General features: G+C 44.3%; 2 protein-coding genes and 1 long non-coding RNA gene across 3 annotated transcripts; all 3 read right to left on the minus strand.

The window, feature by feature from the left end:
• Positions 1-3,901: 3,901 nt before the first annotated feature.
• On the minus strand, positions 3,902-6,129 carry LOC311159120. Its single transcript, XR_014616500.1, has 3 exons — positions 5,945-6,129; positions 4,160-4,275; positions 3,902-4,037 (listed from the first exon to the last, which is right to left on the minus strand). It is a non-coding gene; the product is annotated as an uncharacterized lncRNA (long non-coding RNA).
• Positions 6,130-24,000: 17,871 nt separating this feature from the next.
• Positions 24,001-54,845, minus strand: CRISPLD2 (cysteine rich secretory protein LCCL domain containing 2). Its single transcript, XM_084215144.1, has 16 exons — positions 54,836-54,845; positions 53,987-54,033; positions 49,465-49,778; positions 43,894-44,012; positions 41,739-41,871; positions 41,531-41,646; positions 40,142-40,242; positions 38,822-38,980; positions 37,455-37,515; positions 36,711-36,777; positions 35,593-35,723; positions 35,434-35,477; positions 34,442-34,514; positions 33,687-33,762; positions 29,258-29,391; positions 24,001-27,318 (listed from the first exon to the last, which is right to left on the minus strand). Exons 3-16 carry the CDS (start codon positions 49,705-49,707, stop codon positions 27,264-27,266), a joined length of 1,512 nt encoding a protein of 503 aa, XP_084071270.1. The 5' UTR covers positions 49,708-49,778; positions 53,987-54,033; positions 54,836-54,845; the 3' UTR covers positions 24,001-27,263.
• Positions 54,846-59,879: 5,034 nt separating this feature from the next.
• USP10 (ubiquitin specific peptidase 10) lies at positions 59,880-106,102 on the minus strand. The gene is made up of 14 exons (XM_084215137.1): positions 105,974-106,102; positions 86,606-86,674; positions 83,698-83,743; positions 78,277-79,302; positions 73,567-73,658; positions 71,936-72,045; positions 71,440-71,495; positions 70,179-70,282; positions 69,371-69,470; positions 67,732-67,912; positions 65,130-65,295; positions 63,448-63,592; positions 62,304-62,369; positions 59,880-60,946 (listed from the first exon to the last, which is right to left on the minus strand). The coding sequence occupies exons 1-14, from the start codon at positions 105,992-105,994 to the stop codon at positions 60,759-60,761; spliced, it is 2,370 nt and encodes a 789-aa protein (XP_084071263.1). The 5' UTR covers positions 105,995-106,102; the 3' UTR covers positions 59,880-60,758.
• Positions 106,103-109,530: the final 3,428 nt, after the last annotated feature.

Consider the following 109,530-nt stretch of genomic DNA (forward strand, 5'->3'; position numbering starts at 1 on the left):
ATTCCTCCTCCCTATCCTGGGGAGGTGCTGTAGCCAGGATTAGTCTGGTTTGGGGACACTTAAAACCAGTTTTAGGGTAATCATGGCACATTTGTCCAGACCTAAGCAAATTTTATCCAAGCTTTCCCCAAGCATTTTTGGTTGGTTTGAGTGGCTGAGGGGACCAGGAGCACCTTGCAATTCTGAGCCCTGATCTGATCAGCAGAAAAAAATGATTTTGGGAGGATCACAGAGAGCAAGATGGCTTTACAAAACTAAGGATTTACATGAAAATATGAAGGTGGTGGTGAAAAAGGAGCAGTGAGGGAGAACTGCTGTGCTGTACCCCATCAGTGTCTCAGCTGTGACTCCAGGTTGTGCCTGATGTGCAGAGAGCAGAGCACTCTGCATTAACCACCCCTCCTTCCCTTCCCCTGCACTCACATCGTTTGGTTTTAAAGTTCCCATGCCCCCCATTTTAACTGATCACAGCCAGCCAGGCTGTGTCCACCTGCTCCCCTCAGACTGAAGTGAAAATCCACCAAAAACCCAAGCACAGGACACACTGGAGCTCTCCAGAAATGAAACAAAATCCAGGGAATCCTCGCTGCTGTGTCCCAGGGAAAGCTGCCTCTCATCCCTGAGCATTTCTCCAGCAGCTGGTTTGGGAGTGATGCTCCACTCAGCCCTGGACTGCTGCCAGCCTGTGGATTCAGGAACAGAGTCAGGACACCTGTACCTAAAGGAAAACCATCCAAGTCTGCTTGGATGCACTGCCTGAGAGAGATTATTAATTTCAGATGAAAAGGAACTATTCAGCCCTGCCTATCCTGGAAAGACAATACTGTATTTCTTACAAGAACTTGGATATTAATCCCTGGCACAACTCAGGACATTTCTTTGCTCTCCTGAAATTCCCCCACCCTGAGTTTACAGTTGGTGCATTAATCTTTATTCCTCCCACCCCAAAAAAACACAAACTCAACTCCTGCTGCCTTGCCAGTCTGGTCTGTCTGTCCTGCCCAGCTGAAGGAATGTGCTGCAATGCTGTGCCTTGCCAAGCCTGACTTTGTATCATTCTGGCCTCTCCAGCCTTTAAAAATGGATGTATTTTCTACCTACCCCACTCTCCTGATGGGAGCAGGCAGGAGGCCACCAGCACCCCTCGGGGTGTGAATGTGGAACTGATTAAAACATCCTGCAGTGCTTTATCAGAGTCAGGGGGCTGGGGACACCCACCAGTCTGGTCTGGGGGGGTTTGTAAAGGAACCAGGAGAGAACTTGCAAAAGGCTGAGCTGGGGTAGCAGCAGGAAGGGTTTTCAGGAAGAGGGTGGGTGCTGGCTCTCAGCTCTTGGGAGGTCTCACTGCTCTCTGGAGGTTTATGGATCAGTCTGGGACTTGGCACAGATGAAATAATCTGAATTATTTTGCCACCACCTTTCTGGGAGTCTCCCTGGGCCGTCTGGTGGCTGCTGTGGGTGTGAGGATTAAAGAAGAGACTCTGCAGGGACAGCTCTGGGCACGGGGCATCTGTGATGGAGGAGCAGTGGGATCAGGGGCTGATCCTGCCAGAGCAGTGGGTTTTGCTGCTGCAACATCACCACAGCATAAATAACCAGGCAAACAGAAAACAGCTCCATTTACAACAATCCAAAGTGACACTCTAAATCTCAACCTATAAATAAATACCCAAAGAAATAAATCTCCACATGAATACCCTTAAGGCCATTACAAAGATATGCCCTCTGCACCTCAGGCTTTTTCTAATGAGCAAGAGTGAAGATTTTAAATAAGCCTGGCTCATGCCAAGCTCACAGAGCACAGCTTTGCAGCCCAGGGGCTGGAGCAGATCTACCAAAAGGCAAAAATCACCTCAGGTGGATCTGAACTCCTGCAAGCACTGAGCAAACAGCTCTGCAAGCACAGGAGTTGGGGCTGTTTATCACCAGCAGGGGCCAGGAAGAAGTGGAGTGACCTGTGAAGCCAAACCTTCTGTGGCTCTGACAGAAATCTCAGATATTCCCCTTCCAGGACCCGACACCAGGGCTGTGTCTGGCCAGAGTGCCTGTGAGTGATGGAACTGCAGCTCTGTCTGGGCAAGGAGTCAAACCCCACAGATCTCCATCCAAGCCTCACACCTGATGGCACTTTGAGCCAGTCCAGACAATCATCTGGAGGCTGTGTGCTGCTCCTGTCCAGCTGCCTGCCTGCCTTCTCCCAGAGATCCAGCAGATCCTTCCAAAAAGAAAAGGAATCCTAGGGAAAAAAACAGGTTTTAGGCAATCTTAGACTGATGAGGAGGTGAGACCACGTGGCTGACAGGATCCCCCAAGCCCCACCAGGGCTCTAATGAGGCTCTGGTGGGACCAGCTCTGACTTGAAAAGGACTTCCCCACTCATGGAATCTCCTAAATCCATGGAATCACGGAATGCTTTGGGCTGGAGGGAGATGATCGAGATCCAACCTCCTTCCATGGGCAGGGACACCTTCCATGGGGAGGAATTCCATCAGGTTGTGCATGACCTCATCCAGCCAAGCTTTGAAAATCGCCAAAAAAAGGGGATTTCACAGCTCTGCTCCTGCATTTGAGCCCAGCTGAGGGGGTCCTCTCTGTGCTGGCTCCTGCATGGTCACAGCATCATCGTCCCTGCAGGTTCTTAGACAGCTCCACTTCACAGAAACGTCAGCAGTGGGGGACAGAATTAACTGAAATTTGAAATGAAGCCTTTGTTGATGGACCCAAAATATCCAGGAGGCAGGAATATGCTGTTTTTTTCGTGGTGACTCCTTTCATGGTGATTCATTCCCCAATATTATTGCAGTGTCAGGGTTGGTGTCAGCTCAAAATAGGGCAGAAAAACTGAAAATCTGCATTAGACACAGACCTGGCCACTCAAAAAGAAAGGAGCAAAACACAATTTCCCTGGTGTCCCCATTCACCTCAGAAATACAATAGAAAAACTGAAATCACAGTTCAGGAAAAAATTATTAAATAAAATCAGCAGCTAAATTGCTCCTGAGGAACCTGCTCTTGTAAACCCTGCTTTGAGCAGAGATTCCCTCCAATCTCAAATCCCCAGTGTGATTTTCAATAACTTCAATAACTTCAAACATTTTTTCACATTGTTTTGAATTTAACTGTATTTATGTGCAGTCCTGAAATGTAGAATTAGTGGGAAACTTGTTGATAAAAATGGAGTAAAGCTGACAAATTTTTCAATTATATTTGATGCAACTCCAAGCCTGGTGCAGAGATTAATTTATTTTTTTTATGGATTTCTCTGCATGAGCTCCTAAAGCCCTCTGTTTACAGTGGGGCTGTTGTACCCAGACTTGTTTTCTCCCTATCAAAACCACACACCTTCTTTATTTAATTTATTGCACCAATTGCTGGAATTGTGCAACTCCTGTGGATTCTTTCTAAAGCCTTCAGATGACATCCAACAGGGGGAAAAAAAAAGCTAAAGGAAAAACACCCATCTCAGAGAGGAAGAACCTGAAGGCTTCTACACCTGGCCTCCAATTTTTGGCAGCAGCAAAACCCCAAATTTGCATATTCTAACACCATCATTTTGATAGACATTGGAGATGAGCATCCTTGATGTGCTGACACTGAGCTTCCAGAGGAAAATACTGCCTGTTAAAAGAAGGCCTTTGAGATGGATGAAGTGTTAAAACTTAGAGATGGGGTGCTGGGGAGGGATGGAGGCTGAGGGAAAGGGAAAATGGACCTGGAGGTGGATTGGAAAAGGGAGAGGGAACCAAAGGGAGAGCTTGGGGTGGTCAGGGCATGAATGCACACACAGCACCAAGGGCATCACCTGCCCCACCTTCTCCTCCACATGTCCTTCTGCCCCACATTTCAGTAAATTTAGGCCAAAAAAATTGCCAGAAAAGTCCAGAGCACAAACCTTGTGCAGCTCAGCTGGTGTGGAGGATGGTTTGCTCGGAGGAGGCAGGAAGGAGATGACTCACAAAGGTCTCCTCAGTCCTCTGACAGCTGTAAGGAGGAGCACGAGGCACCAGCCTGTCCCTGAAGATGATCCAGTCCTAGAACTGGGACAAAGACTGGGAATAACACTGGCAGTGGAACAGACAGGCTCTTCTGGGGACAAAAGCCAGAATATGCTGATTTATAGCAACAGCAGGAGGGATTTATTTTTATTATCCAAGCCAACCTGAATTGCTGTAGAGGCAAGAGATCAAAAATAAAGACCAGGTCCACGTCCTTTCTTGGTTTAATTGCAGTCACTCCAAGAGGATTTTGTTTGAACAAGGCTTCCTGATGTTATGTCTGTGCAGAAAAGGAAAAAAAATGTGTTTCCATTTCAGTTTGGTCAAGGCCCATGAGCTAACCTGGGCTAAAATAGAGGTGAACAGGGTCCAGGAGCAGGAGGGGGATGGAGGGGTCAGATCAAAGGTGCCCATGTGCTCAGGGAGGAGCACCAAGCACAGGCAGCTGGGAGTGATCCCACACCACACCCAGCCTTGGAACCCACAGCTTTGGGCAGCTTGGGGCTCACAGGTCCCAGGCTGTGTTTGTGAGCCCTTCACACAACAGCAGAGCCTCACAGAATGAGCTCCACACCCCACAGAACACCCCACAGAACACCCCACAGAAATGAGCTCCAGGCTGGGGAAGGGGCTGTGGCACAAATCCCTGCTCCTCAGCTGGCTCAACCCCGCTGGGGGGGCACCCCAGCTCCTTCAGGTCACAGCCCCGTGGGGATTGGGGTCAGCTGGGGATCAATTCAAATTGCTGAATTTACTGAGAGCCTCTCTTGGTTTTCCTTCTTTATCCTTATTTTCATTAGAGATAATTAATATGAATTGGCACTAAAACCATATTTTCTTCTTTCTGCCTTAAATTAGAACAGAATCAGGATGTAGGCACGAACTAAGCCAAGGATCCAAACACACTCCAGGCTTAAGGAAAGCCCAAGTTCCAACCAAAATTTTGTGCTTGAAATCAAGGAAAAAAAACATTTCAGTTTGGTGAGAAGAGTTTCTTAGTCTACAGAATAGTATTCTATCCCATTTTTATTTTATCTCAGCCTACCTGACTGCAGCAAGGACGAGTGATTGTTTTTCCCAAGGCTCCAATCCCATAGTATACATCCCCTCATTTTTCTTTCTTTTTCCTAAAGATTTTTGGCAAATAATTCCCACCTCTGGCTTCTTCCACCCTTTTTTGTATAGGAAGGCTCAGGACTTGCCTGGCTGCACAAAGGGGTCACCCACCAGGTTACTGATTAGGAAATAGTAGGGTTTGTCAACATCTGGCCCTGACAACTTCTAAAATATAAATACAGATGGTTTTATTTAAAAGGTAAAAGGTCCAAATTCAACTCAAGGATGAAGCCTGTTTTCTTTCCAATCTCATTTTTTCCCCCTGGATGTTTGGTACTCTGTGTTCCATTGCTGTGGAGTGTAATCACATTTATATAATAAAAGGTAATTAAGAAAGGGAAGCTTAAATTGGGAGTTCTTTCGTTTTGTGAGTTATTCAAGGCATTTCTAGCCCAAACTGAGTAGAATTTGTATATGGCAGGTATTTCTGAGTGCTTATTCCCGTGGTAAGAGGGAACACAAGCCTCAGTGAAGTAAAATAAAGAGAATAACCTCTCTAACTGCTACATCTGTGGACTAGAAAATTAATTCCCTTAATCCAGAGTTTGACTCTGGAGTCTGCAGCTGAAGAGATTTCTGCCCCAGAAAATACAAGTCAAAGCCTTTCCAATCCGTGCCCATGACTTCTCTCTGCATAAAAGCTCACAGGCCAGCAGCAGGGCGCTGCATCACCAAAGAGAATTGCACAATAAATTCAGCATGACAAGAACAAGCTCTCCACCAAACCCCTCCACAATCCACGAGGGTAACCCAACATTTGGCTCTCAAAAAACCCTCTGATCAGGCACCTGAATTCAAGGAATTCAAGAAACCACCAACCTGAAATCACTGACCTTTGGATGCTGCTCCTTTTAAAACTCCCTCTCATGCACTCTTTGTGCCCCAGGGCTGGTAACCCAATGAAGCCATGGATGGGTTTATTTATCTTGTCATTTCTTCATTTATCTTGTCATTTCTTTGTTTATCTTGCCATTTCTTTGTTTATCTTGCCATTTCTTCGTTTATCTTGCCATTTCTTCCTGTTTTGCTGAGGTTTCTCATCTCCCTGCCCCTGACAAAAGCAAAGGGATTCACTCGCTCTGTAGAGTGTAATCACATTTATATAGTAAATATAATAAAAAATAAATTTATATAATAAAACAGAATTAAGAAAGGGAAGCACAAATTGGGAGTTCTTCCGTTTTGTGACTTATTCAAGAAATTTCTAGCCCAAACAGAGTTGAATTCATATTTTTCAAGTATTTCTGAGAGCTGATTCCCATGGTAGGAGGGAACACTGTGCTGAGCACAGCAAACACAGGGTTTTTGGGAAAAGGGAATGGGGGAAGCACAGAATCAGCATTGTGAGGGCAAAAGGGCTGGACTGAGAACATTGTTGTCATCAAGGGGGTGAAAAAAATCTGGCATCTGGATGATGCTCCTAGCAGGGCACCAGCAAGCCTGGAGCAGAGGCAAAGTTTGGAGATTTAAATCCTGGGAATCTGTGACTGTGCTTGGTGCTCAGAGCAGTAACAGGGGTGGGTGTGGTGGGGACAAAGCCCCTTTAATGTCAGCGTGGAGCTAATTAAACTAATTAAAATCTGTGCTTGATCAGAGTCAGGGGTTTGGGCAGACCCAGGAGTCTGCTCTGGGGGGTTTATAAAGGAACAAGGAGAGAACTTGCAAGGGCTGAGCTGGTGCTGCCCCAGGAAGGGTTTACAGGACAGGGGTAAATTCCAAATATTCTTGGAAAACTGCTGAAATGAAAATCATCAAATTCACATGAAAATCATGAAAATCATCAAAATGAGAATCTCACAAAGAAGAGCAGAGGGTTGAATGTAGAAAGGGGAGACCAGTTGTGAGTGAGGGGCTGGGAACAGGGGCTGGAGGGGATGTGAAAATGGGAAAGGTGATGGGAATAAACTCAAAGGGAGGCAGAAGGGAACAGCTGGGGAAAAAAACCCAAACCAGTGCTGGAAAACACAGTGCACAAACGAGAATTTTTTTGTGTCACCTAGAAAAGCAGCAACAGGAGATGGGAAACTGTGTTCACAGCTAAACACATAAAGATCATTATCAAGGCAAAGGCAGCCAGCAGCTCTCCAGGAATGCTCCAAGGAGCACATGAGGCCTTTGGCTTTATTTGCAACAAATACCTTGAGCATATCCTCAGATTTAAGCACTCCATGAACTTGTTATTTGTTAGGATTTCTTTTTCCCTCCTTGGCATGAAAACATCCTGAAGGCAGCAGAAAAAAAAAATATATATATATAAAATAAATTAAACACATGCAGCAAATATCTATTAACAACACATCTCAGTCATAGAAACCCTGGGAAAACTTCAGTTTGGCACACAAACATGGTTGATTGTGCCACAGGGACTCTGTTTTCAGTGCAGTTCTTGCACTATAAAACTGTGACACCTGAACCCCTGGGAGCAGCAGGAGCAGGGAGTCACACCTTGGGTTTTTCTGCCATCCACATGCAAGGCTGCTGCTGTGCAGAGCACGAGGTCCAAATGCACCCAGCAGCACCAAAATGTACTTCACAATCAGATTTTTTGGGGTTTTTTTGGTTAAAATATGGGTTTAATTTACCTTAGGAGTTCAGGCAATTAAAAGAAAAAGGGGAGGACCCAGCACCATTTACTTTGAGAGGTGCCCACTTTTCCTTTTCCTTCTTTTCACTTTTTCTTCTGCTGCCCCTGAGCAGCACAGTGGCATTAAGGTGACATTTTCACCCTCAGGAACTGAATGGCAGCAAAATAAATCCCTGAGGCACGAGCTGAAATCCCCTCCACAGCCCCACCAGTGACCTCAACAGCCTCCAATGGATCCTTTGTGCAAAAAGGCACAAATCCCACCCAAACCCACTCATTCTTTTTGTCTCCTGCTCTGCCTGAGCTTTGTGAGAGCAAAATTCCTGCAGCACCTGCACTCCTGCAGTGCCAGGCTAACCTGGGGGGCCACTCCAAGCTCTGCTGTCCTAAATAGGATGCAGATAATCAAGTTTTTACTCTGGGATGTGGAACCATGCAATGTTTTCCTGGAGCAATCCGTCCCACCAGCCAGGTGGGAGGTGCTGGAACAGCTGGCAGGGGCTGCAGCTGGAAAATGATGCTGGAGATTTAGGAGATGGTAGGAAATATTCCTGAAGTTTTAAACTCCATGTGCAGCTGCTGCACAGAAGGAAAAACAGGATGTCAGCTGCACTGCTCGAGGAATGTCCTCTGATTGAAAGGATTTGGTTATTCTTGTGTGAGGAAGTGATAAAATTGAGGGCAGAGCATGGTTTGGTCAAGCAGTGGTGTGGGAAATAAATGGTATCAGTTCTCCAGGCTTGAGACAGAGAAACATTCATGGGTTTATTCTCATTTCTCACAGCCTGTGGTGGGTGGGTCTCACCTTCAGGAGAACAAGGCTTTGTGTCTGTTTGCTCTGTTCAGCTGGGAAAAAGACTTTCAGGCAAGATCTTCACTCAGCAGAGCTCTGCAGCCACACTCTCAGCCCCACCAGAGCCAGCTCTGCTCCCAGTGCAGCGCCACCAGAAACATCCCAGGGACACCAAAAAACCCTAAAACAAAAGCAAGATAACTCTCAGGGTCACCTCTGGTGATGTGACCTCAGACAACTCTGGTTTTTATACAAGAAACTGCACTGCAAAGACCTCTGGAGCAGCAGAGCCCTGCCAGCTTGGGCTCCATCCTGAGGGACATTTCACACTCTGCCACCCAAATATTTTGCAGACATTTCTCCAGCAGTGAAAGAGAGAAAAGGGACAAAGCTGCCTCTCAATCGAGCTAATGACCTCAGGGTGATTAATGAGAGAGGTGAGAGCGGCAGTGCTGGGCTGCTGGGAGGGCAGAGCCAGAGGGAGTTTGTTGAGATACCTCCAGAAATAGGTGGAGAAGCCAGAACAGATGTGCTCCCATGGCAAACACGGCTCTGGAGAGAGGGGGAGCTCAGCTGGGTCAGCCACACACGGTGATTTGTCCACCAGGGCCTGAAAAATGGGCATCAAGACACGTAATTAAACCACCCTTCTCTAATTAGGGCAGGCCAGCTGTTGGGTCTGGAGAGTGAGAAGGAGAGTTGACACCTGGAGATATCAAATCCCACTTTTCAGAGGGGATGGCAGGGCCTGGAGGGATTTGTGGGATCCCTCTGTGTCCCCTGGTGCTCCTCACACAGCCGAGCCCAGCACCATAACCTCAGTGTGAACTGGGTTGGCCTCCTTGGCCCTCCCATAATACAGAATTTCCTCACCTCAGTTCAGGGCTGAGCTCCTTCTCTGGTCTCTCAGCCCTCACCAGGAGGTTTGTGGGGTCCCCAGGGATGTTTGTTGTTCTCCAGGGATGCAGAGGCAGCCCAGCTGCTCAGCAAAGACCTCTTGCTTCTCATGGGGTGCCTATGATCTCGTAGGGAAAATGAAAACAAACCCCAAAACCCAAATCCAGAGGTTTACATAGAGTTTTCTCAAAGCATCAGCAGACTGTATTTTTTAAATTTTTACTCACTCTGAATTTTGTATGTCATCTCCTGGAGAGTACCATGGTTCTTTCCACATGGTCACAGTAGCAGAGGTCTCACAAAAGCAGTTTGTGTTTTCTAACACCATCAAGAGAACAGCAAAGAGAAAAGGATCTGTCTGGGATATTTGAAAGCATTCCTTCTGCTCTGGTTTGCAAAAGAGCAGGCCAGATTTCTGCCACAGAAAAATTCAGCAAATGGGAGAGATTTGAAGGAAACTTGAAACTGGCAGAAAAGAGAAGGAAAATAAATTAGGGAGATTTATTTTAGCCTATGATTTCATTTCTTGAGTCTTATATTTGGGCATTATCTGACTATAGACACAGGTTGTTTTTGCTAAAGCATGGAGCTGTTTATCTTTTCTGCTCTCCATGCCATGATGTTTCTGGCCAGAAATGAGTTACGTATCAAACTCACACCTTTCTGCTCATTTCTTCATAAAAATCAGCTAATTGCATCACCCTTTCTCCCTGCCAAGCAGAGATTGTCATTTTACTTGGCCTATTCCAGCTTGGTTTTTTGTAGAAATCATAATATTTTTGGCTGTTTCTTTCTCATTTGAGAAAGTAAACTTTGCCAAACAGCATCAAACTTCCACAAACAATTTTGAACTGATTTGGAGCTGAGAGGTGCTGCCTTCAGACCAGGGCATTTCCCCTGAGCCAGTGCAATCATCAGTGTTTGCCCAACAAAAAGCACATGTTTAAACTTTGTCCAAGTCTCTCCAGCTTGTGTTACCTCCAGTGTAGGTCTTCAATGCTTGGTTGAAGGGGTTGAGTGAAGTAAATGGAAATATTGGCTGGCTCAGGGGGTCTCACCTCGCAGCCCTACCCTGTGAATTGGGACAATCCCACTCATCCTGCAGAGCAGAACATCCAAATTTGGGCAAAGGCCACCAGGCACAGACGCTGATTCCTCCTCCTCGTGTCCATCTCTTTCTGCCCCAGCCCTCTTGGCTCCTGAGCAATCCAGAGGCCATCCCATCTCACCTCAGCAGCAGCATCCAAGTGTCCAGGCCCTGCTCCTGGCCAGGATTCCTCCTGCAGGATGATAAAGAAGAATAAGAAGAATGCAAACACCACTCGGCATTTCCAGCGGTGCAGGAAATATCCACTTTTGGGACAAAGCCTTTTCTTTCTAGCTCAGACAGGGAGGTTGAAAATGATCTGCTGCTGGGAGCTCAGCCTGGTTTTCTAAGGAAACAACAAATCAAATGCTGCAGAAGCAATGAAGGCTGGCACTGGGGTGGTGTGGGTGTTTGGCTGCTCCCGTGTTCCACCCTCCTCCCCCCTGCTCTTCCAACTGGAGCTGCCTCCAGCAATGTGACCCAGACTATCTGCCCTGGCTGCTCTTCCAGATTGCATCCTGCCTGCAGATATCCTTCAGTTCACATGGGTGGTGTCCAGAAGCTGAGTCTGGATTGGGGAGTCTGAGCTCAGCATGGTCAGTGCAGCTCCAGGGGCACCTCCAGCCCATCCCAGCTCCCACCTTGCAGTGCTGTGCAAACCCAGGGCACTGGGAATGTTCCTGTCTGCTCTGGGTGCCCTGACTCCCAGGGCAGCACTGACTCTGACCCTCACTCATGGAGAAAGTTTCCCAGACTTCAAGACTAGAATCCACAAAAGTGTGCAATAGATTATAGAGAGCAGTGTGGGTGTGTCACTGGTGAGAAATTGAGGGTTTGGGATTTTTAGTGTGCTGTGGATGGCAGCAGGATGGAGGGCACAGGGTGTCATCCTGGGCTTCTTCCTCCTCCTTCTTCTTGGGTTTGGGTGGCATTTTGTAATGGGACAGAAAATGCATTGCAGCTCTGTGGGACCAGTTATTGGGTTGAAAGGGAAAATAATCTGGGTGTCAGCTCTTAACTGGATAGTTTAGTCTTCAAAGACCTTGTACCAAGAGATAGCTCACCATTTCGTGCCTTGCTAATGAAAGGCTGCAGGACTCATGGTTGTGAGGCTGTTTCACTGATAAGAAATAACAAACACCTGAGTCCAAATGTGAATTACTGCCTCAAGTGCCTCCAGTGCAGACCCAGAGAAACCAGCACAGTGCTAGGAAGCAGATTTGGCCCAGAATGTTAAAGCAAAGCAAAGCAAAACCCTGTGCAGATGCCCAGAGTCAGGAAAAGCACAAATGGTTTGGGTTGGCCTGCTGAAATGCTGGCCATGTTGTTTAATTGTGCCTTTGTACACCAGATTCCAAGAAGGAGGAATAAAAGCAACTCTGTGCATTTTATTGCTGAGGTCAGGTTCCTGCCTCCCCAGCCCTGTTTCTCATTCTCTAATCAAATCATTCCTCTTGATACAACCAGTTCCTAAAAACCTGCTTGCCATAAAGTGCTTTAACCTTAGAATCTTATTTACTATGACCTAAATTGAAGGGTTTATTCAGATTTCATCTATAAAATGCTTTGTGCAATCAGTCAAAAGCTCAAGATCAGCAGCAAGGCTGAGCCCAGAGATCAGCTCTGCCAAGCCCAGCCACTCTCAAGGTGACCTTAAACCGGGTTGCAAAAATACTCTGGAAGTCCAGAACAACACAGAACATTTAGAGAAAACCATCCCAAGGCCAAAAATCCTTGGTGAGGACATAAGGCCAACCTGGAATAAGCTGGGTCTGGGCCACCTCACTTTGGGACCTAATTTTTCAAGCTCTCCCATGGTGAAGTCAAGGAGAATCCCAAGTCTGTGTCCAGCCCTTCCCCACACAGCTCCAGCTCTTGGTCTGTTACACACGACACTTCCTGCAGAATTAATAAGAAATAAATCAAGTGAAGCCTCTCCTGCAATGGATTTATGGGGTTGCTGTGTCTTTTTGCAGATCCCACACTGAAAGATATTCTGCTCAGCATCATGAGCAGTCATGCCTTTAGAGTCACAGCTTGGATTTCACATGGCTCTAAATAAAATATTTTTTTTTTAAATACCAACAACAAAACAAGAACAACAACAAAACAAAAAAACCAAAAAACCCACGTGCCCCAAACATGCTTTCTGGAAACATTTTGATTTTCAAATTATGTGTGTTCTCTAAAATGAGAAAAATCCTTGACCAAGAAGAGCTGCTTGTTGAAAGCATTACTTGTTTCTTATTTCAAAGGGAAAATTGAAAACATTTATGGAGGGTGTAGCTATTTACCAGTCCAGAGTGTTCTTATAAACAAAATAATATAAAACATATCCTCTTTGCTGTTTTGTTGTTTAATATCTTCCAGTGTATCATAATGTGGAGAGCAGAACAGAGGAGAAAATAGAGTGGATTTCCAAAAAGCCTTGCAACAGGAAAAAAGGGTAAAGGACAATGTGTTTCAGCTTTAAATGGACAGAAAACATGAGACAGGCACCAATTTTCCATCAGAAGAAACTGTGCCATTTACCTGCAGTTCCAGTGGGGCACATCAGGAAAAGTGAAGAAATCTGAAGGCCACGAGAAAAGTTGAGTTCATCCAATGGACAAATGCATGTAGGAAATCCTGGAACTTCTTTGACAACCTCTCCACAGAAATTCAGCTTGAGAAAACAGCAACCAAGTCAAGTTCACCATTAAACTATTCTTATTAAACACCATTTTATTGACAGCTGTGATGGTCGTCATAATTGCTTTAATCACATCATTTTGCCCACAGAGAACGTGCAAAGTAATTCCATGTGCAGAGCCTCAAACCCTGATTTCCCACGTGGCAGAGAACTTGTGTCTGTTAGGACATCCTTCTAAAATCAGAAGTACAGAGCACAATCCCAGATCTTTGGTTCCTGCTGTCCAAATCCAGACCATGCAATGTCAGAGCTCAGGATGACACAAACACAGGGCAGGGTGGAGGGGTTCTCTGTGAAGCAGCAGAGCCCCACAAAGTAACTGGCCACGTCACTGAGCACAGAAAAACTGTCCCAAGCAATATGTGACTTTATTTAGCATTTAGATTGGCCATGCTCTCATTTTCCCACATGAGCACTAAAACTTTCCCTAGGAAAAGTCAACTCCCAACGTAAAATGCCACCGAATTCAGATGTCACAAGTTCAGCTTTTCCCACCAAAAAAAGGTTTGATCAGAAAGTGGCCACACCTCAGACCAATATTGAGCATCCTGGGCATCCCTGTTCCAGGCCACCCAAAGAATTACTGAAAGCTCTGCTGCTCAAGGACAAAATCCCAGCTGCTTTCTCAAATAATTCATGAAGGCAAGCAGAGAAATATGTTTATCTGCTCCATGATCAAAAGAGTGGCCCGAGTTAAGTTTTGGAGAGGTTCCAGGCAATCTCATGTTCATTCCCAAAATAGACCTCAGATTGATGCAAGTGGACATTGTGCCAAAGAGGACAGGACAGGGGTAAAGCAGAGTACAAGAGCAGCACAGTGCAATGTGGAGCTGCTTTGTTTGCCTCCTCTGATGGGAAACTTGAGCTGGAAACCCTCCACAGAAGGACCTGCAGAGCCCAGCACGGTGGTTTGGGTGAGCTGAGAGCAGAATTGGATTTCTGAGCAGGCAGCAGTGATGTCTGTCTTTCCCAAAGCCGTGAGTCAGGCTGTGCTCAGGGATCCAACATGAGCAAAAGCACAATGAGGGAAAATCCAGCAAGCTCCAACACGTGGCTGGATTTCCTGTGGCTCAGGACACAGCTCCAGCTCCTTTTTTTTTTTTCTAAAAGCTCCTGGTTAAGGTTGGTTCCTCTGGGTGGACAAGGATGTGAGAAGCTCCTGCTTTTATTGTGATGAGGCACAAGCCCTGGAAACCCTGAATCAGCCAAGTGGGGCTGCAAGCAATGCACCAACATCCCTGACGTTATTGGAAAGTTGTTCCACAGCCTCTCTTCTTCCCAGCCCTCCTGTCCAGAACCCATAACTCACTGACCTGGAGCAGCACTGTCCTGCTGACAGGCATTTCTTGGTGGCTGATTTCACCTCCTGGCACACCATGGCTGCTCTAGACACACTCAAGAGCTGCAGCAGCTCTGTTATGTTCCCTTGAGCCTTTCTGATATATATTTTGTGAAAACATGGTGTCTCTTTGTGAAAGTTCATTTTGTTCCCTCCTGTCTTGTTAGCAGCTCCCCAACACTGATAAATCTATTCCCACGTCCCCAGAGTGCTAATGCCAAGACCTGTCACAATAACCAGTGTGTGGAGCACTGTCCCAGCAGGTGTGAGGCAGCAGAGTGACTAAAGATCAGCCCATCAGCCCCATCACTGTCATATCCTGTCCCCAGAGCCAGACTTACCTGGAAATGTCCTTTTCCCTTTTGCTGTGCATCACAGGCCTCACCCCACAGCACCCTGATTCAGGGTTTGGGATGGGAACTGCCTCTCCTGCCCTGCAGATCCTGCTGCTGCCCTAAAACAGGTTCAGACACCAAAAGCTGGGCTGGCAGGTGGGATGAGGCTGCAGGAGGAGGTGTGGCTCCATCCATCCCATCACCTGCTGACTCAGCTGGCACTAATTAACAAGGGTGATCAAACTCAGGAAGGGGCACCATCTGTGTGAGACACCTCATCCCAACGTGGCACTCCCAGGCACTGCCCTACAGCAGCTGTTTGAGAGAGGGCTGGGGCAGGGCTCAGTGAGGCCAGGCAGGGAAGGAGAACGGGGCGGTTTTGGTTCGGTGAGTGGCTGTGACCAAGCTGTGCATCACCACTCAGAAATCCCTCTGCACCTTCCAGAGGAGGAATCCCACAGCTCTGCTTGGAGCCTTTGGGCTCCCTGTGATGCATTTGGCTGTTTGTTCATTTCTGTGCAGTGTCACTGAACGAATCAGGAGGACATTTCATGGCCTTGCGTTGGCCATTCCAAGCAGCAGGCATTGCCACAGCTTTTCCTCAGTGCCCCAGGGGACAGCCAGAACCATGGCCTGATGAAATCTCCTGTCCTGCTTCTGCCATGCTGGAAATCATTCACCTCCAAAGACACCCTCTCAAAGGTCTCACCGCTCCAGAAAATCTACATTTTCCTGCATGGCTGGTTTGGAGCCCCTGATTTGTGCAGAACTGGGAGCAGAGCTGCAATGTCCAGCTCAGGCCCTGGTTTGTGTGATCCATAAATGAGCTCCTGAGAGAGTTTTGTGGCCCTTTCTGTTCAAAGGGGGTCTGTATTCTTGCACCCTTTGCAACACTCTCTTCCTGTCCAGGCAACACAGATGTTGAAATCTACAGTAATTCTCAGTCCACTAATTAAAAACAAGCCTGTGGTTCATTTTTGCTTCCTCTTCCAATAATTTTCTTGTCTCTCTCCTATTCCAGAATAAACCTCCCACACCACCAGCAATGAGGGGGTTCCCTGAGCTCGGTCTGTGCCCACAGCTGCTGCCAGCACTGTCCCCTGTGCCCAGCACAGCCTTGCCTGCCCCTCTCTGCCACCAGGGCAGGGAGGGGAAACGTAAAGAGGGGTGGCTGTGCAAGCCCCAGGGGTCTCAGGTCTGCCTTTAATTAAAGGCAGAGATCACAGCAGATAATGAGAAGGTACAGGAGAGCTCAGCTTGCAGCAGGGCTTTGATGAGAAACTCCCCTCTGCCAGAAGCACTGTGCCCAGAGGGTCAGAGCAGGGGGTGGGAAGAGGATTTCCCTCTCTTTGCACACTCCCAGCTCTGGGAATGACTCCCTTGCTCATCCACCAGTCCAGAGATGCTCCCATGGATGGGATGCAGTTTATGGAGACAGGGCTGGTTAAACAAATGGAGCAGCTGCAAGGGAGCATGGGCTTGTCAGCGACCCAGCACAAACCCAACGGTGCTGTGACAGCAGGAGTTGGGCTGCCATCCAGGCTTGTCATCCTGGCAGCTTCCCAGGCTGCCTGTGCTGTTTGACCAGCTGAGTGAGCTGTTCCATTAATTTTCCCTGAGGAAAGTCCACTGGGAAGCTGTTGATATGGACAGGAAGAGACAAGGGCGGTGTTGTCTGCCCAGCCACCGAGCTGGAACGCTGCCCATAATTTCCAGAAAACCCAAATGTTAGCTCAGGAAGAGCAAGGATGCTTGTGGCTGTCTTTTCCTAGTGAGAAAGTTTCCTTTGCATTGCCTTTAGCTGGAAGAATGACATCCTCCAGCATCCCACAGAAGATGGCTTTCCTGGAAGAAGGCAGAGCCTGGAGTCAAACTCTTCCAGGTGCTTTCAGGGGAAGGGAGGAATGTGTCCTCAGCATTTCTACTTTCAATGCATCAGCCCAAAAGGAAAATGTGAAGAGCAGCATCCACTCCCCATTCCTGAAAAAGAGCCTCCACCTGCACAGCCACGTGGGAGCAAAAAGCTCTTACCTGTCAAGCTAATTAATGCATGTGCTAATTAATAAATCAAGTGCTCAGAGGTGAAAGCTCTCACAGAGTGCTTCCAACACCAGGGTTTGGCTAAAGGAGCTGAGGAACTGGAAGCAAGAAGTAATTTGGGAGCATCTAAGTGGCAGCAGGTTTGGCTGCTTAGCTAAAACTAAGTAAACCAAACTACAAACCAAAAAAACCCAAAACATTTCTAAGTTTACCATCTCTTTTAAAACAACAAAAAGTTTTATTGTTTAATATTTTTTAAATTTTATTATTTAATAAACAAGGTTTTTTTCATTTTTAATAAATCAAAAAAGCCATTACTACCAAAATAACAAAACTGCCAATAAAAATCCACAATATAAATACCCATATCCCCAAAAATAAAACCAATAAAAAACACCAAAACAACAAACAAATAAACCAAACTGCAAAAATAAAAATATAAAAAAATAAACCTAAATTAACAACACAAAAAAAATTATTCCTAACTCAATAAACCCTTGATACCTCAAATCATCAAAATAAAAACACCACCTATAAACAAACACAAAACCAAAAAAATAAATTTAACCATAAACAATATTTCACAAATTATCCACAACTATAAAACATATACTACCATCAAACAAACCAAAGAAATAAAACCCCTGTAGCATGGTGGGCTGTAGGATGGGCTGCAGAGCCAGGACAGAGCACTGTGGAATTACTGATGATGAAACTGGGTCTTTCATAGCTGCAGAATAAAACAGTTTTCTGTTGGGGAGGAAAAGGAAAATAAGTTGGAGGGGGATCAAGGCATAAGGATCACCTCCCACCCTGACTTCCACTATCCCCTGGATCTTGGCTTTCATTCAAAGTGCACAGCAAAGCTTCCCTCAGATTTCCCCAAAACGAGGTGTTGGGCTCCAGTTGGTCCCTTGCTCTTCACTCCTCCTTGAGCTCCATCCCTCAAGAAAAGCATTTCTCCTTTGCAGCTCTGTCTGGAATTTCTTTGGTTTCTTCAGCTGACACTCCTTCTCAATTTCAACAAAAAAATTGCTCCTCTCTTCACCCAGATAGCATCTCAGTCTCCACATGAGCCAGCAAAAGCCAGTGAAACACCATGGGAAAATAATTTTTAAAAACCAAACAAACAATAAAATTAATTAAAATTTTTCAATAATGCTTTTCAACTCCAACAAGCTTTTAAGAAGCCACACTTTCAAACATGAAAAGAAATTACTGAAATAACTGCAATTTCACTTTCTAAAACAGTGTATTTTTAATTTTTTTAAAATATATTTTGATCAACAAAACCACTTTTTACTTAAAACTGCCTTGCTACAAAAACAAGGATTGGCTTTCACTCCTTTTTGATCCTTGATGAGACAGAAATGCTTTGGGGGTTTGGGTAGTTGCATAAATTTTACGTAATGTGGTTGACTTGGGGTTGGTTTTTTTCTTTCCTAAAGGTCAGTCAATCAAAAAAAAAAACACCCCTCATTTATCTGTAATTTGCAATTATGGAGTCAGACCCTCCAATTCCCTGGGAATGCCCCACTGTTGACCCTTGGATGAGGAATTCTGCTTGGGTCCCTTCCAGGGAAATTGCTCCCCTTGTGGGACTGAGACTCCAACCAGTTTCACTGGGCCAAGGTCTCGGAACAGCTCCAAGCCTGTGTCTCAAATGGGAAAGGCTGGCACACAAAAAATAAAAATAAAATTAAAAAAAGAGAAAAAAATAGAGGAACACGCCCAGTTCTGCAATATTGCACATTAAAAAAGCCTGCCTTGCAGGTCCTGCTGATATTTCTGCTCCCAATGAGTGAATTATTAATATTTAGTATCTGTGACTCACTGATATTTACTTTAGGTGGTATTTTTATAAAGTTTGAGTGTTGTCTCAGTGTGGGAGCTAACGGAGGCTCCCGTTGTTGGTGCCCAGGGAGCCCTCCCTGAACAAACTTCTCTGGTCACTGTTCAAACTGGGCTGCTGGGCTCTTCTGGGGCCCTGACCCTGCGAGGCTGAGCCCTGAGGCTGGCAGGGATGGCCCTGCTGGGACACAGCTAATTTTAAACCTGGGTCCCAGGGCAGAGGAAAAACCTGGATTTTACTGGCAAAGCCGTCTCGGCCGGACGCCGCGCTCAGATTACGGGAAGAGCACACACTCAATCCCTTTTTTGGGTACTTGGCATGAATTTTATCTGAAGTCATGGATTGGACAAGAGAAGAGCAGAGACTTCACACAACTCCCTCCTGCGTCAGTGCAGGACACCCGGGGCGTGTGGGAGCCCAGGACATCCCTCTGGCTGCCCTGGGTGATCCGAGACCCTGGCAGGGGCTCAGAGACCTTGGCACGGAGTCAAAAACACCTGAGCCTTGGATTTCAGCCCTTGGAAACCATCACCAACAATTACCAACTTCACAACTTGGTGTGAGGAGTTACAAGCCACAAGGGTTTGAGTAGAATGACAGTGAATTTGTCACAGGGTGGAAAAGTAGAATTTTGGGGATTTAGAATGGGGGTTCAGGAGGCAAGATGGAGGGATCTGGGTGTGTCCTTCTCCTTCTTCTTCTTCTCCTTGTCCTCCACCTTCTGCTGGGATGGTGACACTTTTGGATTGGTTTAGAGTAGAGACAGACTGTCTAACACAGGTGACAGGTATTGGGAAGTTATTGTAAATTATGTACACATAGCTTTTAGTATAAAAAGCCAACACCACCCCAAGGGCAGGGACTGTGCCACAACCCGACCTGCTGGACAGATCTCAGCAGGTCAGAGAAAGAATGTGATAGATAAGAGAAAATAAACAACGTTGAAAAGCAGAAACAAGGAATCCCAACTTCTTCTTCAGTCACGGGGCTGGGAAAAAAGAGACTTTCCACACCTCAGGAGCCATTCCAGCAACACAGAACCTGAGAGGGGTGGGGGGGACCCTCCACTCCAAGCCCCCCCATTGTGCCACATGGTGCCCACAGCCAAGGGGACAGGGCTTGACCACTTTTCCAGTAACTCTCCTTAAAAGTGCATCAAAGCATTTTCTGGAACTGCATCCAGAGCTGTCCACAACATCAACTAGAGTTGGCTCCCAAAGTCCTTTTCTTGGTCTAGACATGAATTTTTGGAGCTCGTGAAAACTTGGGTGTTTCCATAATTTTATGGCTCTCATTAAAATGGCCAGCATCCAAACAAGTCCCCATTTAGTGCTTTGGATTTGCAGGCATCATTGTTTGCTGATAATGAAGCTGTTCCCAAGGAGAGCATTGTCCAGCCCTGGGCTGCTCTGCTGCCTGCATCTGTTTTGCTGTAAGCTTTTGGGACAGCTTGACTTCCCTGCTGTCTTTGGAGAGGCACTGACAGCCTGCTGAGCTGGCCAGCTGCCCTCAGACGCCTGACATGGTTTCATGACTCTGCAGATGAGAAAATTTCCATGGTCTCCCTCTCCCCAGCCAGAGCCTGTCCTCAGATGGTGCTGCACGCCCGGCACGGGGAGGAGATGCTCTCTGTGCCCAGGTCTGGCTGTGACTCCCCCAGGGGATGCCCTAAATCCCCCCTTCCTTGCCAGCATTTCTGAAGGGTTGTCCCCACTATTTCATCTCAGACACAGCAGCCACGGGTCCACCTGCATTTGTACCTCAGAATTATCTGTCTGCCAGAAGACCTAAAAAAATCCCCCCCAAAAAACCCCAAACAAACCTGAACAACAAAGACTTAAAAGAACAATGATCATTTTTTGATCATGACTGCCATGACACTGCACACCTTTATCTAGACTTCTTCTGCCAGCTCATCTCTGTCTGTATCACCCATGGGAAAATGACAGTCCCTGCTTGTGCACCATCCTGGTCCAAACAGAGGATAACATGTCCCACAGGAAATTTTCCCTTTAACTTGGAAAATTATAGGAAAACGAAAATGTTTCCTTTAACTTGGAAAATTGTAGGGAAAAAAAACCTGGGAGGACCATCAAGACATTTTCTAGTCCATCCTCCACTCAAAGCAGGATCTCGTTTTAGTAGCTGCCATCCAGAATAATCTCAAAAACCTGGACTGGTGGCTTGAAAAGACCACACAGATTATCTCCTCCATCAGAACCCCTACCAATGCTCTTGGTGGTTCCTACTACCTTGTAAGGCCATCCCTTCCCAGTGGAGTTTCTTTGGGCATGAAGAACCCTCTCTCCCTTGACTGTACCTTGACACACTTCAGGCATCCTCTTCCTCACCTTCTCCATCCTCAGAGACCTCTCCTGCTTTCTCAGGATTTGTTTTGGCTCTCAGGTCTCTCTTTCTTTCCTCCTGGACTTCCCAGAGTGGGATGAATATTTTCCAGGCAGTAACAGGACAAACCCAGACAATGTCATAATGCACCAGAGACCTGAACAGAGGAAGCAAAGCCAAGAGTTTTCTCACCTGCCTTGCTGATCCTTTCACACCTGAAATGGCTTTTATCTCCTTGGCCATAATGGGATGGTTTTGACTCTTTCTCTCAGTTGTGCTGAGTTGTTCTTTACTTGGTCCCCATCTTTTATTATTCCTTGTACTCTTCCCTTCCAGGTGTCATCTGATGTTTCAGCCTGTTCCTTCCAGCACAGGTACTGATGCAGTTTTGGAGCTCCCTGCATTGATACAAACAATGTTTTCATTACAAACACATCAGGTAAGATGGTATGAATACCCCTGCCTCCTACAGTCAATCTTTTTTGGGTTTTACTCTCTTTTTTCAAACTTACAAAGCCTGCTCAGCTGGTGGAGAGGGAACTTAGGCTGCTTTTGAGATTTGTTTCTGACAAGCTTGTCCTCTGGCCCCTGGGTTTAGCTCATAGGTGGTGTTTTCTCAGCTTCCAGATGTGCAGAAACAAGCCTTGAGGCAGCTACTAAATAAAAACTTGAGATATCAGTCAAGCACTCCTCAGGACAATTGTTTGTGTTGGCAGGTCCCCCCTTGGGGTCACAGTCCCCCACAGCCCCTAAACCACGGGAGCCCAAACCTGACAGACTCATCCCTTCTAGGACACCCCAAAGCTCTGGGTTTATTTTGCTCCCTTCTTCTTTCTGCTCTCATGTTCCACCTGCGCCTCCTGACTTTTCACCCTCTATAAATATCCCTGAACTGACACTGGATCCCCCTGCCATGTGCTGGGCTGTGCAGTGGCTGAGGGACACTGTGGGCAGCCCTCCCCTGGGTGAGGAGCAGAGGGAGCAGCACAAGGCAGACCTTGTCTGTTGACTTAACTCCCTAACCCAATTTTAACCACCGTCAACAAGATAGAAGGGTGGTTTCTGTTTGCACTGAGGCTTCTTTACACTGCTCTCCCCACACCCTAAAGTGGCATAAATGCCTCCTAAGTGCCTTAAAGTAGGTCCTTGGTGCAAATGGGAGCCAACCCCATCGTTTGCAAAATGGCTTTGAAAACATTGGGGGCGCACCCTATAAATGACTGTGGGTTTTTGGAAGGACACCCACCCCCAGGCATGCCCGTGCTATACATAGGCTCTGATGAGCTCAGCACGGGCTGAGGGGCAGCCAGCAGAAGGTAAAACAACCAGCAACAAGATATTTGTGCCTGCAGCAGCAAGCAGAGAGAGCCTGGCTGCTTGTTGATCCCCAAGGATTCCCCGCAGTGAGGGAATATCAGATCTGCCACCCTTGCCCACCTCCACGTGGGTTCATCTTTCCTTTCCCCTCTGCTTTCCTTCAACCTGCCAATCTTTATGCCTTCTCAACTAAAACAGAATCTGGATCCCACCCCAGCTGGGGAAAAAAATAAATTAATATTTCTCCTGGCTGTGTGTTTGCCCCTGAGCCTTCCCTTGCCTGGTTTTCATAGCTGTTCCACAGGAAGCAGGCACAGCTCTGTTTGCCACGTTGCTCTCACTTGTGCTAACACCAATTTCTGCTGGACAAGCAGAGGACAAAGCCCAGGGCTCGAGCAGGAGGAGACAAAACCAGAGGCAGTGTCAAAGGATGGCAAGCTGACCCAGAGGATGGGTTAGGTTCAGCCCTAAATTTTGAGTGTTGCTGTTTTGCTCTCTAGGCCAACCAAGACCTAAATTTTACCACAGAACTCACAGAATCATGGAATGGATTTAGTTGGAAGGGACCTTAAATACCATCAGCTTCCAAATCACAGAGTGGGGCATTTTGTAGCACCAACAAATAAGATACCAAACAACTGTTGCCATTAATGGGATGCTCTAGGCAGCCTCACGATGACCAACAGCCTGAATTCCCCTCTCTGCTTTCCTTGAATTCCTGAATTCCCCTCTCTGCTTTCCTTGTAGCTCTACTTAGGAAAATCTTCCCAAATATTTTCAGCAAAGGAGATATTTTTGCAGCAGTCAGAATGGGGGAAGGAGAGCACAAAGTAAATTCAAATGGGCAGTTTGGAGTTGCAGAGCATGCAGGAGCCATGAAACTTGCCTGTGACAGAAATCACTGGTGGGGCAATAATGAGGTTATCTCATCAGTCCTAGGCTGGGATTTACAGGGAAATACTGTTCAACCAGAACTGCATCAGCCCAGCCCTGAAGTAAAGCAAACAGCTCTGGATTTAGCATTAATCCTCTTGTATAGGTAATGAAAAACACAAATTTCATGGCCTGGTCAATCAGGAGCCCATCCCATGGCCCAGCCTACATTTTTGGTCAAAACCCATCTGGTGCTCATTGTCTGGAGGATGAGTTATGAACCTCCCTGTGTTGCTCCTTTAACCAAATGGGGTTGGATTACCAGGAAAAATCTTGGTTTGATTTGTGGTGCTGTCAGCAAGGATGAGCCTGGAGAAAATTTCAAAGGGAATTGCAAAATCTGAGTACTTTTCCTTTCAAAAAATGAGGGTACAATTCACACCAGCCTGCTCAGGTGGGGAGGAGTTCACCTCACTGTATTTTTCAGCACTAAGTCATTAAACACTATTTCCAACCCATTAATCTAATTCAGCCCTTATGTTGCAGGGACTCAAACACAGGCAGTGATTTTCCCTTACTCTCAGTATGTTTCACTAAGGATACCCTCTTATTTTTGATGCCTGGGTACTGGGCAGTTCATTTGTTTGTGGAACAGGCTTTTCACATCCCAATCTCACTTGGACTCTAGTCCCCAGAATTAATCCTAAATAGCTCTTCTAAACACCAACCCAACTCTGGCTGAGCATTAAAGACAAGGGAAGCATTCATTCCAGGAAGGTTTTATTTCACAAATAATTCCGAAATCAAAAGAAAATGGAAGGGTAGGGAGGAAAAGATATTTTACAATTCTGTATTTAGACAAAAAAAAAAAAATCTAGTTTATGAACAACCACGGCCCCTTGGAAAACATGCAAAGGCACACAAAAATTTACAAGTAACTTTTATACATAGGAAGTAAAATACACCATTTTTCATAGAAAAAAAAAGAAAAAAAAAAAGGAAAAGCAACTCTATGAACTGGCCCTAAATATTTAGACTGCACAAGTGACAAACTGGAGCCTCCTCAACCAGCTGTTGGCTGGAAGTCTTAAGGTAAGGAATGAGTGGAGCCAAGGCCCCACCAGCACAGGCTCTGGATTTCACCCTGGTTGTGTTTCCTGGAGATTGGGCTGAGCCAGGTGTTCTGCAATGACCATGCCATTGCTTCCAACCCCCAAATTGTTGGAAAAGAACAACCAGGCAGCACCAGCTTTGGCTACACCTGGATGCTTCAGGTGCCCACAGATCTGCTGAGCTGGGGCTGAGGAGGAGAGGGCCTGGTGAGATACAGACGTGATGCATCTTTAAGCTGCACTGAAATATAGCAGGCTGAGAAATGCTCTTGGTATCAGAAATAAAATCTGTCAATATTTGGCTAAAGAACTGGTACTGTCCCACCTATTCATGAATAGCTAGCACACACGATTGCGAGTCACTGATAGGTCACGACTGCCTCGGAGGACCTGATCACCCCTAATTCTGGGGGAGGTATGTTTAAATTAATAGCACCCAGGACCTCGAAAAATATTTGTGTAGTAAAGTCACAATTTCTCTTTTGTACAACAAATACAAAAATAAACAGATACAGACTTAAATTAACATCGGTTTCTAAAAATCCAAACCAGTTGGCTGAAGATAAAAATACGCAATTGTAACTTGAATTAAGCATTTTAGGATATTTCTGTTGGAATAATAACCCTTCCCCTGTCCCCTTTCTGTCACCTAGGTACATCCCCAGCTGTTTGGATTTTTATGTGCTCTCAGTAATCCCCTGGGTTTTACTCCAAGAGCCCTCACTGTCCTTTCCACCACCTTCCATCCGTCATTTTCATGGATCCCACACTAGAGTCGAGGTGTTTTATGGGCTCCTGCAGTCCCCATGAACCTGACTGCACCTCTCGCTCTCTCCAATTCCATTCCCAGCCCATTTGGCCCAGGATTCTGGGATTTGGTCCCAGATTCTTGCTGCAGTGTTGGATGGGCTCGAACCAGACCATGCTCACCCCAACGCTTCACAGCGGGCAGAAACGGGGGAGCTTCTCCTCACTGCCAACATCTCAAATGCTCCCAACCAGCAGCTTTCCTAGGATATGTTCCAGCTGGTTTTAACATCAATTTATTTAGTAAGAAAAGGAAATGTTTCGGTTTCCCTATCTAAAGTCAATACTGTACACCTTGGATGACAATACTACATAAACAAAGATGACACAAAGGGTCACTTCTCTCTATCCGCCCCAAAAGTAGCTTTTCTGTGCAGCATTCTTTGGAGACAAGTGAAAAGCAGCTCCAATTTCAGGTTTTACAAAAGGTTTCTTTCCAAATTCGGATTTTATGGAGAAATAAATTCCAGTGGTGGGACAATCTGAGTGATAAATGTCATTTAAATGTCATTTCCTTGCTGATTTCACGGTGTTTACAGAATTAAAGCATTTAATCTTATAAATGCTTATGTCTGTCTAGATTAAACCAAACATGTTCTGGGCCTAAGAGCAGCTGTGAAACACCTGCCAAACAGAGGGAAATATTCTCCCATTTGTTATCTAACACTACAATTCAGTTATTGAACAGGAGGACTGCACATTTACAAAAACTGAAGAACCTCATGTGTGTGTATCAAAAACCCACCAGAACCGTGTTTAGACCAATCATAAAAATTCATTTCTTATGTGCAGCAGAGAAGGTCCTTCTGCCTTAAAAAGGCAGCTCATGCTGAGCCCTTCTCTTGGCTTTGAAATGCTTTTGGGTGCATGTCAAGACAAAAATATCAAAATATGGAATAACACCATTATAACACCTTATTAGTTTTGCAAAACCCACCGTCCTGGATATCAAATGCTCACAGGTACAGCATTTGCACTGGAAGTGGGGATGTGTTGGCTTCACAAACTGGACAGGAAAAATTAATCTACCCCAATTTATGCTGCATCTTTAAAGTCTCAGAACTGCACACACCACAAGGAGCTTCACAAAGGGAAAGTGAACCTGTTTCCTACAGATGCAACCATTCCTAGCAGAAATAAGGTTAATTTTATCACTACTCAACTACTATAAAACAACCAGCACTGCTGTATAAACCAATACACTGCATTTAACTGAAATTATGGCGTGGAGTATAGGATGAGATGTGCCAGCACAGGAGCCTCAATTCTCTGACTGCTCAGAGGTTGCCAAAATACCTGGGAGTGTTTGACCAGCAAACACCAAACCTGCTCTTTGGATGATCTGGTGGCCTCATTTTCTGCAGTGAGGATCTCTGCCACCATTTTACACCCTGCTCCAGGCCCACAAAACCTCAATTTTGGCTGCCAAGAACATCCCCAAACCCCATCACTCGAGGTGCCCAGCAGCCTCACACAGCAGCGCTGCTGCACGTCACCTCAGTGGGGAAACACCACTTTTCATGGCTTTTTTTGCACAGAAACCATCCAACACACACCAAATCACTCTGTCAAAGCCCATCCTCTCCCCAAACAATGCCATTTTTCAATGAGTTTCTCATTTCCAAGTGTCCAGCGCCTGGGCAGCTGCTCACTCCCGAGTCTGCTCATCCTCACACCCATCCCAGGAGAAGCTTCACACCCTAAAAACACCATCCAGGGCCAGGCTGAGATCCCTGAATCTGCTGCACGTGGAGCCACCACCGTCCTGTGTAGCAACACCTCTGGCAAAAACGAAACCTAGAACAGTTTATGGTCGCTGAATGCCCCTAGAGAAACAAAAAACACGAGACAAAAAAGATACAACGCTGCACGGGTGCGATGAGATGCCAACAGCTGAGTCAGAACCTGGGGTCTTTTTTTGGGGTTTTCCTTTTTTTTCCCCTTTTCTTTTGGAATTCCCTGAAGGAGATCGGCAAGGAGGGTACGGGCAGAGCTGATGCCGTTCAGAGGAGCTTTGGTGTCTCTGGAGATCAACAGAGAGCTCTCCCAAAGGAACCTGCACCTTCCCTGGGGGTTTCTTACTGCTTCACAGCAAAGATTCGGAAGGCGTTCCCATCTGAAGGGTTCTTCAAGCTGGAGACAAAGGAAAAAAGAAAACAAACATGGAATGAACCAAGTGAATTCACCGCAGAACCCAAACAGGCAGTGCTGAATTTCTCCTGTCTCTTTCCTGCCAGGAGCAGGGGAAAGATAAAGGATGGAAAAGAAGTGGCACAAATCCACGGTTGCACCTTTTTTTTTAGGTTTTCAATCCAAATTTGTAGTGCTAATGCCAAAAAAAAAGGAGCTGGAAGACAACAGACTCTGTTACAGCCCTAGCTTTTATCCAAGGAACACTGTGCTCCCTTGTGCAGAGATTCAGGAATAAAGAGGAATATGTTTTCCTAAAAAACCTGTTGTCAAATAGGCTGGCAGATTCCCAGGGCCTGTCTGGCTTGGCTCCTAGTGCTGGGAGTAGGAATGGCCCCATCAGCTCATGCTAAATGACAATAAATATGGATATTCCTGGATGTATGGTGTCCCCAGCTGCTCTGACTCCGAGCTGCTTGGGGTGGCTGTGTGCATGGGGAAATGGGGTGTTTCTATTCCCAGGTCCTACAGCACTGAAAAAACCCAGGAAAAATACAGAATTTCATATTCCCACAAGATAAACATTGCAACAAGTGTAAGGACCCAGTAAATCCCAAAGGAAGACTTTTCCCACACCTGTTTGGGTGTGTATCTTTACTCAAGGTTATTTCCAGTGTCCTAAAGGGTGAGGGTTCACCCTAATCTTGGAAAAGCTGTTCCCCTGTCTGGTGGATCTCACAGCATGAGGCTGCTCCTTACTGCAGAGTGTAAATAAACTTTCCAAACCTTCAGAGACCTGTGAGAAGGTCTCTGGTTTCCCTCACCCCTCAGATCAGCACTGGCTGCTCACACTGCTCATCCCTGAGAGTGGTGGGATCTATTCTTAGCCAGGGCACAGTTTGCCATCCCAGTAAAAAGTTGTCTTTTAGTAAAAAATATAAGTGAAAGCAAGACTGAGATAAAAAAAGTTCAAATGAGCAGGAGGTTTTTCACCTAAATCCAATTTATCCAATTGGAAAATGCTGACCCTGGTAATCCATATGAAAAGCCCCATATTTAACAGCTACAGCTTTCCTGTCTCAGTCTGCTTTTATTTCTTGAGATGCTCTAAAGCATTCTGGAATACCTATTGTTAGAATAAAAGCAGAATACTTGATAGAATTTCTCATGGTCTTTATAAAAGAGGTACTGCACAGAGCAGACAGAGTTAGCAGTGACCAAAAACCCCCCTAACTGTGGGAAAATCTGTACTTGTGAAGATAGCCCTGAGAAATCACACCAATATCTGAAAAATCACATAACAGGTTGGAAGTGAAGTCTCAAATTAGGGAGGACTGGATGATCTGGGACTGGATTGTTGAGATGCTGAGGAGGTGCAGGATTTTGGAAGCACAGATTTGCAATTGGTCACTGAAACCAGCACAGTTGGCCGTAGAGAGACTAGAAAAAATACCTACAAGGGTGGCAAATTCATCTTCAAAAAGTGTTTGGTCGTGTCTCAGGAGGTTAATTGACTTGTTTCAAAGAGAACAGAGGACATGAATCAATAAATACAAATGAATCCCACACCCCAGAACTGAACGGAAATCCAAATTACAAAACCCAAATCGTGACCCGGGTTGAGAACTGAAAATACCTGTGCTAATCTCCTGATGTGTTAAACACACAGGAAAATGCATTAACATGGACTTGTGACAAAATCCAACAAGGTTTGTGAAAAGCTTGACAGCATTTCACAGCAGCCTGAGCGCAGCTCCTGGCTGGGGGAGGACAGAGCAGGACAGCACGCTCCATTTGCTTGGCTGTCACAACTCACAACAAGTGACACTGGGAAGTCACTTCTTCCCAAGCCACCAGCCTGTCGAGCTGATATCTGCTGACTGTCCCAGGCAGCTGAAAACACTGGGAAAGGAGAGGGAAATACAAAGGAGGGAGATCCCACCTCTCTGACTGGACGCCGTTCTTTAAGGAGCCCACGTAGGTTTTCTTCTTTTCTACAGGCATCACGTCCACAAAGCCTCCTCTTTCATCTGAAATGACCCCTGCATGCACTGCAGTTTTGCAGATACTGGAGCTCTGAAAAATATTGAATTGTTTTGACTTATGCACTGTCTATATTTTATTTACAAAGATTTATTGATTCTATCAACACCGAGAAAAATGGGGAACAGACAAAGACACAGTTATGAAATAGTTTTGTCCCTCTTTTGGACAAACTAGGGACTAGATCTGGCAGGTATGTCGTAATCCCTGGGTGAAAGAGGATCCACCATCAGAATCAGATTTTCCATCATTCTGAGGTGGAGCTGCCCCTGTGAGATCATCACAGAATCATGGAATGGTTTGGGTTGGAAGGGACCTCAAAGCTCATCCAGTTCCACCCCTGCCATGGGCAGGAACACCTTCCACTATCCCAGATTGCTCCAAGCCCTGTCCAGCCTGGCCTTGGACATTTCCAGGGATGGGGCAGCCACAGCTTCCCTGGAAAACCTCTGCCAGGGCCTCTCCAGCCTCACAGGGAACAATTCTTTCCCAATGTTCAGTTGAAAGCCACACTTCTTCACCTTATCCAGGGCCAAGACTGAACTAAGGACAACTTTCCAGCCAGTGCCTCTTGGGACTGCACCAGAGAAGTCTCTGAGGTGAAACTCTCTGCAGATCTCAGGTTATTCACACAGTTGCTTGGAAAGCAAATGCTTCTCCTAAATTAAGGTAAATGATCACTAATTATCTGGGACAGCTCACATCCTTCTGTCTTTCCTAGAAAGAAGGGCTGTCCACTTTGTCTGGTGTAGTTTTTGGATGGGTGTTGCCCCATAAAACAACACCAAATGCGGAGGGAGATTACACTTCTGGAAAGACCAAGGTTTCTCCATTGCACATCCCAGATGTGCAGAGTCAGAGGAGCTGGAGGAGCACAAACCAGCAACAACTGATGACTAAGCCCCCAAAGCATCCAGGAAAAGGGAGCAAAAGCTGAGAAGGCTGAGGGATAGTGTAAACTTGGCCATCAGCTCTCTGCAGGGTTTACATACAGCAAGCTGGAAGAACAGAAAGGAAAAACCAACTCTGCACAGCGAACTGCAGCAGGTGAAAATCCCAAGCCCAGAAATGCCCTGACTGCTAAAAATCCAAGTACCACAAAACCAGGGCCAAGTGCAACTGCTCCCGTTGTGTAAGTAGGATGCAGCCCATGCTGCCTCCCTGCCACAGCCATATATGGCAGCTCTTGTCCCCTATATATATATTTATCACTTTGGATGGCCTATCTCTTGGCAGCTCTCAGAGTTTTGAGTGCTGGTTTGGTATTTTGCTTCTATATATGGTCAATGGAGCAAGGGAATGCTGTGTTTGGAAGATATGCAGTGAATTTCCCCTAATATGTGGTGGGAAATCTATAAATCTAAAACTGGCTCGTAAAATTAAACTGTCCTGGATCAATTTGCAACACTCTCCACTGGGAGACATCCTGAACAATGTTCCTTTCAAAGCATTCCTGTTATATTTTTTTTTTCCAGGACTTGCTGTTCCGCCGCTCCCTCAAAGCTCTGACCAACAGATTTACCCCAAACCTCCCCTTATCACTCTGTTGGATTAGAGCCCTCTCATGTCCCAGGCCACGCTGTGCTTTGATTAATTAATTGCAGAGCTTTTGGAAGATGAGATATTACAAGAATAAGGCCTTCCCTTCCAGGTCCAGGAGTACAGCAGCATGGACAATAAAGCACTTTTCCATGGTGAAGCCCCTTGGGATGCTCCGAGATCAATTCCTGATGAAATGAGCCCCAGGGCACACACCATAAAATGACAACACACTTTGTAGTGGGTCATTAACAATGTTCTCTGACTATGAGCTTAATCACCCAGAATTTCCTCACTACTGTGACTGATTTAATCATTAAGTTCATATCTCCTGGGAGCCGACTCCCAACTCAGTTTGCTCTGCTGACAAACTCCTGCCTCTGTGCAGGCCATCCATCTAGCCATCCATCCATCAAGCTATGGATTCCATCCATCCATCCATCCATCCATCCATCCATCCATGGATTCCATCCATCCATCATCCATCCATCCATCCATCCATCCATCCATCCATCCATCCATCCATCCATCCATCCATCCATCCCTCCCTCCATGGATTCCATCCATCCATCATCCATCCATCCATCCATCCATCCATCCATCCATCCATCCATCCATCCATCCATCCATCCATCCATCCATCCATCCCTCCATCCTCCCCCAAGCAACCAAGCTCTTTTACAACCTCCATAAAGGTCCCTGGCTGTTCCCACAGCTCCAGCACCAAGGGCAGGTTGGACAGGGCTTGGAGCACCCTGCTCTATGGAAAATGTCCCTGCCCATGGCAGGGGTGGAACTGGATGAGCTTTGAGGTCCCTTCCAACCCAAACCATTCCATGGCTCTGTGATCATCCCAGAGCCAGGCCTGTCCACTTTCACCATTGCATATTTCTTGCCTTTTATTCATTTACCTCCAAGTCTCCTCTACGTCCCTGCTCCACAGCCTTACTAATTTCCCCACTAACAAGTCCCTGAATTGCTTTTTAAAGCAAAGTGCAGACTGGAAATGGGGATAAATGCTTCATTGTCTTTTAGGTAGCTTATTTAAGAAGACTCATTTGGAGCCCAGGTGCCCCCAGGGCCATGAAGGTGCCACACTAAACATGAAGTTGGCTTCCCAAGGCCCTCCCAGAGGAGCAGTACTTGTCTCATCCAGCTCACTGCCTGCTTTAATTATTCCTCAGCAGAGGGCTTGGGTTAATTCCCAGCACCCTGCACGGGCCTTTCTCCCTGGGAAAAACCTTTCCCCAAATTCTCCTTGTGTGGTGAGGTTATTTCTCTTCTCAACTTCCCATTCTGAGCATTCCCAGCATCCCACCTCTCCCCCTGCAGCACCACACCTCAAACTCTCTGTCCCAGCTGGTTTCACCTGCTGTGCCACCAACCTCAGTGCTTTCCTGCCACCTCCACATCACCCTGCTAGCACAGGAGTCCAAAAAAAGGTTAACCAAACCCTCAAGGAAGCAGCCAAATAGTTTTTTATTCTCCTTGATTTTTGTTTTTCTCCCAAGCCCCCATTTATGAAACAATACCCAGGAGGGAGAGCAGGAAATGGGTTCATTAAAGGACACTAATCCTTTTGCGTCAGTGCAATGCCAGCCTGGGATGCTGCTCCTCACCTCATTCCTTTGTAATCACAGGCCCTGTTCAGGGGTGATCTGAGGGAGGTTTGTCCTCTGTAAAAAACAGAAAACTATTTCCCATTTCCTGCAGGTGGGAGCATGCAGGAGGCAGGTACAGCTGCTCCATGGATTTGCCTGTGAGCTAGTCCAGGATGACCTGTTTGTGCAGCTCTTCCTTCAAAAAAATGGGTCTTGAGGAAAAATTAAAAATAGTATGGTTTTGGTCTTTTTTAAAATTGCTTTCAAAATTGCTTTTCCAAATTACTGTATGATTCCTGCAGGATGGATTTTCTCAGCAGTCTGCAAAGCTCCAGGGTGACCTGAAGCTGGGGGTCCACAATCTGCTGGCTGCTCCCCCAGGCTTTCTAAACCAGGATCCTACAGGCTACAGGGCAGCCAGGGAGCTGGCATTCCTGAGCACAGCCCCCAATGGAAAAGAGAAAATGAGGAAAAAATCCAAAATCACCAGGCACCCACAAATGGAAAAACATCGAGACACAGTTTTTAGAGGCCTAATGGTAAGAGATTTCAAGAAAATGACTCTGCCTAGTTTTAGCATCAAGTCTCTGCTCATCCCCTTGAGCAAAGCTCAGAAAAACAAACCCATAAAACCAGCTCACACACTTTCTTTCTTTCTTTCTTTCTTTCCACTGCTCTGAGCTCTGTCCTGGCTGCTCAGAAGCTGTTCATCTCCCAGCAAGAGCAGGAAAGGGGAGAGAGAGGTCTTTTTCTGTCAACTCTATCGTGTGATGGGATGGAGTGAAAGCCCTTTGGTGCTCATCTATAAATCCCAAAATGCTTTACAAAGGTAAACAAGTGCAACCACGATCTCAGAGCCAGAGCCCAAAGGCTTGGGGAGGTTAAGGGACGTGACCAAACCTCAGGGGCCATGACCAATTCTTTAGGAAGGAGTCAGTGCTGGACAGCAGAAGAGCTCCCCAAACCCAGCTCAAGGAGCTGTGGAGTGACACACCCAAGTCCTTCCAAAAAAATCGGTGTCGGAGACCAAAAGGGCTCCCCAAGCCTGCTGACCCCATCTTTCACCCCCTTTTGCCTATCCCCACATGGAATAACCACAAGAGGGTTGGAATTTCTCCCCTGAAGAGCAGAGTGAGCCCAGCTCTGGGGCAGGGCAGTCAGGATGGGCAGGGAGGGCTCTGTACTCACGTCGGCGTAAACGTTGGTGCCGAAGACGGGCGCCCAGTACGACGGCTCGTCCTTGCAGTGGGCTGGGCAGTAAATCCTGGAAAACAAGGGATGCAGGGTGACTCTCCAGAGCAGGGCTGCACAGGAAGGCCAGCTGCATTCCTGGGAGATTTCAAGTGCCTGCATCTGGTCTGCAGGTGGCAACAGCGAATTTGATTACTTGCTCCCCTCAGATGACATTTGGTTGCTGCTGCAGAACTGCAAATAGAGGGGTTTCGACCAGCAGAAGAGGGATTGATCTTTTAGGACCCTTTCAAGGGGGACTGCCTGTATTTTTGCTCAATTCTGTGCACATAAATCTCTGCATGTGTTTGTGCCCCTCTGCCCTGTCACTTATTCCTGCACAGTTTCCGGAACAAGGCTCTTCCGTGTTTTGAGGTGGAAAGGAAAACCACATCCAGAACCCAGCAAATGCAGAAGCAAAAAGACAAAGAGTGTGCAGTTGCACGCTCACACATGACAGTGTGCTGGGACAGAATTGTGCAGCCTGGCTGACATGTTACTGAAGCCAACCAAAAAACATAAAGTGAATTTTCTACAGTGATGCCAAGAAGAGCATGGTGGCGGGAGGAAATGCCATCCCCAACCCCCTCCTCCAGTTCAACCAGTATGATCAGCTCTTCTCCCAGCAGCCCTCAAATTCAGGGCCCTCAGCACCTCTATTAAGCTGCCCCTCCCTTAGGACAGAGGTTTAAAACCCAGCAGATTTGTGTTACCTTGGGCAGTGGCTCGCTGGCTTTTTGAAGTGGCACAGCTCAGCTACTGTGGTGTAACAATCCAGAGTCTGTGCTGCCAAGATAAATGTGGAAAGGCAAATTATCAGACCCAAAAGCTCAGGCTGCTGCAGAAAACACAAGTCACACAGTGCATTTGGGGGGACCCTTGTCCAACTGGGAGCGCCAGGAGTAAAGCTGCTCCAGCAGCAGGATCCCAGGATGGGGCTGAGCAGCTCTCCAGCAGGAATCCCACAACCACAATACAGTGTGGCCTTAGAAAGGTCACAGCTTTCAGAGGAGACAAGCAGCTGACCCACAGCACTTGGGTTTGTTACAGCTCCAGATGTGGAGCCCAAATATCCTGACACCTACAGTTCTCCCTGAAAGGGGCTCAGGTGGATCTCAGCAAAAGGATTGTTCTGCACTGGAGGAATTTTTCAGAGATATTCAGAAAGTGGGCATTGTTTAAAAAGCAGAGCAGTGTTTATTTATATGCCCATCAGAAATGTGACTGCTCACTGTTAAAAACTAATTTCACCTGTTTTGTGTTTTTCATTACATTACTGCGCTAGGACATTTGCCACTATTTTTTTTTTCAGTTTTTGTAAGTGTTGACACTTGACTGAGGCTTTCAAAGATGGATGGCTCAGCTCTCATCCCTTCACTCTCAGCAGCTGAAGTCTGGACCCCACCATGATCCATCAGCAGGAGATGCTGCTGGAATTGGCCCATTTTCACCTATTTCTCTACCTTCCTCTTAGATGCCCCCAGGAAAATGAGTTGGGTGGTGGTGGAATTTCCCAGGGTGGGTGGGCTGTCACCCTAAGGTTCTGATCACCCTAGACCACCACTCCAGGGTTTGGTGGTGGCACAGAACCATTTGACACAACCACTGAAAATTAAAAAAGAGCCCTGACAGGAATGATGTTTTCAAGCGCCCCATAAAACCCCAGTAACAATATTATTTTTCCCCCTCAACATTTAAAACTTACTTGTGACTTTGGAAACCATGAATGCATTCGAGGGTTTACTTTTCCTGTAAAACAAGCAAACAAAAAAAATTATAAAAAAAAAATAAAAAGAGAGCAACAATGACTGAACATCTGCTTGTATTTAAAGGTATTACCAGCAGTTTTTGGGGAGGGCAGTACCTGAATGACTCCACACCATTCCTGGTGGATTTCACAAAAGCAGGTGTCCTCCCTTTCCTGGTGATGTCCACCAGCCCTCCTTTGTTGTCCAGGATTCCATAGTGGATAGCAGCACGACAGATGCTGGAGGACTGACGAGAGATAAATAAGTGGGGTGTGACATGAATCCAATAAATCTCATTCACAGAGCAATGCTGCCCAAGTGCTACGTGAAAAACAGAGGAGAAATGAAACCACCACCAGAGCACCAAGTGGAAAATAAGCTTAGTACACTCCTTTGGAATCTGGTTGTTAAATCTTCCTCTCCCAGTACAGATTCTTTTATTACTATTATTTTAAGCACTGCCTGGTTGAATAGCAAGATTTTCTTTTTTTTTTTTTTTTTTTAAATAACAAAACCATACATTTAAATACAATTTAGAGGAAAAGCAGTGTTGGAAGTGAGTGACCAGCCTGAAATATTTCCAGTTCTCGAGAAAATATTCAAACCCAAAATATTTCTGCTGACGCCACTTGGAGTGGTTGGGTGTCTGCAGTCACAGAATTTCCAGGGCAAAGACACATCAGGGGTGATGCAGTCACACACCAACAGTTGGAACAGGGAAAGAAAACCTGATTTTACCCCAAAAAAACCCCCTTTTATCTTCCAACTTCCTTCACCCCAAAAAGTAGTTTTGATGGGAAAATGGTGCTATGCTTTATTTATAAATTATCTAACTAACTTAGGATCAAGCAGATCAGGCCAAAATATTACTTAGTTACAAAATTTAAATGTTTTTTAATATAAAGTTTCTTTTCAGATGACAGCTGCCCACAGGAGCAAAGAGATCCTTGCAGGAGCTGCCTATTGGTGCTCATCCCTCACTTTCCCTGGTGTGCACATGAAGGACAATTCCTGACAAAATCACGTCTGGAACCACTTTGCCTCCCCAGGGTCTGTCCCTTTTTCCAACAGCAAGATGAGGAAAACACAGATAATCTTTATTAGCAGCATTTTACAGCACCACAACAGGAGAGTCTGGAAAGCCAAATTACAGCAGAACGGCTGGCATTTCCCATTTCTGTCATTCCCACTGACTCCCACAAATTACATCCAGGAGCTATTAAAAGGTACTTACACTTTCATAATAAAATGTTCCAAAGATCTTTCCCTTACTGTACAAGCAGCCAGCTGGGCACAAATACCTAGTAAAGATATTTATCTTTGAGGGTGGCGAAAAACAATTCAAGAAAAACAGACTTTGACTCGATTTCACTTAATAGTCATTCCATTCATTTCACGTAGTTCTGCTGTTTTAAAAACAAGATTGCAAAATAGCTACTTTTTTAAAACAGTTGCTCCACCCTCCTTAAGAGCCCGACCAATATTTAGGTTCTGTGGATTTGGTTTTTCTCCAAGTGATAAACTGTCCTGTTCTCTGCAGAAACCTTAGCCAGAAGTTCTGGACTGGCTGGGAGGGGACAAGCCATGAATTATTGGTCTGCCTTGGGCAGCAGTGGAATGCATGAAAAAGGCTCGAAAAATGACTCTGCTGAAATTTATTAAATTATTTTGGACACCTGAAACTGTGGGTCATCATGGCTGAGTAAAATGATCTAAAGCACCTTATTGCCAGGCTTGGCTGAATGCTTGAATTAAGAGAAATTTAGGAGATTTTTTTTGTTGGGTTTTGGGGCTTTTCCTAAAGAGATCTACCTAGAGAGTCACAAAAAAATATAAAGTGCAATCTATCCTATGTTTGCAAGAACTAATTAATATTTAGCAATAAAACATAAATATTTATTAAAATATTTGGCAATAACAAGTAAACATTTATTTACTTTTCCCCTCAGCAGTCCAAGAAGTATCAACAAAACCCTACCTGTTGCACGTTGAGCCTCTGCACTTGTCTCTCATCTTGGTCTCACAGGTAATGACTTGTGCTGGGGAGGAAAAAAAAAATTCAAATAAACACATTTTTTAAAAAGGAAATTGCTCAGCCTGCTCTTGAGCTACAGAAATGAGCAAGCTCCACACATATCTTTCCTGGAGGTCTTTGGTGCACCAAGATAAGATCTGATTTTATCCAGCCTGGAGCAGTTTGTGCCTCTTTAGCCCTTCGCCTGAGACAGGTGTCTTTGGAATATTAGCAAGGAAGATGCAGCTGACAGCTGAAGGCTTTGATTTGCAGCCCGAGGTCTGCAGTCAGAGCTCTCATTCTCCTTTTAATTACAGACTCTGCAGATGCTGGCTGATAAACTTGAAAAGGGCCCACTGGCTTGCCCCACCTTGTTTTCTCAATAAGTGTCTTTTAATTAACAGAGGCTGGAAAACAACTCAGGAAGCACCAGCAGCTCCACAAACAACTTCAGGAATATTCCCCAGCAAGAAATAAAGGGGAAACAAGCCATAAACCCCAGAAAACGTGTGAAGAAGGGGAAGTGCTGAGTGTAGAGTTTTTTAAAAGTGAAATCAATATTTCCTAAATGTATTACTGACTGAGGGGACTTTGGTACATTGGTATTTTATTGAGATCAGGACTGCTGGAGTCAGTCAGAGGAGGTCACAGAGATGCTCTGAGAGCTGGAGCCAGGCTGGGAGAGCTGGGGGTGCTCACCTGGAGAGGAGGAGGCTCCAGGCAGAGCTCAGAGCCCCTGGCAGGGCCTGAAGGGTCTCCAGGAGAGCTGGAGAGGGACTGGGGACAAGGGATGGAGGGACAGGACACAGGGAATGGCTCCCACTGCCAGAGGGCAGGGATGGATGGGAGATTGGGAATTAGGAATTGTTTCCTGGCAGGGTGGGGAGGGGCTGGGATGAATTCCTAGAGAAGCTGTGGCTGCCCCTGGATCCCTGGAAGTGTCCAAGGCCAGGCTGGATGGGGTTTGGAACAATCTGGGATAGTGGAAGGTGTCCCTGCCATGGCAGGGGGTGGGACTGGGTGAGCTTTGAGGTCCCTTCCAAACCAAACCATTGTGGGATTCTATGAAATGACTGAAACAAGCACAGAACTTCAGCAGATCGATGTGCAGAGGGTGCAGGTTGGATTTGAGAGCTTTGCTCATCACTTCTAGCAGCTTCCTGCGCAGCTGAAATGTTCACAGAGTGAATTTTCACACAGATCACCTCTCCTCCTCTCAAACATCCTCCCAGTTTCTTTGTCCCTCATCCCCCTCATCACTTCCCACACCTTTTCCCACTGAGGTGCTCCAAACCCCAGAGGAGCTGAAGAAGAGAAAGGCTGTGTCTTACTCATGTAGGATTCTGGGGTGATTTTCTTGGCCTTGATGGTTTTGCTGGGTTTGTTTTCTGGAAGGTGGAACTGCACCGGCTTCTGCTCCGCCACCTGCGGGATCTCCACCTCGTTGGTCTCGTCTGGCTCAGCAATGATGGGATCCTCATAACGGTGATCTTGGCACAAGAGGGGGTTCAGAATAATCACAGGGGGCTCACACTGGTGGGCAGGTCGGGTTTGTGTTTTGTGGGGGTGATTTAGTTGGACAAGGATCAGCTTTTAAACAGCTGGGAGATCAGGAATGCCCGGCAGAGGCAGCACAGGGCTATTGCCAGGACACTCCTCCCCTGCTCCTCTGCACATGAAGCAGCATCTACAGCATCTCACAATGAGGATTTGAAGGGATCCCCACTAATTAGTGAAAAAAGTGCTAATATTCCTTCCTCTGTTTCCCACTGAGCTCTTCCCTCCGGAGGAAAACACAAATTTGGGCTCATATTCCATCCCCTTCCTTCTCCCTGCTGCAGCCCACCTGCACCTCGGGGTCCTCCTTCAAACCCCACAAGATAAAAAATGAGAAATGCATGGCGGCAGCAAAATCAACCTCCGCTTTGGGCAAGTCTCCAGGGAATGTCCCTGTTTCCAAAGAGCTCAGTTCTCTGGGAAGTGAGAAATGGCCCCAGGAGATCCTGGATGCTGGGGGTATCACTGCTGCGGGAGGGCTCACCCTAATAATTTGTTTTTTCCCATTGACCTCTCTTCCAAAAACACTTCACAGGTCAGGAGAAACCTTTCAGGATCCCCCTCCTCTCCTCCAAGGGACAAGAATCACCAGGTTCATTTTGCATCCCTGAAAACCATCCCTTGAATTCCCACCCTGAAAGGTGGGGAGGGAGGCAAAGGCCCCACCCGTGGCTCCCAAAGGAGCAGGGCAGGCAGCCAAGCTCTGCCCACTCAGGATGCCTCTGCCAAGCCCTGGAGAACATTCCCTAACCCAGCAAACCCTCCCGGGAGGGGATCGCTCCTGCCCGCAGCCTGCCACCGCTCAAACCCCCTGCAGCTCCCGGGCCAAACCCATGGGAGCTCAGAGCTGCTTCTCCCCAGCCAAGCTCTCTCTTTTCCCCAGGAATTCCTGCTGAATCCCAACTCCAGATTTTCAGCAGCTCAGGGATTGTCCCTTTCAGTGGCTGACGATTTCCCACCTTTCCCAATATCAGAATATTGAGGATGGCTAATTAAGAGGGGCATGAAGCTGTGGCTGGTCCCAATCAGGAGATTCCAGATTTGCTCCAGCCTTGCCCCCCACCCCAGAGGTGCCCCCAGCCCCCAGCAGGTACCTTTGTAGCAGAGGTTGTTCTGGCAGCTGCCCCCATAGCTGGGCGGGCACTCGGAGCAGGGACGGCCGGTCTTGTACGGAGCTTCTCCAATCCAGTTGCCCCTGGGAGCACGGGAGAAATGAGCACCCATCAGACACCCAAATAGCCTCCAAACCCAGGAGCACCATCCTGGCCTAGAGCAACTAAAGAAAGACTGAACAGCCAGCCGTGTAGGAAAGGTGTTGCTCCTCGTTCCATCTCTAAAATGACATTTTTTAGGGGTTTGCTTAAATCGTGTGCCTTATTGCTTTTATATTGCATTCCAATATCAGCATCAGGGTCTTACGTAAACAGAAATAAATCAATGGATTACTGCATTTTGCTGAAGAAACTCCCCAAAAACAACAGCCCATTTTGGCCTTCTGTGCTGCAGGTTTTAGGGGACGAAGAGGTTGAAGGAGCTGGCGTTAAGCTGCGGCTATAAACTCCTGGGTTATGCTCTTTCAGCTGTCTCCACCTATAAGGCCACATGAGGACAATGTGCCCCGGTGCCAGAGAGAAAAGATTAGGCAGGAACTGCAGAAACAGAGTGTTTTTCCACCCAGCAGCTCTGAATGGATGACGTGTAAGTCGCCCAGCCTGCCGTGGGGGCTCTGTGGGAGATGCTGTTATCCCTCAGGAGGAGCAGGGTGGTAAATCCCCCCAAACCAGGAGCAAAATGACGTGGGGAGAGGGGCTTAGGGAACCCTCCCAGAGAGCTCTGCCTGGGACACGACAGCTGCAGCCCCACACTCCTTTTTCCTTTGCATTCTCCTGCACTGTGATCCCCTGAAGTCAGGTGCTCCCCACGCCGCTCAGTTTGCATGCAGCTATTTCCCTGTTTTGTTTTGAAGTTTTAAATTGCCAAGGGCTTGGAGTGGGAATGTTTCTCCTATTAGCCATTAAACCAGAAAATCTCAACTGCCACTGCCAGGTAGTAAACTTCTCCTGGATGTAGTAGGCAAGAAATATGATTTTCATTTTGAAATTTAATCAAACCGTCGAGCTAGTGAGATCTTGACTGCTGCAGTTATTTCAGGGTTTTTTTGGCATTCTCCACCACCCCATCCCTTCCCACCCTGTGACAGCAGAGAGCAAGCCTTGCTCAGCAGCCAGCTCCATCCTGGCCATCTCCTGCTCCTCCTTTCCCTTCCCGTGGCAGGAACATCAAAGCCCCAGCCTGGCCTCAGCCTCTCATTCAGTTTTCCAGGCAGCGCTCTGGAGTTTTGAACCAGCCCTGTGCTGCTGTCTAAAGAAAAAATTTAAAGCCACAACCACCAGTCTAGACTGCCTGAAATCCCTTCCCCAGAGCTAGTTAAGCCAGCTGCCAGTTTTGGGAGGGCTGGAGGGAGCCCAGCTGCTCTGCCTTACTTGGGGGAGTAGTTGCAGACCAGGTAGACAGCGTTCTCCCAGATCTCTCCCCACACATTCATCTGCTTGCAGACGTTCACAGCACAGCCAATCCTGTTGGTGGTGGCCCAGACTATCTGTAAGGGAAATGCATTTATTGCAAATAAGGAAATTACCCCCAGCCAGACACGGGTGGGGGATGTGGGGAGGGTGGGTACAGAGCCCTTACCTGGGTGTAGTGTGTGCACATGGCACCTGCACACCTGTCTGGGCACCACGGGTTGCACTCGTGGGGGTAAGGGAATGTGTAATCTTTCACTTCATCGTACCAGGACTGCACATGGAAGGCTGGAGATCGATACCTGGGGGGGGAAAGGCAGCTGGAGTCAGGATGTTCTGGTAGAAGTTTTCAAAATTAAAAAAAAAGGTTTTTTTAAATGTTAAAGATGAGGGGTTAGATGGGATATTGGGATATGGGAATTGTTCTTGTGAGGGTGGGGACGTGCTGGCACAGGATAGCTGTGGCTGCCCCTGGATCCCTGAAAATGACCAAGGCCAGGCTGGAGATGGCTTGGAGCACCCTGGGACAGTGGAAGGTGTCCCTGCCCATGGCAGGGGAGTTGGAACTGGAAAGATCTTTGAGGTCTCTTCCAACCCAAACTGTTGTGTGTTTCTATGATTTTTTCCCTCAGATTCAGAGCCTGACCTGACTCTGTATTATTTATAGGTTTGACATGATCCTCAAGTGCTGCTGACCTGAAAAGCCCTCTCACTTTTCCACTCAACTACAAAATAACTTCTAGTTTGGCGGGAAGTTGTGTTTTGAAAGTAAACACGAGTTAGGCTTTGCCAAACATCTTAAACCAAAAGCCATCAGGTACCTATTTTACCAGGGGGCAATTTGCTAAATCTGGAAGTTACTCACAGCCAGGACTGTAAGACCTTTTGAGAGGGAGTGGGCTTTTCCTCACCCACATCCCACCAGGAGCTGGTGGGGAGCAGTTGGGGCACTGCACTCCCATCCCACCTTTTTTTGGCAGCAATTTTCCCCTGCACCCTGTGTGTAATCTGTGCCTCACATTTCACAGTCTGGGGCAGTGCTGATGCTGTTTGTGCTGTTTGGGGGGCAGAAATGGTGTCAAAACCACCTGCACAAACTCATAAAGGGTTCACACACCGTGATCTGCAAGCTGTACCAAACCCGCTGCTGTTTGATTGCTTCCAACAGCTCACACCAAGCAAGCTGCCAGAAATCCAAATCATCACCAACTGAAGCTTGTCCTTTCAGCCAACTTTTCATTAAAAATCACTCATTAGAAGTATTTTAAAAACATCCATCTCATGATGTCATGAGGCAAATTCTTTCCGAATCCTATTTTACAGGAGAGGAAATGGAGGCAATCAAGTTGTGGCCCGTTCCTGAAAAAGCTGAGATAAATCTGATTTTTCTTTCCTCTCTGGGACCTCAAAGGGAGCAAGATTGGATCTTCCTCCATCAGGAGCCCGTGGCCATCCTGAGCACTCGTAGGATGCCAAGAACAGCATGATCTTTTGACTTTGTTTCCAATGAATTAACCACTCTACTTTCCAAACATTAAAATGGGCCCAATTTTTACATCCGGCTAATTTCACACCAGCAAATTTCCTTTGCTTTCCACCAAGTTCTACCTGATTTACAATGAAGATAACTGGACTTGCACCCAGGAAATGGGGGAAAAATGCTCAGGGCTCCTTGCAGGTTTAACCTATAACAAGCTTAAAAACAGGGACTTAACAATAAACAAATTTCCCCTGGAGATGGAGAGGAAAATCCCTTTAGAAGCCTTCATGTCAGCTTTCCTAACTGGGTTAATGACTCTAGTTTAACAACTTGTCCCAGGAATTGAAAAAAAAACCCTGCAAAGTGTTTTCAGTAAAGAAAAATCAGGAGCCAGATAAATATTTATGGAAAACACAGCAAGAGAGAATTAAAATCTGAACTGAATCCAGACACAAATTCTGAGCTGAGTCCAGACACTGCCCCTGAGAAACTTCAGCCTTCAGCTGTGTGATGCCAGAGCCCCCCCTGAAACAGCAGATTTAGGAGCAAGGGTTCAGCCTTCTGTACCTGTTCACCTTTAAGTGTGTTACAGAGATGCTACCCTGAGATCCAGATGGATGCAGGGGCCCAAATCAGTGCTGGGAAGTCTCAGTGGAAGGTGGCTGCAGGAGTTACCATCATACCCATCCCACTGGCCACAATAAATCACAATTAATGAGCCCCAGCTTTTCTCCCATCTCCCCAGTGCTCCACCAAGACAAGAGCAAATCTTTCCAGCCGTCTCTCTCTAAAGGAGGGCCCATAAATCACCTTTGCAAGGAGCCTGTAGCACCCCAAGCCTTACCTGCCCCAGTGAACTGCCAGGTTCTGCCCAATTGACCTGATGAGGTCGCTGGGCCCGTGGTCCCAGATGCACTGCTGAGCCCAGGCGTGTGCTGACCTTTCCAGCTCCTCATCCCAGCTCTGCAGGGTGTGGGGAGAGAAAAGAACAGGTCAGTTTTGCATCTCAGACTCACCAGATCAGGAGATTAAACCAACAGCAGTTAGTGGAGAAAGACTAAGGTACAGAGCACCCCCCTATTTCTGGCCTGTCCTGGTGAAGCCACCACATTTCTGTGCTAAAATCACATTTCTCAGCATGGTCCCCTCCCATGAAAGTCCAGGGCACTGAAGGGTCCGTGGTTTTCCCCAGCTGATGCCATGCTTCTGAGGAAATGCTTCACTGAGTTCACCAGAAAACACACAAACCCATGTGGGAAGACCTCAAGAACACATCCAGACCATCCACCCTAAACCACGAGATATTCTTGGCAGTTGGTTTTCTAATATGTTTTAAAAAATTAAAAATTAAAATTAAAATCAAGCTTGGAGATCCCATGGTCTCCACCATGACCCACATTTCTGAGATCCCATGGTCTCCACCATGACCCACATTTCTGAGATCCCATGGTCTCCAACATGACCCACATTTCTGAGATCCCATGGTCTCACATGACCCACATTTCTGAGATCCCATGATCTCCAACATGACCCATATTCCTGAAATCCCATGGTCTCTACCATGACACACATTTCTGAGATCCCATGGTCTCCAACATGACCCACATCTCTGAGATCCCATGGTCTCCACCATGACCCACATTTCTGAGTCCTGCAGGAGTTCTGACATACACTCAGTGCTTTGATGTATTTCAGGGATGTATTTTTCATCCATTGTCCTTGCTGTTGGGATGTCTCCAGGCTTTCCCACCAAGTGGGAGCTCCACTACCTCCATCACCCCACAGCTGGAGATCTTTGATCCAACCTCTTCATCAGGGAGTGTGGGTCTGAGGCTCTCAATCTCAGCTCCCCTCCTCCTTCCAGAATAACTGAGAGTCCACCAGTGGATCCAGTCAAACACATCAGAGGTGGCAATGTCCCAGGTTTTTTTAAGCTTTTTCCACTCTCACTGAAACAGGCATCACGTTAGAAGTGACAAATCCCATTTCTGAGGGCAGGATGCTGGGATGAGATCACTGCTCATCGAATATCACACAGTTGTGAGCCAAAGAAGAGCTCCAGCATGACACAAAGGCAAACAGGAAAGCAGCTCTGCTGCCCAGGAGAGCATTTGTTCTAAAGGCCAGACTCGCTGGGCCCAGCAGCCAGTGCCCTGAATTCATTGTGTAATTACTGACAGCTGCTCTATTCAGAACAGCCCTTAGAGGATAATTCGTTGGGATTAAAATATTACCACACATTCCTACAAACAAAACCAAAGAGAGGAGAGGTCTTGTAATGTGCATCCAGCCCATCCACATGCCAGCACGAGACCGTCCTCTTTGGACATTTACCATCACAAGCAGCTGCTCTCTCCAAGTCCTGTCTCCTCCAGAAGAAAGGCAACTTCTGATCTCAAACATTTCAAAGGACCTGTCAGAGCCTGGAGGGCTGCAGGGCATCCAGGCTCTCAAACACTTTTACAAACCATCCAGTGTTCATCTGAGCATTTCTGCACACAGTCTCGGGCAGTTGTAGCTGGGATGGGGAAGGACTGTGCATCCCTGGGTAAGACAACTGGGAAATGCAGCGTCTCCTGGAACTTGGTGTGTCTCCACTGTCTCAGCGAGGCAAACGTGACCTCATCTCGCTGAGCTCACAGCCCAGGCCTCCCAGAGCAGCTTATCATGGAGCACTCTCAGCAGCCCAGATTCCACAGCATCCCAGGGCTGTCCCAGTTTCACCAGCTTGGCTTTGGGCTCAGCAGTGACCGACCAAACTCAGCCTGCAAAACCCCGTGTGGACACAGCTCTGACACAGGCAACAAAACCATTTTCCTCCTCAGCCCTCCAGCTCCCTGGAAGTGATGGGCTCAGACCCACCACACATCCCAGCCCTCTGCTCAGGCAGCCTCTTGCAGCAGACACAGCTTTTTGTGGTTTCCCACTTTGTGGGCTCAGCAGCGACCGGCCACAGCTGCTCTCCCATCCAGCACAAAAGCCACAGAAACTCTCCCAAGATGTTCTGCACTCCGAGCTCCTCAGACTTCCTACCCAGCTCTATTCCCTGCAGCCCCGGAGGCGGAGATGTTCCAAATTTCTTAATTTAATGCAGAGACGTCCCGGGCAATGGGCTATTAAATGGGAATTAATGCGAGCGTTCGCCTTGTATCTCCCTTTGATGCCTGCGGATAAAATAAATGAACTCGGACAAAAGACACTTCGCAGGTAATTGGGAGGGAGCTCCGTCTCTGCACGGCTTTTTGCTGCATGAGGAGAGGAGCTCGTTTCTTCGGGCATCAGATTACAAAGCCATCCCATCTAAATTAGAGCAGTTATTTGCCTCTTGCTTCTCAGACGCGAATGCGGTCAGGAGGCTGGAATTATTTCAGAGCAATAAACATTGGGGGGAAAAAAAAAAAAGGAGATTTCAGACTTTCCCAGCTATACTTGCAAGAATTCTTTATGCCAATATTCAAAGCAGTATCTAGGAAGATGACTGAAGCCAGAGGGGCAACGAGCCTGTGCTCAGCTTCCTTCAGAAGCAGAGGCTGAAAATTTTTTGGGTGTGTGTGTGATTCCAAGTGGGTTAGCACGTGGACTCTCTTTTTTTTTTTCACTCCTGCAAATTTCTGATGGCCTTTCAAAGTGGAATGGACAGTGTATATGTAAAATATATGCATGGCATACACACACCAACCACAGCTTGTAGGTCCAGATTTAATAATGCATCCCACAAGGAGTCTGCTCCCTCAGCCTGAGGAGCCTGCAAACCCAAAGCCAGACACCTGAATTGCAGTGATCAGGTTACTCACTCATTTTCCTCCCCAGCCCAGACTTTCTGCAATACTGGAGCTTCCTTCTAAAAGTGGCATCAAGCCCCAGGACTGACATGTTCTGGCAGAGGTCTGGGGATGCTTTTTGCTAACCCCCACAGAAACACGACCCCATCCCGACAGGGAAAGCCACCACCTTACAGCTGAGAGGAAGGATGCATACCTTATACATGAAAACAAACTATTTTCCTTCCAGCAATCTGCACTGAGAACAACTTTGCTTTATCCAGCTGTCTCCGAGGCCGCCGCAAGAGGAAAGATTTCTGCCTTTCATCACTGCTGAAAGCATCTGACTAAGCCATCTTAAAAGGTCACCGTGCCTTAGGATCTATTTTGTCCTTTTTCCTCTGAGTCCATTATGTCCTTTTCACTCTGGGACTGTTAACAAGGAGTTTGTTTTGGCCTTGGCACCCACCCACCTCTGTTCAACACTCCAAATGCACTCTGGAAGTGTCAATTGTGGAGCTGGTAGAGGGGTTAAGGTAATTTTGAACTTGTCAGGAAGTTGTGCCCTGCTCACTCATTTTCCATTAGCACTGAATACCTGTGCCAGCTTTCAATTAATTACACAGACCCAGCAGCTAAACCGTTTCTTTCTTCATTTTTCAGCCCACTTTGCCTTTATCCCATTTGTATATAAAAATTCTTTTGATCTCTAGATAAGTTATAGGACTCACTGTGCTCTTGCTTTCTCATTAACAGTGTCCAACAATAGAAGTTCATGCAGAAACAGTTAAATATGTCCCTTTCCTGGAATATATTAGGTCCCATTTCCCTTTTGGGCCACTTAAATATATCGGATACGGAGCTGGGAGAAAGGATTTTCACAAGGGAGTGTTTGGAAGTTGATGGGCAAGAACAAGCTCTACCCACAAGTTATCCCAGCACATCTCCAGTGAGGCTCCACTCCAGCACCAAAGGGAGAGAGGAAAGTTTATCAATGGTTCTACAGACAGACCATCCTCTTAAACGAGTCCAAATGAGAAATGTCCTCTGCAGGACAAAGGATTAAAGAGAAATTCCCGTTCAGCATACACACGGCATTTCCAAGTCCTACTGGGTAAACAGGAGCACATGAAAGGCTGATTATGGCCCTTCCAAGAGGCACCATCTCATACTCAGCTCCTTTCTTCAGGGCACACAAGGCCCTTTCACTGGCCCTCCATCACCCCTGAAAACCACTAGAAAAGCTCCCAGAGCAAAGGCAAACACGGAGGTGTAACCGCGCCGCGAGCGCAAACAGCGGCCGGGCCGCGGCTCTGCCAGCCCCACGGCCAACCCAAACACCTTGGCCTGCTCCTGCTTTGTGTTTACCCTCTGGAAATGCATCAAGTGGCCTCTTCTGGCAGCGCTTCCCTGCAGGATAACGCGAGGGAGGCTGAGAAAGGGATGCAATCCCCGGTTCTTAGAAAGGCACAGGGCTTCTGGCGGAACCCAGCTGGTGCGGACGGACCGAGGGACGGCTGTCCTTCCTCAGCATCCCCTGCCCTCCCTTCTCTTCCCCTTCTCCCTGCAGTCACAGAGGGGAGGAGTTTCCATCTGCAGCCCTCGCTTCAGCACAGCTGGAAAACAATTTTGTATTACATTTAAGTTTACTCTTCTTTTACCCTTTTAAACACGGTCTTAGCAAGTCATCCATCATTTGATCCGTCAGCGGGAGAGCACGGCTGAAGTCGGGCTAGTTTTGATCAGAACTTTATTTGCACACTGGGAAAAGGCACACAAAAAGTAATTATTTGCCTACATCGTTTTGTGGCCCTCTAACATTTTGATGGCATGGCAAAAATAGCTCAAAGTAGGGTCTGTGGCATCAGGTGAAAAAAAAACATTCATGCGAATTGTTGATGGCAAAGGCATATTTCCTACTCCTCCAGCTTTTAGGTTCTCCCTCTAAAATAGGAAAATACATTGACCAAACTTTTATTTTGGTTTCCTGAACTACAAAGCCCAACAGCAGTGATCCATCCACCCAGGAACTCCCAAAGCCTTTCCAGCTATTCCCAGTGCTTTGCAGATGGAGCCACGTTCCTCAGGCCCCATTTCCCTGTGGTCCTGTGCAGATTCCCAGGAGCATCGTGGAGGTTTGGTTCAGGTGATCAGTGTGTGACTGAGGGCAGGTGAACCTCCAGCATTGGGTTGGCAACCCAAAAACCACCAGAAGATTCCCTGAGCAGACTGTGGTGTCCCCACAACGGCCTGAAAGCTTTCACAGGGAGAGCAGGGGTTAAACACTGGGGGAAAATTGCTGCTTTTATGGCTTGAAGGTAATGGAAGAACCTGCTGAGGCAGGCTGGAGAATTGCCATCACCAGAGATGCATCCAGGGCTGGGCCAGATGCTCCTTTATGAATAATGGAACCACTTCTGGAACTATGCAGGGGATGGACTGGATGACCCATCAGCAGCCCCTTCCAACCAAAACAGGCCACTGATCTAAAGCATCCTTCACTCTGGAATGAAAGGCTTCTCAGGAAACCTCTTGAGAAAAACTTACTTCAGAGGAAATTTGCTACACCTCTCGCACCACAAGGAAAATTTAAATACAGTTAGGGGAAAAAAAAAAAAGTAGTAATAAAGTGATGTATCAGGCTCTAGACTCACCATGTATTCCATGTTTGAGGCCACTGGATACACCTGCCCTCTCAGTTTATTGTGGAGCATCAGTATCTCCTGTCTGTCTGAGAATAAAATGGCTCTCTTGGACCTGGAGTGAGCTTCCCCATCCTGGTATTTGCTGAGGATGCTCTCCAGGTGACTCGAGTTGGGCAAGATAAAGCACTCAGCTGTCTTTGTCAGCAGCAGCACACATCCAAGAGGAATGATCCAGGGCAGGGAAGGAGCCATGCTGCCAGCAGAAGCAGAGATGAAGGTGGTGGTGGGTTTTCCTGCAGGCACTCCTGTGGCTCGGTGCAGGTCTGGAATTTGGGGAGAAACAGGCGGTCAGAGCAGGGCCACAGGAGCTCCCAGCGCATTTTCCCCCCAACAACGAGGTCACCCAGCCCAGATTTGAGCTTGGAAAAGAGTGGTGCTTGAAATTATTGCTCACCCCAAAGGCAGGGAGACCCGAACAGCACCAAAAGAGGTGGAGACTCAGAGTTTATCACACCTGGGAATTCCACTGATGCTGACTTGGGAGTGAACCCTTCCCAGGCATGCAGGAGGATGCCTTCTGCATCCCTGGTGGAGCTGCCACCCCGCAATGCCCATCAGCTCTGAGTAACCCCAGCTCCATCCCTCCATTTGGACATTTGGAGCCGTCCCCCCAAAGAGCAGCAGGCAAAGCCGAGATTCACTATGTTATGAATAAAAGGGAAAGTAAAATCCCCAGCCAGCCGGATGAGGAGGTCAGGCAGCAGCAAGAGCTGCTCTGAGGCTGCAGCAGAGCAGCTGGCGGGCCGGGGGAGAGCGGCTGTTTTTGGGAAATGTCGCGGCGGGGCCGAGCAGCGCGGTCCCCGCTGGCACTGACGCACCGCGGCTCTCGCTGACGCTCCCCGGCGGGAGCGGCGCCAGGGATGTGAGCTATGGAGCAGCCGCCCTCCCCCGGCCAGATTAGGTGTTCCCAGGCTCTCGGATGCCGTCAGCACCGACAAAATGGTCTTTGGTTGTGGATGCCGCGGGACAGAGAGAGAGAAACGGCAAGCGTTTCTCACAGCGGCTTGTGAGGAATTTTGGAGAGTTGGAAAGATGTGATAACTTGCTGAGTATAAACAATCTGCAAGTGGTGTTTTTCTACTTCGTCTTTCTGTTCTCCTCAAGGACAGTGTGTGAAGAAGATGTTTTTGTTAGTTAGCCAATCGAATAGAACCTATCGTATCCCTCTATAAAACCACGCAGTTCCTTTAAATAAAGTTTTCTTTGTCATTTCTACAACCCTGCCTCTCGCCTGTTCCTGTGTCAATCGCGGTGCAAGAGTGACATCTGGTCTTTGAGCAGCTTCCTTTAATCCCTGTCCCTTGCTCCGTTGTGCTCCTGCTCCACCTGTCATTCCCAAGCGCTCCCACCCCTCCCGTGCTCCAGTTTATCCACCCGGCGGTCCTTGAGCGTCTTGGCTGGTTTTATTTGGATCACTCACAGGAGGCTGTGCAGCACTCACTGAGCCCCTGGAGCAGCATCAATCCATCCAGGGCAAGAAGCATCTGTACAGACAGAGCCAGCACAGGATCTCCCTCCTTAGGGTTAATTTTTGGGAGAAATCTTCCCCACCCCTGTCTCCAGCACGAGGTGAGGATCTGGTTTTGACAGCGCTGTTGAAAGCCTCGCTGAAAGCATTCCTCTGCAGCGGCAGGAAACAGCCCCCAGATTAGCAGGAATTATTCGAGAATTTTCATCCCATGACACCGGATTTGGACACTCTGAGACCAGAGGAGTTGGAAGCCAACCAGAGCAGGGAAGAGCCATCTAACTCCCAGCTAAAAGCTACACTTGAGCACAAAACCCCAACCTCTGTTTCCCCAACCCACTACAGCAGCTTCTGATGAGAACAGCGGCAAGCACGAGGTGTTTGCACAGGCAGGAGCCTCAGAAAAACTCTGAGAACACTGAGAACCCCCGAAAACTTGTTGGCTGACCGCACAAAAGACACAGAGTCCCTGCTTGAGGCTTCTTTCTTGGACTGAACGTTGAGGCAGATGAAAACCAGCTGCCCTCAGCCTCTCTCCAGGCAGCGCACTCAGCCCGGGTACAACAATGCAGGATGTCATTTGCTCAGTTTAGGGAACAGCTCCTCATCATTTCCTGCTCCACACAGCAAGGCCAACACACACGCCTTGTCCCCAGCTGCAGGCACACCTGGAGGGCAGGACATTCGGTGGCACAGGGACAGACAGACACTCCTTTAACCTCATCCCGCTCTCAGCCCCGCTTGCGGCATTCGCTTCCCCCCAGGCAGGAGCCCGACTTTCTAACCCGGCTGCACAGGGGTAGGGGAGAAGGAGCAGTTGCTTTTGTAGACTGTCTGACCCAAATTCAGGGAACAATTCCTACTTTGAGGCACTTCCCTGAGAGGTTAAAAATAGCTGCATTGCCACGGCCATTGACAATGTGGCCATTTAGCCCTGGCCGCTCTCCCTGCAGGAACAGCCGGCGCTCAGAGGCGGCCGTTGCACCCCTCGTTTGGCCGCCTGCCCTTGGCTGAACAGGAGCCCAAATCCACCACCCATCTAAGGCAAACACTGAACTTTCAGAAAGGGCAGATTGAAAAAAATCAGCTGTAGCATCTGAGAGCCAGAGGAGCTGCCCCGCTCACGGCTCCGCAGCGAGGCCAGCGCGTCTGGCTCGGCGAGGCAGCCAAAACCTCCCAACAGATGGTGCTTTATTCCCTGGGATGTGCTTTATTCCCTGGGATGTGCTTTATTCCCTGGCTCCCACTTGCCAGCCAAAGGATACCAGCACCTCTTGAAAATTAGGTCACTTTGGCTTAATCTATTTCACTCGGGGTGTGCAAGTCCCTTCCTCTGCTTCAGCTTGAGGTGAGGAGCGCTGAGCATCCCAAGGGAGGATAAAGGGATCAGAGAGTTCCCTGGCCAGATTAATTGAAAGCAGCTGGGAGATGCTCACGTTTCAGAAAGCTGTCACAGATTTCAGATGTCCATCCATCAGTACCCTCGTGCCCAGGTGCAAAGACACACTGGGACATGTGTGCTCCTGCCCAGCCTGCCCCATGCCCTGCAGGGCTGGGGCAATGCCTCACCCAGGGAGGCTGAAATCACATTGCCTTTGAGCTGGGGTTTGACATTATTCACAGAAAATCATCAGCTGACAGTCAGCTGAGGAAGCCTCTGCTGTTGATTTCAAGGGTTCAAGAGAGGCACAACCTCCCTTTAAACACATCAGGCCCTTGACACTGGTGCCAGGTGAACATCTGGGAGCCATCAGAAACGACTGAGTCAGCAGAAAAGGACTCCTGAATATGCTGGAAAGCCTGTCCAAAGTGGGGAGAAATGGGAGGCCTTCTTCTGGGGTCTGAGGGAGTTAAAGTGCAGCCCTGGACTTAGGGAAAGATTATTTTTAGAAAGCTATTTCCCCAGCTAATGGATGGTGTCTGCTTTGCACGGAAAGCAGGAGAGCTGGGCACATCTGAAGCCTGGCAGAGGCACTGCTAAAGCAACATGCAGGCTGATCCTGCATTCATGTCCCCAGGTCACCTTTTTCCTTGGGGACCTTGAGCTTTGACTGCCTCCCTGGTGGAGCGCACGAGTGGGCTCCTGCTCCTGGATTATGGGTGACATTTGCAGCTAAAACATCCCAGGGCCTGTGGAGTTACACATGGCACCAGCTGACAAGGATGGAAAATGAAAAGTTAGCTCAGGATGTCAGGAGAGCATTTAAAAGAGTGAAGCAGAGGGGAGTTAGCCTGGGATCAGGCTTCTAAACTGAGCCTGGGATCAGCTTCTAACCTGAGTTAGCCTGGCATCCAGGATGAGTTAGCCTGGGATCAGCTTTAACCAGTGCAAAGAAATCCAGGGATAAAGCCACAAGATGATGCAGCAAACCCCAGGTCACCTCTTTCCCTGGGATGCACACACCCCAAGCTGTGCAGAATTGTGTTGACTTCCAAAGACAAGGAGGATGACAAGTTCCTAGACACAGGACAACAGTGACACATGGCACTGGACACACCACAGATCCAGCATCCTCAAGGCCGTGGGTTAAAACATCCATTTCAGTCCACTCCCACAGAACCCAAGTGGGAGAGTTTCTATGTAAAACCACATGGAGAAGCCACTGGTAACAGACACCACACGTGGTGATGCTGAAATTCCTTTCCTACAGGACCTGAGAGCAGAGCTGCACAAACACAGGCAGCCTGGAGCACACAGATGTGCCCACAGGGATCAGCTCTGGGGACTGCAACAGCATCCCTTGGATATTTTCTATTTGCATAGAAATCCACTCCTGTTCTTGCAAACTCCTCCCATTCATTCCAGATTAATGCTTGTTAATCTTGCATTAAATTCTGCAGGGCACACGTGAGAGAAGCTCAGAGAGTATTGTGTTATTTTATACCATCCAGACAACTTTTTGGAGAAGTTACTAAAATTGTGCCTTCTTCAGAGTCATTTCTTGCACTCCCACCACCCCCAAAACCAAAATTTCAGCATCCAGGACTGAACTTTACACTTACCTTGCTGAGTACTTCCAAGTCTCCAGGTAATTGCAGCTCCTCCAAGCCTGCTTGTGGAAAATGAATTGATGTATTTGAAATACTTAAAGAAGAAGGAGGGGGAAAAGAATGGAATAAGCCTCAGGAGGTGGGAGATGTGCAAGGTCTGGGCTCAGCAACTCGGACCAAGTGCAGTCTCCCGGAGCTGCCGGTGGTATTTATGCTCTCCAGGCAGAGGGGAGAACCCTGGATCATCCCTGTGACACCGGGCGTGGAGCAATAACGAGAAGGAGAGGGAGGGGAAAAGGGGGGGAAAGCCACCAGGAGAGGGCTGGGATCGCAGCAGCTCACGGGCGGTCATTGGGGCTCAGAGGAGCGGGACCATCCTCCCTAAGGCGGGAGGGAGGAGGAGGAGGAGGAAGGAGGAGGAGGAAGGAGAAGGGCAGCCCCGCTGCTATCAAAGTGCTGGCCGTGCTGTGCCAGCAGCCGGCTCTGGGACTCGCGGCCAGGAATTCCAGGGCACGGGGAATCCTCCCCGCACAGGGGGGACCGCGACGCCGCGGTGAGGGCTGCGCTGGACGGGGAGGGAGAATTCCAGAGAGGAATTTTCCCTGGAAGGGACTGAAGGCGGCTGTCTGCCCCCGGCTGCCGGCTCCTCACAGGGAAATCCCACCCAGCTCCAGCCCCACCAGTAAACCCCACGGCATCCCCCTTTATTTCCAGAGCCGGACTTTCGCTGGGAACAGGAGATTAATCGCACTCTAGTTTGCTGCCAAAGCTCTCCCAGCGCTGACATTCCTCCGGGGCAGGAGCGGGAGCCGCAGGGAATAGGGAACGCAAAAAGTCGGTGAAACACGCGGCAGCACTCACCTCTGCCGATGTCCCAACAGCTCCGGCCTTGGCATCCAGCTCCGTGGTTTTACTCACTGTGAAAGGAAACGATTGAGCAAAAGACAAGCTAAAAGTTCCTTCCTTTTTCTCGAAGTAAACAAACAGGGAAAACCCAAACCGCTGTCGTGAGTAACAACGGGAGTGTGTCACGGCAGCAGCATCCCCGGCATTCCCGTGGGATCCGCGTCCCGCACCAGGGTCGGCACATCCCCCGGGATGTCCCCTGAGGAGGGGCACCGGCCACACCCAGCACGGAGCCAGGGGAGCACCCATCTCCTGGGAAATGGCACTTCCAAGAAAAGCAGCTCTGATTTTTCCAAATGCACTGCCTTGTCCTCTTTTCGAAGTTCTTGGGGGAAAAAAAGTCCTTCTATTCTTCTGGCCAGTCAATATTTATTTCTTCCTTCAGGCAAAACACCAGCCACTTTTATTTACTGTTTACTAGGAGGGAGTTTACAAGATATTCCCAGAGGTTTGTTTAAGCCCAGCAGCGCTCAGAAAGCAGAGGGACATTTATCAAACTCGTTCAACAGAGCAGGAGCAGAGGAGCAAATATTGGCAGCTGGGAGAGCAGCACTGCTCTGAGCAAAGAAAGAACTCTCTGAAGTCAGCATCGAGGCTGATTCCATCTCTGACACCGTTTTCCTGAGGATTTCTCAAGAAGGAGCAGATTGTCATCACTGGGGTTGTATGTCCCAGCCCATTCCAAGCTGAGATGGGCGGCCAGTCCTCACCAGTCAGCCCCAGTCCCACAGCCTGGTGCAGCCACACCAGCCCCTCTGGCTGCTCTTCCCACTGCCCACACTCTCCCAGCTGTATTTACAAAGAGTTTCTATTTACTTCCAAACAAACTGTGTATGGGAACCAACAACACGTGGTCCAGCACTTGGACCTGGCACTTCTGCCCTGCCAGGAGCTGCTGAGTGCAGTTTGGGCAGTTTGCTCCCAAAAAAAGCTCAGACTTTGACACCAACACAGGCAACTCAAAGACCACCCAGGACTGGGCTGACAGAAGGTTCTGCACTGCTTTACTGTAAAATCACTGTATCTTGGTTTTTCCCCCTTGCTCTTTTGATTCCCTCTGGATTGGTGAGTTTGCTCTAGGCATATTTAATTAGCTGAAAGATGCTCCAGCCTCCCCCCAGTTCCTAATTTCCCCAAAACACAGTGAATATCACCCCAACACAGCGAACCCTGGTGCCCCCACACAGGCTGCCACCCCGAACCAGGCAGCTCCCCAGCCCTGACTCACAGCCCTCAGAAGGTGCTGCTCACTCCAATTACCATAAAGCTGAATTAACTCATTTTAAATCTCACATACCGACGGACAAATAATTTCCAGACCTCAGAGGAATCTGGTATTTTGTAATCTCCGCAAATATCCCTATGGGAAATTAATCCCTGTAGGATGGTTTGGGCTGTCTGATTGCTCCATCAACCTGGCTGCTTTACAAAGATTTGATTTTTTAATTTATGTTTTTAATATACACCAGGATGGTTTCACTGTACAAGACACACACAGGACCTGGTTGTGCTCAGGGATGAGCACAGCCTGGAACAAGAATTTTTAACCCACCTCATTTTGTCTTGAGTCAGCAGCTTGGGGTCATATGTTCCACCAAAGCCAAAACAATCAGAAGTTACTTTTAATCATTCCTCGTTATTACTGCCTTGATTATAATGTCTCCATTTCATATGTGGTAAAAGCCACATAAAGCAGGCTGCATATATAAGTATATATTAGCAGAGAGGCTTTTAATGTAATGGCCCATGAATGGGAAGAGACACAGATTTCCCTATGCCCTCCTAATTGACCAGGCAGACAGCGAGTCTTGATCTGCACTGGAATTAATGCTCCTTTATTTCCCACTCAAACACAGCTCGGCAGGAATGGCCCCAAAGCAGGGCAGGGTGAGAGGCACAGAGCTGCAGGGGATCCCCTGGTTGGACTGCTGCTCCAGAGCACAGCGGGATGAACAGGGTGAACAGAAGCCAGTGGCAGCAGGGATCTGCAGGAGCTGTGATCACCAGCACAGGGGAGCAGCAGCCCCCGGGCTGGGTACAGGCACAGCCAGGCTCAGGTTTGGGGGAATCAGCCCCCATTTGCTGCCTGCTCACAGCCCCCTCCTGCCTGGACTGGGTCTGCCTGAGGAAGCCAAGGAAGCCCTGCCACATCCACCACACCAGCAGGGTGGAGATGCCCCTCTCTTGATCATGCTGCAATCCAGAGATTACGCCAGCAGATGAATTAACAGCGTAGGGATCCAAATCACAGGAGGGAAATCCAGGCATTGATGGATTTATTCCCAAACACAATTATTACTTGGCACTGTGAGCCCCCTGTTTGTTCTTTCTTGCTGCTCTCCTGTTTTGGGGTAGCCTGGACTGAACACCCAGGTCCATCTGCAGATTCTCCACCTTCTAATACTCAACATTCCCCACAGTGCTTCAGCAGCTGATGCTGAGCAAGGAAACAACTCCCCATAAATCTGTCCTGTTTAATCAGGAAAAGATGATGTAAAACAATGAAATAAGAACAAGAGCTGCAGCAATTTGAGAACATTTAGGGGGCACCACTGGCTGCACTAAGTACAATTCAAATGTGAACCGAAATCCACAAAATCCTTCCCTGTGAAGGTGGTGAGGCACAGGCTTGTCCAGAGCAGCTGTGGCTGGCCCAGCCCTGAGGGGTTTAAGGCAAGGCTGGACAGGGCTTGGAGCAAACTGGCCTAGTGGAAGGTGTCCCTGCCCATGGCAGGGGCTGGGACAAGATGAGTTCTAAGCTCCCTTCCAAGCCACATCAGTTTTGGGTTCCATGAAAACCACTCACCTTGTTCACACAGGTTCCCTGGTCACATCTGCACACTGGAACAGCTCAGGGCCCTTAACCCAGCACCCACCTTTGGAGATTTCATGCCAGAGCAGAGGGTGAACTGCTATCACAAGCTCTGCAGCCACCACATCTGGTTATTCACCAATAGAAATTATTTCAAAAAAATCCTCTGGGTCATTAAGACAGCCTGAAATAAACCCCCAGCTGCACAAATCTCCAGGATGTTGGGAACATCCCCCACACTCCAAGGCTCCCTCTTCATTCCTAGTGAAAAGCAGCAGATTTAGAGCACATTTACAGAGATAAAGGCTCTGCTGACAGCTCAGGACCCATCCTGGCAGCTGAGCTGGCCCAGCCCAGCCCTGAGGGACATCATCTCCAGAGGATATTGTGGAAAACAGCAGTTTCCTACTTAAAACACCTTCCCCCAGCCCCAAACACCTCTTGGCTTTAATAACCCTCCTCCCCAGCCCATCCAGCCCTTCCCCTGCACATCTGGCTCATGGCACAAGGTTTTCCCCACAGCCCTTTGGAGCCACACATCCAGTTTCTCATTTTGGAAATTTCAGTTCTTGTTGTGCATTAAGAAAAAAACCCCAAACATTTCTCAAAATCTGGTTTGAACTTCAGCAAACAAGCACCGGATTTACGGTGTATCAGAGGGTGTTGGGGTTTTTGTTTTACATAATCACACCCAGAGCAAATGATCAAAAGCTGCAAGCTCTTGTTTTGCAACAATGGGAGGAGTAAATACAGAAAATAAAAATTGTGGCTGTGTGTCCACATCACTGTTGCCACATACTTTTATTTCCCTTTTAATACACTGCAGAAGAAGGACTTTAGTGACAAATACATTTGTAATGTCCTCAGTAAAAAATGCAAAAATTCACTTTTAAGTGATACTGAGACAATTTCAAGTCATACTGAGAGAATTTCAACACTTGATTTTTAAACTGGCAATGACTCATTGCCATTTCTTAAAATGGTAACATATGTAACATTTATTAAGTAATATATTAATAAGGGATCACCTGCAGTTTTCTCTGCATTGTTCAGGTTAACCTGCACTATCAGAAATGCACTTTTTCACAATGTACTGGAGACAGAGCTAAATAAACACCCAACACAGGTACAGAACTAATCAAAACCAGGATTTCTGCTGAACAGAAAACCACTTTAACCAGGTTTCAGAAACGGGATGTGAATAAAAACAGCACAGAACACTAAGTTCAAAACCTGGTTTCTTTCTTTTTTGGAACAACCTCCCAGTCCCCCAGGATTTCAAGTTCTCACCAGCGGGGCACTGGGGCAATTCCCATCACAGAGATGGGAGCACCAGTCCTCCAGCAGGCTCAGCTCCAGGAGCTGAGCTTTTCCCTGCAAAGAGCCACAATCCAAGTGAGCTTTGCACAGAAAATTGCCTTGGAATTGGCGGAATGTCACCAAAATCATGAGCAGTCACCACCTGTAAATCAGAAAATCCTAATAAAGCATGAGCAGCAAAAACATAACAATACATGTGGACATCCAGAACAATGCCAGAGCATCATTACAGTAATTCAGCAGAGCAGGACCAGCCCAAAGAGCCATGGGGTTGGGATGCTCCTTCCTGCAGCAGGGGCTCTGGGCAGGAAACTCCTTCCTGTGGGACAGCATGAGAGGGCAGAAGAGTCAGGACAGGCCAGGGAGCTTCCACCATCCCATAATGAAATACGGACAGAACACCACTATCAGCAGAGAATTAAATAATGTATAGGAGTTTTTTAGAGAAAGCGACAGGAAGCTGATCAAGGAAATATTTTTACCCAAAGTTCTCCAGGGCAATGTTGGCTGGCTGAAGAAGAGACAAAGACAACATCATCTGCTTCAGAAATAACAGTGCAGGAGTTTCCATGAGGACACAGAAGGAATTCCATCCCCTCTCCTGGCTGCTCAGTGCTCAGCACTGGGACCACCAGATCCCTTTCCCTCTCCCCTCCAAGTTCAGTTCCACCTGAATGCAAAACAGGAACACTTCTGAAAATTCAAAAAGCTGCAAAAGCAAAGAAAAATCATCTTCACTTCATTTGGGGAAGGCTCCCTACACCTTGAGAAGTCCTACACAGAAAAAACCTTTTGAATTTCCAAGGGCAGGATTCTCACCTGAGGAAAAACAAAACACACACACACACTTTAAACCAACTTTGTGACTTTTATTGATGGGCGACAACTTTATACTTCTAGGTATCACTAAACTGTGTACAATTAGGAACTCAACATTATAGGAGAGCAGACAGCAAAATTAAACAAAGCAGACTTAAAGAAATATCAATCTTAATTATTTTGCCCATTTTCTTAATTTCATGTACACAGAAGCATAAATGCAGTTTGAAATTTCTTAATAGCAATAAAGTTACAATCACCCATCTATATAGACTAACATCTTAACTCCAAATATTTGATCTGCAATGTGTACTTAAGCAGTTTCTCATCGCACAATTATTAAAATGTGTCTTCCTATCAGGAACCAGCAACTCTGCAGTTTGTACATGTTTTGAAGCACAAAGGACCATTTCCATCTCATACACATCGGCTCATATTTTACCACTTATCAAAAACTATTGGGGAAGCAGAGAGAGCTTTTTATTTTTTTTTTTTTTAATTTTTTTTTCTTTTTTTACTGAAGTAAAGATAAAACATTTTCACAGAAATCTACAAGTTCTGTTGCTGGTGCAGGGTTTTCTTCTACTACGCAATTAGAAAGTGGGAATTAAATGCAAATCCCCTTTTTTATTATCTTAGGATTCAGCATTAACTCGGATGAACTTTATTTGTTTTCATATTTTTTGTGATTCACGAGGCTTCCAACCGAGCGACTTCATTCTGCAAAGTCAAAAGTCAACACCAACTATGTTGTGCACAAACGGCAGCTTCCTTTAGCACTCTATCCCATAGTTGCAAGGGGACCAAAAAAAAAAAAAAAAGAATAAAAAGGGGGGGAAAAAAACAGAAAAAAAAAATTCACTCAGAAGAGCATTTACAGGAGAAAAAGTTAGTGATGTTGGCGTTCTACGGGGCGGGGAGGTGGGGTCACAGCAGGTCCACCTGGCGGTAGTACAGGAGGTAGGCTGTGCGCTCCAGGGCCGCCTTGACCACCTGCGAGTGGTGGATGACCCTGACGGCCTGGTCGTCGATGCGCAGCCACCCGTTGAGGCCGATCTGGAACACGTCCGTGGTGTAGTGCCCGCCCGTGGCGCTGTTGCCGTGGTGGTACACAACTGTGGGGACACGCGGGGGGAGGTGCTGCTTTGTGATTTCAGGGTTTACCTCGGGTCCCTCCCCTGATAACTCCCTCAGCCTCTCCTTTCCCTTCCCTGACCCCTGCTGAGTACTGTCTGTCAGTCCTGGAATTCCAGAAGGGTGTCGAGTGATTGGTGGATTCAAAGGATGCTCCATGTGTGAAAAATGTGTATTTTATGATTGGCTTTTCGCAAATATTGAAATGAATATTATATGTGTTGTGTTAGAAAGTAATAGTGTGTAATTTTAGGTTATGACAAAATGTTAAAATAGAAACTATGCTATGTAGGATACCCTTTTTCTAAAGAAAGGACTTTTAAATCTTTCAGAGAATTTATTGCTCCGTTATCAGGAGAAACAAACTTCTTCCCGCCTCGCTTGGGCAGGATGACGCTGTTGGGATTATGAGGAAGAAGCTGACACTGACCAGACAGAATTGATGCATCATGTATGAGGTGTATGAATATGCAACAGGCTGTTGTTTTTAAGGGTTAATCCTCTGTTAACGGGTGTCCTTTTTTGAGTTTATGCTGCCCAGAAAGAGGTACCTGGACGTCCGTAACTCTTTATTTCTATTGTCTCATACTGTCCTAATTCAAATTGTCCAAATTATTATTACTCTAATTGTATTACTATATTTATAACTATTTCATTAGTATTAAACTTCTAAAATTTTAAAAACAAGTGACTGGCGTTTCTCACACACATATCTTTGTCCTTTGAGACCTCCCCTCCTGTACCTGGCTGGTGGCTCCCTACCCCTTCCCTGCCCCTCTCCCTGGAGTTAAAAGGAACAGCAACCACGTGGTTTGTGAGTTCTGCTGGAGCTGTTGTGGGTTCAGAGGCCTGTGGGCCAGAATACAGCTCTGGATCCAAACCCTCCATCAGAACTGACTCCTTTCCTTCCCCACTGCCTTAAAGCTTCTCCAGCAGAGGGAAACCCAAGGAGCAGACCCTGATACGGGGGGAGGCTCCATCCCAGCACCACCAGAGCTCCGGCACATCTGGGCTTGCCTCCACGTGCCCAGCTGCAGCACCCAGCCAGCCAAAAGCGTCTCTGGGGTGAAACACCACACACCCAGCCAGCCAAAAGCGTCTCTGGGGTGAAACACCACAGTTGCTGCTATCTGGTTCAGCACCCAGCCAGCCAAGCTCACACCCACGAGCTGCTTCAGAGCAATTTAAAAGAAAACACTTAACACAACCCCGTGTTTCTATAATTCCATATGCAGAGTCTGCACTTGCAATAGAGGTAAAATACACACATAAAAACAGACAGATAAAAAAACATGCAGATACATAAAAGGCACAGATAATAAAAGACAGATAAAATACCTGCAAAGAGCCGGTAGGTTCTTTGGCCTTTGGAAATTTTACTTTTCACACCAGGAGATAATAGCTCTGGAGGAGGAAAAACAGCCACACATTAGAAATTCCATACCAAGAGAATAATTTTTTTTTTCAGAGAAACCAATACTATCACAAAGGAGAACATTTAACCGAGTTTTCTTCTGCAGCCTTTAAAGAATGGTCATGGTTCTAATAACTGGTAATCAAGGGAGGGAATTTGAAGGTTTGCAATACTGTGGTTTATGAAAGGTTTAAAAATAGCACCAAAAAATGAAAGGAAAATAAGGCATACTAAAAGATCAGACTATTCCATTTTCCCCCTTTCACTCCTGCTGTCAGAATGACAGCATCAATTGTCACTCTGAATCTGTCAATGAATGACAAATCAATTTCAGTTTCCAAGTCATGCTTTCATTCCTAAAAGAAAATTGCAAAATAAAATATTAAGTAAAACAAAAGGGCACTGCCTGACAAGGTCCAGATCTCAGCTGAGATATGAGTATGCACTGATTTTATTTATTCCTATTTGAGCTACTGGCTGGCTAATAGTCCATTTGTCAGCTCAAAACAAAAGGCATTATTTTGGCAAGCTTCAGATGCTGGACAATTTCCAATCTCACACTATTTAAAGTCAGTATCTCCTAGGATACTTGTTAAATAAAGGATCCTTGTTTAACCTCTGCACTATGCATTGTCTACCTTCAGGCTGCATTTTCAATAAAACACCAGTTTCCTTCCACCAGCCATTCATTAATTAAATAATTTGACACTTCTCTGAATTAAATTTGTGATAAAAATGTCCAGTATTGATCCAATATTGGCAACAGTCTTGTACAGACAGGAACAGAGATCCAAGAGCATCACTTCTCATATTTGCCCTCAGCAGCCTATATCCTCACTCTATAAATCCACAAGTTCTCATTTGACCAACCCACTGCCTAGGAAGTGTCAAAGGCATTAAGATCTTTCATCATAAAATAAGCCCACAAAATATTCACCCAAATGACTCCATTTTCATACAACGAGAACAAAATCTCGCGTGGGAGAAAATTAAAACACAGACACTCATAGGAAATACAACATTCTCTTACCCACAAGGAGAGGGAAATTCTGTTCCTAAATCTTTTACCTTTGCTGATTTCCAGATCAACAGTGTACTCAATATTCTTGATCAGCTTCTGGCATCCTCCAGTCTTCTCATACACAAAGCGTTTGAGGTGTAAAACAAGAACAGGGGGCAGCTTTTCTAAGGTGAGTCTTCTACTGATCTCCACCTGAGAGCATTTAATTTTAAATATTAAAATTAATAATCTTAAATTTATGTATTTAATTTTAAATACACTTGCAGCAAACCCTCCAGATTTGTTATTACTGAAGTATTAATTTAGGATAAATGCTTGTTTGTGACTTAAAGCCCACTGGGTCTTCAATCCTAATGTTGTTTCAAAGGAGAACTCAATATATTCAAAGGGAAAAATTGAGAGTTATGACCAAACTTTTCTCTACTAAATAGTGATTTTTATATAATTATAACCCAACAATCCACAAATTTCTGCCTGGAAACCAGAAGCCGAGCTCAGAATTATAGAACAAAAACATTCTGCCTTCCTAGAAATGAAGACATGAAAATATTTCTCAAAATAACTGATTAAGGTTTTTCTCCATTTTTTAATTGAGAAAAAAACTCTTTATTGCTAACCATGAGCATATTATTTTTCAATACATGGCTTGACTCTGCTAGAACCTACATATTGAATACAAACTCAGAGAAAAAGGTTCTACAGACAATATGTTCAGTGTTTTTACTACAATTTTCATACAAAAACAACCATCTATTTCAATTTGAATTTCTTTTGAAAAAAAGATCTGGAAGACGCTGTAGGTGCTTGTACTTCTATCCAAACTCTGAAATATCATGAAGCACCTAACTCATTTTTTCCAACCCAGCACAGGGTTGTCAGTCAAAAACTTTAAACCATTTGCAGTAAAAAAAAATTTAAAAAATGAATGGCAAGCAAAACAAGATCTTTGTGGTAAATCATAATCAGCTTGCAAATGTTTTCTTCACGTGGAAAACAACTGGAGAAATATAAGTTCTGAATATTCAAGGTAAACAAATTTCTGCTATTCATCTTTAGCTTTCCAAGGGAAATGAACCTTTCTTGGTCTAATCCTGTTCTCAACTGGAGGATTTTGAAAACTTACAGACATGAATGTCAGAGGAACACCTACAATTCCAGAGCTACCAACAGAGCACAGAATTCCCATGTGACAATCCCTGCACACCAGAGATGCCTTTACTAGAGCCCACCACAGGAAACAAGGCAAGGCCTTAGTGAGGGAAGTTTAATTATTGTCCTCCAAAATGCCAAACCAAAGGCATGCTTTTCCTCCTTGTAAGTACTTTCCTACTGCAGTTATTACTATCATGTATTATATGTAAAATAAAAGGTATTTACTCAGAAGAGCTGCTCCTTTACTAACAGCACCTGGCAATACCCAGGAATTGGGGGAATCAGTAAGTTATGATATTGAAGATAATGTAATGTATCTTTACCACAGTTCAACCTGATAATTTAGTATATTCTCCATTAAAATCCCCAATAAATTATAACACCAACTCAAACCCCAGCTATTAACAGGCCTGGCTTTGTTTTAGAGCTGACATCTCACTGCTCCAGGATACTCTGAAAAGGTTTGTATCTCTTTTGTTAAAGCCCTAACAACTCTTTGTAAAGCCAGAGCTCTATGAAACCATTTTAAATACAAAGTTTAGCAGTTGACTGTGAAGAAGGGGTGAGCAGAACACACCTCCTGCTTGGTTTTTGTGGTGTAGCCCTGCACAGACTCCCTTGCCACCAAGCTTTCCAAGGCATCCTGCACGGTGCGGATCTTGTCCGACTGGATGTCCAGCTGCAGGGTGAAGAAAAGCTGCAGTGTGGCAGACTCCTTGGAACTCTGCTGGTAAACAACAGATCTGTGGAGGAAAAAAGGAACCAAAATGAAATAAAGAGTGGTTTTCAACCAGACAGAACCTTCAAGGAAGAATGAGTTTATACTTAAGTAACTCAATTTATATTTACTTCGAGGCAACACATACAAACATAAAGGTTAAACATCGAGTTCTAACTTACCCCAATTTAAATGATTTTCATCTACTAAGAGTATTCTGAATGGGATTGTAGCTGAAGTGTTTTATTTATGCAAAGTTTAAAGAAAATGACTGAAAATTTTGATAAGCATTTTTAAAATATTTACCTCCTGGCTCCTTCTGTTAGTTTAGTTTTCCAACAGCTCTTCACAAGTGCAAAGTGCCATTGCTTATCCATGTTCTACTGTAAAAATCACAGCTGATTCCAGATTCTCCAATAAAAATACACCATCTTTTCAGTCACTTCTTTAAGACCAATTTTACAGTGATTTTAAAGTGTTTGCTTAAATCTTACCATAGGAAATATAAAGTGTGCTCCACTGACTGGTAGCACATTTTCTTCCCATCATTTTCTGTACCCACACTTTGTCCACGTATATAAATTATTATGTTGTTATGTATTGAAAGCAGAATTATAATTAATACTACTCTGACCCGTTTGGCCATGCTGGAATATTTCCAGGTCAGGTAAGAAATGTTCATATTGAGGTTAATTTACATGTTCAGGATAATCAAAAGAGCCCCTTTTACCAAGGCAAAGCCCTGAAGCACCAACACAAAGCCAATGCAGCTTTATACTGGCAAATATATCTTCTTTAGAGGGAAGAGAATGCATTAACAACAGCACCTTTGTTTTAAAAAGCAGAAATTATATTGTAACACCTCTTCAGGATATTTTCTTCACAAGATATGCAAAAATCTATTTGATAGCAAAACCTTCACTGGGCTATGATTTCTCTGTAACCATGCCCCTAATTAGAATAATTACAAATCTCAGCTGGACATGAGAAAATCCATCATTTTCAATGAAAAATTATTCAAGCACTGCAAGAATTCCCAGGAAATCTTTGTACTTTCCCACTTAAGCCTCATGTTTAGAAAGGCTTTATAGACTGGGGTTTTTAAGTAATTAAGCCTAAATAGACATTTAATAGACTCAAGACTCTCAAGGACAGCCTAAAAACTCCCAAGCCTGAAGTTTCCTCAGCCAAAAGATGCCAATTTAAATCATCTTTTCCTCACTGCTTTTCCCATTGGATTTTTCCAGTTCCTGAAGCTTTCATTTAGTGGAATTCTACTGGCAGTTTTATATTCAGTCCTTCCTATCTCCACCCCTGAGGATGAAGCTTTCCAACATCCCAGGGGATGCTGTTTCTGTGGTGAATTGTGCCCTGGTGTGAAGGATAAATAAAGTGGAAGTGGTGCCAGCAGATGTTGGATTGGATCCTGTGGTTCTGCTGCTCAGGGCAAGGTTTTCCCTTTTTCCAGTTTTACCTTTGCTTTTTTATCACTTTTTGTGGACTTCTACAGAAAACTGCCATCATCTCAGTGTTTTTAATATAAAAACTGATGGAATCATGTAGATATCTAAACAATTGTGACAAATTCTGGGTAAATATACCTGGGGTATTAACAGCACCTTGGGTATGTGAATCATTGATGCAGGACTCCATCAATACCTACAAACGTCTGTCTGCCAAATTCTATGGAAAATATAATTTTATTTACCAGCTGTCTGGCTCAAAACCCAGAAGAATAAATAATCTCAGAGCATTTCCAAGGCAGAAGGCACTAGCCCACATCATTCACACTTCTTGACTCAATATCTGGCAACACAGAGAGTCAAACACCAGCAATTAAGTGTCTGTCTCCAATTTAAAAATAATTCTTCAAGTCTAGCAGTTTTGTTTTGCTGTATGTTTTTAGCAAGTGTTTACTTTGCTTTCATTTTAAATTATACATCTCTCCAAACAAGTCAGGAGGCTTCCTTTCCAAAAAGTATTCAGATTCTCCTTTCTGCCTTTGTCTGGTATCAGACCTGCATAGAAGTGATATGCCACATTCTTTTCATTCCAGTAACATCTTGTAGCAATTTACGTTTTTCCAGACTTCTTTTGTCTTTAACATTTTCCTTACTACTTAACACAGCTTTCTCTGGGAAGCACAAAGGGTCTGAATAACCTAAAAGTCACAGTTTTACGTTTTAGTTCATTGTTTTACTGTCAAGATTCAATTCTGTGAACCTCATTCTCTCTCAGCATCCTTATTTATAACATGAGATGAGACTCCTCAGAGGTCATAAAAATTAGGCAGCTCTAAAATGCTTTGGAATTCTTTAGACAATATTGAAAGCAGAAATACTCCAAACTCCTTTTCCACATGCAATTCAGGGCTTGGGATCTCACAACAGTCAGTTCATTTAAGACATTTTAAAAGATTTAACCACTGCAGGTGAAGAACTTGTAGGAATAAGTACTGTACCTTATGTGACCACCAAAAATATCAGTGATTGGAGTCTGGACAAAGTCAGCCTGGCGAGTGACCGAGGATTTGTTGCGGGGTCCCACCTGCTCCCACTCATCCTCGCTGCCCTCCCCCTGCTCCTCCTGCTCCTCCTCCTTGGGAACACTCTGAGCCTCGGGGCCGTTGGACACCGACACTTCTGCAAGTGACCAAGGGAAAAACACCACGTCACACACATTGACAAATAAACATCCAGCCAGAGAAAGGATGTGAAAGGCAAAAAGCCCAATATAAAAAATTTTTTGAGGATAAAATGTTTGCAAAAATACTCAAAATATCCCCCCAAAATTCTATAAAAATCTCCCCCAAATCCTGCAAAAATGCCATTAAAAAATCTCAATTAATCTCATTAAAAATCCCAAAAAATCCCCTAAATTTTTTATGAATTACCAAAAAATCTCCCCAAAATTGCTAAAAATTCTCTAAAAAAATCCCAAAACATCCCCCAAAAAATCTCTTAAAAATTCCCAAAAAACTCCCAATAAATCCCTAAAAATTCCCCCAAAAATCCCTAAATAATTCTCAGCAAATCCCATATAAAACCCCAAAAGATTGCATAATCATTTTAATTTAAAAAACATTCTTTTTTTTTAATTTAAAAAAAGAACAAGCATATTCCAGGTTTGTTCCCTGCATGACACATCCATGTATTAACAGAAGACAGCTCACTGATGACTGTATGTAAATAGCAAAGTTTGATATATTTTTAGTAGTAAATTTATGGGGTAGAAAATTAGAAAGTCAAGTGTTATTCTGGCAACAGAACTATGCCATTATTAAATACAACTCCTTTTCTGCACAGGTATTTTACAGAGAACCCAAGGCTTAGCAAATATTTTCCCAGCCTGTGCCAAATTCAGGTTATAAACTGCACACAGCTAAGGAACAAAATATGGTATGACTTTATATCCCAAAAAATAAAGAGAAATTGGGTGAGTAGTGATCTGAATTCTTACTTGGCTAAAGGCTTGCAGGATTTTATTTGTAAGGGGGGTTGAAGCTAAAGCCTCTATAAACTAAAATTACATTTTACTCTGCATACAGATTCTAGTAATTCTTTCAAAGCTAATTATCCTCCAACTTTGTCAGTAAGAATTTTCATATAATTCAGTATGCTGGTTTGTGTTAGATAGAAACAGTTGGTTTATAGATCAGTGAAAAAGACACTGATGTACTTTTGAACTCCCATGGAGAGTCAAAAACCACTGACATTGCATGTGTTATAAATTACAAACAAGACTGATAACTAGAGTTAGCCCCAAGTAATGCTCAGCTGGGCTCAGAAAAATGTGTAATATTGAGTTTTGTTGTTTAGGAGAACCAGGGATGTGACTTACAAATTAGAATACTGACAGAGCCATGATGCCTTTCCAGAAACCCAGTAACTCTTCAGATCATTCATAAACTGGGCAGAATGGACTCACTGTACCCAGATTTTACCAAAATATTGTTTGCTTATGTCCTAGTCCTCTAAAACATGGCACTGTGTCCCTATCTCAACATCTCCTTCAAGCATTACTCTGTATTATGGGATCACCACACAAAAACAGTATTTGAAATTAATTGTTTGCTATAAAAATTTAAAAACTCCACTAACTTTCATTATGTGGAGAGAGAAGTTTCTTGAGGGTCAGCATTTCTTCATGTAGTCCATTGAGGATAAATCCCAAGTATTCTTCAGCATCCTCTTGCCTGCCCTGAACAAAATATATTTTTCAATTAAATCTATGATATTTTCATGGTCTCCTTTAACCAGAAGGATCATGACACTGAACAAATCCAGCATTCTCCTATAAATTTAGCAACCACTCAGTCTACAGTTATGTCAAATAAAGTTTACATTTTATTATAAGACAAACTCTTTTTTAAACCAGTTAAACCCAAACTGTGCTAAGCAGCATCAGCTCCACAATGGCTACCAGAATTCTGCATTTTTCTCCATACAGATTCCATTTAATGTGTGAGTTTGAATTTTTTTCTCCCCAATTCTTTTACAGCCACTATTAAAAGTTGCTGTCAAGCCAAGGCCAAATCAAAGGATGGTTTGAATTATTATCTTTTCTTTATATTGAAATTAAACCTGACCTTTAATCAGTCTTAGCTGAATTCCTCATAAAAATGAACAGGTGCTCATTTCTTAAATGTAAATCAATTGGTAACTCCATTATAAAAAGAGATGTTCCATTCCAACAGTAATTCTTCCATTATTCTGACATATCAAACTGCCAAGCCTGTAATTAAGATTTTCCTGTAATTCAGGTCCCAAGACAGTCAAGCCTGATTACCATGAGCTCTCAATGAGCTGATTTTAGTGGCATTTGAGCAGAGCCTGAGGTTTGGCTTTGCAGAGGTTTTAGGAACTGCCCTGCAATGCAGTTGCACCAGTCAAGGATTTGAAGTCTCACCTTTTCTGACAGACTTGACTTTATAACCGTCAAGAGCCTGTAAATGTAGGTTGGTTCAAAGGCAGCTCCTGGTCGGATGTCTCTCACTATTTTATCACCTAAAGCTGCAAGGTGAAAGAGAATTCATGTAAGTAATAATAAATAAAAGGGCTTTTTTACATTATACCTTAATAGTCCCTTCACACATCACTAGTTTTGGAGTCCAGCACTTTTTTTACTAATAGTGGTGAATAGCTGTAATAATTGTAATTTTGGGGTCTTGAGCTCAGAAGGCATAACATATCACCCTGCATAAACTCACAGATAGTCAGAAAAAGTTCTAAGATTAACAAGAATATCAACAGCCATCATAAAAAACACTTTTAGTGCTATTTGCATTTTTGCCCTTCTTTTGTACTTGAAGAACACGTCCTTAAACCTTCTGTGTATCTGCATTTCGAACTTTTGCTCACTGAAGAATAAAAAACCCAAGAACAGCCTGACAAAATGTTCCACCTAATGGCAATAAAAGGCCTCAGAACTGTACTTGAAAACTACACAAGAAAATGACTACAAGTAAAATAAGTTGCATAAGCCAGTAAGATTTGTTTCACAGAAAGAAACCACAGAAATGTCTGAACTGTTTGGAAATCACTGGAACAACCAGCTCCTCTTGATATTTCCTTATCATGTTACATAAAGAATAGTTTCAGGAATGTGCTTGTTTCTACAAGTTTGCAATACAACAGACTTGGCTTAAAATGAAGATTAAACAACTGAAACCTTTAAGATCATTTATTTGCATCAAAAAATATGCTATTCCTCACTCCATAATCAGCACTGAGCCTAAATATGTATTAGGAGAAATCAGATACATCTTAAGTTTTCCCACTGGAATCAGAAGCCAGGATAATATTCCTGCAGAAAATCTCCAAGTGCTTAAGGGACCTGTTATGGGCCCATTTTGTTCCAAATCAGTGAGTGTTCAGGATTTAAGAAGCAGAATTGAGCAATCTGATAAACAAACAGTTGGAACTATGTAAAGAAGGAAGTGGAGGAAAATATAGGGAGTATCAACTGATTTTCTTAGAAAGGGCATGTTCTTGGAAGGCATCTTCACAATTAAGTGAACCTTCAATAAAAACTGTTCTTATTGCACTTCTACACTTGGTCCACCAAAGAGAAGGAAAAAATCTAAGGTACAACACCTCCTCTCATGCAGATCTTTACCCCACAGGCTTCTCCCCATTTTTTTCTGCTTTGTGCCCCTGCTCCCACTCACCTTGCTTTGCTTTAGGAGGTACAGGCATATTAGTGAACTCATTCATTAAACGAACACTGAAACAGAAGGGAAGCAACTGGACATGAGCAGCAATTTAACACTTAGAAAAGCAAATAATAAAATTAGGACATTGTCATTCTGATTGCCAAAACAAAACAAAATCAAAGAATATCACAGAAATTGGTGAAGTTCAGACATAAAATCCACCTGGATCATTTCAGTGAAACCCAGGTGTGGGGCTGGTCCTTGCACCTCTCACAGTTCATTTTTGCACATTAAACACTACACAAAACTGATACTCCCAAGGCAACAGGAATTCTCTTCCTTGACAATCCAAGCACTTGTAAAACACCAAGTTCATTATAAAAGTGCCACCCAAAAACACATGAAAACCTTCTGGACACGTATCAGCTTCTATCAACAGCCATTGTTAGGTATTTCTGAATGAGTTTAGCCAGATCCCAGAGTTTGACTCCTTTTTTCCCAAGCTACTTACAAACTGTCTAGCATTGGTGTGGAGGTGCACGGCCTCTGCGATTTGGAATACATTGGAATGGACTTCATTAAATGATACATTGGAGGGCAAGCAACCAAGGCTTGCAGGGTCTATGCAGTGGCATTAAGGAAATATGCAGGAAATGGCATCTGTGTATTAACCAAATATTCAGTTATATTCAAAACCATAGGGAAAACAGAGCTGCATTTTTATTAGGTATATCAAACCAAGAATTTAACTGGAAAAGATGATGAAGCTTTATCACAACATTAACCAATAATGTACAGAAGTTGTATCAAAAAAAAACCCCAGCATCTTGGAACATGCAGTGATTTTCACTGACATTTTAATCATGGCAAAAGCTTTAATTCATGGGTAAGGAAACACTTCATCCAGGAACAGGAGAGGAAAAGAACTTTCATAGGAAGGACTTCAGAGAATTAACCATTTGAAAATTGGCAGGAGATAACCTGGAACACATTTTCTGAGAATGGAAGAAACCAGCTGAAACGTAAAGGTGCTGAGTCACCTCTGCAACCAAAGCAAAACCCACTGAGATATGAGACATTCTGCACTGCAAAGGGTCAGGACCAACCTGGAAAACTCCAGGTATGCTGGAAGAATAATACTCTAAAAACATCACAACTTGGTGAGAGAAGTGAACAGAAGAAATGCACTAAAAAACTGGAGGGAAAGGGAAATGACAAGGCACCAATCTCAGCAACTGACGAGAGATTAATTTGGTTCCCTACAATGTGTAAAACCTGAGTACTAGACTGCAATGTAAAACTTCAAGACTGAAAAAAGGGAAGCTAAGATATATAGTATATATAACCAGTTCTGCACATTTGGTTATGTAAGATAAAAGCCTTATTTAAGGCACAGTTGTTGGCCTAGAAATAGTTTATGAGGATCTGCCATGATCAGTCTTGAAACTGGTGTTAACATTTTTCACTAGTAGTACCAGCACTAGAAATATCCCAAGTGTCACCTTGATGACAAGGGAGAAAATTTTTCTTAATTATTAGTATTTTTATTAACATCATAATATACCATGGAGGGAAGGTGCTTTCTGTTCGTCAGGGTAAAAGTTATTTTTGCAGGGGAATACAACTCCAATTCATTAAGAGCAAACTCATCTTCCATATGTAAGCTTGGAGTAGGATTAATTTAAATTAAATGCTGCTTTACACAGACGAGACAACAGTGACAACCTGCTCAGCACAAACCCAAATGATCCACTTAAAGCTGCAAAACAAAGCCCAAGTGTAAGAACAGTTACTTCAAGTGCAAAAGAGAAATAACCATTTAAATGGATGCACAGAGTCATGGGGAAACACTGCTAGAAATCACAGGGCTCTCAGTCAGGAGAAGTTACAGGTCTCAAATATTTTGACACAGGTAACAAACTGCAAACAGGATTGTAGGGGAACCCTGCACACCAGGTCCAATGATCCAAAATCCCTCTGGATTTCTGGCTGCTACCCTTCAACATTTTAACCACAGGAGCAGGATCTGGGAAAACAAAACACCTTTATAAAATACTTACCAGAACAATCCAAAACAACTCTGACAGATATAATATAAAAATATCAACTTAAGAGCATTAATTTTTTCCCAGGGAAGGATACAGCATTGATGTAGCACCAGTTTCCTTTGTTGATCAGCCCTCGGGGTTGCAAAGACACTGGTTTATGTATTAGTCTTACATTTTCCAGTATTTCTGCAGAATGAGAAACAGTAAATTGAGCATCAACAAAACTCTTGTGGCTATCAAACAAATATCTGCTGCAGCATTACACAGTAATCCAAATCACTGAACAAGATTCCCAGAACCTTCAGCAGATGATTTCCACTCCATTTACCCACTGCTCCCATTCCAAACCAGCCGTTTTTCTTCCACCGAAGATCCAGGGATTCAGAGCAGGAGATGCTGATACAAAACTGATCACTATCATTCAAAAGCAAGATCTACTGATCTGGGTGTTTGTTTTCCTAAATCCAGATATTTTATTTATATTGCTATATAGATACATACACAGATATAAAATGCCATTAGCTGGAATCACTTGTCACCAGTTTTATGAAATATTTCCCACATTTTTATGCTTTGAAGAGGGATGAAGCAAATGCAGCAGTCTCAGTTCAGAAGTTTCACCATCCACCATTCTTACAACAAAACCATCTGAGTGCACACACACAGACTGATGTGCTCTGCTCTTCAGAACACACAGTTTTATTTAACATTTCCAAAATCTACGAGATAACAGCCTTACATAATGTAATTCCTATTCTTTCCTGCTTTCAAAACCCAAGCTGAAAACTTAGAAACCACTGCACATTAGTCTGTCCCAGTTATGAAACCAAGAGCAACAAAGGGAGCTTTTCCAGGAATCCTGACCTGTTATTTAGAAACCTAAATAAGAACTGTTTAAAGAAAATATTGGAGCTCATATACTTTAAACTTGCAAAAAAAGGTGTATACAAGACAAAATACAAACTGCAAATAAATATAGCAATTGTGTACCAGTGGGGATATTTTTTTTTTTTGTAATAAATGTGAGGGGCTCTAAAGCTCTTATATGCTATAGACTGAAAGAATTTGAGTTGTTCACTACAGGACTAAAAAGATAAAATAACGTGATGTAGGTACAAAAGCAGAGGTACAAAGCTGAAAGTTAGAAGAGCAGATGGCAGGGCTGCAAACAAAATCCACATCCTTCTGCTGCCAAGCTGTCTCCCTATCTATAAGATCATATTTCCTGCAGATAACATCAGTTCTAAGCAAATAAAATTGACAAAAAAATAAAAGTTTAATTCAGTTGTCTATTACATAAAGAATGTGCCACCTGAAAGAGCAGACAGCAAAGAAATGTAAAATGGAAGATCAGGTAGCACAAATGCAAAATAAAATTCTTTTCTAGTGAAGGCTAAAATATGTTATTAAATTACTACTAAAGTACTTCAGAATGTATTGTCAGACAGCAACATTTGAACTGTGTTCACACACAATATTTCTGTTAATATAATTCATCATTATTGAAAATAAGGATAAAAGTAACAGAAAAAGTTTCTATTTTTTGTGTCTATCAATAACTTCTTACATTAACTCTTTTCTTCCCCATTTTTGTATCATGCTCAATAAAGATATTAAGAGGACCTTTAGCATCCTCTTGTGGTCACAAAGCTGCTTTGAGAACAGGCTCCAGTGGTGCACCAGGAAATTTTCCTTCAGAAGGAATGCCCAAAGACTGCCATTGCATCAAGTCCTCAACAGCAACAGCAGAATTAGTTATTTTCCATGTATTCCATGTAAATTGGTATTAACACACACTGGGGAAAAAAACTTTGTCTTCTTCAGCTGTACTAAGGACACTCATCAATTCCCTAGAACTTCCAGATCTTTTTCTCTAATATGTCTACCATTAGTCCTTCACATTGTACCTGCATTTGGTTTCTGCTCTTGGTGTCTTCCATACTTGCATTTATTGGATTCCCTAATTTAAAATCATTCCAGATTTAGTCTGATCTTAAAAGTTTCTGTTCTTTGATTCATCTGAAATCCTACCTGCTGTAAACAGATTTTATAGGCACTGTTACCTCCATCACCCACAGTGAAAACACTGCAAGAAAACATGATTCAGAAAATTGTTTTAGATTCTCTCACTGCAACTTTTCCTAAGATCACCAAAGAAGAGTTACAAGACTAATCAGAGAATTGGTATTTTCCCAATCACTTATTTCCTTAGCTTATTTTCAACACTATATAAGGCATTATTAATTATCAGGTTATAATCATAGGGGACCAACTGTGAAACAAGGCAAGTAAAGCCTTGAAGAGTCATATTTTTTTCCAATATAATTTATGACCTTACTATCCCTTAGGTATTAATTATTAAAATGTTTGTCCTAGCATCTAAATCAGGCTGTAATGCATAATTACTGCACTTGTCCCTTTCTACACATTCAAGTGCAGCACCTGCACAGCAGATACATCCTGGAGACTTGCTAAAATTACCTCTTCTGTATTTGTTTCTCATCAAGATTAACATGAAATTTGTCTGTTCTATTTATTTTCTAGTCCTGATCATCTCCTTACCTTGTGTAGCTTCTGTCTTTGAGGCTAAAGGAACCACACATCTCTTCAGGCTGAATTAAGCAGCATTAAATTATCTTCAGGGTGCCTGTGAATCATTAACCTCCCTTGTAATAACTGCTGAAATTGAAGTACAAACCAACAATTTGTCCCTGGAAAAGCAACTTCTCTTCCTGTGTGCTGAGCACCTGTTCTAAATAAGAACTGTGCAGAAGGATCTTGGCACTCCAGCACTGGGTTGTTTGTTAACTGGATTTGTTAATTTTGCCTGCTAACTCAAGATATTTCAGGCGTAGAGTTTACCTGTGTCCAGCACCCCACGGTACTTGTGGTCAAAAATTCATTCCCATTGGCATGAGCTGAAGCTGCTGAATTCCCAGCAAATCCAACAGGGGGATCTCAACTCAGCCACAGGGAAAAGGAGGAACACACCTGACAAACACACAGACCCTCACACAGTGATGGTCACCAAGGCAGGAGATTTGAAATTAAGTATCTACAGAGCAGAGCTAATGATCTGTCTGGAAATCATGAACTGAAGTTCTTGGAACACATTTTTGAGTGTGGGTGGGTGGATGAACAAAGCATTCAGGTTCCCGTTTTCCAAACAGGACAGAGAACTCAAGTACATATAAAGAAAATAAAGGAAAACACCTTTCTCCACAGAGCAAAGCACTGATCACATGGCATTCAGATCTTCAAGTAAACATTTTACACCAAAACCAGCAGCATCTGAATTACAGGAATTGCAGCAATAACTCCTACCTAAATCAGCTACAACGAGCAGATGAATTCCTTTTATCTATACTCAAGATTACTGCTCTGCCCAAAGAGCAAGCTAATAGTGAAAGTGTAGAAGAAAACTTGGTAAAAGTTACATTTGTGTTTTACTACAGTGAAGACAAAATAAAAAGCTCTGCTCCCACCTGGTGGCAAAAAATAGTACAGAAACAGTGAAAGTCTAGAAAGTTAAGTTACAGCTGGAACAACGTGGACAAGAGAAAAAACTTTTTCCATTTATGGCAAGTAACCCTAGCTTTATGATGGTCACAAAAGAGTTTTAAGCTAAAAATCTTTACCAAATGATAACTTGAGATTTTAAGACCATATTCTCCATATGGGTTCATACAGACTGTAATCACCTGGTTTTATATATATATATATATATATATAAAATACAGTGTTTGTGACACTGAAATATAAATTATTCTGACAGCTTTTCTCTCAACAGACAATTCTGAGAAATGAAACCATTGCTGAGTAAGGAGGGGAGGAGAGGCAGCACACAGTTCTGGGCACTCTGAACATCATCTCCCGGTCAGCTTCTGTTCAGAGTGTAAACCTTGAAGCCATCACTTTCAAAACAGCATTGTACCTGTAAATTAGCATGTAGCATAAACAGCAGGACTCTGCACAAAGCCATCTCATACACTGACCACTTCACAGATTTAAAATAATTACTTTGGTTCCAACACTGGTGAGTCAGTGACACAAAATGCACCCAAGCTGGGAGAACTTCACCATTTCTGCCTGAATCTGCACCATCAGCCTCCTGCAGTTTCAAGCCCTTCCCATTAGGACCAAAAGTGAAAGCTTTTGTATCACTCATTTCCTAGCCTGATGTCCCCTCTGGACAGCTCCTTAGGGCTATTCTTGAACTGGGAACAGCAAGTATTGGTTATGGATAAAGCAATACTGTTTATAATGGTTAAATTGGAAGGACAGACCCCTCAAGAAGCATATTAGTAAATATATTTCCTGAATTGAAATTTCTGAAGCAAGACCTATTACACTGTAGCCATTACACTTCAACTGCTGTTTAGTGCCCAGGAATTTCAGTTACTTTGGTATAAACATAGTAATAGTCTTCTTGTAATGGAATACTACAAAATTGTAAATACTGGTAAGGTAACACACCATTTTCTGAACAAACCTAACATATTCTCCTTTTTGTAACAGCACACAGCCTATTTGAAACCACAGATCACTTCCACAGACTGTTTGACAGATTGTTTGACAAGCAGCAATAGTTTCCCTGTATCTGGGATAATGACACGGCAATGCCTGCTTGGAATGTTTACTCAGTGGGATACAAACTGGCTAATTCAAATGACATCTTTCATGCAGTGTTTGAACAGTCAGCTCATTACCAGAGGAATGTTCTCTATCAATACTGCACACTCCTGTTTACAAGCAGAGCTAATACCCTCGCAGTGTAACATCCACTCGTGTGTATTAACTATACCTGCAATCTTTATGGCTACGGGATCCTCTGAAACTGGAACAGGTCCCTCTTTGACTTCAACCTGTTTTTCAGGGACCAGAGGAGATGTGGCAGGAGGGGTATACTTAGTCTCAACATAGACCACAGATGTGGAAGCAGAGGGCTTGGAATTGTGAAAAAGACTAGCCCACGATTTTGCAGGCTGATTAACAGGGACTGATCCTGCAAGCGGGACCGTTGCCTCAGTAGTAGGTGAAGCTTCCTCAGGCTTAGCTTGGTCTGAGTCAGTGCTTTCCACAGTGTGCAATTCTACCCCATTGGCAGCTGTGTCCTCACCAGAGGATTCAAGTGTTTGTCCATTAGTAACGCCAAGAGTTTCAGTAGTATCAGTACCAGCATAAGCCTGTACAACAGCTGTCCTTAGGGGGCTCTCTCTGACGGCCTCCGGGGGGAGGCAGAACTGTTCAGAATGAGCAAGGCGGCATACCTCGGGCTGCCCGGCAGTCCTGCCGGGGGCTGCGGCGCCGGGGCCGGGCTCGGCACACGCAGCTCCGGCCAGGAAGTCCACGGAGCTGGCGGGGCTGCTGCAAGTCCTCGGCGTGGCCAGCGAGGGGAGGTCTCCTGCCAGCTCCGTGTCCTCCGCGCTCAGGCTGTTGAGTCCCGCGGCCGAGGCGTGGCCGTTCACCAGGGTCTCCGGGGCAGCCACGCCGTCAGGGACATCTTCCAAGTAACTGTAGTATCCAGGGGGTCTTTTTTTCTTCTTCTTCCGCTCCCTCTGCCCGAGGCCCCCAGCCAAGGCGTCGTTTTCGGCGTTGGAGCCGCTGTCCAGAGCCAGGGTGGGGTCGCTGAACTGGCAGTCAATGGAGTTGTAGTTTGTGTCGCTGAGGGCGTCATCTGGGGTTTTCTGAGCAGGTGCACAGCTGAGAATGAATTCTGGAGCCTGAGGATTCAGAGTACTCGAAATACTGTAGTCGGTGTTATTCAGGACAGGTGACTGAGTCTCGATAACTTCATTAACACCAAATTCAATTCTCTGATACTCTTCCCCTGGACAAGAGAAAGCAAATCTCAGTCAGAGAATCACATGGAATCAAAAAGCTACAAAAGCAGGAAAAACACTCTCCTATTTTCACAAAACTCAGAAAACAAAGTACTCCCCAAACAAAAGGAATTTTCATTCTCAACCATGACAACTTTCAAAAGATCATTTTCTTAAAGATGGCAGAGCATGATTCAGGTTTTCTTAACCAGTTATGTAATTTCCAAATCCTGCACATTGGCCCTATTAAATTCCCCTCCTAAGAAAAACCATTAAAGTCCAAGGTCTATAGGAATGATCTGTATTAATTACTGGGTAATTGCCTATGAAATATGGTGTAACACTTAATTCCATGCTTTTTTCAAGCCAGTCTGTTCAACTGACAACTACAAAATCCAAGCCTTTCCCTTTTTAACTTCTCCATATGCGAGGTTTGCTTTTTGAGGGGCTGGGTTTGGTTTTTCTGGTGGGATTTCTCACAACCAAACGTAACTGAAAAACATTTATTAATTGCATGGAACACTGCAGTTAAAGCTTTCAAGCCTCCAGGCTCATTTATAACTTCTTTAATTTTATCACAAATGTATTACCATGGGAGAATAATGATATCCAGGACTTTATGACACGAAACACAACACATTCCTCAACATAAATCAGCATTCAACTTGTACATAGGAATTGTACTGAAAACTTATGAACAGTTTTTTTTGTTCTATTGATTTATTTATTTGACCTGGAACTAAAGAAATATTCTCATGGCAGGCTGCAGTATCAGGAAATATTTTCAGCCACCAAGTTCTGCAATTTCCTGGAATTTATTTATTGTTATAATGTATGTGTGCTGAGTGGTAACACTGAATACTTCAGCTACAACTATTTCTGTAACTACTGAGTAAAGGCATAAAATTAATGAAACAGTTTCAGGAATTTTGAAGGTAAGCTGACATTTTAAAGCTCTGCAGGTCTTTATGATATGCAAGCTACTGTTTCAAAAACGTTACATTTTAATATTTTGCGTTTCCTCAATGATGGGGGCTAAAACACACATTTCCAATTTTTAAGCCTTACTACAGAACCAAACAACACTAGGTATTAATTCCAAAGGAATTATGTGGACACAGCACTAAACTTTTTAAGATTTTGTGCAACTTACATTATGCATGACATCAACAAATACATATTTTCAAGTACAACACAGACTCACTAAAAATGAGGTGGACGTCATTTTAAACACAACAAAAAGCAACCAAAAGTTCCCAGAAAAGAAGTTATTCACACAGCTAAGGAAATAATCCTCTGGGAAAACAATCTAGTAGGGAATATTTTGATATATGACTGTCAATATAAAAGTTTTGCAGTTCTGGATATTTTCTAGAAAAATCTGCTAACAAATATTTTAGCTTTAAAAAATGTGAAAGGAACAAGAATCCGCATTTTTTAATATAAAATGAAGAGTTACAAACATACAATGTGTGTTGAAGTCTGACTTATCCATGCAATACCAACGTATTATGATTTAATGAACAAATTATAAAGATGTTAATTGCTTTTCTGCATTGATCTTTTAATCTGACTATAGGGAAAGGTCACATATCAACTTCAATCTTGCTGCCAGTCAGACTAAAGGAAACTTTTTAAGAATAAAAAAGGGTAAAAATTCCACACACATATCTGGTTTCTCCAAATTGTCTTAGGAAGAGAGTGAATTTCAAATTTCTAATATCTAAATTTTCCCTCTCCTTGTGAGAAAGCATTTTTAACACCCTGTCTGCCATTCACCAACCACTTCAGCAATCACTGACGAGCCATCAGCACCCAGAAGAGAGGGCTGAAGTTCCTTTTTAAAAAATCAGCAGCCTGGAGCCAGGGAAGGGGAAGCTGTGCCTGAGGTGCACTGAGAGAGAGCTCAGGCAGCACCTCCTGCTCCAGGGGCTGGCAGTGCCACACAGCCTGAGCTGGCTGTGCACACACAGCTCCAAACTGCTTCATCTGAGGGCAAATGCAAAGTTTTGGGGGCTTTATGTGATATAAATCCACAATAAAACCATTTCTCATTAGTTCATCTGTTTATGGTTCTTTCAACCCTTTGTTACAACAGCACAAAGCACAGGCAACAATTGCTAACACCCAGTATTCCTCCAACCTAGACACAAATGAATTATTGGGCACATTTCAAATCCTACCAGTTCAAATAATTCATGACTAATTCTTTTCCAAAATCCAAGTTCAAGAAAATAGTAATTGCTTCAAAACAAAGAATGTGGTTTCCCTCCATGGGTGAGTCATGTCAATCAGAGGCCAAGGTAAAAGCTGTCATCTCTGTACCCCTGTCCTGTGTGTGACCCAGAGCTAACCTGGCAAAAACAATCTAAGGGAGCTTTTTTTCTAGTTTTGGTGAATTTATCACTTTATTGTACACTAAACAATCACAAGAGCCCACTCAGGGCTAATGGGGAGCAGAAAACAGAACACATCCCTTACAGATCATCATAGGCTGAAACCTTGCCAAGAGCAGAACTGATGTTGTAGCTTTTAACACACAAATTAGGAAGTTACAGCTGAGCAATTAATCTTTGTACCTTACAGCAGGATTAGAATAATAAATACCAGTAGCTACTGCACAGTTAGTCCATGGAATGACTGGCAGAAGCTCATTTGCTGTAAGACTGTGTCAAGTTTATTTGAGAAAAATAAGAGGTAATTTTTTTTGTTATTTGTTTTGACTTTCCACTTTGCTTCAGGGCATCTTTGTTGCAATCTAGTTCACAGCTCTATTTCTGAATGGACTGAAACAGATCTCTGTGCCATGAACAACATGGCACACATATTGAAACAAGTACCAACAGATGCTCCAAGGACAGTCTATGCACAACCCCAAAATCTGTGAATGCACAGTACTAATTAGTGTGAACAGAGATCTGCATATTAGAGCTTAAGCCATGATTTGATTCCTCCTAGTAGGTGTTAACAGATATCCTGATTCTGCAATAAAGTTAAACACTGAAGATAAGTACAGAAAAAAATGAAGACTATGGGGAATGGTAACATGGTGTGTGTCATCATATAAAAATACAAATATTTTGCATAACCAAGCATTCCAGTTTAGTTTGCACAGCCTCCTATGCAGCCATCACAGTGACAATGTACATGCACAGTAGAGTGCAAGATTGTTAAAGACATTTTTCAAGCAAAACCTAATTTGCTGTCATTACCTAATCTCAGGGCTGGGAGGGGTTCTCTCAAGGTCTAGGAATGATCTGAAAGACATTTGTACAAACCATCTTTCTGTATGGCTTGTGAACATTAAAATCTCAGTCTGAAAGAACAAAACTTAAATCTAGTTAGACAAAGAAATATATGACTGGATGCCCCTGTTACCAACAGACAATTCACACCATATGGTCTTTTTAAAGAACCTTTCCAACTCCTATTTAGAACTGCTCAGGGTCCTAAAACTGATCCTGTACTAAATAAAACTCCTGAATTGTCAGAAGAGCTGCTGATGTGCTCTCAAATGAGACCTGTGGTCCTTCTTTGACTGACGAGCCTGTTTATCTTCAAAAGGAAGGCCAAAGTCTTTAAGCACAATGATCAGGGGTTCTTAAACACTAAGGTGTAGTTTGGTCCTCTTCTGAGCATTTTTGAGAAATGTTCAGTCAGATACTTCCATAATTTTCCAAGGAGACCTGGAGTCATACACGTCTATGTCTTAGCTTCCTTGCTCTCTGCTTCAGGGAATAAACCAAAAACTGATTTACCTGCTGCTTAAAATTTTGTGGAAGTTTGGTTAAAACTATTCAGAGCAAGGTTCCCAGGGCAGCTCCCACCTACCTGTCCACTTCTTGTAACTCTGAAGTAAGGCCAGGTTTTGGGGTTGAGGCAGAGGAGACCTGTGAGTGTTACAGCTTTAAAAGGGGAACCCTGTAATTTAGTTTTACATCAAGTCACACCTTCATCAAGAGATTAAAAAAAAAAAAAAACCAAACCAGAAAAATAGCCAAGCCAGGCAGAAACAAGAGTCAAAGGGAGCACAGAGCAGAACACTGCTTGCAGAGCAGTCTTGCTGTAATTGTTAGAAAATATTCATGCTATGGCTCTTTAACCCCCCTCATTTTCACTGCCACATCCTGCAGTGTTTCCACAGAACTCTATATGGCAGCACAGTGAAGGAGGAATAAGACGCCCACTGTAATTAGCTGAAGTTCAATGCAGGATTTTCAAAACCTCTCACAGGTATCATTCAGTAAAGTTTAAAAATCTGACCTGCCTAATATATGCCTGTGTAGGTGCTGAGCAAGTTGTAACAATTGTATTCAAAGAGAGGTTACAGTAAATCTCAGGAAAGTGTCACAACCTTGAAGTTAAAAAAAAAATTCTTGATTTCTTACCATCATGAAACTTACCTGTGGATTTAATACCACATGAAACTGTTTCATTGTATGGGGGGAGCTGTACAAAAAAGAAATGAAACTTATTTAAAGGCAAAGCAAATCTATGAACATTTCATATCAGTTTCATATGAAACATCCAAATCCTTTAAAAATAACATCATAATTGAGATTTGATTTTTGGAGAGGATGCCTTGAACTCATGCTTCTATATTTATCAAATCCCACTGCAGCTTCAGGTGTCCTTGCAGATTACCACAAGTACTGAGAGATAATCTTGGTTACACACTACAGGCTCACCAACCTCTCAAGCAATTCACCTCCCAGCATCTTTCTTCATCAGCTCATTTTAACATGAGGAACATATCCTCTTTTTAGACAAAAGCTGAAGACAGACCAAATTAGGAAAGGATGAAACAAACCTTTGCACAGCCAACAATCACACCTAAACCTTTTGACTCTCAACCTGCTCCAGCATGGCCCTTGGGATGTTTCAGCTGAGGTGGGTTCTTGAGCACATTGATCAGCCTAAGCACAAAGTACCCACAGCACAGAGTGGGGCTAACTCTGTATAAACACTGCCATCCATGTATGGACTCAGGGCTGACAGAGCCCTCGCCATGGTGTAACCATAGGTGGGCAATTCCTAACCCCCCTCACCTGCCCCTACACCTCCTGAGTGGCTGAAAGCTTCTCCTGTGCCTGCAGAACTGGCAGCCATTGCCACACTGCATTCTAGCAGCTCCTGGAGAACGTGGAACTGGCTCTGCAGTGGGAGACACAACACTGAGGGGACAGTGCAGCTTTACAATGCTATTCTAAATAACTCCAAGGCTGTAACAAATAAAAGATTTCCTTATTGAAGTTTTCAATTCCCTAAGCTACACATACTCACATATCACCTTTTTAATGCACTGCAGACACCAGTGCATCAGAAGCAGCAAGAAAAATATTCCTGAAATTCCACTGCAAAAACCTTCAGAGAATAAGAAGATTTAAAAAAGTCAGCCTCTTGGTCCCCAACATATCAGATTAATCAACAGCACTCCTGCAAAGCTGACTTGTTCCATACACCTGAGTCATGTGAACCATTCCAGCCAACAGGTATGAGACAGAACACCTGTTAAAATGTCACATGTAAAAGGGACATTTTAGACAGCAGAATCACAAGGTTGGAAGAGACCTTCAAGATCATCAAGTCCAACCCAGCCCCAACACCTTAACTAAACCCTGGCACCCAGTGCCACATCCAGGCTTTGTTAAACACACCTAGGGATGGGGACTCCACCACCTCCCTGGGCAGACAACTCCAGAACTTTATCACTTTTTCATGAAAAAACTTTTTCCCAATATCCAACCTATATTTCCCTTTAGCTTTAACTACTCCCTTGCCAGAGTCCCCCTTGGGTGTGTGGTTAGGGGACCTCAGAGGGACAGCAGCACATGTGGGCACTGTCCCCAGCACAATGTGTGTCAAACATCACTGCAGCATTATCAGCTCTGGCTCGTCCTTCTTGAGTTTCACCCTGCCTTTTTCAGACCATTTTTTTACACCAATTAGTGTAAAACTAATAAGCATCATTTTTATTTCATCATCCAGGTAATTAAAACATTGAAGTGAACCAGATCAAGGACAAACTTAAGGAACATTGTTCAACAGCTCTTTATTTTGACAGCTAACCAGTAAGTGGTACACTGACAAAATGAAGTCACACTGGTGCTGGTGCTGCAGGTTCATACTTTGAGAACAGCTTTGCACAAGTTAAGATATGACATTTTCATCATTCCCAAAGTAAGTGCTGAAAAGGCTGATGGGGGCATTTCAGGTGACACTACATGGGATGAAAATGTCCCACTACTGCGACTGCAATTATGGTGGGAGAACAGCAGGATCATCACAGCTAACATGAATTACCGACAGATCTCTTCTGCTTCCCACAGACCAGAGACCCAGCTCTCCCCCCAAAAAACAAATACTCTTTTTCCTTTCTGAACTTCCCTCACTCCCCACCCCACCCCATTCCCTTCGTGCCCTTTCATTGTTCAGCAGTTTATTACACTAATTATCCTTGGAAAATTAAGCTACAGGAAAGTAAGTCACATTAACAATGGTTTGTAAACTGTGACAAAAGGATTTCCCCATCTACAGCTCGAGTGTTTGTTTCCTTTATGTCGAGAGGGCAGGATGGAAGCATGACTGAAATGTCTGAATGGAAATGTCTGGAGGAAATACATTGAAATGGACCCAGAGGAAAATTATTTTTCAAGTCTGGAGATGAGGACAATGGGATAAAACTCCTCCCTATAAAGGAAAATGGTTTCATGATTGTCTACCAAGAACTACGGAGAATAACAGCCTACAATACTATGTGAGTATGTAATGAACTCCAACACACAAAGACAACTGTTCCCACTCTGTGGTTCTCTCTGTCACTAATTAGTTCATTATTAATGCATTTCTCAGACCTCACACACAGCCTTCTCTGTGAGCACAGCTCTGAGGGTCAGCAGTGCTCCACCTGGCCAAAAATATTAACAATCCCTGTGCTTCAAAAGGCTCCCCAAGGCTTAGAAGCCCACCTTACAACCAAGAACTCTGCTGGGAAAATTCTCAGTTTCCACCTCTTAAAAAAACAACAAAAACTGAGGCACAGGGCTGGAAAATGAATCATCAACATCCCACCACTACTGTCAGCTAGTCCAGCTCTGAAAGATGACAAGCAGAAAGTGGAATCATTAATTTATGTCTAAAAATTGACTTAACATCGACATACATGGAACAAAGACTACTGAATAAAATTTTCAGTTTGTAAATTAGCAAGCCAAGTGAATGACAAATACTTGAATTGTTGTATTTCAAATTCACACAAAGAGATGGAGCTTCAAAATGTTATTTCTAAAACAAGTTTAAAGTAGATCTTACCTCAACAGAGCATCGTGGAGTCACAAAGAACTGATTAAATTCATCAGGGCTGAACTCCCCAAAAATATACTAAAAATAAAAGAGAAGGATCTTGGTTAAAGAACTATTTATATTCAATACAATCAATAAATTCATATTAAAATCCATTAGGATACCAGAATTCAAAAAGACCCGTGTGCTGGAAGTCAAAAACTCTACCTTGCATGCCACCTCCCATCTTGGTTCCTTCCTACATCTTTACCAAAGAACTTTAGGCTCTGAAAGTGTAAGCAAAGCATTTTCCTTCAAATTCCCATTAGAGGTGATCACAAACTGCTCCTCATCCTGTGACCAGTCTAAAACCTTGTTTTGGGTGCACCTGTATCAGTTCATACAAGCTCCAGGCAAAGGTTGGTTTGCCTTCTAAACCCACCTCTCACAAAAAGAAAAAAAAAAACAACAATTATTTCTCCAGAGTTGTGCTAAACTGAGGGGTTACACATGAGCAAGTGTACCTGAAGGCACAAAGAACTGAAACTGCTCAGGTGTAGGAAAACACACAAAAATCATCAATTCTGTTATTCCTGTGCCTGAAATTCTCCATAACAAACCTAAAACATCTTTTCCCAACATTATCTTCCTGCAGCTTTTCAGATACTTTGCATCTAGATACTCTCTGAAAAACAGTACCTAATGAGACCACAAAGAAAATTACACTAAAATGAGAAATTTAATTTACATAAAACAAAAGATTGCAAATAAAAAGGCCTGAGCTGTTGGCTCCAGCTGTAATTGACTGAATAACACCCAAACATTCAGGACAGAGATATTAGGACAGAAAGAAGTTCAAGAAGGAGCTGAATAAACTGACAAAATAGACAGAGGACTGAAAACCATGGCATAAAAGCAGGTCAGTCTAGCCCAGCACATCACAGCCCCCACTCCCATTTATCTCCATGTTCTCCCAGGCCTATTCTGGACAATTCCCTGCTCTCCTCCACCCTCCCACCAGAAAAGCTTTTTCAGCAGTGTCGAGTCTTGTTTGTGGTAAAACCTTAGCTTGGCTCGATCGAGACACAACCAGAATGGGAGCTGAGCCAGAGAAAAGAATTCCTAAAATCTGGGAAATCATCTCTTCTGAAGAGCAGGCTGCTGCCACACACTGCACACACAATAACCCAACTGCAGATTTTTTGCCAGACTTGAGGTGGTTTATTCCAATGGAACTTGCTGTTTACATGACTCACAGCCATCTACATTCATAAATCTCAAAGCTTAACTGAAAGCCAAATTCCCCAGCAATTCCAAACCATCGTTTTCTTACACAAAAAATGATTTATATACACACCACTTTCACGTGTGGCAGAGTGTGCCCATTTTAATGGCCTTCAGGTTTTTAAAAAAACTAGTAATGTAATCTGGTTTAGACTACAAACAGCTCAAACAGTCAAAACAAACTGGAACATCTGTGATTCAAAGGGTGAAACACAGTTAAACATTTAATGCTTCAAAAAACTCTTCCCTCAGCTAACTGCTGCCCACCAAGGGAGAATCCAACACCCAAACCCAACAGATCCCTAAATTGTACCCACGTGGCTTTACAGCTCCTGGCACAGGACTCAGACTTGTTTTATACTTGCAGTATAACCAAGGCATTTTTATTCAGCAACATATGAACTAGAATTCATCACAGTCCAAAAACAAACTCTAGAAAATCACTTGCTGACTCATCACTAAAATTATATTTTAGGAGGTACTTTTGATGCTGTCATGCTACAGAACAAAACAATCATCTCAAGGGTAGTCTATGAAAAGTTAAATCCAACCCTAATTTCTCCATCTAATAATATAATACAGTCATTTCATTACCCAGCATTTTTAAGCAAAGTATCACAGGCCTGGCATGTCTTTCTGAGCTTCTTTTTTAATGAGGAAACACAAGACAAAAATTGAACAAAATGATCATTAATACTACATTAATTAACTGTTTTAACAGTGTATTCATATAGAGAAATTTGTGTCTATGCAACTCTTCCTGTGGAATTTAAAACAGGACTTTAAAATATTTACCAACATCTCATCCTGGTCAGACTAAAGCTCAAAAAACCCATCCCATTTGGCCTTGAAATAAACAGAATTTGATCTGATTTGGTTTTATTTACCAATGCTTCACACCAGCATTAAGTCACCAGTTGAAAGACCCCTACATGATAACTGAGAGAAATAATGTTTCAAAATAAACTTAAGGCCATGATGATATCAGTTCTTAAACTTAAGGACTGATGACATTAAACCTGCCCAGTTTAACCAACCTCCTCTGCCTCCAGTCAGCCTCATCTCTCCAGAAATAACTTCTGCAAGCTGGACAGAATTTTCTACCCTTTTCGAGACACAACTGTGCACTCAAGTGAAAAAGAACTGTGATATCACATCCCTTGCAAGTATAACAACCCCTACCAAAAAAAGACAGGATTCAGAGGGGGAAAGGATGTATTTTAAACAATTTGAAAGATACTGTAACTCCCTGCCTGCTGTCCATCCATCCCAAGGAATCAGTGTACCCGGCATTCGACAAGTTACCTGTGTAAGAAAGTACTTGTTTAGTTCTGAAACAGCATCAGCATTATTGCACTACTTAACCTGTACCATTAATTCAAATTTTGAAGGTTTTACAGCATCTTAAATGGCCAAGTAATAAAAAATTTTAAGCAAGAGCAGACTAAGATCTTATAAAAAGTAGCACACCCTTACAGGAATAACCAAATTATGAGCATGAGCTTTTGGGGTCCTACTTGTTTGCACCCTCAAAATTACTCCCCCAACCTCAAAATTCTTAATGTTGCCTTCTTTTCCAAACTGACAAAATCTAATGCTTGGAACATCATACATTTAATTAAATTACTTACACAAGCTACTCACAGTCAGCATTAATTTCTCCCCCACTCTATAAATAACATTTTAACACATGCCAGAGATACATCAGCACGAGTTAAAAGCTTGGCCAAACTAATTTCTGATGATTTCAATTCCAATTTTAGTATTTTCTAGTGTGCAAGAAACACACAGCCATTACTACTCATTACAACTGCATCAGACTGATGCCTTCAATGCCCAGCTAACCTGCCCCACGCTGTCCCAGTCTCTGGCCATGTACGTCACAGCACCTTAAGGTCCCGATGGGGGATAACAGACAGACTTCACAAGCTCCTAGGAACAGTGGGAGTCAGACACAGACAGCTCAGGGTCAGCCCTGGAGCAGGTGAGAGATTGTGCTGTGCTGGAGATAAGCTGCTTGTGCTGCTCCATCACTGCTGTGCCAAGGCAGCAACAGCCTTTCACCTGCACCAACAACTGCAGAGCGCTGAGAGAAGGTAGGGCACTGCACGTGAGCACAGAGCTCACCTGGCCCAGGCAGCAACACAAATTCCCATCAATAAGACAAATTCTGGCAACATACAAACCCAAAATATTAATAAATATTATCTGTGAAATACTGAGGTTTAATTAATAGCTCCACACAAATTTTAAGACATATATATATATTTCTCTAACACTGTTTAACATTCGATTGCTGATTTCAAAAACTGATTTTAATTTATAGCCTCAGACAAAAATGCAGCTGCTTGAAAATCACGTTACACAGCAGTCAATGGCATCAGTGTTCACTCACAGGAGCTCATGGATAAAGCTTAGGAGTTCCAGTTTCACACCAAGACTGAATGTGGAAGAAAATCTAAAGAGAACACTGGGAGAAAGTTCTGAAAATTTCCGACTGTAACAATATCCCCAGACTTACTTTTAAAGATACCTAATCCCTAAGAGGCTTAATTCAGTCCCATCTGCCCTCCCTCTCCTTTCAAACCCTCTCCACAGCCTCTCTCAGAGCTGTCTGTCCGTCCTGGCTCCTGGGAAGGAATCTCTGGTGGGTTTGGGAGCAGGTATTTCACTGCTCCCTCTCCCTGGATGACGGAACTCTGCAGAATCACCACTGACCCTGCACCGAGTGTGCTCAAGGGTCCCTCAGGACACCTCAGCCCGGGGAGCTTCATTTCTGTCACAGGTTAAAAGCAGTATCAGAACAGTATCAAACAGACCCCAGTGACCTTCCACTTGCAACTGTATAAAAAACCAGGTGGGAAATACAAACCTCCTCTGGGAGAGGCAGGGGTGTGTTGGAACAATGGGGCTCTGTGGAATTCTTGAAAAGAGGGAACGAAACACAGGGCAGTTCTACCTCTGCTACCTTTCCAATTCCTCATCAAGGCTACCAAACTTCTCCTCTGGGATAGATGACCACCTCCAAACCCAAAACATACTGATGGATCTATTCCATAGTGCAATTCTCAGCAGTAACCCAATCTGACCATTTACCAGAAATGTACAGTGTTAAAAAACACACTAAACTTCCCATGATTTAACTAATGTGAGCAAACATACACCAACTTAATAAAATGCTTTGCTTACACTGCACAATCAAGTATTTATGTATTTTCCATCCAGTATCTTCTATACTGAGGTTCCATAACCAGTCACTTTAAAAAGACAATTATTCTCAAGGGCTGCTTTCCATCCTGCTTTTTAAACGCTGGTTTTAACATACACAAGTTCTGAACTTTTGGAGTTTTCAAATGTGAATGTCTTCTTGCAGATGTCACATGTATGAGACCAAGGATGAAAATAAAACTAACAATGCTTGAATAAACCTGAAAATGAGGTAGTTTTAGACAGGACATAGCTCTTTCCATTCAGATACTGACATTAACAACAACCAGCACGTTAATTAAAGAAAAAACTGCAAAATTAAACATACTTTATGCAATTCTAAAATGGCATCTTTTCTCATGAAGCTGCTGGTGACATGGGTGTTCTAGTACTTCATATTTAATTTATTTGCCTTATTTGCACCTATCAAGATTTTGCAATAAAGTTTGGGCATTGAATGCAAAATACTGTCATACTCTTGGGACTACTAAAAAACCCTCACAACTAAATCCTTAAAAACAACCAGTCAAAGAATCAGTTACAACTGTAGTTCTGAAATACTTCCTGTGCAACTGAAGAGAGAATAAAAAAAAGAGCTGCATCTTGACTCTCTTCTCCAAGTTAAAATTTTAAGACTAGAATATTATACAAATACTCTGCAGATGAGAATATCCTTAAAAGTATAGCATTTCTGAAATTTATTTTTTCTATAATATGAGCTAGGAACATTGAATGGATGAGACTATTAAAGCTGGAACAGTGTTTCCAGCTCACTCCTGAGCCTCTGGCACCAATTTTCATGTTCAGTCTGACAAGCTGCAAGGTAGTTCCCTGTATTGAATCCCTGCCTCCCAACATTAATTCTCTTAAGAAAAATACTCATGTTAAACACCTTCCTTAGAGCAAATCCCAAATCCTGCTGATTGTCAGTCGCTGGTGTTTCCAGTCACAACAAAACTGGAATCGGTTTCTAACTTAATCTCTCCAATGTGATTACAGCAGTGTAACATCCAGCTGCACTCCAGGAGATTCTACAGCACTTGGAACAAATCATTTCATCAATAACATCCCCTTTACATCTTCAAGATATTATCTGCAGTTAGATTTTAACAAAAATTACATAAAATGAATTAACCAAACAAATCTATCAAAGAAGATTTGTTTTCTACAAATCAGGAATGAAAGTAAAAGTACTTATATATTAGTGTAATAACTCTGATCACTAGGCAACATCTTAACTATGCAGATAAAAGCAGCAGCAACAAAACTAATTCCAAGGAGTGGGGGAAAGACCCCAAAGGGTTAAAATACCCGACCTGCAAGCTCTGCCCATGCTGACTGGCTTTTGCTGTGGTCCCCCTAAGCACTTTAAAAAGGAATGCTAATGTTAGCCCACTGCCTGTAATGAAATCTCCACTGGTGTTCCTGCCTAGCAGCACGAAGGCTGTCCTGGAGGAATAAAAGGAGGGTGAGTACGTGTTCCACAGCTGCTTGTCCTAGAAAAATAGGTAGAAATAGCACTGCTGCATCATCATCCTGGGATCACCTGTGCTACAAGAAAGCCAGGAAAATGAAGTGTCAACTTTGGCTTTCAGAAAGCATTAACATGGCTTTCATCTACCACCCAACAGCTTCAGATCTTCAGTCAAATTAGTTTAAGCTGCAAATACTCCCACTTCAAGTGCTTTTCCATAAAGGAGTTAAAAATACAGCTTTTACAGCTGGATTATTCCTTGCCACCACTAAATGTCTCAGCAAGCAAGTCAAGGCCAAACAAGTCAAACTAGTTCACATTTGAACTGAAATGATGACATAGCTGATGTATACCCTAAGCTATACTTACATATATATTATATATATAATCTTGGCCACCAAGTTACTCCTACAAAGGGGACTTACTCTTCCAGCTCTGGGATAGGCTGCAGGAGAGCAGGAAAAGGAAGCATTCAGACAGAAGTGTGTTTTCTGGCAAGGAAGAAAGGGCACATGCATATGACTGCACTCGGGTTTTATTAGCAGAGAAAACACTCTCCCATTAGTCATCCCTGCAGCAAACAAGGCATTGCTTCCTCACCCTTTACTTCTCTCCCAATTTCTCAAGATTTTTTATGGAAAATGTAGGAAAAAGCAGCCTTCCCACAGGTTGTCCTTTCCTCTGAGTGGAAATTCATCAAGTCTTACTACACAAATGATTACTTAACTGGAGACAAGGTTTTACAAACTAACAAATCTCAAGAAACTTATTACTGAAATGCTTAAAAAAGCACAGACAAAACTGTGAAACTGAAAAACAGCTTTGCTGTTTGGGCTTTTTATAGATTTTGATTTGCACCCAGCATCCCATAACCAGGAGCTATGAAAACCACTGGCCATGTATTCACAGCTGTCCACAGGCTAAACAGTATTTCAGGCAAAGCATGTCAATATACCTCTTTACCAAAAAATAAAGTTGACTTTTATAAACACAAACGTATGCAAGTGAAGCCACACTTGAAGGTGAAGCAGTTGCATATTAAAACTTTTAACAGCTGAAAATGCAACAAATCACAAGCAAACTCTCAGTGAAGCTGTCAGTCCTTTATCATTAGCCTGCAGCTCAAAACTAGAACATGAACACGTCTCCACAGTGCCTGGAGAAAGATCAGAGCTAGGTAAATGTAGGTCACCTAAGCCCATGAGTCAGTGCAACTCCACCTGCCCACCATTTAAGCTATCAAAGGCTCAAAAATATAGTACATGACCAAACCTTTTTTTTCTCCCCAATTCATTTTATTTTTTTATTTATGTTATTATAGAATTCCTACAGCTGAAGAAAGTTACAGATTTTCTATATGTTTCACATAAATTAATCTTACAGGTTTTATTCCTTCATAAAAAAAAAAGAATTCTCATCCTTAAAAAGTCATTTTCTGGTCAGAGGAAAAGGCAGACCTCTGGCTAGTAGGCAAGCACAGTTGTGATTGTCACATTACTGGAAGGACAGGTTTCATGACTAAATGACCCCTTACAGCCTGATGCAATTAAGGGAGCACAATGTGGATCTCAGCAGTTTACCCTGGATATTGTAACTCGAATACTCACAAAAGCAGAGCAGGTTGTACTTTTATCAATTATATAATGTACTTCAAATCAAAGCAACAAACTGAACAATAACCATAGAAAATCCTGCCAAAAGACAAGCCAATTTCTTACACCCAAACAAGTTCTGTTTATGTTTGCTCCTCATTCTATTTCAAATAATGAGGTGCCTGTTGGCACTCCTATTTCAAACAGCAGCTGCCACAAAGTGCGTCCAGCTCAAAGAAGTTGTCTATAAAATGGTCAGTGTAGTGAGCAGGGGAGAGAAAAAGGGAGTGCAAGAATAAAAACCAACCCATGTCACACAGACACCACTGCATTTCTGAGTGAGCTGCTCCACAAAGACTCCTTATCTTCCCATGTCCTGGACTGCACCAGCAGAAAACCCCTGCTGCTTCACTTTTCAGATTTGTCCCAGATGATATTCTTTTGTTCCACAAAACAACAAAGAGAAAATCCACCAAAACAGGTACGATCTTATTTTGTACATAATCACAGCATAAGGAGAGCAGTGCAACTGTAGCACTTGTACATGATCATACAGCAATGGCCCCTGACAGGAAAACTGTACCCACATTTATATACAACTTTTAATTCGCATCCTGTGGCACAGCATTGAGTGTTCTTGATGAGAAAACACCTTCCCTGCACCTTCCCCTGGCACCCAAAGCAGGAACACACATGAAGAGCAGGCATTTGGGGACTACAGCAGGAATACCTGCAAAGTGCATTCCAGGCAACAGGGAGAGGGAGGTAACTGAATTGTGAGAGGTGATTACATCAACTCTTGGCTCTTTGGAGAGCAAAAGAAGGAATTTCTGACACCTTTCCACCACCACTACAAACCCACAGAACATCTGCCTGTGATAAAGAGAACTAGTAACATTTTCCTATCTGTTTTCTTGCTATGATAAACTAAATACAAGGCAAACAAAAATACTTTCCTATCATAATCTCCCAGCTGGCAGTCCTCACAAATATCAAATGAAAAAGAAATACTTCCCAAACAGGGAGCCTGGTCCTTCCTCAGTTCTGAATTCAAGCACAGTGGTTGGTAAAAAACCTCTGGCCAAGGCTCTATCTCTTCACACCCTCTAAAAGTTTGGAAACACCAGCTCCAGGCTGGCTGCTCATAACTCAGCAAACACATTTACTTCAAGCTCTGCAGGCTCCTCTTGCACTGAACTAGCTATTGAGTCTATGTGCAAATTGGAAACTCTCCCTATAATGAAGAACAAAAATAATTAAGACTTGCATTATTCTGATTTACCACTGCATGATAAGCTCTGAGGAGAGAGAAGCTGGAACATGAAGTTCCTCAAGAACACAGCCAGTTTAACTACTCGTTTATTACAGGTGGAGCAGGCAAAACAATCCCTTAGCAATTTTATCTAATACTTCCCAGCAGAAAACCCTAACCTTTTTTTTTTTTCTCTTCCAAGCTAAAATCATTAGAGCTGCAACCTTCAGTGCCAGACACCTTCAGTGGGATGAAGCTCTAAGAACTCAGTGGTAAAATCAGTTCTGCATCTGGAGAATAGTGCATGGGCCACATTAAATAGCAAATTGCCTTGGAACACCTCACAGCTGTCTCTCCAAGTTCCAGGCATGTTCCATAAATCCACCTTTTTCTGTGGTTTACAAAATATTTATTAGCAGATGCTTCAGCAGCTAAGATCCTGAAGGATTGTCTTCCACAAGCCTCTCTCAGTTCCTCAAGGTGGAAAAGCAGTACATGCATCTTCCCCAGAGCCTGCAGTATCCAGGAGCCAGCACATTACTCCCCTGGCCAGGCAGGATGCTCTGGGCTGCAGGAACAAAGCCTGGCTTTCCTGGAATGGCTTCCAGCTCAGAAACTGCAGTGTTGCTTGGCACTGCCCTGCCACTGCAAAGCCCTTCTTCTCTTCTTACTATGTCTGAATTTACCGCACAGGCTGCTTTTATCCTTCAAATCCATGGTTTAAAGAAGTAAAACCAACAGATCTAGACTTGAATGAGGTTATTAAAAAGAAAAAATCAGAAGTAGAGCTCTAGGAGTAAAAAGTGCAAGAATGTGACTTTTAAGAAATGAAACAGATTAAACATGGGCACATGGTAAGTAGTTCAAAAATATTACAATTGGCTTGATGAGGCCAAAGATGAGGAACAAGAGTTAGATGAAGAGCTGACAGAGGATTTGAAGTTATTGGAGGAGACAGCAAAGGAGAAAGAAAGAAATTGAGCATGGGTTTTGTGCCTGCCAGACCACTCTCCTTTCCAAAAGCTGAACTATCACCCAAAATTCTGGAGTCACGTAATCTGTCTATTGTTGTGAGGAATCTGCTGAATTCAGTTCCAGCAGTTTGTATCTCACACTCCCTCTCTTGTGAGCTGCTCCATGTGCCTGGACAGTGGATGCCCCTCTCCATGCAGGTGAAGGTGCCAACCTTGTAGACAGAGTAGCCAATATTCAGGATGGCACCTTATTATTTTAAATATGGAAATTAGACTAAAAATTATGCTTCTAAAATACAGCAATCAAAAGCAAAGCCACAAAATCCAGACTGCTTGTATTTTCATTAGATTCCCACTAGTTTGTGTATGTTTGGCACTTTCTTTGCTTATATCCACTACTCTCATCTTCACAGAGGACAAATACCTCAAAGGACCCGTAGAGACCCATCCAAGAGAACCATTCCACTCTGGATAGTGGGGAGATTGCTCTTCCTATTTGTCAAGCAAGCTGGAAAATACAGTGGAATATAAAGAAAAGTGGGAAAAGAATGCATAGCCTCTGAACTACTGCAGTTAAACACTGTGGAAAACTAAAATCTCTCTCTAACAGCACCTCAGCAAACAAGTCACCCACACAATGCTTTTCACAAGCAATTACTCAGGGTAGGATTTAGGGTGGCTAAGATTAGGTGAGGCAAAAATTAGCTATCTGGATTCCATCCTGACAAGGAACACAGATTAGCACTTTTGGAAAGCAGCTAAGCCCACCTGCCCAGGACTCATGTGCCTCTTTTGATGGCCTAACTTCACATCTCAACCCTAAATTTTTGAAGGGCTGAATGCTTAGAACATTTTTCTGAATTGACAATCTCATCTCTTCTCCACAGGCTGAATGATCAGCGACGTGATTACTGTCAAACTGAAAAATTATCCAGATGATTTTTTAAATTTATTTTTTCCACTGGTGGAAGGAGTGTTAAGGAACTGAGGAACCAGTGTCAAAAGTGGCCAGGAACAAGGAAGAATGAGACTTTCCCCTCTGCAAGTTATGACCTGCCAAAAATGGGTTATCTCATAGAGAAACAGCCAAAAATAAACCAGAGAATATGTGAAAAACACAATGGCTGATAAATGACTCGTGGGGATCACAGAAATGAAACAACTATCACTACAGAATAAATGCTCCAATATTTTAAGTTCTGTATCAGCTGAAGTTTGATTACTAGTTCTGCAGATGTTCTTGCTGTGTTTTCTGCAGGAACTCCAGCCCCTTCCAGGACTTCACCAGGTGACACACAGCGATGTGGGATGAGGACACCATCCCATGTTCTGATTCCCAGCACATTCTCAGCCATCCACCTCCTCTATCAGCCCAACATGTGACAGGTGGAAACCTGCAAGGATCTGGCAAAGCCTGTGACAGCAACTTTGTATTTTCAAGGGGTTTGCAAGTTAAAATGAAAATTGGGACACCACACATATGCCACCGCCTCCCGAGACAGTTTTAGAGCTTAAGTATCTGCAAAACAATTTTATGTAGATGCAACATAGCTGTTAAAAGAAATGCACAGATTAATACACTGCTGCCACCAAACCCCAAACAGTAAGCATACTAAACACTCATATTTTTAAGTGACAGCATTAAAAATTGGGTATGAGTATGCCAGTAGGTATACTGCAAGAAAAAAAAAGAAGTCTTAAATGGTCAAAGTTAAGTAGCTCATTTCAAAAGACTACCACTGATAATGCTACTTTATGTCTTTCCTTGTAGATCTTCTGTCAGCATTCAGAATTATTTTGCACATATGAATGAACAGAAAGAACAAAACCACACTCCAGATATTTCCCAACACATTTAGTCTCAAAGATACTAAAATTCTTTTGCTTTCTGAAGGTAAAAAAGTGATTAAACCAGAATATACTGACAAACTGATAAAGCCCCCAATGCTCAGAGAGCAGAGCACAATCACGGCTCCCTGGGTACCCTCCATGCAGGCAGCAGTTGAGTCACCACTTCCTTGGCCTGCTCATCCAGGCGGCTCAGAACAGGAATATCGACACTAGCAGGAGCACAGGCAGCTCTGCTCTGGCCTTCAGCTGCCTCAGTGCAGGGACAGAGGCAGGAGCAGCTCTGTCTGCAGTGTCCCTGCTCTCACCCACAGCTCCATCAGCTCGTCTGCAGCTCCAGCACCTCCTGCTCTCCTTTCCCTCATCCATCCCTGGCTTTGGAGACCCCACAGAAGCACTACCCAATTGTCATCTGGTCCACAGAGCAGACAAGGTTGAGCAACGACGATGAAACCACACCCTCAGCCCTCACATTTCTGCACACTCTGAACCTGTGAGACTTTCCACTTTCAAACAGCACCAATTCAGGCAGTTTTTGGAAGAACAAGCTTCTCATGGGTCTTTTCATGGCCTCCTTTGGTCCCAAATCTAATTAAGATATCTTGCAAACCACAATGACATTCAGTAAAGCAATGAATTACTCACACAATTGTTCAGAATGGTTGTTTTACAAATAAGGCAGAAAACACAAACTGAACTAGAAAATATAAACTGATTTTAAGTTTCACATCAGTGAAGTCTGCCATTATCAAATACTGCTGGCTACTCAGTAAACACACTGGATGTGCTGGACACTCAGACCTGCCAATAAGCAGTTGTTCAATAATTATAAACATTTTTTATTTCAAGCTGTCACAAAATAAATAAATGTAGAGCACACAAACTTAAAATTGGTTTGCATACCAAATGGCTAAGAAACACCTTAGCTCTTAGCTTATCTCTTCCCCAACTATAAAAATCCATGAGGAATTCAGACCAATTATGAAGTAACACTACCATGAAAACACACAGGCTGCACAGCTCAGCCCCACTGGAGCACAGCTGCTGGGCAGGAGGGACCCCTCTGAGCCCCTGGTACCCACCACTGCCAGCAGTACAAAGTCAAGGGGAAAAATGGGCACAGCTGCCCTCCCACACCGCTGCAGGCTCAACACTGATGAGAACTTGGGGACAGCTCTATTCCAAGGATGTGATCACATCAAATCAGAAAATCATATCAGCCTTAATGGCAATCATTAGTGCCAAGTGTAATACACATCCAATGCCTTTATCCTCTCCAATTGAGGAAACTCAGCTCTGGCAACACCTGGAACACGATGGCAGCATCTGCCACCTGCACTCACAGCAACAAGAGTGACCACCCAGCACTATGTCTGGACTACGGCGAAGTTCAAGAGACTGAGACCATGAGCCTGTTGACAGGAACAAATTCAACAGCTTTATTTCTTCTGCTCTGAAAGCTGACTGCTCCTCTTTCACACTTCTCACTCTGCTGCACTTACATTTTCTGTGGCTTGCAACACCAGGATGACAATTTTATGTATCTCATTCTTGCCTGCTCTGAAAGCACACTAACTGCATAAATTCTTTTTTCACTGTTGTTGTTTCAAGTTCTGTTAGGGAGTTCTCACTATGTGTGATGAAATGTGGAAGTCTAAACTTCTTGTTAAGGGCAATGATCTATGGTCACAGCCCTTAACTGAGAAGAAAGTGAGTACTGCCTAAGTAAGTGGAAATTGTCCCGCAAGTTGTCTTTGACTTTTTTCCAACTTCGTATCAATTAAACACAGTGCTCCACAGACATTTTCAAACAGTTGTGGTTTTGTATCCCAAAGGCAGCAGCAGAACAGAAAGTGAGGTTTTCCATGCTGTAAGGACACCAGAGTGCTATTTCTTACTTTCTTTGGTCAGCTAGCTATTATTAGAACCCATAAGGTTTAATGGATAGACTAAGTACACTGGAACTCAAGAGAACTTGATTCTTTTTGCAATTCAGCTGTTACCTGTGCTGACAATGACTCTTTTCCTTTCTGCTTGACTTCCCTCTCTTTTTACCCTACCTACTCATATTTAAAATGACAAGGCCATCCTACACTATGTGCCAGCCTCATTTTGAACTGAATACCCTCCCTAAGTAACATGCTCCAAAACCATTAATTCAATACAACTAATCTAATTGCCTACTTCTACCAGTAAATAAATTAACTGAACTTTTTCCACTTCCCTCTCCATCCAGCCTAAAGCTTGCACCAAGAATTCAAGGGATAATCAGTATCTTAACTATTTTAACAGGTTGTTATAGTACCTACAAAGACATCCCACTCCAACAAGACAAAACATTTTCCAAGCAGAAGCCTTCACTTTGCATGAATGATACACAACTTCTTTATTTTGAGTTACAGTGGCAAATCCACCACCAGCCTGCAACATTCATGGGGAAAAATGAGGCAGGAAATCTGTGAATCACTACAGCAAGCTCTAAATATATGAAAAAACATGCCCAGTGCACTGGGGGAATAACTCAGTTATTTCTGCTTGTCTGCTCAGTGGAGTTCAAACAAAATAAGAAGTCTTTCATACACAGAATTCTTTGAAGAAAACCTACTTTCCTGCATGTTTTTTTAAAATGCATCTTTTCACACAACCTTTAGAGACATGCTCTTTACAGCTTCTTACAGATCGTGCATTTTTCTCTTCCACCTCAAAGCTGAGCCTCACTTGGGGTATTTACTTTTTTAACAAAGTAAAATAATTTCAGATCCCTTAAGTGGTTTTCCAGTTTGTGTTAACATTACCCTCGATGGCAGCTCATCTATATCCCTTTCTTTCCTACTATAATTCCAATGCAAATAACACACAGTGCTTCTTTCAAAGCTTCCATCCATGATATGAATTCACATACAATAGCACCAGCAGCAAATTCCCCCAAGTGCTGCTGCACATTTCTTTCCTACAGGACTGACATTGGTGGCTACCACAGAATCTCAAGAAGCCTTTCTTGACTTGAAGAACAGATGTTTTTCCAAAAGATGTATGATTCCAAGAAGCCTTACACAAACACCTTGTTAGGGCTACTGTGATTTAATCTTCCTCCTGCCTAACTACAGGTGAAGAAAAACAGACCTTGTAGCACACACTGAAGATCAATAAATAGTATGCTGTCAAATAAGGAGGAAAAGTTCTTACACATATTTAAAATATCAGGAATATCTGGAAATAAATTAGGTATTAGACAGTCAAATACAAAATGAAAAGACTAATGTACTTCAAAGTTTTACTCTATTAAAGCATTAATGAATATATTAACATGAGCACTAACAAAACAGAATCCTTTAAAGTGTTTTAAAAAAAACCAACACGGCCCCATTATTGGAAATACTTAAAACACAGTCTTAAATACCTATGGCACAAATTCATAAAACAAAAATAGGGTTCAGAACCCCAGCTTTAAAATATCAGACTATTCTACTATGGAATGTCTGAATATACAAACACACACACATGTACACACACACACTTTTTCACCACGAAGCATAACCCTTTGTTCCCTAATCCCCAGTTGTATGTTTAATGATCACACATAAAACACTTCCATCAAAAAGAAAAACCGCAGTTCCAGCATGTTTAATTCTTTGGAAATGAACATCTACATTGCTGAAATGGCATTAGAGTGACAAATGACTATAATCCAATGGCCCAAGGCCAGCAACTTCTATTCTAACAGATTTGGCAGTTTTGTACGACACAGCATGTTGTGTGTCGATCACTAAACAGAAATGAGACTGCTCAGTTTACCTACGAACAAAACCCCACTCAACTTTACAAGTATTTTAACAGCCACATGAATGGAAAGACCAGTATGTCTGAGCAACTGCCTACAGAAACTGGATTTATTAATAGGTAAATGGCTGGATCCATTCTAAGAAGTCTCCAGATCAGTGCTATAGTCTAGAATGCACAGAATAAATAGCAGTGATTCACAAAACCTGTGGGTTTTAGCCTATTTGCATGCTGCCATATAGTTCCAAATTTAAGTTCTATGTCAGTTTTCCCAGACTTCCTTTTTTAAGTCAACCAACCCACATTCACCCACTTTACTCAGTGTGGATTCACCATTCACATTTTAGAAAGGCAAATGATCCCTTCTGGCTACCGAAACTCCCAGCTTCAGCTGCAGCCTGAACTCCCAAGATCAGGGAAGCCTGGAATAACTGCTCACTCCATGGGCAAAAGATGAGCCCAGACCCTTCTGAGCAATGAAAAAGAAGTGGGGAGAGACAAACCCAGCTTCTGCAGCCCATTAAACACAGGACAGCAACTGAGCAGCAGCAGCAAGATGGGGCACTCACACACCTCCCTCCAATTCCACTCCCAAGCAGCCCTTACCCACAGTCACCTTTTATTTTGTGTTCAGGGTGAGCCCCATATCTTCAGTGGATTTCACAAACCTGACAGAATCCAACTGCCCCATCCCCAAACATTTCTTTCTGCCCATGAGCACACTCCAACGTTACACATATGTGCACAAGAAACTCATCCAGCTGCATAACAACCATTTTTTGGACATTATTTTCGAGACATCGATTTCCTAATCACCACAAACATCAGGCAAGACACTGCAAAGGCAGCACAGCACAAATGCCTGCAGGCTGCTGCCTTTTTTTTTTTTTTTTCCTTCTTTTTTTCTGTCTTCTAGAAAGAGCCCTGGCTTAAGGAAACATCAAACTACACCCTGCCAGGGAGCAGCCCTCCAAGCCGGCCATAAAAGAGGCAGTTTGCAGTGCAGTGTTTCAGGGAGTCAGGTTGCATGCCATGTTCCAAGTTCCAGTTCTTCTGGTTGCCAGGCCAGACACAACCTGGGTGAGGATGAGCAGCTTAGGAGCTTGTTCAGCTTTTTTTCTCAGCTCAAACTCGCCTGGTTTTCAATTCAGCTGGGTTTGGGGCCAACGTGGTACATTTAAAATGGCACCGAGTTCATTTGACACCACAGTAATGGTGGAAGAACAAAACAAGCATAAATGATTCATTCTGCTATGGTATCCTTTCTTCTGCTTAACTTGTTTTCACAGGATTTACAAATGATGCCTCTGTATTAATTTTTTCTATTAAAAACAATAGAAAAAGTGGCTAAAACAACTGTTTATACAGTTCCTACAGAGTTTTAGTCTTCCCAAACAGGGGAATAGTTTTTAAGCTGTCTTTTTTTTTTTTTTAAAGAGATTTTTAGATGCCCTTGATGACAAGTGGTTTTAACTAGATCAGCTTAACATCTTTAGTGTCATGGAGCAATACAGCAGGTTTACTTGTAGCTCACCTTAAAAAAAGGACAGATTGTGAATACAGTCAGCACACACCCAGCAGACCCACACAACACTTAAACCTCTCATGAGGTGATTATGAAATAGTGCCATGGAACAGAGGCACAAACACCAGCAGTAGCTGAACTGTGCTACCAAACACTTCTGTGCTTGCTGAACTGGCCACCCAAATCAATGGAAATATTCAATATGATGGGGTTTCAGGAGTCATTTGTCACAATGTGCAAACTGCCTGATGAAATATTTCTGCCCACTATCCCATGAATCCATCCATGGCAGAAATCTGACTCTGCATTTCAGCTGGAGGAGCAGCAGGATTTTCTTGAAGATGTTTTTTCCCCTGTGTGACAAAAAATGCCTCAATGATGGTACACCCAAACTGGAGATATGGAAGAAGAACACGCTTCTGTCTACTTCTGAAACATGACATCGACATAATGACTCCATAATCTTATTTATCTTCTACTAAGAACAGGCAACTTTTATCAAAACTTTCTTATTTTATCTACTGATCTGTAACACTACCATCCTAAAACAAAAAGGAAACACCGTACACGTGTAAAACTGCATCCCTGAACTTATCTACAGGCTTTTCATCCCAAAGGCTCCAAAACATTGTTACCTTAATTCAGCATCACAGCACTGTTCTGGAAGAGGTACTCACATAAATCCCAGACAGCATCTCAATAAACTGGTTAAATTTGGAAAAAACCCAAAACCCCGTTGTGTTTAGTAACATGGACAAAGCATTAGCTAAACAATATCTTACAAATATACTTCCAAAATATATCTGTTCCACATTATATGGAAACTATCTAATACAAACAATATATTACAACTTCAGCAGCAACTTCACAAGACCTAAAATCCACCTTTACCTACAGAGGGGGATGATTTAAAATAGTCTGTGCTCAAGTTGCTACTAAAGATGAATTTACAGCCCATTTTAATTTCAGCAATGGAGCACTTCACCATAAACTAAATCATCAGCCGAACTTTTTTTTGTTTTAAAGTCCACCAACATAATTATGTGCAGATCAAAACAAATCCTTAACTCCTCCAAATAATGAAAAAAGCTCCATTTTAAACATCAAACTCCTTAAACTGACCACATGCACGGCTGAGGGGGGGAGAAAGCAAGGAGTGAAACAACTCTTGAGCTGGACACTGAATGCTTCTGATGTATCTGAATTCCAAAAATCACTCACTGAGACAGTAAAAAAAGGTCGAAAAGTGAGTTTCCTTCACTTTGAATAAAAATTGAAGGACACAAAATTTTAAAATTAGTCGTAAATTTGAAACAAATTCCAGACACTGCAGCACCCTTAAGAACACCCACATTAACAAAACCACTCACATTTTTCTCTCAAACATAAATAAATCAAGCTGGACAAGAAATGTCGGTAGTTTTCACCAATTACGAACTTTTGAAAATGGAAATACCAATGCCACCAGTGCACGTCTTCATTTGATGTACAACTTAACTTCATTGAGGAAAAAACACCCAAAACCCACAGAACTCATAATAAAGCATCGCCCTGTTCGAAATGACTTACATTGTATGAAACGTGCTTTCTATGACAGAAGACACGGACCCTTAACAAAATTACTTTTAACGCTACCACAGTTTTCTAAACTTTATTATTTGCTAAACAACAAAGTCGCTCTAAGTCTTGCAAATAAAACACTCCAGAGCTCCACACGCTTTTCCTGACATTCCTGCTTTCAAGCTCTTTGGGAGAAAACCCTTAAGGGAAACAAACAGCGAAACGAACCCATTCAATCATTCGCTCTAAGCACACACTGGATTAGCCCAGGAACCGAGCTGTAAACTTCCAACGAAAAACCACCACGACTGCAGTTTTTTTTCCACTCGGTGCACAAATCTCCGGGCTGGTTCAGCCAGTGGGATCCAGGGAATCCGCACACGCATCCCCGTGCACGGCGATCTTGCAACACTCAGCCCTTTGCACCCCGATGCGCCGGGGTTTATCGAGTGTTTGGGCGGGGGGGAGGGGGGAGGATTAGTTTACAAATCTCCTTATTCCCTTCTTGTTATAGAATCGTTTCTGCCTCTCCCCCCCTCCAAAAAAATTAAAAAGAGCAGCCGGAGCGATGGGCTCTGTCCGAGCACCCTCGGCCGGGGGCTCAGCACCGGCACCCCCCGCCTCGGGCCCCGGCGTGGTGACACCGACACCGGCGCGGGGCCGACCCCCCGCACTCCGGACCCCTCCGGGATGGGAATTCCGCCCCGGGAGCGCCGGATCCGCCGTCCCCGCGGGCAGCGAGGCCGCCCCACCGCCCTCAGCACATTCAATGAACGTGCACAATCACCCTGGGCCTACTCCCGGCCACCACGCTCCCCCCCATCCCGGGGCCCGCCCGCCGCCGGGAGCCCGGCGGGGTCCGGGCGCGGTGCCGCAAGGGTGCCCGCGGTCCCGGGCGGTACCTGCGCGCCGTGCAGGGCCATGGCGCCCCGCGTCCCCGGGGAGCTCGGCGGTCCCTGCCCCTCACGCCGCCGCCCCCGCCGCCGCCATCTTCTCCCTCGCACGCACCAGCCGGGCCGGGCGGGCGGGCGCGCGCCGCACCGCGCATGCGCCGTCCCCGCCCGCCCGCTGCGCGCGCACGGGGCGGGAGCTGAGGGCGCCGAGGGAAAAGGGCGGGCGGCGGCTCCGCCTCCCTGAGGGAAGGCGGGCGAGGAGCCCGGAGAGCTTCCCTGGAACACCCCAGCGGGCAGCTCGCCTGTCACAGGCTGAGGGAGCGGAGAGGGTTTAGCCTAGGGGAGGCGAGGCTGAGAGGGGATCTGGTTAATGCGTGTAAAATATCGCCAGGGTGGGTGCTGAAAGAATCATGGACGGAGCTTAAAAATCATGCAGTTCCACCCCCCGCCATGGGCAGAGACACCTTGCACTGTCCCAGCGTGCTCCGTGCCCTGTCCGGCCTGGCCTTGGGCACTGCCAGCGATCCAGGGGCGGCCACAGCTGCTCTCGGCACCCTGTGCCAGACCTTTCTCCGTGGTGTTCAACAACAGGACAAGCAGCAGTGGCCATAAACTAAACCACGAGAAGTTTCAGCTCAACGTGAGAGAGAATTTCTGTATGTGTAAGGTGGCAGAGCTCTGGAATAGCCGCCCAAGGAGGGCGCGGAGTCCCTTCTGAGGGAAACATTCCGACCCCACCTGGCCATGTCACCTGCTCCTGATGTCCCTACCTTGGCAAGGTTGGGCTGGGTGATTTCCAACCCAAATAATTCTGCAATTCCTTGATTAAGTTGGAAAAACCTTCCAAGACCGTTGAGTCCAACCTCTGGCCAATCCCTACATGGTCATCCAGCCCAGAGCAGAGTGCCACATCCAGGCGTTCCTCGGGCACCTCCAGGGATGGTGGTTCCACAGCCTCCCTGGACAGCCCGTTCCAATGTTCAATCACCCTTTCTGTGAAGAAATTCCTCCTCATGTCCAAATTTCACCTGTGAAAGGGCACGTGCTGAGGGTCACTCTGGCAGGTGACAGGTAAGGCTGCGTGCCCAGGTGATGCCAGAGTGAAGCTGTACCACCTCTGTCCCAAATAACCAGGGTGGGAAAGGGTTCAGGGTTTGTATCTAGGAAAAAATAAAAAAAGGAATGACTAAGCCAATCTCATGATTTTAAGAGGATTGAGTCATAACAATACTGAAACCCCCAGGCGAGAATCCATCAAATTAATCGCTAATTTACTCCATATTTTTTTTTCCTCAAGCAAACTACGAAGTCCTGCAAAAGTCTAATTTGGCTGGGCAGCGAGTGATAGAGACAACTTTATATCAGTGAGAAAGTTGAACAGAAGAAAAGGAAGAGCACACAAGAACTTTGTGTCTTTGGCTGTTCACGGAGAGTGGGCAGAAGATTCCTCCCGGTCTCCAGGACAAGGACACGTCCCTCCTGTTTTGTGAAGAGCAACACTTAGCGTGTGCTAATGACAGTAAATGATTTTCTCTATCAGCCTTCACCCTTCCAGCTGACACACCCAGCTGCCGCTCCCTCGCTTTTGTCTCTCCCCAGTGTTGCTGTGCTGTCCTGAGGCAGAGAACCAGCAGCGAAAATGGCTGGTTAATATTAAAAGGGAGAAACAAAAAAGGGAGACAAATGTTCAGGCTTTTTGCATACAGCATTTCAAACGTCTGAAAGCCCCTCTCCCCTCGGGAGTCTAATTTACAAGGTAAATAATGGAGTGAAAACCCTTACGTAGCTCGTCTGGTTGAAGGCAAAATTCCCTTCTGCCCACAATGCTGCCTAAGTAAACTGACTGTTCCAAAATACAAATGAGCACAGTGTCTTCAGCCTGGAAAGCAGAAATTCAAATTCCGAAACTGCTAAAACCCAGAGCTGAGGGTGAAAACTGAGAAAGGATGTCACTGTCTCATTCAGCAACATTTTAAACATGTTCAATTTTATCCCATCTTAGGATAGTTTAATTATAAAGTCTGTTAACATTTTACCGTAATATTTCTTAATAATCTAAGAGGGTTTTTTGTAATACCGTGCTTTGATGAAACTTACTTGCTGCAAAGTTTCCACCTCGGTTCTGTTTTATTAATTTTTGCCAGGTTTTGGCCTGTTATTTCATTACTGCTTTCATTGCACAAACCATTTGTATTTTCTTACATTCTTTATGCCAGTGGCTGTGAATCATCCCTCCAAATCAACAAGTTGCTTTTCCAAATTAAAAAAATAACCAGTGTTGTATTTTTCTTTCTGCATATGCACATTCTTAAAATTCATGGAGCAATGTTCCTGACAACATGCGGATTTATCAAAACCAAACGAGGTCCACGGCTGTGGAAATAAAGGATTGTCTGGATAAACCACTCCCAGGGTATCTGGCTCCAGGTGCTGCTGTAATTGCTCTTATCCTGCTGGAAATGCAAAGTGCTGGGGACTCCGTGGGACTTCACAAGGTCATGGGATCTGTGCCCATGTGACAGCGCCAGGAGATGTGTACAGCCGGCTTCTGAGCATTGCTGAGGATGCCTTTTGGGGAGTTGAAGCACCTCACACCCACGTTTTCAGGGACAGAGGGAATGCTGTAGGTTTAGTACTGTCCTTGTACAGCTTCATCCTGGTACCAAGAGCTTCAGGAGCTCCCAGGACTTTTTCTTCAGAGATGCCGAACCTTTATCCCAACATTTTCAAGGTCCAATAGGGGCTTTGCCTACATAAAGTATTTGCAAGCCCTGGCTGGACCTCAGGGAGGGTCAGTTGGCTCAGATTAAAAATAGGATATTGAAGTTTTCAGTAGGGAACCAGCCAGCTCTAGGCCATCATCAGAGATTGTAGAATTATCAACCTTGGTAATATTTTTTTAACTTTCTGAGCCCTAAATGTCCCAGGCCAGCAGCAGGCACTGGGAGTGGGCAAAGGGGACCTGAGAGCAGAAGGTTGGGAATGGTTCTGCAGGTGGAAGACTTTAGACAGGTAACACAGGCAGACAGCAGCTATTTAATTCCAAAAATGAGTTAATGCAAACCTGACTTCAAATTCCATTGGCTGTTCACAGAAAGTGGGAACTCCTGAATTTTCTGGACATTTCTAAAAAGATTTTCTGATGTAAAAAGCTTAAGCACGGACTAGGTCAAGCAGAAACACATTTGAAGTGTGGACAAGCCTTGAGCAGATCATGTGGATGCCTGACTCAGTGTTTCAATTATCTATGCAGAACTTCTGGCTACTTAATTGTGACTTATTCATCCTTATCTTAAATAGAAGTCTTCCCTCTTCTCATTCAATCATCTCTGTTAGTTCTGGAGCATCAAAAGAACCAGCAAGTCTCCATCTCACCTTCCCCTCGTGTTCTGTCACCAAACCCATCATCATAAAAACAAAGGTATATTTTTTTTCCAAAACTACTCCGAGTCTTAGGAGGAACTAAAAAATGTGTGTAGCACCAACAACCTCGTGACTGGGCTGTGTCCTCCCTGTGTGGAGTTACCAGGAAGGAGGAGGAAGCTGTGAGTAGCTGAGCTGTGCTC

Source organism: Fringilla coelebs, assembly GCF_963513975.1.
Source record: "Fringilla coelebs genome assembly, chromosome: 14".
Taxonomy (NCBI): domain Eukaryota; kingdom Metazoa; phylum Chordata; class Aves; order Passeriformes; family Fringillidae; genus Fringilla; species Fringilla coelebs.

Excerpts from the sequence above, each read along its gene's own strand:
- USP10 (XM_084215137.1), bottom strand. The coding sequence starts at position 105,994 with ATGGCCCTGCACGGCGCGCAG. Across the intron at positions 69,471-70,178 it reads AGTCAAGTCTGTCAGAAAAG|GGCAGGCAAGAGGATGCTGA; the intron begins GTGAGACTTCAA and ends TATTTTGTTCAG. Across the intron at positions 67,913-69,370 it reads TCTCTCTCCACATAATGAAA|AAGTGTCGGTGTCCAACGGC; the intron begins GTTAGTGGAGTT and ends GGTCACTTGCAG.
- CRISPLD2 (XM_084215144.1), bottom strand. The coding sequence starts at position 49,707 with ATGGCTCCTTCCCTGCCCTGGATCATTCCTCTTGGATGTGTGCTGCTG. Across the intron at positions 44,013-49,464 it reads CCTCAAACATGGAATACATG|AGCTGGGATGAGGAGCTGGA; the intron begins GTGAGTCTAGAG and ends CACACCCTGCAG. Across the intron at positions 33,763-34,441 it reads CCAGCGAGCCACTGCCCAAG|GATTTACTGCCCAGCCCACT; the intron begins GTAACACAAATC and ends CTTGTTTTCCAG.